At 45.0% G+C, this 144,179-nt stretch overlaps 4 protein-coding genes and 1 pseudogene across 4 annotated transcripts; 4 read left to right on the plus strand and 1 right to left on the minus strand.

Annotated features, from left to right (window-relative positions):
- The first annotated feature begins 5,341 nt into the window (after positions 1-5,341).
- LOC116411530 lies at positions 5,342-6,105 on the plus strand (annotated as a pseudogene).
- A 36,622-nt stretch (positions 6,106-42,727) lies between these two features.
- Positions 42,728-45,916, minus strand: LOC100487332 (E3 ubiquitin/ISG15 ligase TRIM25-like). Its single transcript, XM_002943743.5, has one exon. The coding sequence runs from the start codon at positions 45,507-45,509 to the stop codon at positions 43,908-43,910; it is 1,602 nt and encodes a 533-aa protein (XP_002943789.2). The 5' UTR covers positions 45,510-45,916; the 3' UTR covers positions 42,728-43,907.
- Positions 45,917-52,269: 6,353 nt separating this feature from the next.
- LOC101732321 (gastrula zinc finger protein XlCGF57.1-like) lies at positions 52,270-55,080 on the plus strand. The gene is made up of 3 exons (XM_031904290.1): positions 52,270-52,403; positions 53,238-53,828; positions 53,913-55,080. Exons 2-3 carry the CDS (start codon positions 53,282-53,284, stop codon positions 54,548-54,550), a joined length of 1,185 nt encoding a protein of 394 aa, XP_031760150.1. The 5' UTR covers positions 52,270-52,403; positions 53,238-53,281; the 3' UTR covers positions 54,551-55,080.
- A 4,352-nt stretch (positions 55,081-59,432) lies between these two features.
- LOC116411531 lies at positions 59,433-101,370 on the plus strand. The gene is made up of 4 exons (XM_031903955.1): positions 59,433-59,929; positions 99,650-99,817; positions 100,045-100,286; positions 101,332-101,370. The coding sequence occupies exons 1-4, from the start codon at positions 59,536-59,538 to the stop codon at positions 101,368-101,370; spliced, it is 843 nt and encodes a 280-aa protein (XP_031759815.1). The 5' UTR covers positions 59,433-59,535.
- On the plus strand, positions 77,174-79,039 carry LOC101730417 (E3 ubiquitin/ISG15 ligase TRIM25). The gene has a single exon (XM_004915624.4). It carries the CDS (start codon positions 77,289-77,291, stop codon positions 78,840-78,842), a length of 1,554 nt encoding a protein of 517 aa, XP_004915681.1. The 5' UTR covers positions 77,174-77,288; the 3' UTR covers positions 78,843-79,039.
- Positions 101,371-144,179: the final 42,809 nt, after the last annotated feature.

The raw sequence follows: 144,179 nt of genomic DNA on the forward strand, positions 1-144,179 counted from the left end.
TTCCCTAGAAATAGTAAACAAACAGAGAGATCTTACCTGGCTAGAAGACATAATTGAGAGAAAATCCCAAATAACTAGAAGTCTATCATTCACCTATAAGAAATTAATAAGAAAAAACAACAGTAAAGCTCCTTTTGCTATTAAATGGGAAAATGAGCTTAACCTATCACTTACACAAGAAACTTGGGAGAAAATTTACATCCACAAAATTGCAAGAGTTTAATTACAAAATCCTATCCAGGTGGTACTATACCCTGGTTAAACTTAAAAATATGTACAATGTGTCAGATTTATGCTGGAGATGCAACTTGGAGAGTGGATCATTTGAACATATATGATTCAAATGTAAAAAACTTGAAAAGTATTGGAACCACATTCAAGAGGTAATTGATCAAATATTTCCAAATGAAATAATACTTAACTCCTCAATAGTAATGTTACTATATGATACAGGCAGAAATAAAACAATAAAAATCCCTCTGATTAAATATATTATAACTACGGCCAAAGCAATCATTCCCAGAAAATGGAAAACAACAGACACATACCTACAATACAAGAATAGTTGCAATTACTAAATGAAACCAAAAATATGGCAGAATCTATACCCTATAAAGTAGGCAATATAGCTAAACACTTCAAAAATTGGAGACATTGGTCGGAATTCCAAGACTGTAATAAATAAAACCCAGTAATTGACTCCTCCAGATTGCATCTCCAAAATGATAGCTTTAATTATGTACAAAAATGATGAACATCTGATGTTACTATTACCAGAAATTTTTTTCTAAACAACTGAAATATGCCTCTGAATTATTATTTTGTGATCATATCAGGTATCAGAAAATCTGTAATAATGCTACTTATGCTTAAAAAGACAACGTACCAAAGCTTGACTTATTGTACCTTTATATGAATATTTACCTTTTATTCCCTTCCCTTTTTTCTCTTCTGTACCCTCCTTACCTATGAAAAACAAATAAAAAGAAATTCACCGGTGTCAGGGAAACGCCACTCACAGACGCGCCTGACACCGGGACTGGGAACAAGGGGTTACACTTGTCACCTTTCACACAGGTTAGACTAATACCAAGCACCCCCAAACAAACCACCGCCCCAAATACAACTATTCGCTGCCACCATCTATCATTAACAGGCGATAGAAACCTAGTTACCCGAATATATCATACACAAACATTCCTACTGCAGTGAGGGATAGTTCTACTACTTCCGCCCACACACACCAGCAGCCACGGGTACTTTACACACACACTGCCCTACTGACAGCCCCCTAGCTAATTAGCATGCACACAGCCAAGCAATTAGTAACCCTCTAGGCCTGAGCGGTCATACGAGGTACGTGGGAATTGATATAGAGCCAAAGGACAGAACTTATTAAATTTTATATTTAATATTACAAGGGTAAACAGTGCATTAAAAGATGTTATAAAGGAGACATATACATGCAAAACAGTCAATAAAATAAACGGGGATAAAAACACAGAGAAACGTTACCGGGATCTTGTGCCTCCTGAGGCCAGAGTTATGAACAGTGAACTCACAATCCAAAAGAACATGGATGCCCCAAATATGAGTTACTGGCACCCGGGTCTGTGCCCTTTTTTATCCTACTCCTGGGCCCCTCCCTCATTACTGTATTCATGAGGAGGGAGTGCCCGGGGGTGTGTCACAGGACCCCCCTGTAGAGAGCTGTACTTCTGCCCGTTTCTGGTCATATAATATTGGCACTTTCCAGTACCCAATATTATTATGACAATAGGGGCTTGTTTTAACCCATATGGGGGGCGATCAAAATGATACCAAACATGGGGGGTGTCTCATGTCCCAGTCCCCCAGAATCCTTCCTCACGGATGGGTATAGGCTGCTCCTGTTTGGTATCATTGGGAAGCCTGGGGCCTCCTCATAAATCCTATGTGATTTATGAGGATGTGGACCCTAAAGCAGCGGAGATATGGACCCCTTTCTATAATTCATATTTTCTGATAGCTGCGCCCCCTGCTGCTCTAGGCCAGCTGGTCTATTTGATCACAGATCAAAGAAAGCAATAGCCCCAGGTTTCCCGCCCACCAAATGGCTGGATACGGATAGTCTGCTCCCTCTGCTGGAGTTGCCCCCTTCCCGCAGCCCCTAAATGCATATTTAACTAAGGGTCTCTGCAGGAGACCAGATGGGGCTAGAGTTTAACCCTTTGCCAGGTCAGGGCCATATGGTGCCTGGCATGACACTCATAAATGGGTTCATACTGGGAAGAAACCATTCACCTGCCCTGAATGGAATAAGGGCTTCTTATGGAACAGGGACAATGTACAATAATCACTAAACCCTGAAAAGAGGGAGAGCAAAGGGAATTTATATTTATATTCTGTATGTGCCCGATGGGGTTGGCTCACTAAACACAGGTTTTGAAAAAAACTAGAAAATAGGCCAATGAAATCCCCCAGGGATTCCCCATAGCAACAGAATAAAGAGCAACACACTGAGCTGTAAGAAGCTTATTATTACCCATAAACCAAGGGAAGCCAGTTCCCAGTTGCTCCCAGTGTTGGACAGTGTAGATGTACATAGTATAGTAAATATACTGGGGGTGCCACTATTTCCCACAGGCAGGTAAATGGAGACACCCCGGTTCTTTTCCAAAGATGAAACCATCATCTTCAAAGCATTCCAGAACCAACTAATTACTATTAGGAGAAATGTGTAAATGTACTTATGGGCCTTAATCACTAAGTGCTCTATAAATGTTATGTGTCAGTGTATCAGGGAGCAGCTCTGCACTTTCTCCCTTGTACCAAGCAGTGAATTCTCCTTCCAGCACTGAGAGACTGCCCGGCCTGCACTCCCCAGCACTGAGAGACTGCCCGGCCTGTACTCCCCAGCACTGAGAGACTGCCCCGCCTGCACTCCCCAGCACTGAGAGACTGCCCCGCCTGCACTCCCCAGCACTGAGAGACTGCCCCGCCTGCACTCCCCAGCACTGAGAGACTGCCCCGCCTGCACTCCCCAGCACTGAGAGACTGCCCCGCCTGCACTCCCCAGCACTGAGAGACTGCCCCGCCTGCACTCCCCAGCACTGAGAGACTGCCCCGCCTGCACTCCCCAGCACTGAGAGACTGCCCCGCCTGCACTCCCCAGCACTGAGAGACTGCCCCGCCTGCACTCCCCAGCACTGAGAGACTGCCCGGCCTGCACTCCCCAGCACTGAGAGACTGCCCGGCCTGCACTCCCCAGCACTGAGAGACTGCCCGGCCTGCACTCCCCAGCACTGAGAGACTGCCCCGCCTGCACTCCCCAGCACTGAGAGACTGCCCGGCCTGCACTCCCCAGCACTGAGAGACTGCCCGGCCTGCACTCCCCAGCACTGAGAGACTGCCCGGCCTGCACTCCCCAGCACTGAGAGACTGCACGGCCTGCACTCCCCAGCACTGAGAGACTGTCCGGCCTGCACTCCCCAGCACTGAGAGACTGCCCGGCCTGCACTCCCCAGCACTGAGAGACTGCCCAGCCTGCACTCCCCAGCACTGAGAGACTGTTCGGAATGCACTCCCCAGCACTGAGAGACTGCCCAGCCTGCACTCCCCAGCACCGAGAAACTGTCCGGCCTGCACTCCCCAGCACCGAGAGACTGCCCGGCCTACACTCCCCAGCACTGAAAGACTGCCCAGCCTGCACTCCCCAGCACTGAGAGACTGCCCGGCCTGCACTCCCCAGCACTGAGAGACTGTCCGGCCTGCACTCCCCAGCACCGAGAGACTGCCCGGCCTGCACTCCCCAGCACTGAGAGACTGCCCAGCCTGCACTCCCCAGCACTGAGAGACTGCCCGGCCTGCACTCCCCAGCACTGAGAGACTGCCCGGCCTGCACTCCCCAGCACTGAGAGACTGCCCGGCCTGCACTCCCCAGCACTGAGAGACTGTCTGGCCTGCACTCCCCAGCACTGAGAGACTGCCCGGCCTGCACTCCCCAGCACTGAGAGACTGCCCGGCCTGCAGCTTCCAGACATGAGAGACTGCCCGGCACTGAGAAACTGCCTGGCCTGCAGCTTCCAGCCATGAGAGACTGCCTGGCACTGAGAGACTGCCCGGCACTGAGAGACTGCCCGGTCTGCAGCTTCCAGCCATGAGAGACTGCCCAGCACTGAGAGACTGCCTGGCACTGAGAGACTGTTACTGCCTGTAAGTGGGAGAGTCACAAGATGTATATTCAGTACATGTCTCTGTGCAGTTACTGTGTTTGCTCAACTAAATGTCATAATTCTGTAACTAAGAAACACTAAGCACTGGCTTTTGTGCTCTGAAATGTTGCTCATTCACAATCACCTTGGAAGGACTTGCCCGGCTTATAATTGCTTTGGGTGCCAGCGCTGGGTGTTTGTGAGACTGTTTGGGAGGGAGCCGACCCCCCCAGCGTCTGTGCACCAAGCGTCACTGTTGGGAGAGCCAGGGGGTGCGGGTAAGAGTTTTATTTTTGTAATTATTCTGTAACTCCCTGTATCTGGGCTTAATATGTGATTCCTACATATTCCCCCTCCCTCTCACTCACCCCCGGCCCAGAATGTACTGCCCCAGCCCCATTATACGGGGACCCCCCATTATGTGACACACTGGGGCAAGCGGTGGGATAGGGGACTGGGGCACTGGGGGAACAGACTTCCAACTCCCTAATCCATTCCTGCATCAGGGAAGCTCCACCTGGAATATACAGTGGCTCATGGGATACCTTCAGCTACGCAGATGATGGCTGGACTCCACAGATCCCTACAGATCCCAGGATCTGGTGAGGATGGGGGCAGACCTGGAGGCAGGTTACTATGCCCTGCAGAGCCCCATGGACCAAGCAGGTGGGAGATACAAATACAGTCCCTACACGGTGCGGCCCCACAGCTGGGAGCAATGGCAAGAGCTCTGGGACCCGCTGGGCTTCTGTAACTACAACACCTTTGTGGGTGCCCCAGAGGGGGAGTTATGGGACCTCTATTGATTTAAATATATTGGTATTAATGATACAGAGGAAAGGAAGGACTGACTGGCTGAACTGGTTTACTGGGAACTGGATATTATAAGAGACTATGTGGGGAGCCTACCATTTGAAGATCATTGTAGGGAAGAAATGCTGGCACGTGCCCAAAATTTATTCTGATTTGAGCAGGCAAAGCCAGTTCTAGGGGCAGTCAGCCCCAGAGATTCTCATTCTCACCCGAGTTCAATCAGTGCTGGGGCGGGAGAGGAACAAAAGACCTCACAAATGACTAAAATGTATTGCCCTGGAGAACCAGGACCTACTGATGTGTTTAACCTGAGGCAAGGAGATGTTACACAAGAGATGCCTCCTGCAGCCTCCCCCAGTGAAACCCCTGTCTGTGTGGAGTCCGGGTGCTGTTTGATCCCTGGGCTGGCAGAACCCAAGAGTGGGGAATTGGCAGAGGCTGAGGCCTCCCCAAGTGAAACCCCTTTTTGTGTGGAGTCCGGGTGCTGTGTGACCCCTGGGCTGGCAGAACCCAAGAGTGGGGAATTGGCAGAGGCTGCGGCCTCCCCAAGTGAAACCCCTTTTTGTGTGGAGTCCGGGTGCTGTGTGACCCCTGGGCTGGCAGAACCTGAGAGGAGTTGCTGCAAACCTGCTGGATTGGCAGAGGCTGAGGGCCTATCAAGTAAAAAATCATTCTTAGTGGATTATAATGTGTTTGCAATGGCCAATGTGTCAGAAGTGCTGAGGGTTCTGGACTGGCAGAAGGTGAAAAAGGTTGCATGGAGGAGAGAGAGGAGGATCTCCCAGTGGACTGGCTGCTGGTTAGAGAGGATCAGAGCTATGACTTAAGCACAGATAATGGGAATGCCCAAGTCTGGTCCATCTGCCCAGGAAATAGTGGGCTGCAAGAACCTAAGGTACCGAGTGGCAAGGAATCCAATCCAAGTGACCAGATGATTATGATTGGCTGGAACATACCAATCTGTTACCTGCCCATCCCTGTACCTAAACTTAACCCTTTGTTAGCCATCCTTGCCATATCCATGAGGGGGTTATTGCCCTCACTACCATGGGGGAGGGGCTTGGGCTGTTATTGCACAGTTCTGCCTGTCACTCAATGACATCACCAGGTTATACTAATGAGTAAGTGCCCCCCCGGCTCTGCCAGACATTCAACTCAATATTATTAGCACTCCCCCCTCCAAACGTTCATACGTCGGTGCCGGTGAGCCTGTCCCACACATCAGCCAAGTAATAGTCACAGTCACAGCAGCATCTCAGAAAGGGGTTTAAAGCCTTTTTCTTCTGCATCCCTCCATGTCAGTACACATGGGTAGCATTGCCCCTCCCCCACAGGAGGTAGGACCTATACCAAGCCAATTAAAATGAATCCTGCCCTATAAGACCACCTGACTTCCTCCTCACCACTGTTATTTTTTGTCCTACCGGACAGGGGTAGGTTTTTTTTTTTACACTTCTGTGCAGACACAGAGGGAAGTTTCCCGGGTAATGGAGAAGAATTTACCTGATGCCCCAAATATGCAAAATGTTCAAATTGATGCCTATTGGGAAGAACTGCAGGTGTGGGCATACCCATGGGCCTAGCCTTGTGCTAAAATAGCCCCCCTGCGCTACCCCCAACTACACACAGTATTCAAACTGATGCCTATTGGGTAGGCTACAGGGGTGGGGTTTTATCCATATTTCCACACCAGCTGCTTCCATAGCTGTTGGTGTTGCACTGCTGCAGCAGTATGGTATCTCCTGCCTCTCTCATATTGTGTGCTCTCAATTAGCAGCCTTCCCCAGGCTTTACTGGAGTTTGCATTCTTCTGACAGGCAATGCTTTCTGGCTAGCTGCTTGTGTATTACTGGGGCACCTTGCTAGTTTTTTATCCTGAGCCTGAGGTCTCTGGGCAGACACAGCAGGTATTTGTGCTGCTGATATTACCAGGCACTCCCAGCACTGGTTGGGGCTGCGCTGCTCTATCAGTATTGTTATATTATGTGCATGTTCCCTATAAGTAACCTTCTTGGGGTTCTAACAGGGATTTGCTTTTTTCCACCAAGCCAGTGCTATCTGGTAAGGAGCTTGTTTTCCTTTGGGTCTTTGTCATTTTGAGTGTTATTGGGAGCCTGAATTCTTCGGGGCAGACAGGTTTACTGTGCTTTTTTACAGTACAGGTATCGGACCCCTTATCCGGAAACCCGTTATCCAGAAAGCTCCGAATTACGGAAAGCCCGTCTCCCATAGACTCCATTATAAGCAAATAATTCAGAATTTTAAAACTGATTTCCTTTTTTTATGTAGAAATAAAACAGAACCTTGTAATTCATCCCAACTAAGATATAAATAACCCTTATTGGATGCAAAACAATCCTATTGCGTTTAATTAATGTTTTATTAATTTTTTTGTAGACTTAAGGTATGGAGATCCAAATTACGGAAAGACCCCTTATCCGGAATACCCTTGGTCCCGAGCATTCTGGATAATGGGTCCTATACCTGTATTACTCATATGTTTCTCTATATAGATTTCTTTTCTATCTGGTGGCTCAGGTGTGAGCCTAGTTGTAGTTCAACCTCTCCCACTGAGTGTTGGTGGCTGCCTGGTTCCCATCCTCCTTAGCAATCCCATGTTTGGGTGGATAGGCAGGAACTTATGCCTCCTTTCTATCTCCTGTGTCCACTGGCCCCTGTTTTGGCCCTTGGCCCGCATGTCCGCTGGCCCCTGTTTTGGCCCTTGGCCTGCGTGTTCGCTGGCCCCTGTTTTGGCCCTTGGCCCGCGTGTCCACTGGCCACTGTTTTGGCCCTTGGCCCATGTCCACTGGCCCCCGTTTTGGCCCTTGGCCCGTGTGTCTGCTGGCCCCTGTTTTGGCCCTTGGCCCATGTCCACTGGCCCCCGTTTTGACCCTTGGCCCATGTGTCTGCTGGCCCCTGTTTTGGCCCTTGGCCCATGTGTCCGCTGGTACAACAGAGGCCTTTACCGCACACCCTAGCTCTCCAAAATTGAACACCCGGTGCACACTGCTGGAGGGATCGGCACCCTCCCAAAACCAATGGAAACACAAAAAGTAAAATGGCACTCAGGGCTAGAGGAAAATAATTATTTTTAAAAAATCTTTATTTACGAAAAATGCAAAAAAGCATTTTTCGCAAATAAAATTTTTTTAAAAGGAATTATTTTCCTCTAGCCCCGAGTGCCATTTTGCTTTTTGTGTTTCCGTGTGTCTACTGGCCCATCTTGGCCCTTGACCTGCGTGTCTGCTGGTGTGTGTTGTGGCCTTTGGTCTGCTGGTGTGTTGTGGCTCTTGGCCCATGTGTCTGCTGGCCCCTGTTTTGGCTCTTGGGCTGTGTCCACTGGTGTGTGTCATGGCCTGCGTGTCCACTGGCCCCTGTCGGCCCTTGGCCCGCGTGTCCGCTGGTGTGTGTCATGGCCCTTGGTCCGCTGGTGTGTGTCGTGCCCGTGTGTCTGCTGGCCCCTGTTTTGGGCCTTGGCCCATGTGTCCGCTGGCCCCTGTTTTGGGCCTTGGCCCATGTGTCCGCTGGCCCCTGTTTTGGGCCTTGGCCTGCGTGTCTGCTGGTGTGTGTTGTGGCCCTTGGCCGCTGGTGTGTGTCATGGCCCATGTGTCCGCTGGCCCCTGTTTTGGCCCTTGGCCCGTGTGTCTGCTGGTGTGTGTTGTGGCCCGCGTGTCCACTGGCCCATCTTGGCCCTTGACTCGCATGTTCGCTGGTGTGTGTTGTGGCCCTTGGTCCACTGGTGTTTGTCTGCTGGCCCCTGTTTTGGCCCTTGGCCCACATGTCAGCTGGTGTGTGTTGTGGCCCTTGGCCCATGTGTCTGCTGGCCCCTGTTTTGGCCCTTGGGCTGTGTCCACTGGTGTGTTTCATGGCCTGCGTGTCCACTGGCCCCTGTCTTGGCCCTTGGCCTGCGTGTCCGCTGGTGTGTGTCGTGGACCTTGGTCCGCTGGTGTGTGTCGTGGCCCGTGTGTCCGCTGGCCCCTGTTTTGGGCCTTGGCCTGCATGTCCGCTGGTGTGTGTTGTGGCCCTTGGTCCGCTGGTGTGTGTCATGGCCCGTGTGTCCGCTGGCCCCTGTTTTGGGCCTTGGGCCACGTGTCCACTGGTGTGTGTTGTGGCCAGCGTGGTGTGTGGCGTGGCCCTTGGCCCACGTGTCTGCTGGCACTTGTGCTGTCCTACGGAATTGAGTGGTCATGGGTTAGCTGGTCTCAGGATAGCCTTTGGTGTTGGTGACCGATTTTATTTGGTGTGGCCCTTGGTGCATGCAGATTCTGGACTTTGCTTTAGTTATAGCCTTGTGTTATCTTTTAGGCCGTGGGCATGCATGAGGGTCTGCTCTCTGGCAGTTCTAGAGAAGACTAGGGTCATTGCCTCCCGGGACTTCTGACTTGGTTTAGTGCTCCAAAAGTTGGCATGCTTGCAGCGGGAGTGCTCATACATGGATTCACATTCGGTGTTTGGCAATGTTTGGTTGTTTTGGTGTTATGGCGTGTGTGCTAGCAGCCTTCCCTCTCAGGGTTTTGTCTGTGTGGTTGTTGCATTGGCACACCAGTTGTGCATTCAGGCCAGCTAGCTCGTGCAACATTGTGTTGGTGTGCATTGCCTGGCTTCTGTGCCATTGGCTATATGGATTTTGACTTTTTGGTTCAGAATGGTGTGCAGACTGTTAGTTGTTTTAGCATCAGCAGTTGCTTGCACAGTGCTTATACCAGTATTGCTGGTTCATTAGCTTCTTATGTTCCCCAGTTTGGTTGGGCTCAGTGGGCTTTGAGTGCTGCAGTGTCGCTATACAGTTGGACTTCTGCATGTTGCATCAGCGCTTGTTGGCTCCACGGTTGTCCACTTTTTTGTGAGCTGCTCCCATTGAGCTGTGGAGTAGATGCCTGCAGGTGACAAATTTTTGGAAAAAGGTTACAAGGAGAGTGAACTCCTAAGGGCCAGAGATGAGGTAAAACTTATCCCCAGGGAAAGTTTATTAAAAAAGAACAGCAGAACAGCAGGAAAAGGATATCGTATCCCATTTGTTTCAACATATGATGTCAATTCAGGGTTGGTCAAAAGGGCAATGCTTAAATACTGGGGGATATTAAAATCTGACCTCAGATATGGGAAACTTTTTAGTGAACCCCCATTATTCTCCTATAGAAAGGCTAAAGCTATTGGTGACTTAATAAAATCAGAGACAAAGAAAATCAAAAGTAGACGAGAGGGGAGATTAAAAGGCACACACCCATGCTTAAATTGTGGCCATTGTAATGGCGTCATTCCAGGGGATTTTGTGTCCCATCCCTTGAGGGGCTCTAAGCTACCGATTTGGGGGTATTCTACATGTAACAGTTCGGATGTAATATATTGTATTAAATGCCCTTGTGGGCTTGCTTATGTGGGGCAAACAGGCAGACCTATTAAAACACGTTTGAATGAACATAAATCTACTATTCGTAATTATTCACCACCAAAACAGGAGGAGATCACTAAAAACAGTTCAGGAGCGGATAATACTGATCAAAAAAATAATAAAAAAAAAAGAAAGGAAACTACATTGGCAAAACATTTTTTTGACATGGGCCCCAGGGTATCACAAGTAAGATGGCAGATATTGGAAAAGATTGAAGTTAATCCTGGGCAGGATAAGAATAGGGATCTTTTGCAACGTGAATCATATTGGATTTGGGCTCTTCAAACTAGGGTCCCCCGGGGCCTGAATGAAGAGTTTAATTTGACTTGTTTCTTGTAAAATTTTGTGTTATTTATGATTAATGTTATTTTATTTATTTGCAGAGATGAATTTTGAATATACCAGGGACAAATTCTACACCTTCTGTCATGTAGGGTAAAGTAGTGACTTTCTTCCCTATTAAGCTCCTTGGTTACATGGAAATGTTACTTGTCATAGTTTTCAAAGTTGCTTTGTTGCAACATTGTTTGGTTTCAGTATCCATTCACTTAGGTGGTAACTTTCACACATAGCACAAGTTACATTGGGTTTTGGACTAGGGATTAATTAACCCTTGAGTTTCTATGCATTGTATCAGGAACAAATGAATTAATTAAATGTGTGAAATCATTGCTGCTATAGTTCAAATACTGCATTGTTTTTTTACAGGTGATATTTTTCAAATTAGCACAAGGGGTAAAGGACTTTGGACTATGGACTAATAAACCCTGAGCTTTTATGTATTTTATTGGGAACAAATGAGTTAATTAAATGTGTGATGTCATTGCTGCTACACTTTAAATATTGCACTGCTGCACTGGTCGTTATGTCTGACGAAGGGGCGTGCCCCCGAAACGTTACATGCTTTGCTACTATTAAAATCAGCAGGGTTTATCCCACTAAAACAAATCCTGTTGTGCCGGTATTTTGTGCAATTTTGGATCGTGGTGGAGAGTACCGACGTCTCTAAAAGTTCTGTGCACCAGGTGGAACAGAGTGGAAAGGCCGGGGTGTGCTGGTGAGTGTGGATTTGCAGGTGACAAGGGTCAGTTCCTTAGCCCCAGCACTAGTGGGGTTATTATCCTAGTTGTTGCCAGGTTCTGGTGTGGTTTTTCTGGGTAGTGATAGTATTGAGCTGGTTTTGCCAGGATTATGGTTGTCTTTAGTGAGCGTCTGGGTCTTGTGAAGGGCCCTCTGGTCTGTGAGGGAACCCCTGTCGCAGGGAATGGACATTTATTGTTCTTGCTTTCTCTCATTATGTTAATTGCAGTAGTTGGGAATTTGAGCCTTGTTTGCCACTTACCAATACCTGGGGGGGGGGAATGTTGTTGTTGTTCTTTTGGTTGTTCAGCATTCTTGTCTCATTTCCAGGGATTCATTAGTGTCCCTGTATCCTCTACGGGATGTTGGCCTTGTTTTTGGCCTGTATTGCTCTTTTGGGTTTTGTACCCTTTTGTTTCCCACCCATTACTGTTTGTGGGGCGGGGCTTGGTAAATCCCATGACCACTGACATGGAGGGACGCAGAAGAAAAGGAGAATTTCACTTACCTTCTTGATGTAAATTCTATTTCTTCTAGTCCTGACATGTCAGTACTTGTTTCCCATCCCAATTTTGCTTCCTGTACTGCTATGGCCAATGTATAACAGTGGTGAGGAGGAAGTTATTACAGGGCGGGATTCATTTTAATTGGCTTTGTTATAGGTCCTACCTCCTGTGTGGGAGGGGCGATGCTACCCATGTGTACTGACATGTCGGGACTAGAAGAAATAGAATTTACATCAATAAGGTAAGTCAAAGTCTCCTTATTGGTCACAGCAACGTTTCACCCTCACAGCCTGGGGAGGAGTTTTGTCTTTTTTAACATGTAAAATTATATCAGACTAAATGAAAAATAAAAGTATATTTCCTCTTTAAATGCTGCTGCTTCCTCAGTAAAACAGATATAAATATGAATCTTTTCCCTCCCTGTAGGTACAGAGTTGGAGCTGCTGAGTGAGGCGCCTGGGGGAGAGAAGGAGGAAATTCAGGGAAATGTTCTGTACAGACTGAGAGTGAGAGACTCCCACTGACTGAGGCACCAGCTAAAGGGCCCCCCCGGGAACTGCCCCCCAAGGAGGGAGCTGGCAACCAAGGGACTCATCCATCTGCAGATCTGCCCCCAGAAGCACAGGAGAGATGGGTGGAGGGACCCCGAGGGGGCAGGGGGGCAGGATCCAACAGCTGGGGATAAAGATGCACCAACTGGATCTGAGGATCAATATCACTGAGGAGCTGTGCAACTTGGCTGGTAAATTGGGTTCCTTACTGGCACAGGGATCAGATGGAGCTGCACTGTGTGGGGCTGAGGGGGCAGATAATGAGGGCAGAGGGGCAGATGGGATAATGGCCCCTGGATTGGCTGATACTGTGCTGGGTATAAGGAGACTGATCTATGGGCAGGAGGCTACAGACCTGGTACTGGATATAAACACGGCTCATAATCGTGTATCTGTATCAGGGGACAGGAAATCTGCTTCCTACTCACTAACAGAACTACATTACCCACAATCCCCAGAGAGATTTCAGAATTATGCTCAGGCTTTAAGCAGCAGGAGTTTCCCCTCAGGGCGACATTACTGGGAAGTGGAGGGCAGTAAATCAGGGGAGTGGGGGGTAGGGGCGGCCTATCCCAGTATAGAGAGGGGGGGATATCAGTCCTGCATTGGGAATAATAACAAGTACTGGTGTTTGTACACATGGAATAATAACAGATATTCAGTGGAACATGACAGTAAATGGACACAGTTACCCCACGTCCTTTCCTGCAGGAGAATCAGGATCTGGTTGGACTATGAGGCCGGACACCTGTCCTTTTATGAGCTGAGTGAGCCAATCAGGCGCTTACACACCTTCACTGCCTCCTTCACTGAGCCCCTTCATGCTGCATTCTGGGTATATGGGAATGGTGCCTGGGTGAGAATCATTAGAGAGAGAGAAAAGGGAGCTGAAGTACTGACACTAGAGAGCGAGACAGTCAGACAGATAAGAGACAGTGAGGATCTGACCCCAGGCAGAGAGAAGTTGGACCCAGAGACCCAGATGCAGGAGGAGGCTGCTGTGTCTCATATAATCCACAAGGGGGAGACAGAGAGGGAAGAGTTGGCCGGGCAGATCCCTGACATGGAGGAGCTGTGCAACTTGGCTGGTACATTGGGTTCCTTACTGGCACAGGGATCAGATGGAGCTGCACTGTGTGGGGCTGAGGGGGCAGATAATGAGGGCAGAGAGGCAGATGGGATAATGGCCCCTGGATTGGCTGATACTGTGCTGGGTATAAGGAGACTGATCTATGGGCAGGAGGCTACAGACCTGGTACTGGATATAAACACGGCTCATAATCGTGTATCTGTATCAGGGGACAGGAAATCTGCTTCCTACTCACTAACAGAACTACATTACCCACAATCCCCAGAGAGATTTCAGCTTTATGCTCAGGCTTTAAGCAGCAGGAGTTTCCCCTCAGGGCGACATTACTGGGAAGTGGAGGGCAGTGAATCAGGGAACTGGGGGGTAGGGGCGGCCTATCCCAGTATAGAGAGGGGAGGGAGGCAGGCTGGTATTGGGGATAATAACAAGTCCTGGTGTTTCTGCAGAGGGAATAATAACAGATATGCATTGAGACATGACAGTAAATGGACACGTTTACCCCACGTCCTTTCCTGCAGGAGAATCAGGATCTGGTTGGACTATGAGGCCGGACGCCTGTCCTTTTATGAGCTAAGTGAGCCAATCAGGCGCTTACACACCTTCACTGCCTCCTTCACTGAGCCCCTTCATGCTGCATTCTGGGTATGGGGGGAGGCTACCTGGGTGAGAATCATTAGTTAGGGTAGCTCAGAACAGGGGACAGGATCAAGTTACACACATGCTCAGAGAATAGGAAGGCTGCCGCTGGCACCTACAGGAAGGGGAGAGAGATTTCAGTGATGTCACTGTAGGCTTCACACTGCTGTAGGCTGCCAGCACCATATCTCAGAGAAGCAAGCAGGGATCTGGGAATTTAGATATGCAGTAAGTACTTAAAAGAATGGCTTTAGACTTACTTTCAATTTATATTAACCTTTCATTGTCCTTTAAAGGAGATGTAAATGTTAAAAATCCAAATCGCATATTTAGCTTTAGATCAGTATTCTATACACTTTAGGCTACCTTAATTTTTATTATAAGCCTACCTTATTTTCACAGCATTCAGCGTTAGCCCTGCTATCACCCTGTCGCATGCGCCATCTTTAAAATCTCTTGAGAAGGAGCGGAAGCCCCCACCCTCCTGGGAGCCGACTTGCGTCTGTACGGGTGCACGCCGACTGTGTAATATGAGCGCACACCTTGCAGCAGAGACATGCGCGCCAGTTACTGAGATCACGCGCAAGATCTTGTGCGCTTTTATTTGAAGATCAGGCGCGCCCCCTCTGCCAACAAGCACCTACCTGCAACCTATCTTAACCCTACAAGCTTCAGCGACAGAGAAAGTAACAGCAACTATTGGTAATACTGATTGTTAATAATCATACTATTGTCTAATAACAATAAATTCTCAATTATTTTAACAAATCAAGAAAGTAGTCTTGTTATTACAAGTATGTTAGAGAATCAAATTCTGCTCTTGCTCATCTTTTCTGATATAATTCCAACATAAGCCTTTACCATTGAACATAGTTTCCTGGAATGTCAATGGATAAAATCATCATATAAAAAGGAAAAGTATTTCACAAAAATTAAAAAGCTTTAAATGTGATGTAGCTTTTTGACAAGAGACCCACCTGAATGAATCAGATAACAAATAGTTAAAAAAGGGTTGGGCAGGAGAAGTTGTTTTTTCTCCAGCAGTTAATAAAAATGTGGTGTAGCTATCCTATTAATGATACTCCCTGGCACTTATGTTCTGCTTATGCTCCAAATAATACCAAAAATAAATACTTCTCCCGGCTTAAACAACAAATTTCACATTTCTTTCCCATACTAATCTAATTTTAGCAGGTGACTTAAATGAATCTTATTTATGGTCCCTTGACAGAACTGACTGGAAATTTAAAGATCATTTCAAAAATTCTAAACTTTTACACAAATTCTTTAAAGACACTGGCCTAAATGATACTTGGAGAATTTTCCATCCAACAGAGAAAGACTTTGCCTTTTTCTCCTCTCCCCACAATATAGGAACTAGAATAGATTATATTTTGACGTCAAATAATGTACTAATTAAAATGATAAGAGCTGATATAGGTAACATCGATATATCTGACCATGCGCCAGTTTCTATCCAGTTCAACAACATCTAAAAGTTTTGTTTGTTGGTCCTTCCCTAGTCCTTTGAAAGATAACCCTGACTTCATCAAAATGCTTCAAGATAGATGGGATATGTTTTTTAATTGATAATAAAGACCATTTAGATAATTTCCCATTGTTTTGGGAAACTTGGAAAGCTGTGATTAGGGGAGAGATTTTATCCTTTAGGTCTCATTATTATCGTAAGGTACAAAAAACTTTCTTAAGTAAAAGGCAAAAAGATTTACATCTTCCCCTTACACAATTTCCCTCTTTGGAGAATGCATTAAAATCCAAAAAAGTTACTGAAGACCCCAAGGCCTGGATTGACTTTAGAAACACCTTTTTTGTTTCATATTTACATGCTAAATATAGTAATTTAAATAACAAAGCTAATTATATGCTTTTCAATCTAACAAAATTACATGATAGACATACTAAAGTAATTAGAATGAAAGATAATAACAATGTATTAACTAATGATCCCAATAAAATAGTTGATATATTCAAAAATTACTATGAAAAGCTGCACTCACATAACAACTCTGAGACAAAGACATTGTTTCTTACTAACTGCAAGATCCCCCAAATTTCTTTGGAACAATTAAAAAATCTTAATGAACCAATTTTAATTGAAGAAGTTACTTATGCCATTGACAATTTAAAATCTAGAAAAGTGGGTGGTCATGATGACCTTCCCCATACTTTTTATAAACATCTGAAGGACAAAATGTCTCCTTTGCTAACTAATCTTTTTAATGATATTCTACTATCCGGTAAAAAACTTCCTTCTAGTGAACTTTCTAGCCTTGAAGTTATACCTAAAATAGATAAAGATCTTTCACTCCCCTCATCTTATAGGCCAATATCTCTATCTGTATCAGGGTGCCTGGTACATTATTTATAAATCCCCGTAACTTCTGCATGTAACAACTTAGACAGTAAATCTCCCCCTCTAGGTGCTACGGTCACCCTTTCTATTCCTTGTAATCTCATGTACTCGGTGCCTTGAACCCGGCGTTGCCTCACTCCCTGACCCAATCAGATTGAGCTACTCTCTAGCCCTCTCCTTTATGGGCCTGGGGGTACAGCCAATGTACTGTAATTAAATAAACCCCCGGCTTAGTGTTACAGCTCATAGAGCTTCTTATCTCTTACCATTTGTCTGTAAAGGAACCAGAGACCTGCCCCACCTTACATGCCCAACACCTATTCGCCCCACACTTGTACGTCCCACTATACTGTAGCCAGGGAGTTTGTTGCTTCTCTCACATATAGAGACTGGGGGCCAGAATAGAGCCCAATGTGGGGGCCCTTTTAGTTACTGTCCCAAACCCCGAATCAAGGTCTCCTTTGAAACAAACAGAAACTTCCTCACAATCTGTTTGATCTGCTCAAACGGCCGACTATACTTTGCAATAAACAACACAGGACCCTCCTTTTTTATCTTTATCACTTTGCTTTCTTCCCTTTTTCTATTTATAGTTTTATTATTGTTTTTATTCCTCCCTTTCTCAAGCAATACACCTCTATCCATTTCTAATACAGATCTAAATGTACCCAATACCATGTTCATAGTATAGCCTCTATCAGGGAACCTACCCCGCAGTGTTCATGCCTCCCTAAGGGGGAGAAACTGGCCTCTCGGGATACCCCTGTTGAGATGCTGGGGACGGCACAAATCAGCTCTCAGCAGGGAATCCCCTGAGCAGGGTTTTGTTTAAATAGTGATCTCAATCTCCCCACCCCTGACAGTCAGTAGCAAATCTAAAAATACTATTTCTTTTGTGTTACGACAGCTAGTAAACTCAAGATTTAAAGTTTCATCATTAAATCCCTTTACAAATTCACAAAAATGTTCCTCTGCTCCATTCCAAACAACAAATTGTCGATGTAACATCGATAAATTATATCATGTTCAAGGTAAGGTGTGTCTCCCCCCAGGGTGTGGGTCCTGTGTTTCTGTAGGTAACACCCCCCCAAACATGAAATAGTTATGTGTAAGAATATTATTAGGAACAGGAGCAGAGACAATAGGGTTTTTATGTTTATTCATTAAAAACTTCACAAGAAAGAATTAACATAACTGAGACCGACATGCCGGCCAATAATCTCAACATACAACCAAAATTCACCCCCCCATCCACTGGCCAAATGTTCCAATAAAGAACCTGACAACTGGACAAAAGCAGTCTCAGTCCTGGGAAGAGTCTATGCCTTTGCCATGGATTTCCGGAAGAGGACGATGGAAAATCACAACTATTTACATCCATAGGAATTTGTTGCTCCCGGGGGTCTGAAGGAGCAAAATCCAACACAGTGAGCTTGGCAGGTCCAGAAAGCTCCAAGTCCCATGTAAGAACCCAGTATAATAACAATGTTACAACTCCTAGAAAACCTGGGAGAAACATATTGTTACCTGACAATGAGGAGGTAGAGGAAGGCAGAGCATAAAGCAAGAAATACTGGGGATAAAAGAGAGTAACATATTCCCTGTGTGAGTACATATGGGCAGCCATTCTACTGAATAAAAGGTTTATAAGCTCTATAGACACTGGCACATTTATGTATTCATAAAGGCCATTTTTTGTTCATTCTTTTTGCTTTTTATGCTGGAGTATAGACACCTGCCGCTTACTGTACAAATACCATTCATCTGTGTCGGTGCCCGGCCTGGGGTTAGGGGTGCCCAAGGCAAAGCGCCCCCTGCACCCACACTCCTCTCTTTGGCGGTAAATGGAGACACCGCAGTTCTTTTCCAGAGATGAAACCATTTATTCAGATTATCTGGCCCAGAGACAGCAAATCATACAATGAGCTTTCTAACGTGCCCACAGGGTCTATTGTATAGGGAATAGGCTTCTCCCTGACCTTCCATCCAATCTTTGCTCTCTCTCATTTGTGTGTGTCTCTATGTCACTTGCACTTGCATGTATGCACCCATAGTCCCCCTACAAGCAGCAGTTACTGATTGGCCATTTCTCAGTCCCTGGCACACAGACATTATTGGGGATGTGCCTCTCCCCTACACAGGGTATAAAGGTTACAATAAACACTATAAATGTTATGTGTCAGTGTATCAGGGAGCGGCTCTGTAATTTCTCCCTTTTACCTGGCAGTCAATTCTACTTCCAGCACAGACAGAGAGACTGCCCGGCCTGTGCTTTCCAGCACTGAGAGACTGCCCAGCCTGCTCTCCCCAGCACTGAGAGACTGCCCAGCCTGCACTCCCCAGCACTGAGAGACTGCCCGTCCTGCACTCCCCAGCACCGAGAGACTGCCCGTCCTGCTCTCCCCAGCACCGAGAGACTGCCCGTCCTGCACTCCCCAGCACCGAGAGACTGCCCGGCCTGCACTCCACAGCACCGAGAGACTGCCTGGCCTGCACTCCCCAGCACCGAGAGACTGCCCGTCCTGCACTCCCCAGCACTGAGAGACTGCCCGTCCTGCTCTCCCCAGCACTGAGAGACTGCCCGGCCTGCACTCCCCAGCACCGAGAGACTGCCCGGCCTGCACTCCACAGCACCGAGAGACTGCCCGGCCTGCACTCCCCAGCACCGAGAGACTGCCCGGCCTGCACTCCCCAGCACTGAGAGACTGCCCGGCCTGTGCCTTCCAGCACTGAGAGACTGCCCAGCCTGCACTCCCCAGCACTGAGAGACTGCCCGGCCTGCTCTCCCCAGCACTGAGAGACTGCCCAGCCTGCACTCCCCAGCACTGAGAGACTGCCCGTCCTGCTCTCCCCAGCACTGAGAGACTGACCAGCCTGCACTCCCCAGCACTGAGAGACTGCCCGGCCTGCACTCCCCAGCACTGAGAGACTGCCCGGCCTGCACTCCCCAGCACTGAGAGACTGCCCGGCCTGCACTCCCCAGCACTGAGAGACTGCCCATCCTGCACTCCCCAGCACTGAGAGACTGCCCGGCCTGCACTCCCCAGCACTGAGAGACTGCCCGGCCTGCACTCCCCAGCACTGAGAGACTGCCCAGCCTGTGCCTTCCAGCACTGAGAGACTGCCCGGCCTGCACTCCCCAGCACTGAGAGACTGCCCATCCTGCACTCCCCAGCACTGAGAGACTGCCCGGCCTGCACTCCCCAGCACTGAGAGACTGCCCGGCCTGCACTCCCCAGCACTGAGAGACTGCCCGGCCTGTACTCCCCAGCACTGAGAGACTGAGCCCCAGTAACCAAATGGAGAGTCAGTGGGTAAGTAATTAGCATAGTTACATAGTTACATAGTTACATAGGGTTGAAAAAAGACCAGTGTCCATCAAGTTCAACCCATCCAAGTAAACCCAGCACACTTAACCCACACCTACCAATCTATACACTCACATACATATACTATATATACAACCACTAGTACTAACTGTAGATATTAGTATCACAATAGCCTTGGATATTCTGATTGATCAAGAACTCATCCAGGCCCCTCTTAAAGGCATTAACAGAATCTGCCATTACCCCATCACTAGGGGGGGCATTCCCCAACCTCACTGCCCTCACCGTGAGGAACCCCCTACACTGCTTCAAATGGAAGCTCCTTTCCTCTAATCTAAAGGGGGGGCCTCTGGTGCGCTGATTGTTTTTATGGGAAAAAAGAACCCCCCCCATCTGCCTATAATCCCCTCTAATGTACTTGTACAGAGTAATCATGTCCCCTCGCAAGCGCCTCTTTTCCAGAGAAAACAACCCCAACCCTGACAGTCTCAACTCATAGTTTAACCCTTCCATCCCCTTAACCAGTTTAGTTGCAGTCTCTGCACTTTCTCCAGATCATTAATATCCTTCTTAAGGACTGGAGCCCAAAACTGCACCGCATACTCACTGTTACTGCCCCCCATACTCAAGGTGAGGCCTTACCAGGGACCTATAAAGGGGCAAAATTATGTTCTCATCCCTTGAGTCAATGCCCTTTTTTATACAAGACAGCACTTAGATTTATTTCAGGCCGTTACTGCCTGTAAGTGGGAGAGTCACAAGATGTATATTCAGTACATGTCTCTGTGCAGTTACTGTGTTTGCTCAACTAAATGTCATTATTCTGTAACTCCCTGTTGTTATATCAGTGATGCAGGACAGTAATGCAGGCAGGTTTTTAACAGTTCACCATCTTTATTTCTAACACACTGAAAACAAACTTCCTATTCTCCTCCCACTATTTCCCAAGGCTGCAACATTCAACAGCATATAACTTTATAAAACATAACACAGCTTATGCACAGACATAACATTTCTCCCCCCTTCTATTATGTTTCAAAACCTGGAAACATTATAAAGCACATAGTCAGCCAGATGCTTAGGCAAATTATTTGTGCGAGTTGAACTTCGGCGAATTTCACTGGCCAGTTCATTACTGCCTGAAGGCTTGTCCGGTGTTTGTGGCTGTGTTTGTGGCTGTGCAACCAGATTGGGTGGATCATCCAAGAGATGCCAGTTAGAGGTAGTGTCCCGCCCCTGTGAGGGCTCAGGAATGGGGACTAAACTGCTCACATGCCAAGTAGATCCATCCTGCCATCTGTAGGTTACTGGTCCTAACTGACTGTGAATCTGAATGGGATCAGATAAAATAGGATCAAATTTTGATCTGATTGAGGGCTTTCTTATTCTTACCCATTGCCCAGCATTAAGGATTATTGTCTTAGCTTTTCGTTTTAAATCATTGTAAGCTTTCGTTTTGTCCTGATAATTTTTAACCCTTGCCCACAACTCTTGGGGTTCACTGACTTCCATCGGTGGCCGTAACCGTGTTATGGGCATCCGTAGACTGCGGCCTATCATCAGTTTTGCTGGTGATTCCCCAGTTGCACTATGGGGTGCAGACCGGTAGTGCTGTAGGACTGTAGTTAAAGCTTTGCTAAACAAAAGGCCTTCATGCAAATGTACCTTAAGGCCATTTTTTAAAGTCTGATTCAAGCGTTCCACACCTCCATTAGCCTGTGGATGGTATTGAGGTGTTAAAATGCGCCTAATGCCCTTCAGTTGAAGGAAATCTTCAAATTCTTTTGACACAAACTGTGGCCCATTGTCTGTAATAATTTCTAGTGGAAGTCCCCACCGTGAAAACCATCTTTCTAAGGTTTTGATGACGACTTTAGAAGTAATGATTCCTGCTGTAGCTACCTCTGGCCATTTAGAGAACAAATCATATGCGACCAACAAGTACCTCTGGTGTGATGCAACAGAGATTTCTCCACATATATCCAGCTGAATTGTATCCCATGGTGCCTATGGAAAAGGCCTAACTTGTAGTGGAGCAGCGGTTTTCTTCAGATTTTTTCCAGAGAGTAAGCAAGGTTCACAGTTTTGAATCAAGGTTTCAATTTGTTTGTCTATGCCAGGCCACCATACTGCTTCTCTACAAAGCTGTTTTGTTCTCACCACACCTAAATGCCCTTCATGGGCCATCCTGAGGACTGCTGGCCTTAGTGCGGTTGGAATAACTGCCCTGTGCCCTTGTACTAAACAAACATCTTTCCAAGGTGACAATTCTGTTCTCACTTGGTAGTATGACTGAAGGTGTCCTGGTAGAACAGATGGCCATTCTCCACGTAAGTATGTTAGTATTTCTTGAATCACTGGATCATTCTGAGATGAGGTCACTAAGTCTTGTGGCGTAACTGTAAAGACAAATGAATTGGATATCACCAGACTGTCTTCTTCCTCCTGTGAAGTCTGTGTCTCCTCAGGCATGAGGACCACACGGGACAGGTAAGCAGCAACTTGATTTAATTTTCCGGGTCTGTAGCTTCAAAGACTTCAAAGTTGTATTGATATAACCTGTCTGACCATCTGTGAATATGCAGGGGACGATGGCCTGATCCTGATGTAGACAGCAAGGAAGTTAGGGCTTGGTGATCTGTTCTCAGGGTAAACTTCCTGCCATAAAGGAAATGATGCCACCTTTCACAAGCCCATATACAGGCCAATGCCTCCCGCTCACCCGCAGCATATTTCTGCTCAGCTGGAGAGAGAGCTCGAGAAGCAAAAGCAACTCCATGTTGAATCTGTGATAAGACTGCACCTATGGCAACAGCTGAAGCATCACAAGAGACAAACGTAGGTGCATTTGGTGAAAAATGTGCAAGGGTTGGTGCTGAAGCAATACACTGCCTTGAGAACAAGCTGGTGTCCACTCCCACTGTACATCTTTTTTTAACAAGGCACGTAATGGTGTTGTGATTTCTGCATAGTCAGCTACGAAACGTAAATAATAGTTTGTAAATCCCAAAAAAGAAGCAAGTTCTGCTCTGTCTTTTGGTTCAGGCAATTGATGTATGGCCTCAACATTGGATTGTAAGGGTTGAATTCCTAGTGAGGATAATCTATGACCCACAAAATCAACTTCTGATTGTGTGAAAACACATTTTGCTTCATTCAAGGTGAGGTTATAGTCCATCAGCCTGTGAAACACCTGATCAAGGATTGCATTGTGTTTCTCCAGAGAGGGTGCATGGATAAGTATGTCATCCAGATAAATTGTTACCCCAGAGATTCCTGCAAAAACAGAGACCATAACTCTCTGGAAACAGCTTAGGGCTGAACACAGCCCGAATGGCATGCGTTTGAAAGTCCTTGATGTGTAATGAAAGCGGTCAGGTTTCTAGCCTGCCAAGACATGGGTATTTGTAAATAGCCTTGACGGAGGTCCAGCTTTGTGAAAATTTTTGACCCATGGCATTGGGAAATTAAATCTTCTGTAGTGGGCAGAGGGTAACAGTCGGGTATAATTGCTTTGTTTACCTGACGTAAGTGCACACATAGCCGAATCTGCCCATCCTTTTTTTTTTGCAATTACTAGGTTTGAGACCCATGGGGAGGAGTCAGTTGGTTCTATAATATCCTCCTGCAACAGCTTATTGAGTTCTGCTTCTACTGCAGAGCGGATTGCTAGAGGGGGCCTGCGCAAGGACTGCATCACTGGAGATACTTGAGTGTTCAGTATTGGATTGTGAGAAAATTTGCATATGCTCAGGAGGCCTGAGGATATTTTTCTTTCCAGACAGTGTCTACTATGTGTATTTCAGTGTTTGTCTTGTCAAGAACTTTAAATTCCAGTGCATGAAACAAGTCCAGCATTGTATGTAGCAGTGTTTATAATGGAGACCTTGGCCCCGGTGTCCAAAAGTAGTGGTATTGTGGCATTAGCAATAACACAGTGGCAGAGTTTGAAATTTGCATTATCCTTACCCACAGCATGAATCTGACTTTCATCGGGTACACAGTCATCTTGCACTAAATTATGAACTGATGTGTCCGGCATGGAGCGGCAGAATTTAGCAAAGTGGTTCATTTTATTACAGCGCCTGCAACGTTTCCCTTGTGCCGGGCACAGTTTCATGCCACCTTTATGGCGGCTGCCTCCACAATTATAACAGTGTGCATTAGAGTTACTGTCAGTCAGTTTGTGTACATGAATGGGGATCTCACTCCCTCCTGCAGGGGGCAGCATATTCCTGGCCTCCAGCAAAACCATTTCCATTTGGCACCCCAATTCCACAGCTTTTTGTAAAGTAAGTGTATCTGGCTACATAAGCAACCTCTCTCTGAGTTTAGGGTTTGTTGTTTTTTCAATCAGTTGGTCTCTAATCATTTCATCTTGTAAGGACCCAAATTTGCAGGGGACTGCTAGCTGTCGCAGCTCAGCAACATAATGACGTATAGTTTCCCCTTCAGCCTGACAGCGCTTGCGAAAACGCACTCTGGCCACTAAAGCATTTGGGGCAGGTTGAAAATAATTCTCCAGGGCCTGTACTGTAGCAGCGTATGCAGAATCTGCTCCCAGAGTTGTGAAGATGTGATATGCTTCAGAGCCCAGGGAGGTAAGTAACAGGGCCCTTTCCCTCTCAGGGGAAGTCCCATCCAGGCCAGATGCCAGTAAGTAGATAGAAAACTGTTCATACCAGAGATCCCAGGGCACTGCGGGCTCCCCAGGGTGCTGCAGAAACTTGTCAGGGGGTTGCACAGAGGGTTCAGATGTCCTCGTCGCCATTGTTATATCAGTGATGCTGGACAGTAATGCAGGCAGGTTGTTAACAGTTCACCATCTTTATTTCTTACACACTGAGACAAGCTTCCTGGTCTCCTCCCACTATATCCCAAGGCTGCTACATTCAACAGCATATAACTTTATAAAACATAACACAGCTTATGCACATACATAACACCTGTATCTGGGCTTAATATGTGATTCCTACATATTCCCCCTCCCTCTCACTCATCCCCGACCCAGAATGCACTTCCCCAGCCCCATTATACAGGGACCCCCCCTTATTATGTGATTCCTACATATTCCCCCTCCCTCTCACTCATCCCCGACCCAGAATGCACTTCCCCAGCCCCATTATACAGGGACCCCCCCTTATTATGTGATTCCTACATATTCCCCCTCCCTCTCACTCATCCCCGACCCAGAATGCACTTCCCCAGCCCCATTATACAGGGACCCCCCCTTATTATGTGATTCCTACATATTCCCCCTCCCTCTCACTCATCCCCGACCCAGAATGCACTTCCCCAGCCCCATTATACAGGGACCCCCCCTTATTATGTGATTCCTACATATTCCCCCTCCCTCTCACTCATCCCCGACCCAGAATGCACTTCCCCAGCCCCATTATACAGGGACCCCCCCTTATTATGTGATTCCTACATATTCCCCCTCCCTCTCACTCATCCCCGACCCAGAATGCACTTCCCCAGCGCCCTTATACAGGGCCCCCCCTCATTATGTGTATGTGCCCAGCATTGCTGCCCTCACCCGGGGCTCCTGTATGGTGTGGAGGGGGGGCAGAGCATTTCTGAATGCCCATGTACTGGGTACTGTTACAGTTTCTAATGGACTGGCACCTCTGCCCAAACAGGATCCAACTACAACACTGATGTACAGACTGGGCTGGGAAACTGTGTTTATGCAATATTACCCTGCAATATATAGAACAAACCCAACATAGAGTTCCCTGAGAGCTCACATTACTGCATGGGGTTCTACCATAGACAACACCACATACAATTGAATGAACAGCAGTGTAGCAAGTGAATGCCGACACAGTATTTTGTGCTGTTACACTACTGGTTTATTGAGAAAAAAAGAACTGTTTCACTTCAGCACTTCCTGTTACTTCCTATTACTTCCTGTTCCTGTTACTTCCTGGTTCTGACGAACGGAGGAAAAATTCATAGAATTAAAGCTTCCTGAGATAATGCGCTGCTGATGGGCTGCAGTTTGGGGAGGAGTTTGTTTGTTTAAAGGTTGACATGGAGCTCTGAACTAATTCCCTAGTTTATAATAAGAAAGGGGGAAATGGTTCTGTGAAAAAATAATAGCACTAATAGCACTGCTGGTAGTAAAACTTTAGGATGATGGCACATGGGGAGATTTATTATCAATAACCATGGGTGACATATCTCCTAAAAATCTGAAAATTCCTTTGCATTAGCTCAATGAGCCATAAGTCTGATTTAAATTGTACAGCTAATTATATATGTATGTAAAATATAGTAAGCACTTATAAATAATGCTATATCATTAATTTCCAAGAAAAATGACTTCAGATCTTTAAAGGAGACATATTGGATAAATGGGAAAAATGGCTAATTTTGTAGGCAATTATGAATAATATCCGGTGCTGGTTTCCCTTTGGGCTAAACATTAACCCTATCTGTAAAAATGGCCCCTTTATTGGAGCTCCCTATAGATCCTCTCACTTCTCTGTCTAGTGTGAAATGGAGAGTGGGCGTGTCCTAACGGTCCCTGCCAGAAGCACAGTAGGAGGGGGAGAGCCAATCACAGCCCTGCACTCACACAAGCACAGACAGGCTTCAGTTCCCTATCAGGTCAGCCTAGCTGCTGATTGGTTCCTATCCTACAGTGCAGGGTACGGAGGGCCGCCGGCTCCCCAGCTCATCCAGAGAATTCAGCCAGCAGGAAGTGGCACAGATGGGCGGGGCTAGTGGGGTTTGGGGGGAATTTCTCAATAAATCAGTCCAAAACACAACTTTTTAAGCACAATCCTTCTATATCTAGAGGAGTATAATTCCCTGGTACATTCATCATTTTTATAGGATATGTCTCCTTTAACACATTATACAGCAAGAGACAGAGGGCAGTGACACCACAAATACACTAAATACAGTGAGAGGCAGTGGGAACTTTAGTTACCTGAAGCTGAAGAAGGTAAATCAATATGAAGAGGCTTCCTGACTGAGGTAACCACATCACTCACAGTGATTGGCTGGAACATACCAATCTGTTAACTGCCTGTCCCTGTACCTAAACTTAACCCTTTGTTAGCCATCCTTGCCATATCCATGAGGGGGTTATTGCCCTCACTACCATAGGGGAGGGGCTTGGGCTGTTATTGCACAGTTCTGCTTGTCACTCAATGACATCACCAGGTTATACTAATGAGTAAGTGCCCCCCCGGCTCTGCCAGACATTCAACTCAATATTATTAGCACTCCCCCCTCCAAACGTTCATACGTCGGTGCCGGTGAGCCTGTCCCACACATCAGCCAAGTAATAGTCACAGTCACAGCAGCATCTCAGAAAGGAGTTTAAAAGCCTTTATTGGTCACATGTGGCTCAGATCCCCCACAAACAGCAACGTTTCACCCTCACAGCCTGAGGAGGATTGTTTTGTCTTTTTTAACATGTAAAATTATATCAGACTAAATGAAAAATCCAGGAATATGTCCTCTTTAAATGCTGCTGCCTCCTCAGTAAAACAGATATAAATATGAATCTTTTCCCTCCCTGTAGGTACAGAGTTGGAGCTGCTGAGTGAGGCGCCTGGGGGAGAGAAGGAGGAAATTCAGGGAAATGTTCTGTACAGACTGAGAGTGAGAGACTCCCACTGACTGAGGCACCAGCTAAAGGGCCCCCCCGGGAACTGCCCCCCAAGGAGGGAGCTGGCAACCAAGGGACTCATCCATCTGCAGATCTGCCCCCAGAAGCACAGAAGAGATGGATGGAGGGACCCCAAGGGGGCAGGGGGGCAGGATCCAACAGCTGGGGATAGAGATGCACCAACTGGATCTGAGGATCACTACCATGGAGGAGCTGTGCAGCTTGGCTGGTACATTGGGTTCCTTACTGGCACAGGGATCAGATGGAGCTGCACTGTGTGGGGCTGAGGGGGCAGATAATGAGGGCAGAGAGGCAGATGGGATAATGGCCCCTGGATTGGCTGATACTGTGCTGGGTATAAGGAGACTGATCTATGGGCAGGAGGCTACAGACCTGGTACTGGATATAAACACGGCTCATAATCGTGTATCTGTATCAGGGGACAGGAAATCTGCTTCCTACTCACTAACAGACAAACATTACCCACAATCCCTAGAGAGATTTCAGCTTTATGCTCAGGCTTTAAGCAGCAGGAGTTTCCCCTCAGGGCAACATTACTGGGAAGTGGAGGGCAGTGAATCAGGGAACTGGGGGGTAGGGGCGGCCTATCCCAGTATAGAGAGGGGGGGATGGCAGGCTGGTATTGGGGATAATAACAAGTCCTGGTGTTTCTGCAGAGGGAATAATAACAGATATGCATTGAGACATGACAGTAAATGGACACGTTTACCCCACGTCCCTTCCTGCAGGAGAATCAGGATCTGGTTGGACTATGAGGCCGAACGCCTGTCCTTTTATGAGCTGAGTGAGCCAATCAGGCACTTACACACCTTCACTGCCTCCTTCACTGAGCCCCTTCATGCTGCATTCTGGGTGTGGGGGGAGGCTACCTGGGTGAGAATCATTAGTTAGGGGGATACCTAGCAAGAAAATACAGAGAGAGGTCTCATGACTTTAGGTAAAATTAGTAATTTAAAGGAGACATATCCTATAAAAATTAACAATGTACCAGGGAATTATACTCCTCTAGATATAGAAGGATTGTGCTAAAAAAGTTGTGTTTCAGACTGATTTATTGAGAAATTCCACAAAAACCCCACTAGCCCCGCCCATCTGTTCCACTTCCTGCTGGCTGAATTCTCTGGATGAGCTGGGGAGCCGGCGGCCCTCCATACACTGCACTGTAGGATAGGAACCAATCAGCAGCTAGGCTGACCTGATAGGGAACTGAAGCCTGTCTGTGCTTGTGTGAGTGCAGGGCTGTGATTGGCTCTCCCCCTCCTACTGTGCTTCTGGCAGGGACCGTTAGGACACGCCCACCCCTCATGTGAAACCCAGACAGGGACCTGAGAGGATCTATAGGGAGCTCCAATAAAGGGGCCATTGTTACAGATAGGGTTAATGTTTAGCCCAAAGGGAAACCAGCACCGTATATTATTCATAATTGCCTACAGGGTTAGGGGTTTCCCATTTATCCAATATGTCTCCTTTAAGTCCGAAAATGCTCAATATGGCTTTCCTGTCTTTAAAGGAGAATGCAAGTCAGAATGTAAAAAGCATACTGCCCAATAGTCCTCCTATTGTTTAGTACAAACCCCACACTTTTGGCTCACCTAATCACATATTTACTCAGTTACACTTACTGCACATTTTCTAGAACAGGCAGCCATCTCTAAAAAGGTACTCTCCCTTCCTTTCCCTCCTTGCTTCATACTGCATATGTGTTTCATTCCCTCCCCCCCTCCCCTCTGCCAGATCCGCTTCTGATTGGCTGGTGGGCATGTGTAGCTCAGAACAGGGGACAGGATCAAGTTACACACATGCTCAGAGAATAGGAAGGCTGCCGCTGGCACCTATAGGAAGGGGAGAGAGATTTCAGTGATGCCACTGTAGGCTTCACACTGCTGTAGGCTGCCAGCACCATATCTCAGAGAAGCAAGCAGGGATCTGGGAATTTAGATATGCAGTAAGTACTTAATAAGAATGGCTTTAGACTTACTTTTAATTTATATTAACCTTTTATTGTCCTTTAAAGGAGATGTAAATGTTAAAATGTAAATGTTAAAAATCCAAATCGCATATTTAGCTTTAGATCACTATTCTATACACTTTAGACTACCTTAATTTTTATTATAAGCCTACCTTATTTTCACAGCGTTCAGCGTTAGCCCTGCTATCACCCTGTCGCGTGCGCCATCTTTAAAATCTCTTGAGAAGGAGCAGAAGCCCCCACTCTCCTGGAAGCTGGCGCTCGTCTGCACGGATGCGTGCCGACTGTGTAATATGAGCGCACACCTTGCAGCAGAGACATGCGCGCCAGTTACTGAGATCACGCGCAAGATCTCGTGCGCTTTTATTTGAAGATCAGGCGCGCCCCCTCTGCCAACAAGCACCTACCTGCAACCTATCTTAACCCTACAAGCTTCAGCGACAGAGAAAGTAACAGCAACTATTGGTAATACTGATTGTTAATAATCATACTTTTGTCTAATAACTTAATAAATTCTCAATTATTTTAACAAATCAAGAAAGTAGTCTTGTTATTACAAGTATGTTAGAGAATCAAATTCTGCTCTTGCTCATCTTTTCTGATATAATTCCAACATAAGCCTTTACCATTGAACATAGTTTCCTGGAATGTCAATGGATTAAATCTTCATATAAAAAGGAAAAGTATTTCACAAAAATTTAAATGTGATGTAGCTTTTTTACAAGAGACCCACCTGAATGAATCAGATAACAAATAGTTAAAAAAGGGTTGGGCAGGAGAAGTTGTTTTTTCTCCAGCAGTTAATAAAAATGTGGTGTAGTTATCCTATTAATGATACTCCCTGGCACTTATGTTCTGCTTATGCTCCAAATAATACCAAAAATAAATTAATCTCCTGGCTTAAACAACAAATGTCTTTACTTTCCCATACTAATCTAATTTTAGCAGGTGACTTAACTGAATCTTATTTATGGTCCCTTGACAGAACTGACTGGAAATTTAAAGATCATTTCAAAAATTCTAAACTTTTACACAAATTCTTTAAAGACACTGGCCTAAATGATACTTGGAGAATTTTCCATCCAACAGAGAAAGACTTTGCCTTTTTCTCCTCTCCCCACAATACAGGAACTAGAATAGATTATATTTTGATGTCAAATAATGTACTAATTAAAATGATAAGAGCTGATATAGGTAACATCGATATATCTGACCATGCACCAGTTTCTATCCAGTTCTCCAATTCAACAACATCTAAAAGTTTTGTTTCTTGGTCCTTCCCTAGTCCTTTGAAAGATAACCCTGACTTCATCAAAATGCTTCAAGATAGATGGGATATGTTTTTTAATTGATAATAAAGACCATTTAGATAATTTCCCATTGTTTTGGGAAACTTGGAAAGCTGTGATTAGGGGAGAGATTTTATCCTTTAGGTCTCATTATTATCGTAAGGTACAAAAAACAATCTAAACTTACGTAAAAGGCAAAAAGATTTACATCTTCCCCTTACACAATTTCCATCTTTGGAGAATGCATTAAAATCCAAAAAGTTACTGAAGACCCCAAGGCCTGGATTGACTTTAGAAACACCTTTTTTGTTTCATATTTACATGCTAAATATAGTAATTTAAATAACAATTACAATAGCTAATTATATGCTTTTCAATCTAACAAAATTATATGATAGACATACTAAAGTAATTAGAATTAAAGATTATAACAATGTATTAACTAATGATCCCAATAAAATAGTTGATATATTCAAAAATTACTATGAAAAGCTGCACTCACATAACACTCATAACAACTCTGAGACAAAGACATTGTTTCTTACTAACTGCAAGATCCCCCAAATTTCTTTGGAACAATTAAAAGATCTTAATGGACCAATTTTAATTGAAGAAGTTACTTATGCCATTGACAATTTAACATCTAGAAAAGTGGGTGGTCCTGATGGCCTTCCCCATACTTTTTATAAACTTCTGAAGGACAAAATGTCTCCTTTCCTAACTCATCTTTTTAATGATATTCTACTATCCGGTAAAAAACTTCCTTCTAGTGAACTTTCTAGCCTTAAAGTTATACCGAAAATAGATAAAGATCTTTCACTCCCCTCATCTTATAGGCCAATATCTCTATTAAATCAAGATATTAAGTTATTATCAAAAATTTTGGCTGATAGATTTGTCCCTGATCCTTCCTTCTGTTATCTCCGAAGCTCAAAACGGTTTTTATTAAAAATAGATCAGGGGCTAAAAACATAAGAGCTTTACGTAATATAATATTTTATACCAAGAAACATAAGATTCCTTGCTCCATAATTAATATTGATGCTGAGAAAGCTTTCGATAATTTGATTTGGGACCATCTTTTCGGTTGTTTGGATTTATTTTGGATTAATGGCCCATTTCATCATTACATTCAATATCTTTACTCTAATCCCAAAACTCAAGTCATTTTAGGAGGTGCCCAATCCAAACCTTTTAAGGGACCTAGACAAGGCTGCCCCTTATCTCCCTTGTAATTTAATATAGCTTTAGAACCATTGATTAGAGCTTTCAATTCTTCTAAGGCTTTCCAAGGTATTACTATTGACAAGCAGCAACTTAAGGTACTAGCATTTGCAGTTGACTTGCTGCTAATCATAAAAAATCCCAATAACTCCAATAAAGCAGTTTTTGATATGCTTGTGAATTTTCAGTCCTTTTCAGGATATAAAGTAAATGTTGACAAGACTGAGATAATGAATCCATTTGGCTCTATATCTAACTCTCTTTTAAAGAAGCTGCAATTAAGACCCCCAAAAACACAACCCAAATATTTGGGCTTAACTATTTCCATAGATTTAAATAATTTGTATCCCTTGAACATCACTCCTGCCATTAATAATATCCTCTCAATGTGTAAAAAATGGACGCATTCCCCATTAAATTTAAAAGGCAGGGTGATCTTTTTCAAAACTTTAATCTTTCCTAAACTGATTTATTCTTTAATCAACTCACCTTTACTTATTAGACATTCAGATATTAGAAAGCTCGATTCTGCACTTGTGAAATTTATTTGGAATGATAAAAAAATAAAAAATAGCTTTGTCTAAATTAAGAGGACCTGCTAAACTTGGTGGACTAAAAATACAGAATGTTAGAACATTTAACCTGTCTGCTCTAACAAGATTCCCTATTGAATGGATCTTTCAAAGTAACAAATACACCAACCCAGAAATAGAATGACTCCATGAAGCTTATTCTGATATATTTTCTACATTACATAGTAAATGGAGTAATTTACCAAGAGATATTAAAAGGAATCCTCTATATCAGGACACTATTTTTGTATGGAAATATCTATTCTCCTGCCTCAGCTTCAGTTACTCTCAAACTCCCTTTATGCCAGTTAAACTTCTATTGAAAACCTCCGACCCATTAAGGTCTTCTTCCTTTTTACTAACATCTGAGAAAAAAAACATCATATTGATAAAAGACCTGCTAGATCCAAACAATTATTCTTTAATTCCCCGGCCATTGTTTAAAGAAAAATTAGAGTTACTTGAAATTGATAAATACTTTTACTTAGCTGCCAATGGGGTTTATCAGTGACTCACAATAAAGACAATTTTGTTGTCACTAAACACAGACTGGCTGAGGCAATATTAGAATTTAAAGACAAACCACATAATATAAAAATCAACATACTTTCTGTTACATTCTGGGATGTTTTTACCCAAGATAATCATTGGAGAATGTGTCTGCTAAGTGGTCTGTTTATGTACAACACTCTATATCCCCTTCCCAATTGGTTAAGTCTAGGCATGAATTCAATAATCTGATTTTTGCTGAAAGCTGGAGGATTCAGCAATTCAAACTTGTCCATTAAGGGTATGAAAAACTTTTTGTTAGTAATAAGTGCTTTAAAACAAACTCTTATTGCCCCAAATGTAACGAAACGGGTGTTAATTTATTCCACTACCTATGGTCTTGTCCGAAGATTGGGAACTTCCGGAACATGGTGGGAAGATTCTTGAACCACAGGTGGAATTTAAATATAAAGCTCTCTCCTAGTTTCGCTCTATTACACAGTAACAAAGAGGAGGTTATCAAGCATTTTACCAGTCTCCTTAGCACAAAAAATTGCTAAATGATTATTTTTGTTTATGGCTGCCTCTAAAAAGCTTTATTTTACTATTGGTTAAAAGAGGAAACCCCTCCTATAACAGAAATTAAGCTGAGCTGGCAAGAGGCCATCAAAGCAAAAACAAGTGATGCTAAATCCAGGATTCCTTTTAAAAATACATGGTCATTTTTCTTTAATGCTATAGATATAAGTAATAAGGATCAGATTTATAAAATGCTGCATATATAGATTTATTTCAATAATTCACAAACATATAAGCAACATTATCCTTGATTTTGCTCTCTAGGAAACTTTTCTTTCCTCTTCTTCTTATAGTTTATCCACCGGGCAAAGTTAGTTAATTTGTTTTTGTTTCGTTTTTCTCTATTTAAATGACTTATTTTGTTTCTCTGTATTCTATTTTCTTCATTTCTTATCTTTTTGAAGGACAAACTGTCGAATGTGACTATTGTTGTACAACCTATGTTTAAATAATTTGTCATTATTCATCTTACATGTTTATTGCAAAACTTCAATAAAATGTTTTAAAAGGTGAATAAAAAAAGAATAATTTCCTGACATTCAGGCTACAGACAGTATATGGCTTCAGAACCCATAATGCATACAGAGACACTTTATGCTACAAATAAAACAAGATACAATTCTGATGTTTATGATTCCACTGGCAAAATAGCTTTTCACCAAACCTAACTTGGCATTTGGCTAAATAGGGGGTTATCATTTGCAGAAATTCTACAGTATAAAACTTTTAACACACATTAAACTTTCCTGCAGGTTAATGAAAAACATTACAATCACAATAACACTGCTACATATTTCCATGTAAGTGTTTCTCAAAAGCCATACCCAATCATTTACACAATGTTTACAAACCTTTAAGGAATAAGTACTAACATTTCTTTATCACTAACCCTATAATGTGATTATTCCTTTTCTCAGTAACAATGAGTAACTCCTTTTCTCTTCAGTCCTGGGTCTTTTATACCGACAGACTGGTCTGTTCATGGGACCCTGGGAGCGGCCATTCTGTGCATCAGGTTCCCTTGCCGGTGTAACAGCACAGACCTGAGCTTGCTCTTGCCTCATTTCAGAATCTTTATCAACATTAATTTGCTTTTTAAATAATTTCCGTCGTTTAAAGCACTTTTTGAAATAATGCCCAGCCCTCCCGCAAAAATGGCAAAAATATTCCCTTATCTTTGCTTTATTTTATTGGCATATTTCACTTATTACATGAATGTTTGAGGGGCCTGAGTTCTGCAGTATAAGCTGTCTCCTGTACTTATCTATATGTGATGCTGCTTTCTGAAGAGTATCCAGACTGCAAGCACAAATATTAGCTACAGGCTCTAGATATTTAAACTTGTTTACAAAAGCTTTTATCATTTTCTGGGTAACTTCATCTTCTCCAATACCCATAACCAGTCTGTAAGCTGCTCAAACAAAACCAGAAATGTAAAGGGGTCATCATCTATAGAGGTCTCTAGATTATTAAAGGAACAGTAACACCAAAAAATTAAAGACTTTTAAAGTAAAAGAAATATAATGTACTGTTGCCCTGCACTTGTTAAAGTTGTGCGTTTGCTACAGTAACTCTACTATAGTTTATATAAATAAGCTGCTGTTTAGCCCCGGGGGCAGCCGTTCCTGCACTGGTACAGCTGGGGTGTTTGCTACAGAAACCGTACTATAGTTTATATAAATACCCCGCTGTGTAGCCCCGGGGGCAGCCGTTCCTGCACCGGTACAGCTGGGGTGTTTGCTACAGAAACCCTACTATAGTTTATATAAATACCCCGCTGTGTAGCCCCGGGGGCAGCCATTCCTGCACTGGTACAGCTGGGGTGTTTGCTACAGAAACCCTACTATAGTTTATATAAATACCCCGCTGTGTAGCCCCGGGGGCAGCCGTTCCTGCACCGGTACAGCTGGGGTGTTTGCTACAGAAACCCTACTATAGTTTATATAAATACCCCGCTGTGTAGCCCCGGGGGCAGCCATTCCTGCACTGGTACAGCTGGGGTGTTTGCTACAGAAACCCTACTATAGTTTATATAAATAACCCGCTGTGTAGCCCCGGGGGCAGCCATTCCTGCACTGGTACAGCTGGGGTGTTTGCTACAGAAACCCTACTATAGTTTATATAAATAAGCTGCTGTGTAGCCCCGGGGGCAGCCATTCCTGCACTGGTACAGCTGGGGTGTTTGCTACAGAAACCCTACTATAGTTTATATAAATACCCCGCTGTGTAGCCCCGGGGGCAGCCATTCCTGCACTGGTACAGCTGGGGTGTTTGCTACAGAAACCCTACTATAGTTTATATAAATACCCCGCTGTGTAGCCCCGGGGGCAGCCATTCCTGCACCGGTACAGCTGGGGTGTTTGCTACAGAAACCCTACTATAGTTTATATAAATACCCCGCTGTGTAGCCCCGGGGGCAGCCATTCCTGCACTGGTACAGCTGGGGTGTTTGCTACAGAAACCCTACTGTAGTTTATATAAATACCCCGCTGTGTAGCCCCGGGGGCAGCCGTTCCTGCACTGGTACAACTGGGGTGTTTGCTACAGAAACCCTACTATAGTTTATATAAATACCCCGCTGTGTACCCCCGGGGGCAGCCGTTCCTGCACCGGTACAGCTGGGGTGTTTGCTACAGAAACCCTACTATAGTTTATATAAATACCCCGCTGTGTAGCCCCAGGGGCAGCCATTCCTGCACCGGTACAGCTGGGGTGTTTGCTACAGAAACCCTACTATAGTTAATATAAATACCCCGCTGTGTAGCCCCGGGGGCAGCCGTTCCTGCACTGGTACAGCTGGGGTGTTTGCTACAGAAACCCTACTATAGTTTATATAAATACCCCGCTGTGTAGCCCCGGGGGCAGCCGTTCCTGCACTGGTACAGCTGGGGTGTTTGCTACAGAAACCCTACTATAGTTTATATAAATACCCCGCTGTGTAGCCCCGGGGGCAGCCGTTCCTGCACTGGTACAGCTGGGGTGTTTGCTACAGAAACCCTACTATAGTTTATATAAATACCCCGCTGTGTAGCCCCGGGGGCAGCCATTCCTGCACTGGTACAGCTGGGGTGTTTGCTACAGAAACCCTACTATAGTTTATATAAATACCCCGCTGTGTAGCCCCGGGGGCAGCCGTTCCTGCACTGGTACAGCTGGGGTGTTTGCTACAGAAACCCTACTATAGTTTATATAAATACCCCGCTGTGTAGCCCCGGGGGAAGCCATTCAAGCTGGAAAAAAGGAGAAAAGGCACAGGTTACATAGCAGATGACAGATAAGCTCTGTAGAATACAATAGTGTTTTATTTGTTATCTGCTATGTGCCTGTGCCTTTTCTCCTTTGAATGGCTGCCCCCATGGCTACACAGCTGCATTCTTTATATAAACCATAGTAGTGTTTCTGAGGCAAACACCCCAGTTGTACCAGTGCAGGGCAGCAGTACATTATATTGGAATTTCTTTTATACACTTGAATTTTTTGGTGTTACTGTTCCTTTAAGCACTTCTATATCAAGTACATTCTCACCATTAATGATATAATTGAGCATTAATAGACTGTCCCTTCTTGTGCCGTGTATTAGATTCCCATCTGTATGAGTGCCGGGAGCACTCGCAGGGATTGATAACTAGAGATGTAGCGAACCTCACAAAAAAGTGCAAACTTTTGCGAACTTTGCGAACCCCATAGACTTCAATGGAAAGGCGAACTTTAAAAACTAGAAAAGCCATTTCTGGCCAGAAAACTGATTTTAAAGTTTTTTAAAGGGTGCCACGACCTGGGCAGTGACATGCAGGAGGGGGATCAAGGGCAAAAATTTCTCTGAAAAATACGTTGTTGACACAGCGTTGCGTTTTGTGCTGTAAAAGGCAGAAATCACACTACATTTCTAAACTTGTGTAATAAACTGCTTTAAAACGTCCGGCACCTACATGCCAATCAAGTCGTGTAAACGTTACAGCCGGTTCCCACGCAAAGACAAAACGCCGCAGTAGTGGATACGGAATATATTATTGCTGCTGGAAAAACATCGCTCAGGTGATTTTATTGCAATGCAATGTCACTACTATGTGTAACGTGTTTGGTGCACTACTATGAACAACAGCAAACAGCACTGGACGCATTAAAGAACAGTAAGTTAAACAAAAAAAATTAATAAAAAAAAGTGATCTCTGGTTGGTGCTGGGGGTGAACTACTAGGAGCAGCACACCAGTCCCCAACACAGCTAGACTAATAGCACTGGGCTCTATAAATTGCAGTAGCAAAGTAAAAATAACACAAATAAAAAAAATGATGTGAATGTGTGGTTGGTGCTTAGTGCACTACTATGAGCAGCACACCTGTCTCCAACACACACAGACGGAGCTGCAGTACACAATGAAAAGAAGAGTAACAGTAATCAGAAAATAAAAGCAGTCCTTACAAGGACTATTGGGTTACAGCAGATGAGATCAGCAGGATAGCTGCCCACAGCAGTAGAAAGTAGATTACTAGTCAGCAAAGCTACCTAAACTGTCCCTCAAACCCCTGCACAGCTCTCTCCCTATGTGCTAATACAGAACAGTAGAAAGTAGATTACTAGTCAGCAAAGCTACCTAAACTGTCCCTCAAACCCCTGCACAGCTCTCTCCCTATGTGCTAATACAGAGCTGTAGAAAGTAGATTAATAGTCAGCAAAGCTACCTAAACTGTCCCTCAAACCCCTGCACAGCTCTCTCCCTATTTGCTAATACAGAGCAGTAGAAAGTAGATTAATAGTCAGCAAAGCTACCTAAACTGTCCCTCAAACCCCTGCACAGCTCTCTCCCTATGTGCTAATACAGAGCAGTAGAAAGTAGATTACTAGTCAGCAAAGCTACCTAAACTGTTCCTCAAACCCCTGCACAGCTCTCTCCCTATGTGCTAATACAGAGCAGTAGAAAGTAGATTACTAGTCAGCAAAGCTACCTAAACTGTCCCTCAAACCCCTGCACAGCTCTCTCCCTATGTGCTAATACAGAGCAGTAGAAAGTAGATTACTAGTCAGCAAAGCTACCTAAACTGTCCCTCAAACCCCTGCACAGCTCTCTCCCTATGTGCTAATACAGAGCAGTAGAAAGTAGATTACTAGTCAGCAAAGCTACCTAAACTCTCCCTCAAATCCCTGCACAGCTCTCTCCCTACGCTAACTCATCAAGCACACACAAGCAGAATCTAAAATGGCTGCTGGGCTTCGGTTTATATATGGAAGGGAGTGGTCCGGGGGTGGTCCAGGAGGGAGAGCTGCCTGATTGGCTGCCATGTATCTGCTGGCTCTGGGGTGAGAGGTCAAAATTTGGCTCCAGCTAAGGCGAACCCAAAATTGCGAACATCACTAAAAGTTCACAAACTTGCGAACACCCAATTTTCGTGCTAATTAATTCTCCGGCGAACAGTTCGCTACATCTCTATTGATAACCTCTGGGAAATACGTGCTGGCACCCACAGTTTGAACACTTTATTCTTCTGTTCTTCACTAAAATCATATCTCTCTATATGAGACTCGAACAGATCACAGTTCATTAAAACATTATTATTTGCATTAAAATGTGGAATATTTTTCCCAATTTTTAAAAGCTGTTTATTAACTTTTAACTGCAGTTTTGCCCTGTCATAATCTAAAGTTGGGTCACTGAGATCTGGAATAAACGTGGATCTCTGTTCCTTTCTAATAGCCAAAACCGGGTTATTCCTTTGCAAAACTGATTCTACTTCTGCCAATCTCAGTTCATGCTGAGCAATCCCCTTAGCCAGACAGTCAGTACTAACTGTCACATTCCACTTTTTCCAGAATGAGAATTAGTCTTTCCTACATCATTTCCCTCCCTACCTGAGCACATCAACATATTAAATGTTTTCACCATTAACATAACATTGTTAATCTTGTGCTTCATCTTAGAAAATAACATTCCTTCTTCTAACTTTACATTTGCCCCCACACACTGACTATACATATCTGCCCATATCTCTGCATCAGACATAATTCTATGAGGGATTTTAAACTCAAATTTGCTTTTCCTAGCCAAATTATCAAGAAAATCCATACTCACCGGAAAGCAGAATATTCCTCCTGCGCCGCTATTAATGCTTACACAAGTGACTTCTAGGTTCTTTTACTCATATAGACATCTGGGAGCTTCAGTTCAGCTACACCCTTCTGTCCCCCTTTTAAGCTGACAGAGAGTGTATATGTGTAGTGCCCAGGCCTATATTTTGGTTGCACTCGCCATCTGTTATAAATATTCTTTCTCTAATATATCTGTGTAAGTACTGTGGTCAACAAACACCACTCACCAAGGTGATATTTAAAGTATATTTAATGTGTGGAAAAGAGTTACAGAAGTTACATACAAATTACCAATTATTAAGCCAGTCACAAACAATATTGACAGCTTCCCAATACAATACAAAGTATGTATGTATTCATATAAAGTAGTAAAAATGTATGTATGTGTGTGTGTGAGAGTGAATGTGTGTAAGTGAGAGCTTGTGTGAGTGTGTAAGGGTAAGTGTGAGACCAGCCTTTTGTTACTGGTATATATCCCTGTTGGAACCCCTCCCCCACTGTATTACCCCTAAGACCATATGTTTCCAATCAATCACATTCCAGACTTAAGGAACAATGGTATATGTGAGGGATAGTGTGAATTGTCGAGTCAGTGTGCACATTTCACCATGTTAACCCATTCAGCTCTGTGATATGACTTATTTTGCAATACCCAATATTTAACACCACATCTCCAAATTCCTGAGCTATCCCACATCTCAACATTTCTAAGCTATCCCACATCTCAATGTTCCTGAGTTATCCCACATCTCAACGTTCCTGAGCTATCCCACATCTCAACATTTCTAAACTATCCCACATCTCAATGTTCCTGAGTTATCCCACATCTCAACGTTCCAGAGCTATCCCACATCTCAACGTTCCTGAGCTAGCAAACATCTCAACGTTCCTGAGCTATCCCACATCTCAATGTTCCTGAGCTATCCCACATCTCAACGTTCCTGAGCTATCCCACATCTCAATGTTCCTGAGTTATCCCACATCTCAATGTTCCTGAGTTATCCCACATCTCAATGTTCCTGAGCTATCCCACATCTCAACATTCCTGAGCTATCCCACATCTCAACATTCCTGAGCTATCCCACATCTCAATGTTCCTGAGTTATCCCACATCTCAATGTTCCTGAGCTATCCCACATCTCAACATTCCTGAGCTATCCCACATCTCAAAGTTCCTGAGCTATCCCACATCTCAACATTCCTGAGCTATCCCACATCTCAAAGTTCCTGAGTTATCCCACATCTCAACGTTCCTGAGCTATCCCACATCTCAACGTTCCTGAGCTATCCCACATCTCAACGTTCTTAAGCTATCCCACATCTCAACATTCCTGAGCTATCCCACATCTAACGTTCCTGAGCTATTCCACAGCTCAACGTTCCTGAGCTATCCCTCATCACAACATTCCTGAGCTATCCCACATCTCAATGTTCCTGAGTTATCCCACATCTCAACATTCCTGAGCTATCCCACATCTCAATGTTCCTGAGCTATCCCACATCTCAACGTTCCTGAGCTATCCCACATCTCACATTTCTGAGCTATCCCACATCTCAACGTTCCTGAGCTATCCCACATCTCAATGTTCCTGAGCTATCCCACATCTAATGTTCCTGAGCTATTCCACAGCTCAACGTTCCTGAGCTATCCCACATCTCAACATTCCTGAGATATCCCACATCTCAATGTTACTGAGTTATCCCATATCTTAACATTCCTGAGCTATCCCACATCTCAATGTTCCTGAGCTATCCAACACCTCAATGTTCCTGAGCTATCCCACATGTCAACGTTCCTGAGCTATCCCACATCTCACATTTCTGAGCTATCCCACATCTCAACGTTCCTGAGCTATCCCACATCTAACGTTCCTGAGCTATCCCACATCTCAATGTTCCTGAGCTATCCCACATCTAACGTTCCTGAGCTATTCCACAGCTCAACGTTCCTGAGCTATCCCACATCTAACGTTCCTGAGCTATTCCACATCTCAACGTTCCTAAAGCTATCCCACATCTCAACGTTCCTGAGCTATCCCACATCTCAACATTCCTGAGCTATCCCAAATCTCAAAGTTCCTGAGCTATCCCACATCTCAACATTCCTGAGCTATCCCACATCTCAAAGTTCCTGAGTTATCCCACATCTCAACGTTCCTGAGCTATCCCACATCTCAACGTTCCTGAGCTATCCCACATCTCAACATTCCTGAGCTATCCCTCATCTCAACGTTCCTGAGCTATCCCACATCTCAATGTTCCTGAGCTATCCCACATCTAATGTTCCTGAGCTATCCCACATCTCAATGTTCCTGAGTTATCCCACATCTCAACGTTCCTGAGCTATCCCACATCTCAACGTTCCTGAGCTATCCCACATCTCAACATTCCTGAGCTATCCCTCATCTCGACTAAGTGAATGGGAATCCAAGACAAATGAAGAAGAGGGTTTTGACTGAGGTTCTTTCTGAGAGCAGCACAAATGCATTAAAGGTTTAATTGGACAAACCAAATACCATTACACATTTTGTTTTATGAGTTCATGAACACTATATACAAATACTGCAAGAGGAATGCATAGAGAAACATAGGGGCAAATGTATTCAGGGAATATGGGTCGTTATTCTGGTGAAGATTTCTAGTTTTCTGTAGTCACCAACCAGTCTGTTTTGGAAGCAGAAGGCAAAAAGTCAGAAATACACATAATCAATGTTGTTATCAAAAGACAGGGTCTTCAGCATAAAAGATGCTTGGTTATTAATTAATAAAAGACAAAGCCTTGTCAGCAACACAAACCAGTGAATTACATGTGATACAAAGAACTTCAAATGAAGTCGTCATTCGTTACAGATTATATCGGAACTTCATTATATCATTTACGAGTTCCAAAGGATAAGGAAACCCCTTAGACCAATAGTAGTAGCCCTAGGATATTCAAATAACAGTTTCAGCCCATCCGTATATTCCCCATTCAGCCCCCCGGGGATCTGTGTTTATCTGTGGGACAATAATCAGGGTGGGGCGGATTGTTTTCCTGCTGGGACATTTTTCTGATACTTCATGTATGTATTATGATATTTAAAGGCAAATTCATCTTTCTAAGGGAGGAGAAGGCCACAGGCGAATTAAACCCCCTCAAACTGATGATCAGACCCTGTATAAATAAGGGACTCCCCAACTGTGCTTCCTTCTCATACACAGAACTGTAACACAGAGTAAATCAGAAATACACAGGATATTTTATTCCCACTCAGATCTACCAATCACCAAAGGGTTTGTTTCTCCAATGACTTGGTGGGATAATAATCTGAATGGGACCTGTGTTTGTGGGGCAGTTGTCTCTATACTTCATATAGAATTAGCTCAGGGGAACAACAAGATGAGACACAGGAACATTGGGGAGAGCTTTTTATAATCATTCCTATCTTCTCCCATATGAGATGTTTGGCTTCTATTGCTCTCTGGTGGGGAATAGCCTTCCCGTCACTGCTCCCCATACCAACCAATTGGAAATGCAATGCCTGAAGCAGCCAGGAGGGCTAAACAGCACTGGGAGCAGTGGGGACAATTGAACCTCTGTTCAAGCAGCACTATCCCTTGTGGACTCTTGTCCACATTCTCTACAGCACATAGTGGTTGTATCTGGATGCAATTATTGTTGAGCAAAATTTTTCACCTGGTTTTGCAAATTTTTTGGCAAACTGAAACGAGACACATTCGCTCATCACTAGGGATAATTCACTAAGCTTCCCTGGGGTATAATACCAATAAAGTATTGTGTTGTATTTACTCCCTTTCTGTCTCACACAGATAACACCATTCCTAGCGCTATCCCAGAAAGCTTCCCACTGATGTACCCACAGGGTAGGGGCCCTCCATCTCCCAATGTAGCTTCTATCTGTGCTTGGGGAATGGGGCCCCTTCACTGCACTGAGGAGAGGCAGTTTGAGTGACATAATTCTAATACATGTAACAATTTGGTAAGCACTGATATAAAATAGGGCAGCCAGGGAGCTGAGGGGGTGCCATTAGCTGGGCTTTACTGACTGCACCTTATTCTGTCCTATAGAAACTGTTCTACTGTATCCTACTAGCGAATGATTCTCATCCAGGCACCTACATCCCCCCATACCCTGAATGCAGCATGAAGGGGCTCAGTGAAGGAGGCAGTGAAGGTGTGTAAGTGCCTGATTGGCTCACTCAGCTCATAAAAGGACAGGCGTCCGGCCTCATAGTCCAACCAGATCCTGATTCTCCTGCAGGAAGGGGTGTGGGGCAAATGTGTCCATTTACTGTCATGTCTCACTGAATATCTGTAATTAATATTCCCTCTGTACAAACCCCAGGACTTGTTATTATTCCCAATACCAGACTGCCCCCCTCCCCTCTCTATACTGGGATAGGCCGCCCCTATCCCCCAGTTCCCTGATTCACTGACCTCCACTTCCCAGTAATGTCGCCCTGAGGGGAAACTCCTGCTGCTTAAAGCCTGAGCATAAAGCTGAAATCTCTCTGGGGATTGTGGGTAATGTTGGTTTGTTGGTGAGTAGGAAGCAGATTTCCTGTCCCCTGATACAGATACACGATTATGAGCCGTGTTTATAGCCAGTACCAGGTCTGTAGCCTCCTGCCCATAGATCCTTCCCTTTACCCCAGTCAGAATCCCAGCTAAGCCTGTGAGTAATGTCTCTGAGATCCGACCCACATCCAGATCCCCTACAGCCGGGACCTTTATACCCTCTCTCTCTCTGCCCTCAGTATCTGCCACCAAAGCCCCACAAAAGGCAGCTCCATGGGATTCCCATTGTTCCTGTAGGACAGTGAGTGGATCTGCCATGTTGCACAGCTCCTCAATGTGCCGGATCTTCCTGGACAGCTCGTCCTTCTTTATTTCCAGCTGTTGGATCAGCTCAGTGAGTGTGAGTGAGAGCTCCTCTTTCTGCCTGGAGATGTCACTCAGGAGTCGCTTCTCTAGGGCTTCCAGCTCTTCCCTGATGCCCCTAAACAGGGCAGTGACTCTCTCTGTCTCACCGGCTGCCACTTCTGCCCCTTCTCTCTTGCGCTCCTGCAGCCTCTGGGCTCCTCTCTCAGTCTCCTCTCTCTCTGGGCTCAGTTTCTCCAGAACTTTCCTCAGTTTCTCTTTCTTCTTCTCAGAGGCCTCACTCAGCAGCTCCACCCTGTGGCCCCGGTGCCCCCCGGCCAGGCAGCAGGACACACAGATACAGGCAGAATCCTCACAGCAGTGATACTCCAGAACCTTGTGATGTACAGAACATTTTCTCCCAATAAAGGAAGCGGTGGGCTCAGTGAGTACATGTTCTGCCGACTGGCTGTGCCCCCGCAGGTGGGTATCACACAGAGAAGCCTCACAGTGCAGACAGGATATAACAGCGGGTACAGGGGAGAGGACACAGTAAGTGCAGGGAATCCCAGTCTCCCCCGGCTCCGGCTCAGTCGGACAGAACCGCGCTGCTATGTTCCCCAGAGTTCTGTTCCTGGGCAGGGCGGGGCGCTCCTGATACTCGGCTCTGCATTCAGGGCAGGAATAAGCCCCCAATCCCTCCTGGGCATCCATCACACTGCCAACGCAGCCCCGGCAGAAGTTATGGCCACAGGGCAGCATTACCGGATCAGTATAAATGCTCAGGCAGATGGAGCAGCTCAGCTCGTCTCTCAGATCAGCAGCCGCCATCGCTGAGAGCAGAACGGGAACTGAACAAGAAACGAAATACAAAGTTCTCTTTCCCCAGAGACAAACAGCACTTTGGACTCCTGTGAGTTAACCCTCTCAGTTCCTGGGATCACGCGGTGCTGTTCCTTATTTATTTCCCCCTGGTGGGATATTGGGGGACCCCGGCCCCATTACGGAAGGCTTTGGGGAGTCACATGATATCTCAGACAAGAGGCTAAGGTGGGAGACACACAGGACAGACTCAGAGCACATTCTTTAGATACGGACCCCTCCCTCCACTCGTCAGCTCAGCTGACTCATTCTGACCAATAACTGATTTCTGAGACCCCCAGTTGCTTCTGTACTTTCAGCTTGAAATCTCCTCCCCATTGAGGCACCACGTGTATCGCAGGGTTACACGGGCAGGAAAGCCACTTACTGTTACTCAGTAGCACATAATGAATAGTGAATATGGGGCATGTGATAAGGGGATTATTGGAGAGGACCTTCAGGCCTGTGACAGGCGGGGAGATTAGTCGCCACAGCGATTTGCAGATGGGCAATGCTACCCCCCCATATAATACAATGAAAGAAGCAGATCCTGTACCCAAAACAGTATAAAATAAAAAGGTAACTCCAAATACATTATACAGGGAAGGTTCTGGTGCAATAAGTGCATTATATACAGTTAATACAATGGGGGCTGCCCCCCCGGTACATCCCATATACTGATATAACCGGCTTGTTCTTTCCCTTTGCTGCACTTGTGCCTTTCCCCCCTGTCTTTCTATGAACCCTCTTTTCCCTTCATCAGGAATGTTTTGATCTCACAGGTAATTTCGGGTAAATCACTGCCAAACACTGCCAGGAACTCTGGGGCCACACGTCACTCTCAGGTTAAAGCCTTTGGCTGACAGTCCCACAGATAATGTTATGCTTTGGGGCCATAAGGGGTCCCTGGCAGAAGTGGGGGGCAACAAAGCAAATGCCAAACCCCACATAATAATAACAAAATGGGCAGGAATGAGGGAAGGGGGGCATCAGGCTGGGCACACAAACGCTCCCCCCTCCCTGCTCCAACTGCCACACAAACACACACAGCTCACTCAGTGCCACATACTTGTACCTTCAACTGCTTTCCCTCCGCTCAACCTGCCTCTTGTCTGCTCCGCCCAGTCCCCTCCCTTTCCCTGTGCTCGCTCCGGGATTGGCCAGCTGAGAGCAAGAAGCTATTGGTTCAAAAAGTGATTGACATTCACCCTGACTAATCAGAGACACAGAAGCCTCTGCCTTTGGCTTTTCCCCAGCAGCTCCAACAGGTAAATGAAATATACAAATTGCAGAGGTTGGTACAAGTTAGCCCCCCCCCCACTGTTCTGTTCTGACACCTATATGATTAAAGGCCCAGTACCCCAAACATGTCATGTGATTAAACGTACTTTGCAGGATTATCTGCTTTGTGTTTTCCCATGAGCCTGTCTGTGCTTGTGTGAGTGCTGGGCTGTGATTGGCTCTCCCCCTCCTACTGGGCTTCTGGCAGGGACCGTTAGGACACGCCCACCCCTCATTTGAAACCCAGACAGTGTGTTAGACTATATATATATATTATAATAAAATTATATTAATCACCCCTCTTACTAGGGTTCCGGTTCTTTTGAGAAGCAGACAAATAACCCACACCAATAAGTGTATATATAAATGAATATATTGAATAGCAAATCAGTTGATTGTTACAATTAAAGGATTATTTAAAACAAAACAATATATTTACATTACTTACAGTTACAGATTAATAACAAGCCTACATCATTATAGCTACCGACAAACACAGAACATGGGGGTCTGGTTCCTTTTCTCTAACCAGCTGATCATGGCTTCCCTATAGCCTGTAGCCCCCACATCCCCCCGGTCACTTCTGATGCTCCTCCCACATGCTCCTCCCCCCTGACTACTGCCCAGCCCACATTTATACACCTTTCAGCCCCTGCCCCACATACCAACTGATCAGATGGGGTTGATAAGAGCCACACCCGCCTTTGTTCAGTAACTAATGAGAAGGCTTCTCCCATACAGTAATGAGTGTTTATGGCTCCTGTAGCAGCCGCACTGTCCCACCCCCATCCCCAGAAATACCCTTTCATATGGGGATTTGGCTTCGGGTGGGACTTGGGCAACTGGTTTATAGTAATCAGTAGAACTCCCCCATACTCAGTGTGTAACACATAAATATGTATAGAGACACAAACACATATGTATATAACACAAATAATGGCCCCAAGATGAGCAATTTCTTACAAATCCCCACCTAGAGGGCGAAGGACTTTACAAGGAAAGAGCCCCCTAAATACAAAAAGGTATAACATTCAGGGACCCCCATTAATGTATAATATGTATTTGTGCTGAAAGTGAAAGGAGAGACCCAAATTATATAACACTCACACAGGCTGAAGTTTTGGGGTACTGTGAGGCAATAATTAACCTAATTATAAAAACACTCCCAGTTGTTCCTACTCATAATTGTAACCCTTCTGCCAGTTAGAAAATCCCACACACTTTTAGAGGCTTTGTTTCCAGCTCACTTTGCTGCACTGTCTGTGCGCTGTACCCCCCCTTACCCACCTTATTCTGCCCCCCCATGTCTGGGCTGGATCCCATCTCAGGCCCCTGCAGTAACCCATGGCCTTTACACTTTGCTGCACTGTCTGTGCGCTGTACCCCCCCCCTTACCCACCTTATTCTGCCCCCCCATGTCTGGGCTGGATCCCATCTCAGGCCCCTGCAGTAACCCATGGCCTTTACACTTTGCTGCACTGTCTGTGCGCTGTACCCCCCCCTTACCCACCTTATTCTGCCCCCCCATGTCTGGGCTGGATCCCATCTCAGGCCCCTGCAGTAACCCATGGCCTTTACACTTTGCTGCACTGTCTGTGCGCTGTACCCCCCCCCTTACCCACCTTATTCTGCCCCCCCATGTCTGGGCTGGATCCCATCTCAGGCCCCTGCAGTAACCCATGGCCTTTACACTTTGCTGCACTGTCTGTGCGCTGTACCCCCCCCTTACCCACCTTATTCTGCCCCCCCATGTCTGGGCTGGATCCCATCTCAGGCCCCTGCAGTAACCCATGGCCTTTACACTTTGCTGCACTGTCTGTGCGCTGTACCCCCCCTTACCCACCTTATTCTGCCCCCCCATGTCTGGGCTGGATCCCATCTCAGGCCCCTGCACTAACCCATAACCTTTACACTTTGCTGCACTGTCTGTGTGCTGTACCCCCCTTACCCACCTTATTCTGCCCCCCCATGTCTGGGCTGGATCCCATCTCAGGCCCCTGCAGTAACCCATGGCCTTTACACTTTGCTGCACTGTCTGTGCGCTGTACCCCCCCTTACCCACCTTATTCTGCCCCCCCATGTCTGGGCTGGATCCCATCTCAGGCCCCTGCAGTAACCCATGGCCTTTACACTTTGCTGCACTGTCTGTGCGCTGTACCCCCCCCTTACCCACCTTATTCTGCCCCCCCATGTCTGGGCTGGATCCCATCTCAGGCCCCTGCAGTAACCCATGGCCTTTACACTTTGCTGCACTGTCTGTGCGCTGTACCCCCCCCTTACCCACCTTATTCCATACCTCCCAACTGTCCCGCTTTACGCGGGACAGTCCCGCTTTTGCCACCCTGTCCCGCTGTCCCGGACAGGCCCCGATCTGTCCCGCTTTTAAAGGGCTCCGCTCCCATGACGTCACACGCACGTCTCCCCTTAGCGCCACAGCTTCTGCACCGCTCGCTTCAGTTTTAACAAAAAGCCATTCACAGTGCAGAAGCTGCGGCGCTAAGGGGAGACGTGCGTGTGACGTCACGAGGAGGAGAAGAAGAGCCCTGGGGTGCAGCTGAGGAAGCTGGTGGTGGTAGGAGCAGGGGGACACTGGGGAGGACACTGGAGGAAGGTAAGGGCAGCTGGAGGATGTTGGGGGGGCTGAAGTATGTTGGGGAGGATGTTGGGGGAGCTGAAGGATGTTGGGGGGAGCTGAAGGATATTGGGGAGGATGTTGGGGGGAGCTGGAGGATGTTGGAGGATGTTGGGGGGGCTGAAGTATGTTGGGGAGGATGTTGGGGGAGCTGAAGGATGTTGGGGGAACTGAAGGATGTTGGGGAGGATGTTGGGGGAGCTGAAGGATGTTGGGGGAAACTGAAGGATGTTGGGGGAGCTGAAGGATGATGGGGAGGATGTTGGGGGAGCTGAAGGATGTTGGGGGAAACTGAAGGATTTTGGGAGAAACTGAAGGATGTTGGGGGAAACTGAAGGATGTTGGGGAGGATGTTGGGGGAGCTGAAGGATGTTGGGGGAAACTAAAGGATGTTGGGGGAGCTGAAGGATGTTGGGGGAAACTGAAGGATGTTGGGGGAGCTGAAGGATGTTGGGGAGGATGTTGGGGGAGCTGAAGGATGTTGGGGGAAACTGAAGGATGTTGGGAGAAACTGAAGGATGTTGGGGGAAACTGAAGGATGTTGGGGGAGCTGAAGGATGTTGGGGGAAACTGAAGGATGTTGGGGGAGCTGAAGGATGTTGGGGGAAACTGAAGGATGTTGGGGGAAACTGAAGGATGCTGGGGGAAACTGAAGGATGTTGGGGAGGATGTTGGGGGAGCTGAAGGATGTTGGGGGAAACTGAAGGATGTTGGGGGAGCTGAAGGATGTTGGGGAGGATGTTGGGGGAGCTGAAGGATGTTGTGGGAAACTGAAGGATGTTGGGGGAGCTGAAGGATGTTGGGGGAGCTGAAGGATGATGGGGAGGATGTTGGGGGAGCTGAAGGATGTTGGGGGAAACTGAAGGATTTTGGGAGAAACTGAAGGATGTTGGGGGAAACTGAAGGATGTTGGGGAGGATGTTGGGGGAGCTGAAGGATGTTGGGGGAAACTAAAGGATGTTGGGGGAGCTGAAGGATGTTGGGGGAAACTGAAGGATGTTGGGGGAGCTGAAGGATGTTGGGGAGGATGTTGGGGGAAACTGAAGGATGTTGGGAGAAACTGAAGGATGTTGGGGGAAACTGAAGGATGTTGGGGGAGCTGAAGGATGTTGGGGGAAACTGAAGGATGTTGGGGGAGCTGAAGGATGTTGGGGGAAACTGAAGGATGTTGGGGGAAACTGAAGGATGCTGGGGGAAACTGAAGGATGTTGGGGAGGATGTTGGGGGAGCTGAAGGATGTTGGGGGAAACTGAAGGATGTTGGGGGAGCTGAAGGATGTTGGGGAGGATGTTGGGGGAGCTGAAGGATGTTGTGGGAAACTGAAGGATGTTGGGGGAGCTGAAGGATGTTGGGGGGGGGCTGGAGGATGTTGGGGGGGCTGGAGGATGTTGGGGGGGGCTGAAGGATGTTGGGGGGGGCTGAAGGATGTTGGGGGAGCTGAAGGATGTTGGGGGGAGCTGAAGGATGTTGGGGGGAGCTGAAGGATGTTGGGGGGAGCTGAAGGATGCTGGGGGGGCTGAAGGATGTTGGGGGGAGCTGAAGGATGTTGGGGGGAGCTGAAGGATGCTGGGGGGGCTGAAGGATGTTGGGGGGAGCTGAAGGATGTTGGGGGGACGCTGGGGGGAGCTGGAGGATGTTGGTTGGATGCTGCAGTGAGGAGCAGCCCATAGTAGGGGGACACTGGGGGAGGACCAGCAATGTTTTAGGGGGTCCCTGCTCTAGCGCTAATGCAAAACATAACACCTGGCTACCAATGTCTGTCATGAGTCTGCCATTAAATACAGGTGCCACAGTGCGTAATGAAATCCTTAGGGCCACAATATGTCATAAAATGATTGGGGCCACCGTGTCTGTCTTCTGGTGCACTTTGTGTATGTTATGCTTTTCAGGTGTGGTTTTGTAAAATGGGCCTGTTTGGGGGGGGGGCGTGGCCATAAAGTGGGCGTGACCTAAAAAATTTGCCGCGCTAATCAACTGGTTTGCTACACAATACACAATACACATAAATATGAATTAAATGCCATGCATTGCTCTCCTGCCTGGCTCGCCAAATCTGTAAGATTGTATAACACATAAATATGTATAAAGACACAAACACATTTATATAACACATAATGGCACCCAAGATGAGCAATTTCTTACATACATATAAAAAAACTGCAAAAGCTGATAAGGAGAAATCAATCACTGGGTTTGCAATATAACATAGTTGGGGTTAAAAAATAAGTTCAGCCTTTAGTTGATCCATGGAGAGACCCCTAAGGGGCCAAACTCTGTGTCTCTGACTCGCTGCTGCTTTCAGGTGTCTCCTAAACCCCCCTGGTTCTCTCTCTACTTTGTCCTAGAAGGTAAATTGGGGGAATTGTTCCTCATCTCAAAATGGCAGCCAGTCACTGAATTGTAGGATTGTATCACAGTCCCAGCACCAGTCACCTTGATTGTTTGCACCGAGTACAGGGGTAATTGAAACCCCCATTGTCCTATGACCATAAATCGATGGACTAAACCAACATTTTCAAAAATATTACAAATATTTTTCTCCATCTCTGCTTTGTCAGAAAAAATAAGATTCAGTTTCAGGCCTCCTGCCCCAACTTACAGGATGGGTGGAACCTTGTTTACCTTTACAGATTCCCCTTTATGTGTGGGACAATAGTCAGGGTGGGGTTGATTGACTTCCTGCTGGGCAGCTCATCTCCATACTAGCTCTCATATGCAAATAGCACAGACAGCCCCTGCCAATGGGAGATATATGGGAGGAGCCATTGATATAAAGGGGCAGAATCTTCCAAGAATCTTCATTGGTGCCCATGGGATGGAGAGAAGGAGGAATTAGTATAAAGAGTTGGGGAATATCTCCAAGGAGCAGATTTCTGGGCAGAGTCTCTGCTGAGAATGTTCCAGGGGGAAGAGAAAAAGCCGGACAGGAAGGAATTCTTATCCAGACACAGGTAACTATACTATGGGCTCCTTATTAGTTGTAATTATTATGTTCTAATGTTAGGACTGGAGGACCAATGATAAATTCTTTATTCATTAATGGGGAGCCAGGCAGGAGTCTGTCAGGAAGAAGTGAAGGTACAAATAGCTGAGAATATTTCAGATTTTATATTTCTTAGCCTCCATAATTTCTTCTAAAATTCAAATCTTTTGTTTTCCATTTTTTAACTGTTAGTTTTTTTTGTCATTATTTATTGGATTATTGGATATTTGCCTGGGATGGATACAGAAGGGAAAATGTGTTCTCTGTGCAATGATACTAGATAAGGGGATTTTCCTGGCTAGCACTATGGGCATGAGAGGTTCCTTACTTACCTGCCACTGACCAGTCACCCAGTTCCCTTATTATGCCCACTTACTACTTTACTTGCCTACTACTACTTCACACATTTACCCTCCACCAATTTCTCCTATAAAGGATATGCTGATACACCTTCCAGCCAAATCATTCCAAAAACAGGGTCTTTAACTGCTAAATCCAATAATTTGGATTGGCCACTACATAGTATAATATAATCCAGGTGAGCATGAGTATTGCCCCGCACTATTCAGCAGGAACAGACCCCTGAGCTTGTTCATAGGGTGTATGGGGAGAGACCATAAAGCTATGCTAGTATAGGCATTCCTCTTTCTATAGGACTGAGACAAAAACTGGTCTTCCAGTTCTCAACCTCTCGGTCTCAATTTGCCCTTTTCATAGCGCCACTTGGTTAGATGTACCTATAACTTTAACAAAAAACATTTTATGACAATCTGAATAATGATTTTGTTCATTTGTTATTAAGGAACTAGTCTGAGAAAGAGAAGCAGAACCTCAGAGATCTCCAAGATGAAGAAGATCAGAGAAGACAGAAGTGAAAACATTCAGGCCAACCTCAGCCAAACCCAAACTCACAAAGAATTTTGCAAAACCTCCAGTAATGATTGGCCTCCGATGCCTCCAGAGTTTGGCGCTGATGGGAAATCTTCTGCTCTGAGAACACAAAAGTTACAAGATACTGATTTCAGAATATCATTTGACTGCAAAGAGTGTGGAGAAAGCTTCGGGCAGCAGTCTAAGCTTGAAGCCCATTTTCTGTGCCACACAGGTGAGAAGCCATTTGTCTGTGTTCATTGTGGGAAAGGTTTCAAGAATAAATACAAACTTAATCTCCATCTAAGGATTCACACAGGAGAGAAGCTTTCTGTCTGTCCTCATTGTGGGAAAAGTTACAGAGATAAGACTAAACTGATTGTTCATCTAAGGATTCACACAGGAGAGAAACCATTTGTCTGCACTGAGTGTGGGAAAGGCTTCAGGGATTCGAGCTCTCTGAAATCTCACCTCCGGATTCACACAGGAGAGAAACCATTTGTCTGCACTGAGTGTGGGAAAGGCTTCAGGGATTCGAGCTCTCTGAAATCTCACTTACAGATTCACACAGGAGAGAAACCATTTGTCTGCACTGAGTGTGGCAAAGGCTTCAGGAAAAACCATGAACTCAAATTGCACCTTCATATTCACACCGGAGTGAACCCATTTGTCTGCACTGAGTGTGGGAAATGTTTCAGGGATAAAAGTGAACTGAACATTCATATTAACGTGCACACAGGAAAGACTTTCCCCTGTACGGAGTGTGGCAAATCATTTGCAGCAAAGAAGAATCTGAAAAGGCACCAAATGGTTCACACTGGGGAGAAACCACATGAGTGCACAGAGTGTGGGAAACGATTCATGGAGAAAAGTAAACTGGACATACATTATCGGAGTCATTCGGGAGTGAAACCATTCAGCTGCTGTGAGTGTGGAGAACAGTTTGGATGGAAACACCAGCTCCAGTATCACCAACTGAGTCACACCGGGGAGAGGCCATTTGTCTGTTCTGAGTGTGGGAAGAGCTTCAAAACAAAGGCTGCACTCACTCTTCACTCTTATGTTCACACAGGGGAGAAACCATTAGTGTGCCCTGAGTGTGGGAAAGGCTGTAGGGACCAGACGAGCCTCAATAGTCTTGTTCGGAAACACACGGGAGAGAAACCTTTTGTGTGCGCCGAGTGTGGGAAGAGTTACAAGGACTCCAGTACCCTGAGGCACCACCTTCAGACTCACATTAGATGAGAGTATCTTGCTCATTCAGAGTGAGGGGAAAGCTACAATCAGAGAGATATCTCAGTGTTCCCATTCAGACTCACAGAGAAGAGAGTTGCCGTGATCCAGAACTACAAATCCACTGAAGTCTGAAGACTTTCTGAAAAGGGTTTGTGTGGGGCTTATGTTTTATTTTAACCTTTCTTATGTTCTGAGGGAGGGGGGAATTTACTCACAAACTGGGGATATCCCTGTAACCCCACCTGTAAGGTGCCCTGCAAATCCCTTTGTACCCTCCGAGGCATCTTTCACACAAATGGGTAGAACCAACATCTCCCAAGGTTCCCACTGGCACATGAGGGGTCAGGGGGGAAATCTGGGACCTGCCCTGTGTAACCAACAGATACAAACGTGGCGCAAGTGGGGGATCCTGGTACCTACCATTCAGTAGCCTGTAGGTGGCACCTGAGGAAGGGATTGGGTTACAAACCTCCCCAAAATGTTGTGTGTGGCTGTGAATATGGTGTCTCCACAGAATAAACCCTGACTTTTTATTGCAAGTGGAACTGTGTGTTTTTATCTAATGCCCTGATTAAGGCATAATGCTTGTGCGACATCAGGAGTCTGGGACACTGCGGGGCTGTAAGGGACAAGGCTTATAATGACTTTCTGTGCCTAAAATTACTTAGCCTTCAAATCAATGGGAAACAATAATGCCTATGGCAGGCACTGATGGGACTACATTAGAAATAATGGGGCCCTACCCCATAGGGGACTGGATCCTTAAGCCACTGCCCATCTAGACCCCCTAGGTGGTTGATCTTGCTCACCTGAATTGAATGGGTCAAAGAAGTCACATTAATAGGAAAGGCCTAAAGCTGTCCCTGATCCCTGGCCAAGTCCCAGTATAACACAGGCCAACAATCTGCCAACAGCCCATTCCTCCAGTTCCTATAGTCCCCAAACTGGGTCTCTCTGGGTCTCTGGCTGCACCCACTCGCACCCCTGAGGGGGACCCTGGGCACTGGATGCCAAGAGGAGACTTTTTGCCCCAGTAACCATTCCGGAGTTATCCCACCTTCAGTGGCCCCATATGCAGGGTATTAGTTATTCAACTTAATGGGAAGCCAAGACACACAGAGAAGTAGGTTCTAACTAAACAAATTACAATACAGATTCCTGGCTTTATATGTTCATGAAGGCTCAATACCAACACTTTGAGGGGAACAAATAGGCAAAGAGGGCGGAGCAAAAATGTCCCAAATTACATTAGAGAAGATAAGTGGTTATTCTGGGGAAAATGTCTTCTTCTCTAGTCAGTAACCAGTCTGTCTGTAAGTAGGAGCCAAGGATCCGGAGACACACGGATACACTTTGTGCTACAATATCAGCAATGGGATCTTGTCATTCTCTTAGTTTTACATGAAACCATTTTTACATCAACAAAAGGAGTAAATACCGGCACCAAGAGATGCATTTTGTTGTTATTTGTAATAAATATTCCTCTCTCCCCCACCCCCACTGATACGCTGGGAACAGGAGCTGACAATTCTTGTTTCCCATCAGATTTCTAGGCTTCTGCAACACATTCAGGTCACAGATTTGCTTCACAAGGGCTCATGGGAAACGTAGTCCAGAAACACTGAACTTGATTCAACTTCTAGAAATATATGTGACAGTCGAAGCTGTTTCACTGGGATGTAACGTGATTGATATCAGTGTATGGGGGTTACTAGTACTTTATATTTTATAAGGGCTTATGGGTAATGTAGTCCATGGGAACAGGATTTGATTAAATAATCACTAATACCTGCCCCCCCATCCCTGCTGAATACATTGCTACTAAATGCAAGTAGAAGTGAATCCATGGGGCAGGTTGCTGGGGGCACACAAACCTGGCGGGTCGCACCCAACTGTTCCACTTTGCCCCCCGATTCCCACTCAGTGTGTAAGTACCAGACTGGGTTTGTTAGTCCCACTGCCTGTTGCCCAGTTATTATTATGTTGGGCTGGGAGCCCCTCAGAATGTATAAAGCCTGGGGCATGCTGGGAGTTCTTACAATTGGTGCAAACCCATCCGTGTGAGTTCTGAATCCACCCAATAGGAATATTGCACTGCACTGAATGTAATAAGGGCTTCTTATGGATCAGGGACCATGTACAATTATCACTAAACCCTGAAAAGAGGGAATTTATATTTATATTCTGTGTGTGTCTGATGGGGTTGGCTCACTAAACACAGGTTTTGAAAAAAACTAGAAAATAGGCCAATTAAATCCCCCAGGGATTCCCCATAGCAACGGAATAAAGTGCAACACACTGAGATGTAAGGAGCTTATTATTACCCATAAACCAAGGGAAACCAGTTCCCAGTTGCTCCCAGTGTTGGACAGTGTAGATGTACATAGTATAGTAAATATACTGGGGGTGCCACTATTTCCCACAGGCAGGTAAATGGAGACACCCCAGTTCTTTTCCAGAGATGAAACCATTTATTCAGATTATCCGGCCCAGAGACAGCAAATCATACAATGGGCTTTCTAACGTGCCCACAGGGTCTATTGTATAGGGCAGGGGCCCCAACCTTTCTTACTCGGGAGCCACAGTCAAATGTAAAAAGACTTGGGGAGCAAAACAAGCACCATAAAAGTTCATGGAGGAGCCAAATAAGGGCTGTGATTGGCTATTAGGGGCCTCTATGCACCCTATCAGCTTACAGGGGGTTTATTTGGTTTTTATTCAACCAAAACTTGCCCCCAAGTCAGGAATTCAAAAATAACCACCTGGTTTGGGGGCACTGAGAGCAACACCCAAGGGGTTGGGGAGCAACATGTTCCCACCGAGCCACTGGTTGGGGATCACTGGGGAATAGGCTTCTCCCTGACCGTCCATCCAATCTTTGCACTCTCTCATTCTTTCTGTGTCTCTCTCTGTCTGTCTGTGTGTATCTCTTTCTATGTCTGAGTGTGTCTCTCTATGTCTGAGTGTGTCTCTATGTCTCTATGCCATCACAGATTTTCTTCAAAGCCTTCCAGAACCAACTAATTACTCATAGGAGAAATGTGTAAATGTACTTATGGGCCTTAATCACTAATTGCTCTATAAATGTTATGTGTCAGTGCATCATGGAGCAGCTCTGTACTTTCTTCTTGTACCAAGCAGTGAATTCTCCTTCCAGCACTGAGAGACTGCCCGGCCTGCACTCACCAGCACTGAGAGACTGCCCAGCCTGCACTCACCAGGCCTGAGAGACTGCCCGGCCTGTACTCCCCAGCACTGAGAGACTGCCCGGCCTGCACTCCCCAGCACTGAGAGACTGCCCGGCCTGAGCCTTCCAGCACTGAGAGACTGGCCAGCCTGCACTCCCCAGCACTGAGAGACTGCCCGGCCCGCACTCCCCAGCACTGAGAGACTGCCCGGCCTGCACTCCCCAGCACTGAGAGACTGCCCGGCCTGCACTCCCCAGCACTGAGAGACTGCCCGGCCTGCATTCCCCAGCACTGAGAGACTGCCCGGCCTGCACTCACCAGCACTGAGAGACTGCCTGGCCTGAGCCTTCCAGCACTGAGAGACTGCCCAGCCTGCACTCCCCAGCACTGAGAGACTGCCCGGCCTGCACTCCCCAGCACTGAGAGACTGCCCGGTCTGCACTCCCCGGCACTGATCGACTGCCCGGCCTGTACTCCCCAGCACTGAGAGACTGCCCAGCCTGAGCCTTCCAGCACTGAGAGACTGTCCGGCCTGCACTCCCCAGCACTGAGAGACTGCCCAGCCTGAGCCTTCCAGCACTGAGAGACTGCCCAGCCTGCAGCTTCTAGCCATGAGAGACTCCCCAGCACTAACAGAGACTGCCCGGCCTGAGCCTTCCAGCCATGAGAGACTGCCCAGTCTGCAGCTTCCAGCCATGAGAGACTCCCCAGCACTGAGAGGCCGTTACTGCCTGTAAGTGGGAGAGTCACAAGATGTATATTCAGTACATGTCTCTGTGCAGTTACTGTGTTTGCTCAACTAAATGTCATTATTCTGTAACTAGGAAACACTAAGCACTGGCTTTTGTGCTCTGAAACGTTGCAGGTTCACAATAACCTTGGAAGGACTTGCCCGGCTTATAATTGCTTTGGGTGGCAGCGCTGGGTGTTTGTGAGACTGTTTGGGAGGGAGCCGACCCCCCCAGCGTCTGTGCACCAAGCGTCACTGTTGGGAGAGCCAGGGGGTGCGGGTAAGAGTTTTATTTTTGCTAATTATTCTGTAACTCCCTGTATCTGGGCTTAATATGTGATTCCTACATATTCCCCCTCCCTCTCACTCACCCCCGGCCCAGAATGCACTTCCCCAGCCCCATTATACAGGGACCCCCCCTCATTATGTGATACACTGGGGCAAGCGGTGGGATAGGGGACTGGGGCACTGGGGGAACAGACTTCCAACTCCCTAATCCATTCCTGCATCATGGAAGCTCCACCTGGAATATACAGAGGCTCATGGGATACCTTCAGCTGCGCAGATGATGGCTGGACTCAACAGATCCCTACAGATCCCAGGATCTGGTGAGGATGGAGGCAGACCTGGAGGCAGGTTACTATGCCCTGCAGAGCCCCATGCACCAACCAGGTGGGAGATACAAATACAGTCCGTACACGGTGCGGCCCCACAGCTGGGAGCAATGGCAAGAGCTCTGGGACCCGCTGGGCTTCTGTAACTACAACACCTTTGTGGGTGCCCCAGAGGGGGAGTTATGGGACCTCTATTGATTTAAATATATTGGCATGAATGATACAGAGGAAAGGAAGGACTGACTGGCTGAACTGGTTTACTGGGAACTGGATATTATAAGAGACTATGAGGAGATCCTACCATTAGAGGATCATTGTAGGGAAGAAATACAGGCACGCGCCCAAAATTTATTCTGATTTGAGCAGGCAAAGCCAGTTCTGGGTACAGTCAGCCCCAGAGATTCTCATTTTCACCCGAGTTCAATCAGTGCTGGGGTGGGAGAGGAACAAAAGACCTCACAAATGACTAAAATGTATTGCCCTGGAGAACCAGGACCTACTGATGTGTGTAACCTGAGGCAAGGAGATGTTACACAGGAGATGCCTGCTGCAGCCTCCCCCAGTGAGGTCCCTGTCTGTGTGGAGTCCGGGTGCTGTGTGATCCCTGGGCTGGCAGAGCCCAAGAGTGGGGAATTGGCAGAGGCTGAGGCCTCCCCAAGTGAAACCCCTTTTTGTGTGGAGTCCGGGTGCTGTGTGACCCCTGGGCTGGCAGAACCTGAGAGTGGGGAATTGGCAGAGGCTGAGGCCTCCCCAAGTGAAACCCCTTTTTGTGTGGAGTCTGGGTGCTGTGTGACCCCTGGGCTGGCAGAACCTGAGAGGAGTTGCTGCAAACCTGCTAGTTTGGCAGAGGCCGAGGGCCTATCAAGTGAAAAATCATTCTTAGTGGATTATAATGTGTTTGCAATGGCCAATGTGTCCAGAAGTGCTGAGGCGGTAAAAAAGACGCGATAATTTACGCGCGATTCACGATAGTATTATCGCGTGCGATAAATCGCCATTTTCGCATGGGTTATTTCTTGCGCTAGTTTTACCGCATGCGTTAATTTCCGCGCTGAAAAGAATACGATCGCATGATTCACTATATCTTTTAACTCCTACTACAGGCAGGCGAAAAATTATAGAAAAGTTCAGTAAATGAGTTTTTTGCAATAAAATATGGACTTACAGTGTTATTTATTCAGTCTGTGTTTCCCCCCGAGTGACGCAGCCGCCAGTTTGCAGCGAAATGTTCATTTTTAATACAGTAATTTTCCGCAAGTATTGGCGTGTATGGCTAACATGGCGTGCGTTCATTTGCGCGACTATTTATATTTGGCTACAAGTGATGAAATGTTTCGCCAGGCACGGATTCGCAGCAAATTTTTGGATGTGCGTTGAATTTTTTCGAGGCGGATTTTTTCATGCGTTTCGCAAAACAATCCGCCAATGGCAAAATGCATGAAAAAATTTGCCACGCAAAAATTCACCGCACATCCAAAAATTTATACAAGCGTCAAAAAATAATAGTCACAGCAACAATTTTTTTGCCCGCACAACATTTTTGCCGTTTCGTGGATCTTTCGAAAGATTTGCTAATTTTTCACTAAAGAAACCAGAACACATTCGCTCATCACTAGCGGCTACTATTTATATGCTACTATTTATATACACCATTTATATGCGGCGACAATTTTTATACACTATTTCTATGCTACCATTCATATGCGGCGACTATTCGCGGGCGTAATTTAGCGCATGTACCAGCAAATACCGCATTGAAATAGTCTTCGCGAGTTAAATAATGCATGCAATATTGCGCGTAAAAAAAGCGCAAGTATGCTTATAGTGAATCGTGCGAAAAGTTGCCAAAATTAAGACACGGTAAAATTTTTAGCGCACACTAAAAATAGCGCACGTTTTATCGCACTTTCGTGAATCAGGCCCTTGAAGTCAAAAGATGCCCTATATATGACACGTCGGTCATTTTAAGCTTAAATTTTTCCAGGTTGAGTTTAATGCCTTTTTGTCTACATCTTTCTAGAAGCTTGATCATTTTCAGATCATGATCCCGATGGCAGATTCTAGGCTGTCACCTTCACCAACAATAAGTATCAGCTATTGTTTTAACACCTGCAAGTCCCTCTAGAGCTTGATTTAGCCTTTGCTGAAATACTTCTGGAGCCGGACTTATTCCCATTGGCATTCTGAGCCATCTGTATCTCCCAAATGGGGTGGAAAAAGTTGTCAAGTAACTTGATTTCTCATCTAGTTCCACCAGAATCCGTTTTTAACATCACATACTGACAATATCCGGCTTCTGATAAATCTGGCAGAATATCTTCTATTGTAGGCATTGGGTAATGATTCCTTTTTAGGGCTTTGTTAAGTGGTTTGGGATCTATACATATCCTTAGTTTGCCTGATGGTTTTGTTACTATTACCAAGCTACTTATCCAGTCAGTGCCCTTCTGTACTGGTTCTATAATGTGCCTGCTGTGTAAATCCTGAAGTTTCTTTTAGTGGTTGCATCAAAGCTACAGTTACTCTCCTTGTGTGTAGCCTGGATGGTTCTATGGCAGTATTGGCCTCCAGTTTATATTTGCCTTCCAGGCACCCATCCCCTTTAAATAGATCAGCATAGTTTGCTTGTATTATCAGTAAATCTAAATCATAGTCCAGCTTTTCTGGAGAACGTTGGAGACTTGCAGAGCCCTGTAGAGCCATTATGTTGTGCAACTGCACTTTTATTAAGGCCATAGCCTGCACAGCTTTTACACCCAGCAGTGGCATATGATCTCTATTTATTTACAACAGTAAACTCCAGCCTGTAACTCTTTTTATTACACGGGTTATGAAGTTTTAGTCTGCATTTACCCATAGGTTTCAGAATACTTTTGTTGTACATCATAAGTACTTGGTCAGTGTGCTCTAGTTTAACTTCTTTTTTAAGCACATGGCAAGGAATAACATTGCAGCTTGCCCCACAGTCCAGCTGAAACTTAATGGGCTTTTTATCTAGAAGAAAAGTGGCAGAAAGTTGATTTGAGTCATTACCCATTGGTGGTTTAACCACATTTGCACTCCCTGCTGCTGACTGTAGTTGCAGCCACATTATGTCTCTGTGCTGTCTGTGCCCTGTGTGACTTGCTGCTCTGCCTGCACTGGGCTGAGAAATGATTTCTTTTGCCACAGAGCCTGCATGTCTGACCATAAGCCGGGCATTTCTCTTTGTCACTTTCATGCCTTTTACCACAGTATTTACACAGTATTGATACTCCCTGGATTTTATATCTTATGTTGCCTTTGCCAGTTACTGCATGTACCCTACTCTCAGATGGGCCCCCAATCACTTTCACACTATCCTTTGTCAGCTCAGAGGCTCTGCAGATCTGGAGACATTTTTCCAGGGCCACATTCTCTTCCCTAAGCAGTCTCTCTCTCTCAGGTGTGTGTCTCTGGTTCCACAGTCTCTCTCTCTCAGGTGTGTGTCTCTGGTTCCACATACTGTATATACTCGAGTATAAGCCTAGTTTTTCAGCACCCAAAATGTGCTGAAAAAGTCGCCCTCGGCTTATACTCAAGTTGGGTGCCATGGGTCCCTCCAGACTAGCACCCTCTGTCCTTTGTGTGCAAATCACACCCCAACCAGACCCTCCAGTGCCCTGGCCCACTCCCAAATTCATCTTCATCTACCATCCTCACCTGTCCCATTCTGCACTTGTCATTGCACTTTATATTCTATATAAACCATAATTTTGAAGGATTTTAACTTTGTGTTTTAGCTTGGTTGCTGATTGAGCTAAGGGGGTAGTACTCTTAAGGTATCATTGTTACCATATAGTTTCCCACCCTAGGCTTATACTCGAGTCAATACGTTTTTCCAGCTTTCTTAGGTAAAATTAGGTACCTCGGCTTATATTTGGATCAGCTTATACTCTAGTATATACGGTACTATTCTGTCTCTTATGAGGGAATCTCGTATATCCCCAAATTCACAAGTGGATGCGAGTATTTTCAGTTCTGTGACATATGTGTCAATATTTTCCCCAGGCTCCTTATTCCTTGAAAGGAATGTATATCTTTCCACAGTTTCATTCTTTTTTGGATCACAGTATTTATCAAATGCCTGGATTATGTCTCTTAAAGTGGGATTATCATCTCTGCCACTTGTTATGCTTAAAGTCTGTGAGATTTCTCTGCCCTTTTCCCCAATCAAATAATGAAAGAGCTTTATTTTGTGCTTCTCATCACTGGGTGCTACTGTGAGTGCCACATACAGGCCCAACTCCTCTTTCCAGTGTTCCCAAGCTTGTGATGTGACATTTAGTCTCTCAGGGGGTTTTAGTCCACTCTCCATACTATGTGAGTATTAGCAGTGATTGTTACAGGTATAGCTGTACCCCAGTCACAACTGCCGGGAGCTGCTTTATTTTTTACTTTCACTTCAACTGATTCCAGTCGGCTTTTCACTCCAAGGTTCTGTTCCCTGCTGCCACCATGGTAAGGGTGCCAAATCAAGGTGAGACAGTCTCAGGATCAAACTTTATTAGATGATTCTAACAGAAGCCATTACTGCTGAACACACTCTCTGCAGCTACCCACAAGTCTCTGTTGGCTAACTTGTACCCAGGTCTATAAGGAGGGAGACCTCTAGTGGCTAAATCTAATACATATTGCTACAGACATCACCAGGTTATGCTAATGAGTAAGTGCCCCCTGGCTCTGCCAGACATTCAACTCAATATTATTAGCACTCCCCCCTCCAAACGTTCATACGTCGGTGCCGGTGAGCCTGTCCCACACATCAGCCAAGTAATAGTCACAGTCACAGCAGCATCTCAGAAAGGAGTTTAAAAGCCTTTATTGGTCACATGTGGCTCAGATCCCCCACAAACAGCAACGTTTCTCCCTCACAGCCTGGGGAGGAGTTTTTTTTTTATTTTTGAGAAAATTGATCTTAACATGTATAATTATATCAGACTAAATGAAAAATCAAGGTAAATGCTGTAAAATAGATATAAATATGAATCTTTTCCCTCCCTGTAGGTACAGAGTTGGAGCTGCTGAGTGAGGCGCCTGGGGGAGAGAAGGAGGAAATTCAGGGAAATGTTCTGTACAGACTGAGAGTGAGAGACTCCCACTGACTGAGGCACCAGCTAAAGGGCCCCCCCGGGAACTGCCCCCCAAGGAGGGAGCTGGCAACCAAGGGACTCATCCATCTGCAGATCTGCCCCCAGAAGCACAGGAGAGATGGGTGGAGGGACCCCGAGGGGGCAGGGGGGCAGGATCCAACAGCTGGGGATAGAGATGCACCAACTGGATCTGAGGGTCAATATCACTGAGGAGATGTGCAACTTGGCTGGTACATTGGGTTCCTTACTGGCACAGGGATCAGATGGAGCTGCACTGTGTGGGGCTGAGGAGGCAGATAATGAGGGCAGAGAGGCAGATGGGATAATGGCCCCTGGATTGGCTGATACTGTGCTGGGTATAAGGAGACTGATCTATGGGCAGGAGGCTACAGACCTGGTACTGGATATAAACATGGCTCATAATCATGTATCTGTATCAGGGGACAGGAAATCTGCTTCCTACTCACTAACAGAACTACATTACCCACAATCCCCAGAGAGATTTCAGGTTTATTCTCAGGCTTTAAGCAGCAGGAGTTGCCCTGGAGGGCAGTGAATCAGGGAGCTGGGAGGTAGGGGTGGCCTATCCCAGTATAGAGAGGGGAGGGAGGCAGTCTGGTATTGGGAAGAATAACAAGTCCTGGTGTTTCTGCAGAGGGAATAATAACAGATATTCAGTGGGACATGACAGTAAATGGACACAGTTACCCCACATCCCTTCCTGCAGGAGAATCAGGATCTGGTTGGACTATGAGGCTGGACACCTGTCCTTTTATGAGCTGAGTGAGCCAATCAGGCACTTACACACCTTCACTGCCTCCTTCACTGAGCCCCTTCATGCTGCATTCTGGGTATGGGGGAATGGTGCCTGGGTGAGAATCATTAGAGAGAGAGAAAAGGGAGCTGAAGTACTGACACTAGAGAGAGAGACAGACAGACAGATAAGAGACAGTGAGGATCTGACCCCAGGCAGAGAGAAGTTGGACCCAGAGACCCGGATGCAGGAGGAGGCTGCTGTGTCTCATATAATCCACAAGGCGGAGACAGAGAGGGAAGAGTTGGCCGGGCAGATCCCTGACATGGAGGAGATGTGCAACTTGGCTGGTACATTGGGTTCCTCACTGGCACAGGGATCAGATGGAGCTGCACTGTGTGGGGCTGAGGGGGCAGATAATGAGGGCAGAGAGGCAGATGGGATAATGGCCCCTGGATTGGCTGATACTGTGCTGGGTATAAGGAGACTGATCTATGGGCAGGAGGCTACAGACCTGGTACTGGATATAAACACGGCTCATAATCATGTATCTGTATCAGGGGACAGGAAATCTGCTTCCTACTCACTAACAGAACTACATTACCCACAATCCCCAGAGAGATTTCAGGTTTATGCTCAGGCTTTAAGCAGCAGGAGTTTCCCCTCAGGGCGACATTACTGGGAAGTGGAGGGCAGTGAATCAGGGTACTGGGGGGTAGGGGCGGCCTATCCCAGTATAGAGAGGGGAGGGAGGCAGTCGGGTATTGGGAATAATAACAAGTCCTGGTGTTTCTGCAGAGGGAATAATAACATATATGCAGTGAGACATGACAGTAAATGGACACAGTTACCCCACGTCCCTTCCTGCAGGAGAATCAGGATCTCATTGGACTATGAAGCTGGATGTCTGTCCTTTTATGAGCTGAGTGAGCCAATCAGGCACTTACACACCTTCACTGCCTCCTTCACTGAGCCCCTTCATGCTGCATTCTGGGTAGGGTGGGATGGTGCCTGGGTGAGAATCATTAGTTAGGGTGCTACCCAGCAAGGGATTGCAAAGTAATTTAAAGAATATGTAAACCTTTTTTAGTTGTAATTTGTCCCATACACCGACTTCTACCAACTGAGGGCCCCACAGACTGAATGATTAAAGGAGAAGGAAAGTCATTTTGGCATGTTACTGCCAATAGATTAGTCACAATAGTACAAGCTAGAACCCTATATTTATTCTGCAGAAAGCTTTATCTGCCTCAGTAACAGCCCTAGAAGCTCCCTCTGTTTGTTAGAGATAGCAGGTGCCATTTTAGCTTGGTCTCTGTAGCTTCCTGCTGCAGCTCTGGCTGCTGGGAGCTCAGATCACACAGACTTGGGAGGGGGAGCAAATTTTGATGGTAGGGGGAGAGAGGAGCAAACTGAGCAGACTCGTGCCCGTGCCCTGACGGATTTTTCTGAGAGCAGGAAGTCTGACAAGAAGAACATGTGACACAAAAGAAGAAAATACATCCTGTGTTTCCTTTGATAGAGGACTCAGTGCAGCGTTACTGTGAGTGCTTATGGCTGTATTTACATAGACCTTTCTGATAAAGCTACTGAGATTTTGCCTTTCTTTCTCTAAGTACTGAGTAATTTTTCACTCCATGAAGACAAAGCCTAATTTAAAAACAATATGTATTGAACTCTCTTGTTTTTATTAAAATTATAGAAAAAAGTTCTATTTACCCTTGGGTTGTTTAAGATTAAACCATGTTTATTGCTCTACTTTCACATAAAACCCAAGGAATATGCAAAATATTTTATTTACAGGATATTTAAGGATATTGCAGATATAGTTCGGTTCCCTTGCAAAATACAGTAACTGCCATCTGACTGCAGTTTCAAGGTAACACAGTATAATAGTGGATGAGGTTGAAAAAAGACCTGCATCCAACCATCAATTCAGTATTTATGTTTAAATGAAATTAGCCTCACTGCTCTGTTAGTTGAATCAGAGGAAGGTGAGAAACCTGGAGCCTTAGATGGGGGGAAACATCTCTTCCTGACCCCAAGGGGCCATCAGACCAGTCCCTGGATCCCAGTACAATAAAGGCCTGAATGCTGCAAGCTGAGCAGTTGCTGTATGGCCGGGCTTTAGATGGTTTGTAGGTGCTGTGAGCAGTGGGGTATTCACACAATATGGGAGTTCCTTACAAATGTGGCGCCTTTGTCCAACACTGTCAGAATGGAATGTACTGTGAGAAAAAGACTCTGTGCAGCCCTGGGGGTACATAGAACCCGCTGCCAGGGGGCCATAATACAGAGCAATGAAAAACAGCAGCACCAAAAGCCTTTGGAAATACAGTCACCAACATTCACTCCCAGGGGTTCCAGCAAACTATTCAGGTCGCTGTTAGCTGCAACTCACAGGGTCAGAAGCCTCAGATGCCCTTTCCCATCTCCTTCCTGAGCAGAACAACATCAGACCCCTCTCTGTTTCCTTCTGAAGGTTCTGTAGGTGTTGGATACGGTTCTCCCTGACAGACTTCTTACTGCCCAGCAGTTGTTATTACATGTTATGTTATAATGATATTTGGTTTCATCCTTTCCCCCTGCTGTTTCTTGCCAGATAGTTGCTCCCGCCCTCCATTTTCTTGCTGTAACTCCCCCTTTGGATTAGTGTGTTATAAGAGACTGCAGTGTGTGTAAGCTCTGTAACTCCATTAGAGATGTACCTATGGGAAAATCTCTATGTTTATACCTTTGCTACCTTGAAGCATAAAGAAGCATTGGAAAACACTTCTTTATTCATTGAGTAAGCTATCTATCAGTGATCATTCAACCTGCTGCACTCACCCTCACAGACTGGGCCTCACAGACTGGGCCGACACTGAGCCTCACAGACTGGGCCTACACTGGGTCTCACAGACTGGGCCTACACTGGGCCTCACAGACTGGGCCTACACTGGGTCTCACAGACTGGGCCTACACTGGGCCTCACAGACTGGGCCTACACTGGGCCTCACAGACTGGGCCTACACTGGGTCTCACAGACTGGGCCTCACAGACTGGGCCGACACTGGGTCTCACAGACTGGGCCGACACTGTGCCTCACAGACTGGGCCGACACTGGGCCTACACTGGGCCTCACAGACTGGGCCGACACTGGGCCGACACTGGGTCTCACAGACTGGGCCGACACTGGGTCTCACAGACTGGGCCGACACTGTGCCTCACAGACTGGGCCGACACTGGGCCTCACAGACTGGGCCGACACTGGGCCTCACAGACTGGGCCGACACTGTGCCTCACAGACTGGGCCGACACTGGGCCTCACAGACTGGGCCGACACTGGGTCTCACAGACTGGGCCTACACTGTGCCTCACAGACTGGGCCTACACTGGGCCTCACAGACTGGGCCTACACTGGGCCTCACAGACTGGGCCGACACTGGGCCTCACAGACTGGGCCTACACTGTGCCTCACAGACTGGGCCTACACTGTGCCTCACAGACTGGGCCTACACTGGGCCTCACAGACTGGGCCGACACTGGGTCTCACAGACTGGGCCTACACTGTGCCTCACAGACTGGGCCTACACTGGGCCTCACAGACTGGGCCTACACTGGGCCTCACAGACTGGGCCGACACTGGGCCTCACAGACTGGGCCTACACTGGGCCTCACAGACTGGGCCTACACTGTGCCTCACAGACTGGGCCGACACTGGGCCTCACAGACTGGGCCTCACAGACTGGGCCGACACTGGGCCTCACAGACTGGGCCTCACAGACTGGGCCGACACTGGGCCTCACAGACTGGGCCTACACTGGGCCTCACAGACTGGGCCTCACAGACTGGGCCGACACTGGGCCTCACAGACTGGGCCTACACTGGGCCTCACAGACTGGGCCTACACTGGGCCTCACAGACTGGGCCTCACAGACTGGGCCGACACTGGGCCTCACAGACTGGGCCTACACTGGGCCTCACAGACTGGGCCGACACTGGGCCTACACTGGGCCTCACAGACTGGGCCGACACTGGGCCTCACAGACTGGGCCTCACAGACTGGGCCGACACTGGGCCTCACAGACTGGGCCTACACTGGGCCGACACTGGGCCTCACAGACTGGGCCGACACTGGGCCTCACAGACTGGGCCTACACTGGGCCTCACAGACTGGGCCTACACTGGGCCTCACAGACTGGGCCTCACAGACTGGGCCGACACTGGGCCTCACAGACTGGGCCTACACTGGGCCTCACAGACTGGGCCGACACTGGGCCTCACAGACTGGGCCTACACTGGGCCTCACAGACTGGGCCTACACTGGGCCTCACAGACTGGGCCGACACTGGGCCTCACAGACTGGGCCGACACTGGGCCTCACAGACTGGGCCGACACTGGGCCTCACAGACTGGGCCTACACTGGGCCTCACAGACTGGGCCTCACAGACTGGGCTGACACTGGGCCTCACAGACTGGGCCTCACAGACTGGGCCTACACTGGGCCTCACAGACTGGGCCTCACAGACTGGGCCTACACTGAGCCTCACAGACTGGGCCGACACTGGGCCTGTGGCAGGTACAACCGATGCTGAGACAGAACATTGGCATATGTATCTCCAGATCAGTGGGGTGAGTGTCCATGAAAAACTGTGATTTACGTGATAATTATATGAAGAAATAGTCGTGCAAGGAACCTGGACCAACTCTGTGAAGGGGTGAGCAAATGCAAATTGAGACTGGTTGTTTTAAATTTTAAATTAGGCTTGATGTGCTGAGTGGCTTAGAGCAAGTTTTGGTATTATTGCATTTAACTGAAGCTAGAAGCTAGAAAACTCACCAGATTCCAAAATGTAGCAAGCCAAATTGTATATAGATGTTGATGGAAGTAATGGGTGAGTCCTCAATTGATTGTAAAAGGAGAGAAAGCAAAAGATAGCATAATAACATTTTTTATAATAAAAGACCTGCGCAATACAGGCTACTTACAGTAATGTAGAATAAAATGAGTATATCATTTATATGGTTGATATACTTATTCAGCCCCCTGTACTATAATAACTATGATATAAATATATCTATTGGAACAAATCTGTCCGGAATGACTATAACAGCTTGTTGGCCAAAAATTTCCTCTGTGGTGCAGTTTCTCTTAAAGGAGACATATTGGATAAAGGAAAACCCCTAACCCTGTAGGCAATTATGAATAATATCCGGTGCTGGTTTCCCTTTGGGCTAAACATTAACCCTATCTGTAACAATGGCCCCTTTATTGGAGCTCCCTATAGATCCTCTCAGGTCCCTGTCTGGGTTTCACATGAGGGGTGGGCATGTCCTAACGGTCCCTGCCAGAAGCACAGTAGGAGGGGGAGAGCCAATCACAGCCCTGCACTCACACAAGCACAGACAGGCTTCAGTTCCCAGCCTAGCTGCTGATTGGCTCCTATACTACCATGCAGCCCTGGGATCTCAGTCACTTTACTTGCCCCTCATACTAAACTCCTCCCACACTAACCCTAAGGCTAATGTCTAACGGAGTGAGTTAGATCTCAAAATGTTGGAGGAAAAGCCTTTCTTCATGAGACGGAGCGATGCCTTGGCCTTTCTACCAGTGATTCCTATTGTCAGGGCTGCCATCAGAAACTCTGGGGCCCCACACAAATTATTTATATGGGGCCCGCCCTTAACACAAGCACAGGACCAAAATTTTGGCCACGCCCCTTGTGTGTGCAATATAAACAGCTGATGTTCCTCTATAATAAGCAGTTCATATAAGGCTATGCCTAGGCCTATGGCACATATTTTAGGCAAGCCAAAAATGCTTGCTGAGAATACGCTCCATACGCTCAAAGATCCCCCTACCTGTGCCTGCGCCCAAATGAATTGAATCCACTCCGGTGCAGGCACATGTAGCCAATTTCTGTCTAAAATCGCAAGACTTTGCATTTTCTCACTTTTTTAGGTGATATCGGCTAGATGTACCTGCACGTGTACCCGAGCATATTACGTTTATTTGGCAATTGTTTTTTCAACGTACCGAAAATATGCGCCATACCCTACGTGTGGCATTAGCCTAAAGAGTTACATTGATTAATGTGCTAAGTCATTCAGTTTATTGGGGGTCAGTGGAGTTTGCCCAACGTTTAACCCATTCCCACCTACCTGCCCCGGCTCTGCACTGTCATTGCTTGATATGGAAGTTATGTATGTTTTTGCATAAATTACATAAACTATGTAGGTTTAGGGGCCCAATGATATTGCTGTGGGGCCCAATAACTAGTCTGTAGTAGTTAATAAAAACAGTAAAAATAATTAATGTGCTAATAATTCAGTATTTTAATTGAGGGTGTCAGTGAAGTTGCCTAGGGCACCCGGATGGCTAGGCCCACCCCTTGTCTTATCTATATACAAATCTCTCCCTTTCTGTTTCTCTTCACTCTCCCCATTCACACTATTGTTCTCCCCAACACTTTTTCTTACCTGAGTAATGTAAAATCTCCACTTTAGGTGTTGACAGCAGGGGGGCCCGGTAAATATAAGGGCAGCATGGCCAGGCCCCCCTTAAGAGACAAAAATCGCCAGGCCTGGGACGATTGTCCCCCTTGCACCTCCCTGATGGGGGCCCTGCCTATTGTTCTAGTGCAGTGCTGTCCAACTGGCGGCCGTGACCCCCCTCTGTGTGGCCCCCCACCTGTCTGGCTGCTTTGATGGCTTACTCTTGTGTAAGCATTAAATGGTATCAGTACTGTGAGTAACTGCCCCCCCCCTGCATGGTTCTCACCTCAGATTCAGGCTGCATTGTTTAAATATGTAATCCCCTGTGTTGTTCACACCTTTTAATCTCTGCATTGTCCACCCCCTGCAGTGTTCACACCTCAGGCTCAGGCTGTAATCACCCCCATTGTTCCCCTGTTCACACCTCAGACAAGACTGTAGGAGCAGTAGAAACCCACAAATAAACCCTGCACACTACAAAAAGAACATATACTGAGGTGGTACTTCAATTAAAAAGTTTTTTAATATATAGTTATTGTACAGACTGTAGGAGCAGTGCCAGCATTGTGTCACTGTATGCTGCCTGTGTGTGCCATACAGCATAGGGCAAGCAGAGTATGGCACACACAGGCAGGGTAGGGCAGGCAGGGTATGGCACGCACAGGCAGGGTAGGGAAGGCAGAGTATGGCACATACAGGCAGGGTAGGGAAGGCAGAGTATGGCACACAGGCAGGGTAGGGCAGGCAGAGTATGGCACACACAGGCAGGGTAGGGAAGGCAGAGTATGGCACGCACAGGCAGGGTAGGGAAGGCAGAGTATGGCACACACAGACAGGGTAGGGAAGGCAGAGTATGGCACACACAGGCAGGGTAGGGAAGGCAGAGTATGGCACACACAGGCAGGGTAGGGAAGGCAGAGTATGGCACACACAGGCAGGGTAGGGAAGGCAGAGTATGGCACACACAGGAAGGGTAGGGAAGGCAGAGTATGGCACACACAGGCACTCAGGCAGGGTAGGGCAGGCAGAGTATGGCACACACAGGCACTCAGGCAGGGTAGGGCAGGCAGAGTATGGCACACTCAGGCAGGGTAGGGAAGGCAGAGTATGGCACACACAGGCAGGCTAGGGAAGGCAGAGTATGGCACACACAGTCAGGGTAGGGAAGGCAGAGTATGGCACACACAGGCAGGGTAGGGAAGGCAGAGTATGGCACACACAGTCAGGGTAGGGAAGGCAGAGTATGGCACACACAGGCAGGCTAGGGAAGGCAGAGTATGGCACACACAGGCACTCAGGCAGGGTAGGGCAGGCAGAGTATGGCACACACAGGCAGGCTAGGGAAGGCAGAGTATGGCACACACAGTCAGGCTAGGGAAGGCAGAGTATGGCACACACAGTCATGGTAGGGAAGGCAGAGTATGGCAGGTTTTTTTTGCTGTACTACAACTATTAATATGGGTATGGTTTCAAGTGGGTGCAGTTTCAAAAAGGGGAGTGGTCAAAACTGGCTTCCATTATCGGCCCTCCACCACATAGGTTGGAAAAATTCCGGCCCTCGGTACCACAGAAGTTGGACAGCACTGTTCTAGCGGAAAGGCATTTTGGAGCAGTTTGACACCCACAGTAGCAGAGATCAGACATTTGCCTAAACAGAAAATGGTTCTATTGTTAGTAGATTCCTCCGATATAGAAACCAATCAGAGATTTCAAGCTGAAAGTACAGAAGCAACTGGTGGTCTCAGAAATCAGTTATTGGTCAGAATGAGTCAGCTGAGCTGACGAGTGGAGGGAGGGGTCCGTATCTAAAGAATGTGCTCTGAGTCTGTCCTGTGTGTCTCCCACCTTAGCCTCTTGTCTGAGATATCATGTGACTCCCCATAGCCTTCCATAATGGGGCCAGGGTCCCCCAATATCCCACCAGGGGAAATAAATAAGTGTAACGCTTTTCTGACCCAATTAGTAATAAACCCAGGCTAGTAGTAAATAGAGAGCATGGGTTACATTTGCGACACTTAATACAAAGGGGTGAGCCTCCGCTATATGGGAGAATCAGGATGGAGCGAGGGTGTAGTTGAACTACAACTAGCTAGGGTGTGTTGTGCAGATAGTAAATGATGGACGCCAGAGGATTCTTGCTGATCAACTATAGTACAATTTATTTGAATAAAGGCACAATTGGAATAGTGCAGCAGGGTTATACTCACAGGCACAGCAGTATAGAACGTGTGATCACCGTGGAATGTACAAGGGTTTGACTTAGGCACAGAAATAACCCAGCAGGAGGATGCACAGATGATTTGTCGTATACCAGGAATGTATGCCCTTTATCTGGAATGGATCCCCTCCAGCCAACTATTGCTCAGGGTAAGGTACTGCCTGAAATCTATGTCTTAACCGTGGTCCCTACAGAAATGGCATACAAAGCCTGGGTAGACTAAACCCTTTTTACAACTCCTGGTTGGGGCTATTAACTGCCCTTACTAGATAATCTTACTACACTCACCTCTCCTAGAGGGTGCTATTAATAGAGCTGACTGTGCTGGCTTTACCTCGTTCACGGGGCCCTGTCCCCAACTTAGCACTAGGGTATGAGGTCCCCTAGGGTACAATTGGCTTCTGGGCCTATGTTCCGGTCCAGGCTCAGTTGGGATCTGTCCAGAACAAAGCATGCGGCCAAAAGAGGAAGCCACTTCCTTGTGCAAGACACTATATAGTCTGCCAAGGGGAGTGGTCAACCTGGGCTAAACCTATAGGGGGTAGCCTAATAACAGTAACCTGAGATCAGAGGGCTCTGCCCTATAACAATACAGATAAGATAAGGATAAGGGATAACACCATAGGGAGCTTAACCCTATGGGTCCCTACATTCACCCGGGGGGAAAAAACCATTCCGACCCGGCAATGGCAAATAACAATAAGTACACTTTCAAACAATAACTGTAGTGCATTGATTTAGAGCAAAAATACAGTACCCTTACATCCGTTTCTGATACCCTCTCCTGAGGAGTATCTGGTACAATGGATATCTGTAAAGGAAAAGTTCAAGGCACAGAAAATATTAACTGTTTCGTTGCTAGTTAAGTTTCTGTAAACCATATACAAATCATGAGTGTCACTATGGATCACTCAGGCACATTACTTATAGAATCATGCCATACCATCTGGCTCTGCAACAGAGGTATGACAGGCACAATACTTAGAAATCTTGAGTCACCTTCCTGACTACCAACAGGGGTGCTCAGGCACACACTTAAAAGGACCTTTGATATACCACCTGTAACCTGCAACAGGGGCATAACAGGTACTCTTACACATGAGAACGATCCTGCCTTCATTCAGGTGTCCCCAGGCACATGCTTGGCTGTAAAGAAAGGTTAGTAGGCACAATTTAAACTGTGACACATTCCCACCCATCAACTTTATTAAGTCCAGGCCTTCCACCCTAACCCAGTGTTCATGAATCTCCCGACATGCACTCCGTAGGTGTGGATTAGGCAATGGGTCCTACCCTTGGTGAGGTAGGTTGAAGTAGAAGTTGTAGTGGGATGGGGCACAGCAGTCTTTTATTGTTCACCCAACTTTAACTTTACAGTCTCTCCTAAAGGATGTGGAGAGTCCCAAACTTTAAAGAACAAAAACCAATCCACCTCTGTGGATATTAAACAGGAATGGGTCACATCTTATACAGCAATACCGGCAGTCTTTGAAGAATGTGCCCAAAATACGGTGGGTAACCCCTTTAAATAGCTAGGGACCACACCCACCTCCCACCCGGGGGAAAATCCCATCAAGTATGGGAACCACACGGCATGGGGTTTTCAGTTAATGGAGGTTACGGTCAAATTTGGCCTTTGTTACCTCGTATGATACATAGTACCCCGGATGGGGTTTGTCGATCTTGCCTCCGCTGGGGAGGTCAGATAGCAGAGAGAAATTTCGGTCCTCCTGGTACTTTCCGCAGGACCTTACCCGGTGTTTAAGTACGGTTCGGCCGAACCACCACTCTCGGGCGATATTAGAAAGGTAGTCCACATCCTGGTGGCATCTCTGTGGATTCGTGGAAAGCAGGCCTCCGAATCCGATCTTTTCTCGGCGGGTCAGCTCCCCGTAGATCCATTCGTCGAGGTGTTTCTCCACCTCATCGTACACCCACTCAGGTGCATACGGCATGTAGAATTGCCATTGCTCATAGACCTTACTGTTAATTAGTCTCTGCACCCGGGAAACAGCCCGGAACTTTTCAGGGTCTGCACGGCCCGGAGCCACCCAGCAGGTCTCATCTTTGCTAAAGCTGTATGGTGGTGGCGGGGTACCCGGCATTCCAATGTTTGCCTCAGGCTCATTAGAAGAAACCTGAGGAGGGGTATTGGTCTCCTCTCCTTGAGGACTGCTTTCTATGGGGCGCCCGAACTCCATGGCATCCCACTTAGGTTTTGCTTGCCTCCGCCGGGCATGCCCAGTCACAGGAATACCCCCTGGGGGCAGGCCACCGCTGGCTCCTGCTGGTGTAGTAGCACGGCCCCTGCCCAGCCTGGCAGAGAGCCCCAGCTGTTGGAGCTGTTCCTCCACATGAGACACATCTGTCCCCACGGAACTGCCTGTGGACTTGGCTTTCTGGTTACATGGCCATATTGCTTCAGAGGCAGTCTCCAAGATCTCCCCTGAATGGCCCGAGGATGATAGCAGCATATCCCCAGATGATTCTGCCTGGGGTGGTGAAACAATTCCTTTTGGTTCTGGGATAGGAATTGGGGTAGTGAACCTCATGGGGCTTGTTCCGACTCTGAGGGGGGTCTCCACCCTCACTATGGGGTCAGTTCAGCATTTGTTTGTGCATGCAGGGCAACTAGCTTTCACATCCTGCAGTGCCTCGCAGACCTCCTGCCCACAGCACCCACAGTATGGCACTACCACTTCCTCCCCTTCATCTCCATACTCCACTCCGAAATTACCCAGCCACATATATCTCTTCTGTGGCGGTGGGCTATCAGCTCGGGTCGCCATCTTTGGACCCACAAAGTTATAGCTGCAGCCGCAGCAATGTAGCTCAAACCCCTGCTGTAAAATATCCCACACGGCAAGAGCCTCCTGTAGGCGGGCACGGGGATCAATGGTCAGTCTAATGTACAGGGTTTGACTTAGGCACAGAAATAACCCAGCAGGAGGATGCACAGATGATTTGTCGTATACCAGGAATGTATGCCCTTTATCTGGAATGGATCCCCTCCAGCCGACTATTGTTCAGGGTAAGGTACTGCCTGAATTCTATGTCTTAACCGTGGTCCCTACAGAAATGGCATACAAAGCCTGGGTAGACTAAACCCTTTTTACAACTCCTGGTTGGGGCTATTGACTGCCCTTACTAGATAATCTTACTACACTCACCTCTCCTAGAGGGTGCTATTAATAGAACTGACTGTGCTGGCTTTACCTCATTCACGGGGCCCTGTCTCCGACTTAGCACTAGGGTGTGAGGTCCCCTAGGGTACAATTGGCTTCTGGGCCTATGTTCCGGTCCAGGCTCAGTTGGGCTCTGTCCAGAACAAAGCATGCGGCCAAAAGAGGAAGACCTTCCTTGTGAAAGACACTATATAGTCTGCCAAGGGGAGTGGTCAACCTGGGCTAAACCTATAGGGGGTAGCCTAATAACAGTAACCTGAGATCAGAGGGCTCTGACCTATAACAATACAGATAAGATAAGGATAAGGGATAACACCATAGGGTCCCTACATAAGGAACAGCACCTACAGCACCGCGTGATCCCAGGAACTGAGAGGGTTAACTCACAGGAGTCCAAAGTGCTGTTTGTCTCTGGGGAAAGAGAACTTTCTGTTTCGTTTCTTGTTCAGTCCCCGTTCTGCTCTCAGCGATGGCGGCTGCTGATCTGAGAGACGAGCTGAGCTGCTCCATCTGCCTGAGCATTTATACTGATCCGGTAATGCTGCCCTGTGGCCATAACTACTGCCGGGGCTGCATTGGCAGTGTGATGGATGCCCAGGAGAGATTGGGGGCTTATTCCTGCCCTGAATGCAGAGCCGAGTATCAGGAGCGCCCCGCCCTGCAGAGGAACAGAACTCTGGGGAACATAGCAGAGCGGTTCTGTCCGACTGAGCCGGAGCCGGGGGAGAGTGGGATTCCCTGCACCTACTGTGACTCCCCTGTACCCGCTGTTAAATCCTGTCTGCACTGTGAGGCTTCTCTGTGTAATAAGCACCTGCGGGGGCACAGCCAGTCAGCAGAACATGTACTCACTGAGCCCACCGCTTCCTTTATTGGGAGAAAATGTTCTGTACATCACAAGGTTCTGGAGTATCACTGCTGTGAGGATTCTGCCTGTATCTGTGTGTCCTGCTGCCTGGCCGGGAAGCACCGGGGCCACAGGGTGGAGCTGCTGAGTGAGGCCTCTGAGAAGAAGAAAGAGAAACTGAGGAAAGTTCTGGATAAACTGAGTGAAGCGAGAGAGGAGACTGAGAGAGGAGCCCAGAGGCTGCAGGAGCGCAGGAGAGAAGCGGCAGAAGTGGCAGCCGGTGAGACAGAGAGAGTCACTGCCCTGTTTAGGGGCATCAGGGAAGAGCTGGAAGCCCTAGAGAAGCGACTCCTGAGTGACATCTCCAGACAGAAAGAGGAGCTCTCACTCACACTCACTGAGCTGATCCAACAGCTGAAAATAAAGAAGGACGAGCTGTCCAGGGAGATCCATCACATTGAGGAGCTGTGCAACATGGCAGATCCACTCACTGTCCTACAGGAACAATGGGAATCCGATGGAGCTGCCTTTTGTGGGGCTGAGGTCCCAGCTGTAGGGGATCTGGATGTGGATCGGATCTCAGAGACATTACTCACAGGCTTAGCTGGGATTGTGACTGGGGTAAAGGGAAGGATCCATGGGCAGGGGGCTACAGACCTGGTACTGGATATAAACACGGCTCATAATCGTGTATCTGTATCAGGGGACAGGAAATCTGCTTCCCGCTCGCTAACAGAACTACATTACCCACAATCCCCAGAGAGATTTCAGCTTTATCCTCAGGCTTTAAGCAGCAGGAGTTTCCCCTCAGGGCAACATTACTGGGAAGTGGAGGGCAGTGAATCAGGGTACTGGGGGGTAGGAGTGGCCTATCCCAGTATAGAGAGGGGAGGGGATCAGTCTTGGATTGGGAATAATAACAAGTCCTGGGGTTTGCGCAGAGGGAATAATAACAGCTATATAGTGACACATGACAGTAAACGGACACAGTTACCCCATGTCCCTTCCTGCACGAGAATCAGGATCTGGTTGGACTATGAGGCCGGACGCCTGTCCTTTTATGAGCTGAGTGAGCCAATCAGGCACTTACACACCTTCACTGCCTCCTTCACTGAGCCCCTTCATGCTGCATTCTGGGTACAGCGCCAGGGTGCCTGGGTGAGAATCATTCAGTAAGAGGATACAGTAGAACAGTTTCTATAGGACAGAATAAGGGGCAGTCAGTAAAGCCCAGCTAATGGCACCCCCTCAGCTCCCTGGCTGCCCTATTTTATATCAGCACTTACCTAATTGTTACAGGTATTAGAATTATGTCACTCAAACTGCCTCTCCTCAGTGCAGTGATGGGGCCCTGTTCCCCAAGCACAGATAGAAGCTACATTGGCCCCTACCCTGTGGGTACGTCAGTGGGAAGCTCTCTGGGATAGCGCTAGGAACAATGTTACCTGTGTGAGACAGAAAGGGAGTAAATACAACACAATACTTTATTGGTACAATACCCCAGGGAAGCTCAGTAAATTATCCCTAGTGATGAGCGAATGTGCCCCATTTCACTTTGCCAAAAAAATTGTAAAGTGGCAAAAATTCACAAAACACATTTGTCAATGCACATTTTTTATTGACAATGGGCGTTTTTCGATCATCAATAATTACACCCAACAACTACCTGTTTGAAGGAATATGGGCAAGAGTGTTCCCTTCCCCTTATGAGGCTTTGCCCTAATTGGTCTAAATTTTGGAGAAATATGAAAGGGGACATATTGTGTGAAAAACAATATTGTGCCAATGAATTGTAATCATCTAAATATGGAAGCAATGTGCTTTAAAAAGTGGTGTTTTGGGCTGATTTATTGAATAACCCCACTAGCCCCGCCCATTTGTGCCACTTCCTGCTGCCTCCTTTCCCAGGTTGTGCAGGGGGGCCGACGGCACTGTAGGATAGGAACCAATCAACAGCTAGGCTGACCTGATAGGGAACTGAAGCCTGTCTGTGCTTGTGTGAGTGCAGGGCTGTGATTGGCTCTCCCCTCCTAATGTGCTCCTGGCAGGGACCGTTAGGACACGCCCACCCTCATGTGAAACCCAGACAGGGACCTGAGAGGATCTATAGGGAGCTCCAATAAAGGGGCCATTGTTACAGATAGGGTTAATGTTTAGCCCAAAGGGAAACCAGCACCGGATATTATTCATAATTGCCTACAGGATTAGGGGTTTCTTTTTGGTTCCTTTAAGAATGTGATCACCAAGATCTTCTTTTGGGAGATCCCCTGAAGGGATAGTGTTGAACATCCCTAACCAGAGGTTCAATTGTCCCCACTGCTCCCAGTGCTGTTTAGCCACCCTGACTGCTTCAGGCATTGCTATTCCAATTGGTTGGTATGGGGAGCAGTGACAGGAAGGCTATTCCCCACCAGAGAGCAATAGAAGCCAAACATCTCATATGGGAGAAGATAGGAATGATTATAAAAAGCTCTCCCCAATGTTCCTGTGTCTCATCTTGTTGTTCCCCTGAGCTAATTCTATATAAAGTATAGAGACAACTGCCCCACAAACACAGGTCCCATTCAGATTATTATCCCCCCAAGTCATCGTTCTGTTCCAGCTCCAGTGAGGGGTTAGCGTGGGTTACATGTCTGTGTCGGACCCGGTGACTGAGGAGTTTGTGTCTCCTGGTAAGGGGGACTCGGAGTCACCAAGGATCTCTAGCGGAGATGGTTCGGATTCGGATATGGACACTTTGCCTTCTAAAACACAACGTTATTAAAGGCAGCCTCACTCAGAAGTGACACTGTGGGAACTATGACCATCTTAAAAATGACTGGAAATTGGGACCCTGTGTTTGGTCAGGGTCAAACGGCAACAAGTCTACTGGACGGGGCTGCTCTGCCGGGGTCTGTACGGACATTGACTGAGATTGTACCCGGCAGAGCCACCATGATTCATTTGGGTTTCAAAGGTTAAATGTGTTTCCTCTACTGACAATCAGGAAAGATGTGATTTATTTGAATTGTTACCATTGTTTTGTGTGGGTTCAACTCCCCTGTTTGTCGGTGGTGATTTTAATTGTGTGCGTACAGGGGAATCCCTGGGGGCCCTAATCGTAAAGATAAATCTTCTTGTTTTATAAAATAATTTTATTAATGATTTAAAATTTAAAGATGTTGGGAATGATTGTGCAAACTCTGGTTTTACATGGTGTGATGGGAGGTTCCTCTAGAATTGGTTTTATGTTCTTATCTGATGAGTTTAACCCTTTTAATTACATACAGATTAACTTTATTTTCAAATCATAAGCTTTTATTTGTATATTTAGAGGTTCAAAAGGGTTTGTGGAGATTAAATGTTCAAGTTCTAGAGGATGAAGCAATCTGGGAGGAGTTTGTGCCGCCCTACCGGTGTTGGCAAGGTGGGCGTAACCCCCGTGTGCCAATGCTGCGCTGGTGGGAGGCACCAAACCCAAGAGTAAAGCCTTTTTATTAGTGCCGGTAACAAGATCACTAAAAAGAAGAAGCAGCGGTTTTATGTTTTAAATATGAGGCTGCAATTTCTTTATAAGTTAAAAGAAGCGGGAGTTGATATTTTTATGCTGAAAGCTGATATTAAAGGGGAACTGTCCTCTTAAGAAATCATTCCAAATCCATTTGTATCGTGTTAGTAGAGCAAAATAAACTTTACTTACACTGTATAAATTATTATTTTGTGTACATTGTTATTAAGGGAAGCTTTGTTTTAGCCCAAAATATTATACATTTGCCATCGGGGTGATATTTAGGAAGTGCTGAATGGGAAATTGAAGTAATTGTAATTGAAAACTCTGAGCTGCCAATCAGTGGCCTATTAAAGAATCTCACCAAATGGGAATATATATATCAGTAAATATTGCCCTTTTACATCCTTTCCCTTGAGCCGCCATTTAGTGATGGGCTGTGTGCTCCCTCAGGGATCAGCTGACAGGAAGTGATGCAGCTCTAACTGTAACAGGAAGTAGTGTGGGAGCAAAAGGCAGAACTCTGCCCATTCATTGGCTGATGGGGCCTAGCATGTATGTGTCCCTTGGCTTGTTTGTGTGCACTGTGAATCCTATGAGCCCAGGGGGTGGCCCTTAGTAATTAAAATGGTAGTTTTCTATTTAGGATTATCAGAAGCACATACTACTAAAAAAGTATATTTATATGAAAATGGCTTATTTAGATGAAGCAGGGTTTTACACATGAACTTGTTTATGTAATATATTTATATAGAGACCTACATTGTTTGTCGTATTAAACATTAATATACTTCCTGTTTTAGTCAAATTTCTATTAATTTTTTTTTAACACAAAATGTGTTTTTATAATCTGGTGTCAGACAAGGCTGTCCCTTATCCCCTTTTCTTTTTATTTGTGCCACGGAGCCTCTTTTAATGTTTTTAAGAAAAGATAAAGTGATCAGAGGAATACCAGTACCGTGAGGAGGTGGGCATCAAGTGAAGGTCCCAAGGCAGTGTTGTATGGGGTGCCATTTGACCAAAGTACATTTTGTCTACAAAGAAATATCCCCAGTACACAGAATGAATGTGTGGCCTTATACACTGGTAACAAATATACAAAAGACATATTTCTGAGTATAAAATCAATTTTATGCACAAAAGGATATTGCATACCACTTCCAAGATGGCGGCGCCATTCTTTACATCGAGCTGAAACTTTAAAGTAAGCTTTACTAAGTTATTCTTGCTATAATAGAGCCAAAAGTATAGCATTTTTCTTTATCAATAGTAGCACTATTGAATGGTACCATTTATAAATTTTGCCTTTCCTTCTGCTTTAACCTGCAGAAGCAGGAAAGTTTAATATGTGTTAAAAGTTTTATACTGTAGAATTTCTGCAAATGATAACCCCCTATTTATACAAATGCCAAGTTAGGTTTGGTGAAAAGCTATTTTGGCAGTGGAATCATAAACATCAGAATTGTATATCTAGTATAAATAAATTTGAAGCAACTGGACTTGTTTGGTAATCATTGAAGACGTTTCACTACTCATCCGAGCAGCTTCTTCAGTTCAACTGACTGGTATGGGAAGTCCTCAGCATATATACTCTTCCACTAATCCAATCACAATGGCACTATGTAACTCTTCAGAAAGGTGACATCTGAAACTCACAGAGGTGTGAATGCTGTGGAGTTACTTTGAAAGGATTACCCAAGTATCATGCAACTCTTCAAACAGGTGTTACTTGTTAGAGTTGCATGAATGGATGTGTGAAGAGTTCTGAAACTGCCGGGGTACAGATGTTAGAACAGCATTGTATGTAGCAGACAGATGGTGTCGAAGTCCCCCGCCTCTGTTAAGGGATGGTTTCTCCACTTTGACATGAATGGCCTCTTTTACACCTCTTTCAAACCAGCGGTCTTCTTTGTCCAAAATTTGGACATTGCTATTTTCAAAGGAGTGTCCCTTGTCTTTTAGGTGTCCAAATTTTGGACAAAGAAGACCGCTGGTTTGAAAGAGGTGTAAAAAAGAGGCCATTCATGTCAAAGTGGAGAAACCATCCCTTAACAGAGGCGGGGACTTCAACACCAGTTGCTTCAAATTTATTTATACTAGATATACCATGACCTGGATGAATGAAAATCTTCATAGACATCAGAATTGTATCTTGTTTTATTTGTACCATAAAGTGTCTCTGTATGCATTATGGGTTCTGAAGCCATATACTGTCTGTAGCCTGAATGTCAGGAAATTATACTTGAGATTATGCAGCCCAGATATTATAATGGGTATAAGGGGGACAGGGAATATTTAAGGGAATGGCCTCACCCAAAAGTCGAGGAGCAGCATTTATTCATCTATTGCTCAAAGGCAGCTAAGTTTGCTTGTGATGCTCAAATAAAGGAGGTTTGGGTGTTGATTGTTTCAGATTTCTAAGGCTGGGTGAATGACTAGGTTGGGAATTATTTTGGTAGATTTTTTTAGGATTCAGAGTAGTTAAAAGGTATCAGCACTGTTTTCCTGTTTAAACAAGGCTCTCAGGAGTATTGCACCAACCCCCATCCCAGGGAGCCATGTTTTTGTTTTACTGGAACCAGGAGAATGTTGTGTTTCCACTGACCAATATATCTAAAATAGTGATATCTATAGAAGTTTGTGTAGGACTCTATGTTGACTTTTCATTATCAAAATCAGATTCACAAAGATTTAGATTTAGATTTGGTTTCCCCGATAAACTAGAGATCAGTACAATAAATGATATAATTTAAAGACTTTGGTTCCAAGGGGCACATGGGTAATACTCAGGTTACACCAGGGAGGGATTTGTAGAACTGCTCAGCCGTAGGTATTGTGTTCATATAATGAGCATACTTCTACTGTATAAACGTTGGGACAGATAAACAAAGCTTATTTTAATGCAAGACCATGAAATGTGAGTTAAGAAATTCACCGGTGGAGGTGTGGCTTGCCGTCTGCCTGCATGGTTGCACACTAACAGAGCTCCGTGGTCTGATTCACCCTGGTAGCATTGTATACCCTGCAAACAAAATGAAAAAGCAAGGTAAGACTCCTGCACAACTTGCCAAAACAAAACAAAACCGCTAAAGATTTTGAAGAAAATACCAAGTTATTTGTGACTAGCGCTGAGGATCGTGTAAAATCCAAAATGGCGCCCGCTAAAAAACGTATGCTAGAAAAAGACACTGAAAGCCAACAGGAACTTCAGCGAGTGTGAGGAAGATATAAGATCTTACCTAAATGCCTCCCTTCTAAAGCAGAAATTAAAAACATGCTACAGGAGCTTACCACTGTAATAAGAGATGAAATGAGAGATCTCAGAAAAGATATAATAAGCATAGCTGCCAGAACCGGCATGATTGAAAAAATCATGAAAAACTTGTGAAACACAATACCTACCTACACAAAACTGTACATAATCAGGCTGAACAAATAGTAGAACTTGAAAGACTAATGGAGGAAGCAGAAGGATTAATATAAGAATAAGGGGAATTCTAGAAACAGTGACACAAGGAGAACTTAAAGAAACACTACACCAACTGTTTAACAATATACTAAACAGAGACTTATCTACCGAAATATAAACGGACAGATACCACAGGGTGGCCAAAACTAAAAATGCCCCTCCTGACTCCCCAAGGGATGTACTATGTGCTTTACATGACTACTCTACAAAGGAAAATATTCTTCTCAAAGCAAAAGAAATGAAAAATATCACTTATGAGGACAGCAAAATAATACTGTTTCGGGACTTGTCCTGGAGAACACTTAATAAGAGGAGACAACTAAAACCCCTTACCGATCTACTGAAAGTACCTAAAGACACGGATGATTTCTATAAAAGACTGGACATTGAGAGAATTGCACTACCCGGATGGGACACTATACCTACAGTGGATTCTAACATCCCTAAAGCAGCAGAATTTTGGAGTACACCACTGAAACACCCAAGAAGATCACCCCACACACCAAGACCAAATGACAGAGAAATATCCTTTTTATCAGACAAAAGCGAAACATGAAAGTCTGAGGTTAACAAATATGCGGTAAAACTAAAGAGTCCAAACTGAATTTACACTGTTTTCAAAACTTAAATGTTCATTTGATGTTGATAACAGCTTTAATTTATACCAAATGTTGAAAAAGGTTCTCATTATATGCTTATTTAGTATACATTTAATTTACTACCTATTGCAGATTTAGCAAATAAAATGCCTATTTTTTTTTTCATATAGGCATAATTTAATTTAACTCTTATTGCTCTTAAAAAAGTATATTGCAGGGAATGCTATTCAAACTCACGATTTATGTTATACTATATATAACCAGGGTAGATTTGTATTAAGCCACGATATTGTTTTAGTTACTAAGGTACAGGTATACCTTCCACTACCCACCTCTACTATAAAGATAGTACAAAGTATCTACCTTACATAGTTACATAGTTACATAGTTACATAGGGTTGAAAAAAGACCAGTGTCCATCAAGTTCAACCCATCCAAGTAAACCCAGCACACCTAACCCACACCTACCAATCTATACACTCACATACATAAACTATAAATACAACCACTAGTACTAACTGTAGGTATTAGTATCACAATAGCCTTGGATATTCTGATTGATCAAGAACTCATCCAGGCCCCTCTTAAAGGCATTAACAGAATCTGCCATTACCACATCACTAGGAAGGGCATTCCATAACCTCACTGCCCTCACCGTGAAAAACCACCTACCCAACATTCCCCGGCAGGGCATTCCATAACCTCACTGCCCTCACCGTGAAAAACCACCTACCCAACATTCCCCGGCAGGGCATTCCATAACCTCACTGCCCTCACCGTGAAAAACCACCTACGCTGCTTCAAATGGAAACTCCTTTCCTCTAATCTAAAGGGGTGACCTCTGGTGCGTTGATTGTTTTTATGGGAAAAAAGAACACCCCCCAACTGCCTATAATCCCCTCTAATGTACTTGTACAGAGTAATCATGTCCCCTCGCAAGCGCCTCTTTTCCAGAGAAAACAACCCCAACCTCGACAGTCTAACCTCATAGTTTAAATCTTCCATCCCCTTAACCAGTTTAGTTGCACGTCTCTGCACTCTCTCCAGCTCATTAATATCCTTCTTAAGGACTGGAGCCCAAAACTGCACTGCATACTCAAGGTGAGGCCTTACCAGGGACCTATAAAGGGGCAAAATTATGTTCTCATCCCTTGAGTCAATGCCCTTTTTTATACAAGACAGCACTTTATTTGCTGTAGTAGCCACAGAATGACACTGCCTGGAATTAGACAACTTGTTATCAACAAAAACCCCTAGATCCTTCTCCATTAAGGATACCCCCAACACACTACCATTCAGTAGATAGTTTGCGTTTATATTATTTCTACCAAAGTGCATAACTTTGCACTTATCAACATTGAACCTCATTTTCCAGTTTGCTGCCCAGTTATCTAATTTTGTCAAATCGCTCTGCAAAGCGGCAGCATCCTGCATGGAACTTATAGTTTTGCACAATTTAGTGTCATCAGCAAAAATAGAAACAATACTGTCTATGCCCACCTCCAGGTCATTAATAAACAAGTTAAACAGCAAAGGCCCAAGGACTGACCCCTGCGGTACTCCACTAACCACACTGGTCCAATTAGAAAATGTTCCATTTACAACCACTCTTTGTACTCTATCCTTCAGCCAGTTCTCTATCCAATTACAAATATTATGTTCTAGGCCAATATTCCTTAATTTGATCATTAACCTTCTGTGAGGTACTGTATCAAACGCTTTAGCAAAGTCCAAGTAGATGACATCAACTGCCATTCCAGCATCAAGGTTCCTACTCACCTCCTCATAAAAGGCAACTAAATTAGTCTGGCAAGATCTGTTACGCATAAAACCATGTGTCACAAACTAATAGTATTGTGAACTGCAATGTATTCAAGTACCCTATCCCTTATTACCCCTTCCAAAAGCTTTCCTACTACTGATGTCAGACTAACAGGCCTATAGTTTTCAGGCTGAGAACGGGATCCCTTTTTAAATAACGGCACCACATTAGCAATCCGCCAGTCTCTTGGCACCATGCCAGACCTCAATGAATCCTGAAAAATTATGTGAAGAGGTTTGGCAATCACAGCGCTCAGCTCATTTAATACCCTGGGATGAATCCCATCCGGCCCTGGACCTTTGTTTACCTTTACATGTTCAAGTCTCTTTTGAATTTCCTCCCGAGTGACCCATGCGTCAGTAGCTAAATTACTAGAACTGGGCATATTACAAGGGAAGCCTTCATTATCTGGCTCCTCAGATGTATAGACAGATGAAAAATAAGAGTTCAAAATTTCAGCTTTTTCCCCGTTTTCATCAACCAACTTACCCCCCCGTGATAATAAAGTTCCCACCCCTTCTTGCTTCATTTTTTTACTATTCACATAATTAAAAAATAATTTTGGATTCTTTTTACTCCTAGCTGCAATATCCCTTTCCATCTCTATTTTAGCTTGCCTGATAGCTTTTTTGCATGCTTTATTTGCTTCCTTGTACCTGATGAAAGTTTCCGCTGTCCCAGCTAACTTGAATGCCCTAAAAGCACGTTTTTTCTTACCAACCTCGACAATAACACTTTTATTCAGCCATAAAGGTTTTGCTTTGCGATGCCTCTCCTTGCTTACTAGGGGGATATACTGTTGTGTATACCTACAAAGCAATGTTTTAAAGATGTTCCATTTTCCTTCTGTGTCTAACCCCATGAAAAGCCTTTCCCAGTTGACACATTGCAGAGATGCCCTTATACTGGCAAAGTCTGCACGTCTAAAATTGAGTGTTTTAGTTACTCCCTTATAGAGCTGTCTCAGCAGCATTATCTCAAAGGAGACCATGTTGTGATCACTGTTCCCCAAATGCTCACCCACACAAATGTTAGAGATAAGTTCATTATTATTAGAAATCACCAGGTCCAAAATAGCGTCATTCCTAGTGGGTTCTTGAACTGCCTGAAATAAAAAGTTGTCATTTAGCATATTTACAAACCTACTAGCTTTTTCTGACTTAGCCACCCCATTACTCCAGTCAATGTCCGGATAATTAAAGTCCCCCATAACAACAACTTGACCCAGTTTTGAAGCCTCCTCCATTTGCAACAATAGCTGGGCCTCATCCCCCTCATCTATACGGGGTGGTTTATAGCATACACCAATGATCATTTTCTATGTGACCTTCAGCCCTACTGAAATTTCTACCCAAAGAGATTCGACGTTTTCATTGGTAATGTCTTTATTACATGGCTTTAAGTCTGACTTTACGTAAAGACAAACCCCTCCACCCTTTTTAATCTCTCTGTCCCTCCTAAAAAGTGTATAACCATTTAAATTCACAGCCCAGTCGCATTTATCATCCCACCAGGTCTCAGTTATACCTATTAAATCATAATTTTCAATACATGCAATAGCTTGCAGCTCCCCTAATTTACCCGACAAGCTACGCGCATTAGCCAGCATACAGCGGAGATTATTACTTCTCCCTCTGATGTTTACATTAGCTAAGGGAGAATTAGAGCTAAGGCAATTATGAGACTGCTTTCCTTGTAACGGAAGCTCCTTATCTGATAAACTATATGCCCCCCTCACTCCTCCCCCACAACCCTTTGCTAGTCCCCCTACCCAGTCTACACCAATTTTCCCATGGAATTCTAGCTCACCCACCCCCCCCTTGTCTAGTTTAAACACTCCTCCAACCTCTTAACCATTCTCTCCCCTAGCACAGCAGACCCCCTTCCATTGAGGTGCAATCCGTCAGGGCTGTATAGATTGTACCCCAAGGAAAAGTCAGCCCAGTGCTCTAGGAACCCAAACCCTTCCTTCCTACACCAAGACTTTAGCCACGCATTTAGCTCCCTAAGCTCCCGCTGTCTCCCTAAACTTGCACGTGGCACCGGCAAAATTTCCGAAAAAATGACATTGGAGGACCTTTGCCTAATCTTAGAGCCTAGATCCCTGAACTCACTCTTTAAAGTCCCCCACCTACCGTTCATTTTGTCGTTAGTACCGATATGTACCAAGACAGCCGGGTCATGCCCAGCCCCTCCCAATAATGTGTCAACCCGATCAACCACATGCCGAACCCTGGCACCAGGAAGACAGCAAACTGTCCGGTTGAAGCGATCCGCTTGACAGATTACCCTGTCCACTTTCCTTTAAAGAAGGCATACTAATTATGGGAGGAGACTTTAATATCCCATTGAACCCTCTCCTGGACACATCATCCAAAAAATCTTACTTGCCTTTCTCTTTGATTAGAGGTGTAAACCAAATATTAAACTCAAACCTCTTCACAGATGTATGGAGAATTTTTCATCCACAAGATAAAGATTACTCTCATTATTCCTGTGTCCACAAAAACTATGCCAGAATTGATTATATGTTTATTGAACACAAATGGTTGGATCTGATCCACAAAACAGATATTGAAAACTCAGTATCCCAGTATCAATGACAATTAAACTATCTACGGTACTAAAACAAAACTTCAACTGGAGACTAAATGAAATTCTTATCTATAATGAATCACACAAAGAGAAAATTTTGGAAAAATTGAAGCAATTTTTTATTGATAATTCTGAACAAGACACATCACAACATATTAGATGGGAAGCACATAAATGTACATAGAGAGGTTATCTAATCTCTTTGGGTTCACTCTGTAAAAAAGAAAGAAATGATAGACAAATTACTTAAGGAAATAAGTAAGTTAGAAATGCGACATAAAATCACTCAGTTAGAAAATACTTACCAAGAATTGATTCAAAAAAAGGAAAAATTTAAAAACTATCCTTGATACAGAATCAAGTAAAGCTTTTTTGAGAATGTTAAGGTCAACCGTTGAATATGAAACCAAAGGATTGTCAGCTGTAGGGTAAAATGTATTGCATGCAAGAGAACAGACGCAGACACGAGGCCTAGTTGTTCTGTCCTACCTGATTGGTGGGCAGATCTTTATTTATATATTAATTGTTCTCACACAATGAGGAGATAGGGTGGTCTTATAATTTCACCAATCAGATTGAAGCACGTCCTGATTACATGTGGTCTTTTAGGACTACTCATCATGAGACCAGATTTGACTTATTCCCTACTGACAAGTTTTGGCAGTACATCTTAAATCAATAGTTAATTCAAACATTACTATTTACTTCACTTTACAAAATGTCATTTAGAATGTCATTTTGTGATTCAGCCTAGTTCAGAAATATTGACTTACACAATGAAAGAATAACATAGTATTAAAATTGTTCTATATAGTTTAATTAATATATATGTATCCATATAACCTTAACATTTCCCCTCTTTTGGTCATTCTACTGACCACACTAAACTATGTAACCTTCAGCCCTAAGCTTGTGCCTAAATGCAATTAACTTTATTGCAGCTCCTCTGCCAAGAAGAGGGACCGTCTTCAAAACCAAAAACTCATTCTTGACCAGCAGAATTTGACCATAACTGATGCTGGAGAATTCTTGATCCACCGCAATCCAATGAATTGCCTAAAAATAACTAATTTCCCCTCTTTAGTCTAAGATACCAAACATAACATAATAAACTCAATCCCCATACGGTTCCACTCCAAGGGGCACATTTACTAACCCACGAACGGGCCGAATGCGTCCGATTGCGTTTTTTTCGTAATGATCGGTATTTTGCGATTTTTTCGGAAAATTATCGCGACTTTTTCGTTACCAATATGATTTGCGCAATAAAACGCGAGTTTTTCGTAGCCATTCCGAAAGTTGCGCAAAATCTGGCGATTTTTCGTAGCGTTAAAACTTGCGATTTTTTCGTAGCGTTAAAACTTGCACGAAACATCGCGCCTTTTAAGTTTTAACACTACGAAAAAGGCGCAACTTTTCGCGCAAGTTTTAACGCTACGAAAAAATCGCCAGTTTTTGCGCAACTTTCGGAATGGCGACGAAAAACTCGTGTTTTTTCGCGCAAATCGTATTGGTAACAAAAAAGTTGCGATATTATCCGAAAAGTCGTAAAGGCGCCGAAAAAATCACAAAAAATACGAAAAAGTCGCAAAATGTTCGTTTCCAATCGGAATTTTTCCAATTCGGATTCGAATTCCTGGGTTAGTAAATCAGCCCCCAAGTGTTTAGTAATGTTCTTTTTGGTGAAAGGTAGCCCTTTAATCCATCCTCCAGTGTTATTGTAAAACGCTGGAAAATATGTCATCTCCACTTTGCTATTGGCTTCAGTGTTATCCCAAGTACTATTTACTGATGTTATAATGCCAATAGAAAGTTGTTTTGTGTAAACACAAGACCAGCTATAAACGTCCTTATAATTGGAGCAAGTTCCTGATAGCAACCGCTTTGATGTACGTCTTATGGAGATATGAAATATGCCACCATAGTTAAATTGCAGATTGAAGCAAGAATGATTTGATTCTCGTAGACAATTTTCATTGTCAACAGAAAATTGTTCCTTTCATGTTATTAGTTGAGCAGACGGATATCATGATGATTGCAAATATTTTCCACATTATCAAAAAGGAACAATTCCAACTAGGAGAAAATTAAAAACACATTCATAATTCTGTATCATTGAAAGTATTGGAATCAAAGTTATCAACATTAACACGATAAATGTGCTGATGCCTAGTTTTAATGTAACGATTTAGGAAACACAGAGTTACTTTGTAAAATATGTAAAGCATAAGTATTATTATCAGTAACATTATTCATAATGCTCCTACTTGTTTAAAAAAAAAAAACTTCAAATGGATCCAAAAATGTCACCAATTTTGAATCCCTTCATAGGATTCCATCCCTCATGACCAATTTCTCTAGCTAAAAATTGTAATTGTTTCACCTTATTTAAATGACCTTGTACTATATCTTCATTATCATCTATCCAAGTACAACAGTCTTGCTTAAGGATAACTTGACACATCCCTCCTTCTGAAGCCAAGATGTAATCAAGCTTTAATTTTTTATGAGGGGCTAACTTGCTCATCTGAGCTATTTCAACTGAATTAGCAGTAATTGCAGCAGTAGTTTCATTGAACATTTTGTCAACAATACCAGGTAGCAATGGTACAAGTACCATAACTATTTTCTGGCAACCAAGTATATGCACATGATCCACAGACAAAATAATAGGGTGGTTTGAGTGTTATCAAACCATCACTGAACATTGCTGTAGATATTGATTTATTAATTCCTGCATCAATCACGGCTAATGCAATCTTAAATAGATTCCATCCTTATATAACCTTAACAAGAACAAAATGTAACATATATGAATTTAGCAATAAATGTGGTAAATATCTGGCAAACATGCTCAAAACACAGTTTGCTAAATCATATATATTGAAAATGAAAAATCACAAACAACAAATGGTGAACAAAACAACAGATATAGCTAATTGATTTCATAGGTACTACTCTAATTTATATAACTTAAAGAAACAGCATCCTAATCAAAGAACTCAAGAAATTACAAAAGAAAAAAGAAAAAAATTCCTAGCACAACTCAACATCCCTAAACTAGATAGAACAACTTCCAAAAACTTGGATAGACCATTTACCATTGAAGAACTTTCCAAAGTTATTAAAGAATTACCATTGGGAAAAAGTCCAGGTCCTGATGGGTTTACAGCAAGCTATTATAAAACATTTTCAGATATACTGAACCCTGTACTATTGAAACTGTTTAATGTTCAGAACAGAAAGATTGATATCCCAGAACAATCACAAGAAGCACATATAACACTAATTCATAAACCAGGAAAAGATCCAAATGAATGCTCTAGTTACAGGCCAATATCCCTTATTAACATAGATCAAAAGATTTTTGCCAAACTTATTGCAAACAGAATAAAAATATACTTACCATCTTTGATCCATGCAGATCAATCAGGATTTATCCCTGGAAGAGAAGGCAAAAATAACACGATTAGAACCCTAAATATAATTAAAATTATGAAAAACAGAAAGAAAGAGGCTCTAATTATTTCAAATGCATTACTGACCATGGGTTTCAGTAATATATTAATTGACAAAATAATGTCCCTATACAAAAATCCTAGCAAAAAATTAGAATTAATGGTACATTATCAGATAGGTTTACGATAAATAATGGAACCAGACAAGGATGCCCTCTATCACCATTACTTTTTGTTTTAACTATTGAAACACTCTTCATTTCTATCAGACAAAACCCTAATATTAAAGGATTAAAAACATCCAACATGGATCATAAGGTCTTGGCATTCGCAGATGATCTTTTATTTTATATAACTCAACCCCATACCACATTGCCAAACCTAATGAAACAAATAAACACTTTTAGCCACTTATGTAACTTAAATAAATTACAATAAATCTGAAATTCTAAATATCACAACATTGAAACCAAAAGTTCACATACTTAAAAGAAACTTTTCCTTTAAATGGGCCAGAGACGGAATAAAAAATTTGTGAATATTTGTAACTCAGAACGAAAAATTACTATATCAAAAAAACTATTTACCTATCTTTGATACAATAGATAAAGACATTCAAAAATGTTCTAACATTTGTATATCCTGGGTCGAGCATATTAACATTGTTAAAATGTTAATACTTCCCAAAATATTATATGTTCTCCAAAATATGCCAATAGATATCCCAAAAATGTTCTTTCCTAAAATTAAAACGAAAATTTCTCAGTTTATTTGGAAAAACACTAAACCTAGAATATCATACAAAACATTAACAAGAACAAAAGATATGGGAGGTCTAGGCCTCCCATGTATAGAAACTTACTATAATGCATCACAACTAGCTAGAATAATCCTATGGAACAATGCAAGTCAGATATCTCCAAGTACCAATGCAGAAAAAGGAGACAATATCAAGTCTTTATCTACTTTGATATGGACCAAAAATGTACAAATTACAAAAGTCAACAAAACAGAATTAACGGTATACCCAACTATAAAATGTTGGCATAAATTAAATAAGGAGTACGACCTCTCCCCCTATCTATCTCTACTAATACCCTTAAGGAACAACCCAGAATTTCAATCGGGTATAGAAAATGAAACACTTAAGATTTGGTCAGAAAATAAAACCAAGCCAATTACAATAAAAGACTTCATAGAAAATAATGCAATACTTCCACTAGAAAAAATAAACAACAAACTAGGAGTAAACACCAACTCCCAAATTATATATAAACAAATAACAAAATATATTCATTCCCTAGAAATAGTAAACAAACAGAGAGATCTTACCTGGCTAGAAGACATAATTGAGAGAAAATCCCAAATAACTAGAAGTCTATCATTCACCTATAAGAAATTAATAAGAAAAAACAACAGTAAAGCTCCTTTTGCTATTAAATGGGAAAATGAGCTTAACCTATCACTTACACAAGAAACTTGGGAGAAAATTTACATCCACAAAATTGCAAGAGTTTAATTACAAAATCCTATCCAGGTGGTACTATACCCTGGTTAAACTTAAAAATATGTACAATGTGTCAGATTTATGCTGGAGATGCAACTTGGAGAGTGGATCATTTGAACATATATGATTCAAATGTAAAAAACTTGAAAAGTATTGGAACCACATTCAAGAGGTAATTGATCAAATATTTCCAAATGAAATAATACTTAACTCCTCAATAGTAATGTTACTATATGATACAGGCAGAAATAAAACAATAAAAACCCCTCTGATTAAATATATTATAACTACGGCCAAAGCAATCATTCCCAGAAAATGGAAAACAACAGACACATACCTACAATACAAGAATAGTTGCAATTACTAAATGAAACCAAAAATATGGCAGAATCTATACCCTATAAAGTAGGCAATATAGCTAAACACTTCAAAAATTGGAGACATTGGTCGGAATTCCAAGACTGTAATAAATAAAAACCAATAATTGACTCCTCCAGATTGCATCTCCAAAATGATAGCTTTAATTATGTACAAAAATGATGAACATCTGATGTTACTATTACCAGAAATTTTTTTCTAAACAACTGAAATATGCCTCTGAATTATTATTTTGTGATCATATCAGGTATCAGAAAATCTGTAATAATGCTACTTATGCTTAAAAAGACAACGTACCAAAGCTTGACTTATTGTACCTTTATATGAATATTTATCTTTTATTCCCTTCCCTTTTTTCTCTTCTGTACCCTCCTTACCTATGAAAAACAAATAAAAAGTACATTCACCGGTGTCAGGGAAACGCCACTCACAGACGCGCCTGACACCGGGACTGGGAACAAGGGGTTACACTTGTCACCTTTCACACAGGTTAGACTAATACCAAGCACCCCCAAACAAACCACCGCCCCAAATACAACTATTCGCTGCCACCATCTATCATTAACAGGCGATAGAAACCTAGTTACCCGAATATATCATACACAAACATTCCTACTGTAGTGAGGGATAGTTCTACTACTTCCGCCCACACACACCAGCAGCCACGGGTACTTTACACACACACTGCCCTACTGACAGCCCCCTAGCTAATTAGCATGCACACAGCCAAGCAATTAGTAACCCTCTAGGCCTGAGCGGTCATACGAGGTACGTGGGAATTGATATAGAGCCAAAGGACAGAACTTATTAAGTTTTATATTTAATATTACAAGGGTAAACAGTGCATTAAAAGATGTTATAAAGGAGACATATACATGCAAAACAGTCAATAAAATAAACGGGGATAAAAACACAGAGAAACGTTACCGGGATCTTGTGCCTCCTGAGGCCGGAGTTATGAACAGTGAACTCACAATCCAAAAGAACATGGATGCCCCAAATATGAGTTACTGGCACCTGGGTCTGTGCCCTGGGCCCCTCCCTCATTACTGTATTCATGAGGAGGGAGTGCCCGGGGGTGTGTCACAGGACCCCCCTGTAGAGAGCTGTACTTCTGCCCGTTTCTGGTCATATAATATTGGTACTTTCCAGTACCCAATATTATTATGACAATAGGGGCTTGTTTTAACCCATATGGGGGGCGATCAAAATGATACCAAACATGGGGGGTGTCTCATGTCCCAGTCCCCCAGAATCCTTCCTCACGGATGGGTATAGGCTGCTCCTGTTTGGTATCATTGGGAAGCCTGGGGCCTCCTCATAAATCCTATGTGATTTATGAGGATGTGGACCCTAAAGCAGCGGAGATATGGACCCCTTTCTATAATTCATATTTTCTGATAGCTGCACCCCCCTGCTGCTCTAGGCCAGCTGGTCTATTTGATCACAGATCAAAGAAAGCAATAGCCCCAGGTTTCCCGCCCACCAAATGGCTGGATACGGATAGTCTGCTCCCTCTGCTGGAGTTGCCCCCTTCCCGCAGCCCCTAAATGCATATTTAACTAAGGGTCTCTGCAGGAGACCAGATGGGGCTAGAGTTTAACCCTTTGCCAGGTCAGGGCCATATGGTGCCTGGCATGACACTCATAAATGGGTTCATACTGGGAAGAAACCATTCACCTGCCCTGAATGGAATAAGGGCTTCTTATGGAACAGGGACAATGTACAATAATCACTAAACCCTGAAAAGAGGGAGAGCAAAGGGAATTTATATTTATATTCTGTATGTGCCTGATGGGGTCGGCTCACTAAACACAGGGTTTGAAAAAAACTAGAAAATAGGCCAATGAAATCCCCCAGGGATTCCCCATAGCAACAGAATAAAGAGCAACACACTGAGCTGTAAGAAGCTTATTATTACCCATAAACCAAGGGAAGCCAGTTCCCAGTTGCTCCCAGTGTTGGACAGTGTAGATGTATATAGTATAGTAAATATACTGGGGGTGCCACTATTTCCCACAGGCAGGTAAATGGAGACACCCCGGTTCTTTTCCAAAGATGAAACCATCATCTTCAAAGCATTCCAGAACCAACTAATTACTATTAGGAGAAATGTGTAAATGTACTTATGGGCCTTAATCACTAAGTCCTCTATAAATGTTATGTGTCAGTGTATCAGGGAGCAGCTCTGCACTTTCTCCCTTGTACCAAGCAGTGAATTCTCCTTCCAGCACTGAGAGACTGCCCGGCCTGCACTCCCCAGCACTGAGAGACTGCCCAGCCTGCACTCCCCAGCACTGAGAGACTGCCCGGCCTGTACTCCCCAGCACTGAGAGACTGCCCGGCCTGTACTCCCCAGCACTGAGAGACTGCCCGGCCTGTACTCCCCAGCACTGAGAGACTGCCCGGCCTGTACTCCCCAGCACTGAGAGACTGCCCAGCCTGCACTCCCCAGCACTGAGAGACTGCCCGGCCTGTACTCCCCAGCACTGAGAGACTGCCCCGCCTGCACTCCCCAGCACTGAGAGACTGCCCCGCCTGCACTCCCCAGCACTGAGAGACTGCCCGGCCTGCACTCCCCAGCACTGAGAGACTTCCCGGCCTGCACTCCCCAGCACTGAGAGACTGCCCGGCCTGCACTCCCCAGCACTGAGAGACTGCCCCGCCTGCACTCCCCAGCACTGAGAGACTGCCCGGCCTGCACTCCCCAGCACTGAGAGACTGCCCGGCCTGCACTCCCCAGCACTGAGAGACTGCCCGGCCTGCACTCCCCAGCACTGAGAGACTGCCCGGCCTGCACTCCCCAGCACTGAGAGACTGTCCGGCCTGCACTCCCCAGCACTGAGAGACTGCCCGGCCTGCACTCCCCAGCACTGAGAGACTGCCCAGCCTGCACTCCCCAGCACTGAGAGACTGTTCGGAATGCACTCCCCAGCACTGAGAGACTGCCCAGCCTGCACTCCCCAGCACCGAGAAACTGTCCGGCCTGCACTCCCCAGCACTGAGAGACTGCCCGGCCTACACTCCCCAGCATTGAGAGACTGCCCAGCCTGCACTGAGAGACTGCCCGGCCTGCACTCCCCAGCACTGAGAGACTGTCCGGCCTGCACTCCCCAGCACCGAGAGACTGCCCGGCCTGCACTCCCCAGCACTGAGAGACTGCCCAGCCTGCACTCCCCAGCACTGAGAGACTGCCCGGCCTGCACTCCCCAGCACTGAGAGACTGCCCGGCCTGCACTCCCCAGCACTGAGAGACTGCCCGGCCTGCAGCTTCCAGACATGAGAGACTGCCCGGCACTGAGAAACTGCCTGGCCTGCAGCTTCCAGCCATGAGAGACTGCCTGGCACTGAGAGACTGCCCGGCACTGAGAGACTGCCCGGTCTGCAGCTTCCAGCCATGAGAGACTGCCCAGCACTGAGAAACTGCCTGGCCTGCAGCTTCCAGCCATGAGAGACTGCCTGGCACTGAGAGACTGCCTGGCACTGAGAGACTGTTACTGCCTGTAAGTGGGAGAGTCACAAGATGTATATTCAGTACATGTCTCTGTGCAGTTACTGTGTTTGCTCAACTAAATGTCATTATTCTGTAACTAAGAAACACTAAGCACTGGCTTTTGTGCCCTGAAATGTTGCTCATTCACAATAACCTTGGAAGGACTTGCCCGGCTTATAATTGCTTTGGGTGCCAGCGCTGGGTGTTTGTGAGACTGTTTGGGAGGGAGCCGACCCCCCCAGCGTCTGTGCACCAAACGTCACTGTTGGGAGAGCCAGGGGGTGCGGGTAAGAGTTTTATTTTTGTAATTATTCTGTAACTCCCTGTATCTGGGCTTAATATGTGATTCCTACATATTCCCCCCCCCTCTCACTCACCCCCGGCCCAGAATTCACTCCCCCAGCCCTATTATACAGGGACCCCCCATTATGTGACACACTGGGGCAAGCGGTGGGATAGGGGACTAGGGCACTGGGGGAACAGACTTCCAACTCCCTAATCCATTCTTGCATCAGGGAAGCTCCACCTGGAATATACAGTGGCCCATGGGATACCTTCAGCTACGCAGATGATGGCTGGACTCCACAGATCCCTACAGATCCCAGGATCTGGTGAGGATGGAGGCACACCTGGAGGCAGGTTACTATGCCCTGCAGAGCCCCATGGACCAAGCAGGTGGGAGATACAAATACAGTCCCTACACGGTGCGGCCCCACAGCTGGGAGCAATGGCAAGAGCTCTGGGACCCGCTGGGCTTCTGTAACTACAACACCTTGTGGGTGCCCCAGAGGGGGAGTTCTGGGACCTCTATAGATGCCGATTTAAATATATTGGTATGAATGATACAGAGGAAAGGAAGGACTGACTGGCTGAACTGGTTTACCGGGAACTGGATATTATAAGAGACTATGTGGGGATCCTACCATTTGAAGATCATTGTAGGGAAGAAATACTGGCACACGCCCATAATTTATTCTGATTTGAGCAGGCAAAGCCAGTTCTGGGTACAGTCCGCCCCAGAGATTCTCATTCTCACCCGAGTTCAATCAGTGCTGGGGCGGGAGAGGAACAAAAGACCTCACAAATGACTAAAATGTATTGCCCTGGAGAACCAGGACCTACTGATATGTTTAACCTGAGGCAAGGAGATGTTACACAAGGGATGCCTCCTGCAGCCTCCCCCAGTGAAACCCCTGTCTGTGTGGAGTCCGGGTGCTGTTTGATCCCTGGGCTGGCAGAACCCAAGAGTGGGGAATTGGCAGAGGCTGAGGCCTCCCCAAGTGAAACCCCTTTTTGTGTGGAGTCCGGGTGCTGTGTGACCCCTGGGCTGGCAGAACCCAAGAGTGGGGAATTGGCAGAGGCTGCGGCCTCTCCAAGTGAAACCCCTTTTTGTGTGGAGTCCGGGTGCTGTGTGACCCCTGGGCTGGCAGAACCTGAGAGGAGTTGCTGCAAACCTGCTGGATTGGCAGAGGCTGAGGGCCTATCAAGTAAAAAATCATTCTTAGTGGATTATAATGTGTTTGCAATGGCCAATGTGTCAGAAGTGCTGAGGGTTCTGGACTGGCAGAAGGTGAAAAAGGTTGCATGGAGGAGAGAGAGGAGGATCTCCCATCACCAGTGGACTGGCTGCTGGTTAGAGAGGATCAGAGCTATGACTTAAGCACAGATAATGGGAATGCCCAAGTCTGGTCCATCTGCCCAGGAAATAGTGGGCTGCAAGAACTTAAGGTGCCAAGCGGCATGGAATCCAATCCAAGTGACCAGATGATTATGATTGGCTGGAACATACCAATCTGTTACCTGCCCATCCCTGTACCTAAACTTAACCCTTTGTTAGCCATCCTTGCCATATCCATGAGGGGGTTATTGCCCTCACTACCATGGGGGAGGGGCTTGGGCTGTTATTGCACAGTTCTGCTTGTCACTCAATGACATCACCAGGTTATGCTAATGAGTAAGTGCCCCCCCAGCACTGCCAGACATTCAACTCAATATTATTAGCACTCCCCCCTCCAAACGTTCATACGTCGGTGCCGGTGAGCCTGTCCCACACATCAGCCAAGTAATAGTCACAGTCACAGCAGCATCTCAGAAAGGAGTTTAAAGCCTTTTTCTTCTGCATCCCAACATGTCAGTACACATGGGTAGCATCGCCCCTCCCCCACAGGAGGTAGGACCTATACCAAGCCAATTAAAATGAATCCTTACCTATAAGACCACCTGACTTCCTCCTCACCACTGTTATTTTTTGTCCTACCGGACAGGGGTAGGTTTTTTTTTTTACACTTCTGTGCAGACACAGAGGGAAGTTTCCTGGGTAATGGAGAAGAATTTACCTGATGCCCCAAATATGCAAAATGTTCAAATTGACGCCTATTGGGAAGAAATGCAGGTGTGGGCATACCCATGGGCCTAGCCTTGTGCTAAAATAGCCCCCCTGCGCTACGCCCAACTACGCACAGTATTCAAACTGATGCCTATTGGGTAGGCTACAGGGGTGGGGTTTTTCCCCACATTTCCACACCAGGTGCTATAGCTGTGGGTGTTGCACTGCTGCAGCAGTATGGTATCTCCTGCCTCTCTCATATTGTGTGCTCTCAATTAGCAGCCTTCCCCAGGCTTTACTGGAGTTTGCATTCTGCTGACAGGCAATGCTTTCTGGCTAGCTGCGTGTGTATTACTGGGGCACCTTGCTAGTTTTTTATCCTGAGCCTGAGTTCTCTGGGCAGACACAGCAGGTATTTGTGCTGCTGATATTACCAGGCACTCCCAGCACTGGTTGGGGCTGCGCTGCTCTATCAGTATTGTTATATTATGTGCATGTTCCCTATAAGTAACCTTCTTGGGGTTCTAACAGGGATTTGCTTTTTTCCACCAAGCCAGTGCTATCTGGTAAGGATCTTGTTTTCCTTTGGGTCTTTGTCATTTTGAGTGTTATTGGGAGCCTGAATTCTTCGGGGCAGACAGGTTTACTGTGCTTTTTTACAGTACAGGTATCGGACCCCTTATCCGGAAACCCGTTATGCAGAAAGCTCCGAATTACGGAAAGCCCGTCTCCCATAGACTCCATTATAAGCAAATAATTCAGAATTTTAAAACTGATTTCCTTTTTTTATGTAGAAATAAAACAGAACCTTGTAATTCATCCCAACTAAGATATAAATAACCCTTATTGGATGCAAAACAATCCTATTGCGTTTAATTAATGTTTTATTAATTTTTTTGTAGACTTAAGGTATGGAGATCCAAATTACGGAAAGACCCCTTATCCGGAATACCCTTGGTCCCGAGCATTCTGGATAATGGGTCCTATACCTGTATTACTCATATGTTTCTCTATATAGATTTCTTTTCTATCTGGTGGCTCAGGTGTGAGCCTAGTTGTAGTTCAACCTCTCCCACTGAGTGTTGGTGGCTGCCTGGTTCCCATCCTCCTTAGCAATCCCATGTTTGGGTGGATAGGCAGGAACTACTGCCTCCTTTCTATCTCCTGTGTCCACTGGCCCCTGTTTTGGCCCTTGGCCCGCATGTCCGCTGGCCCCTGTTTTGGCCCTTGGCCTGCGTGTTCGCTGGCCCCTGTTTTGGCCCTTGGCCCGCGTGTCCACTGGCCACTGTTTTGGCCCTTGGCCCATGTCCACTGGCCCCCGTTTTGGCCCTTGGCCCGTGTGTCTGCTGGCCCCTGTTTTGGCCCTTGGCCCATGTCCACTGGCCCCCGTTTTGACCCTTGGCCCATGTGTCTGCTGGCCCCTGTTTTGGCCCTTGGCCCATGTGTCCGCTGGTACAACAGAGGCCTTTACCGCACACCCTAGCTCTCCAAAATTGAACACCCGGTGCACACTGCTGGAGGGATCGGCACCCTCCCAAAACCAATGGAAACACAAAAAGTAAAATGGCACTCAGGGCTAGAGGAAAATAATTATTTTTAAAAAATCTTTATTTACGAAAAATGCAAAAAAGCATTTTTCGCAAATAAAATTTTTTTAAAAGGAATTATTTTCCTCTAGCCCCGAGTGCCATTTTGCTTTTTGTGTTTCCGTGTGTCTACTGGCCCATCTTGGCCCTTGACCTGCGTGTCTGCTGGTGTGTGTTGTGGCCCTTGGTCTGCTGGTGTGTTGTGGCTCTTGGCCCATGTGTCTGCTGGCCCCTGTTTTGGCTCTTGGGCTGTGTCCACTGGTGTGTGTCATGGCCTGCGTGTCCACTGGCCCCTGTCTTGGCCCTTGGGTTGCGTGTCCGCTGGTGTGTGTCGTGGACCTTGGTCCGCTGGTGTGTGTCGTGGCCCGTGTGTCCGCTGGCCCCTGTTTTGGGCCTTGCTCTCTGGCAGTTCTAGAGAAGACTAGGGTCATTGCCTCCCGGGACTTCTGACTTGGTTTAGTGCTCCAAAAGTTGGCATGCTTGCAGCGGGAGTGCTCATACATGGATTCACATTCGGTGTTTGGCAATGTTTGGTTGTTTTGGTGTTATGGCGTGTGTGCTAGCAGCCTTCCCTCTCAGGGTTTTGTCTGTGTGGTTGTTGCATTGGCACACCAGTTGTGCATTCAGGCCAGCTAGCTCGTGCAACATTGTTTTGATATGCATTGCCTGGCTTCTGTGCCATTGGCTATATGGATTTTGACTTTTTGGTTCAGAATGGTGTGCAGACTGTTAGTTGTTTTAGCATCAGCAGTTGCTTGCACAGTGCTTATACCAGTATTGCTGGTTCATTAGCTTCTTATGTTCCCCAGTTTGGTTGGGCTCAGTGGGCTTTGAGTGCTGCAGCGTCGCTATACAGTTGGACTTCTGCATGTTACATCAGCGCTTGTTGGCTCCACGGTTGTCCACTTTTTTGTGAGCTGCTCCCATTGAGCTGTGGAGTAGATGCCTGCAGGTGACAAATTTTTGGAAAAAGGTTACAAGGAGAGTGAACTCCTAAGGGCCAGAGATGAGGTAAAACTTATCCCCAGGGAAAGTTTATTAAAAAAGAACAGCAGAACAGCAGGAAAAGGATATCATATCCCATTTGTTTCAACATATGATGTCAATTCAGGGTTGGTCAAAAGGGCAATGCTTAAATACTGGGGGATATTAAAATCTGACCTCAGATATGGGAAACTTTTTAGTGAACCCCCATTATTCTCCTATAGAAAGGCTAAAGCTATTGGTGACTTAATAAAATCAGAGACAAAGAAAATCAAAAGTAGACGAGAGGGGAGATTGAAAGGCACCCACCCATGCTTAAATTGTGGCCATTGTAATGGCATCATTCCAGGGGATTTCGCGTCCCATCCCTTGAGGGGCTCTAAGCTACCGATTCGGGGGTATTCTACATGTAACAGTTCGGATGTAATATATTGTATTAAATGCCCTTGTGGGCTTGCTTATGTGGGGCAAACAGGCAGACCTATTAAAACACGTTTGAATGAACATAAATCTACTATTCGTAATTATTCACCACCAAAACAGGAGGAGATCACTAAAACCAGTTCAGGAGCAGATAATACTGATCAAAAAAATTATAAAAAAAGAAAGGAAACTACATTGGCAAAACATTTTTTTGACATGGGCCCCAGGGTATCACAAGTAAGATGGCAGATACTGGAAAAGATTGAAGTTAATCCGGGGCAGGATAAGAAAAGGGTTCTTTTGCAACGTGAATCATATTGGATTTGGGCTCTTCAAACTAGGGTCCCCGGGGCCTGAATGAAGAGTTTAATTTGACTTGTTTCTTGTAAAATTTTGTGTTATTTATGATTAATGTTATTTTATTTATTTGCAGAGATGAATTTTGAATATACCGGGGGCAGATTCTACACCTTCTGTCATGTAGGGTAAAGTAGTGACTTTCTTCCCTATTAAGCTCCTTGGTTACATGGAAATGTTACTTGTCATAGTTTTCAAAGTTGCTTTGTTGCAACATTGTTTGGTTTCAGTATCCATTCACTTAGGTGGTAACTTTCACACATAGCACAAATGATAATGGGTTTTGGACTAGGGATTAATTAACCCTTGAGTTTCTATGTATTGTATCAGGAACAAATGAATTAATTAAATGTGTGAAATCATTACTGCTATAGTTCAAATACTGCATTGTTTTTTTACAGGTGATATTTTTCAAATTAGCACAAGGGGTAAAGGACTTTGGACTATGGACTAATTAACCCCTGAGCTTTTATGTATTTTATTGGGAACAAATGAGTTAATTAAATGTTAATTGCTGCTACAGTTTAAATATTGCACTGCTGCACTGGTCGTTATGTCTGACGAAGGGGCGTGCCCCCGAAACGTTACATGGTTTGCTACTATTAAATCAGCAGGGTTTATCCCGCTAAAACAAATCCTGTTGTGCCGGTATTTTGTGCAATTTTGGATCGTGGTGGAGAGTACCGACGTCTCTCTAAATTCTGTGCACCAGGTGGAACAGAGTGGAAAGGCCGGGGTGTGCTGGTGAGTGTGGATTTGCAGGTGACAAGGGTCAGTTCCTTAGCCCCAGCACTAGTGGGGTTATTATCCTAGTTGTTGCCAGGTTCTGGTGTGGTTTTTCTGGCCTGCTGGCTGTGCTAGGGTAGTGATAGTATTGAGCTGGTTTTGCCAGGATTATGGTTTTCTGTAGTGAGCGTCTGGGTCTTGTGAAGGGCCCTCGGGTCTGTGAGGGAACCCCTGTCACAGGGAATGGACATTTATTGTTCTTGCTTTCTCTCATTATGTTAATTGCAGTAGTTGGGAATTTGAGCCTTGTTTGTCAGCCACTTACCAATACCTGGGGGGGGGGGAATGTTGTTGTTGTTCTTTTGGTTGTTCAGCATTCTTGTCTCATTTCCAGGGATTCATTAGTGTCCCTGTATCCTCTACGGGATGTTGGCCTTGTTTTTGGCCTGTATTGCTCTTTTGGGTTTTGTACCCTTTTGTTTCCCACCCATTACTGCTTTGTGGGGCGGGGCTTGGTAAATCCCATGACCACTGACATGGAGGGACGCAGAAGAAAGGGAGAATTTCACTTACCTTCTTGATGTAAATTCTATTTCTTCTAGTCCTGACATGTCAGTACTTGTTTCCCATCCCAATTTTGCTTCCTGTACTGCTATGGCCAATGTATAACAGTGGTGAGGAGGAAGTTATTACAGGGCGGGATTCATTTTAATTGGCTTTGTTATAGGTCCTACCTCCTGTGTGGGAGGGGCGATGTTACCCATGTGTACTGACATGTCGGGACTAGAAGAAATAGAATTTACATCAATAAGGTAAGTCAAAGTCTCCTTATTGGTCACATGTGGCTCAGATCCCCCACAAACAGCAACGTTTCTCCCTCACAGCCTGGGGAGGATTTTTTGGTCTTTTTTAACATGTAAAATTATATCAGACTAAGTGAAAAATAAAAGTATATTTCCCCTTTAAATGCTGCTGCTTCCTCAGTAAAACAGATATAAATATGAATCTTTTCCCTCCCTGTAGGTACAGAGTTGGAGCTGCTGAGTGAGGCGCCTGGGGGAGAGAAGGAGGAAATTCAGGGAAATGTTCTGTACAGACTGAGAGTGAGAGACTCCCACTGACTGAGGCACCAGCTAAAGGGCCCCCCCGGGAACTGCCCCCCAAGGAGGGAGCTGGCAACCAAGGGACTCATCCATCTGCAGATCTGCCCCCAGAAGCACAGGAGAGATGGATGGAGGGACCCCGAGGGGGCAGGGGGGCAGGATCCAACAGCTGGGGATAGAGATGCACCAACTGGATCTGAGGGTCAATATCACTGAGGAGCTGTGCAACTTGGCTGGTACATTGGGTTCCTTACTGGCACAGGGATCAGATGGAGCTGCACTGTGTGGGGCTGAGGGGGCAGATAATGAGGGCAGAGAGGCAGATGGGATAATGGCCCCTGGATTGGCTGATACTGTGCTGGGTATAAGGAGACTGATCTATGGGCAGGAGGCTACAGACCTGGTACTGGATATAAACACGGCTCATAATCATGTATCTGTATCAGGAGACAGGAAATCTGCTTCCTACTCACTAACAGAACTACATTACCCACAATCCCCAGAGAGATTTCAGAATTATGCTCAGGCTTTAAGCAGCAGGAGTTTCCCCTCAGGGCGACATTACTGGGAAGTGGAGGGCAGTGAATCAGGGGAGTGGGGGGTAGGGGCGGCCTATCCCAGTATAGAGAGGGGAGGGGATCAGTCTGGTATTGGGAATAATAACAAGTACTGGTGTTTGTACACATGGAATAATAACAGATATTCAGTGGAACATGACAGTAAATGGACACAGTTACCCCACGTCCTTTCCTGCAGGAGAATCAGGATCTGGTTGGACTATGAGGCCGGACGCCTGTCCTTTTATGAGCTGAGTGAGCCAATCAGGCGCTTACACACCTTCACTGCCTCCTTCACTGAGCCCCTTCATGCTGCATTCTGGGTATGGGGGGAGGGTGCCTGGGTGAGAATCATTAGAGAGAGAGAAAAGGGAGCTGAAGTACTGACACTAGAGAGCGAGACAGTCAGACAGATAAGAGACAGTGAGGATCTGACCCCAGGCAGAGAGAAGTTGGACCCAGAGACCCGGAGGCAGGAGGAGGCTGCTGTGTCTCATATAATCCACAAGGGGGAGACAGAGAGGGAAGAGTTGGCCGGGCAGATCCCTGACATGGAGGAGCTGTGCAACTTGGCTGGTACATTGGGTTCCTTACTGGCACAGGGATCAGATGGAGCTGCACTGTGTGGGGCTGAGGGGGCAGATAATGAGGGCAGAGAGGCAGATGGGATAATGGCCCCTGGATTGGCTGATACTGTGCTGGGTATAAGGAGACTGATCTATGGGCAGGAGGCTACAGACCTGGTACTGGATATAAACACGGCTCATAATCGTGTATCTGTATCAGGGGACAGGAAATCTGCTTCCTACTCACTAACAGAACTACATTACCCACAATCCCCAGAGAGATTTCAGCTTTATGCTCAGGCTTTAAGCAGCAGGAGTTTCCCCTCAGGGCAACATTACTGGGAAGTGGAGGGCAGTAAATCAGGGAACTGGGGGGTAGGGGCGGCCTATCCCAGTATAGAGAGGGGAGGGAGGCAGGCTGCTACTGGGGATAATAACAAGTCCTGGTGTTTCTGCAGAGGGAATAATAACAGATATGCATTGAGACATGACAGTAAATGGACACGTTTACCCAACGTCCTTTCCTGCAGGAGAATCAGGATCAGGTTGGACTATGAGGCCGGACACCTGTCCTTTTATGAGCTGAGTGAGCCAATCAGGCTCTTACACACCTTCACTGCTTCCTTCACTGAGCCCCTTCATGCTGCATTCTGGGTATGGGGGGAGGCTACCTGGGTGAGAATCATTAGTTAGGGTAGCTCAGAACAGGAGACAGGATCAAGTTACACACATGCTCAGTGAATAGGAAGGCTGCCGCTGGCACCTACAGGAAGGGGAGAGAGATTTCAGTGATGTCACTGTAGGCTTCACACTGCTGTAGGCTGCCAGCACCATATCTCAGAGAAGCAAGCAGGGATCTGGGAATTTAGATATGCAGTAAGTACTTAAAAGAATGCCTTTAGACTTACTTTCAATTTATATTAAAGGAGACATATCCTATGAAAATTATGAATGTACCAGGGAATTATACTCCTCTAGATATAGAAGGATTGTGCTAAGAAAGTTGTATTTTGGACTGATTTATTGAGAAATTCGCCCAAACCCCACTAGCCCCGCCCATCTGTGCCACTTCCTGCTGGCTGAATTCTCTGGATGAGCTGGGGAGCCGGCGGCCCTCCGTACCCTGCACTGTAGGATAGGAACCAATCAGCAGCTAGGCTGACCTGATAGGGAACTGAAGCCTGTCTGTGCTTGTGTGAGTGCAAGGCTGTGATTGGCTCTCCCCCTCCTACTGTGCTTCTGGCAGGGACCGTTAGGACACGCCCACCCCTCATGTGAAACCCAGACAGGGACCTGAGAGGATCTATAGGGAGCTCCAATAAAGGGGCCATTGTTACAGATAGGGTTAATGTTTAGCCCAAAGGGAAACCAGCACCGGATATTATTCATAATTGCCTACAAAATTAGCCATTTTTCCCATTTATCCAATATGTCTCCTTTAACCTTTCATTGTCCTTTAAAGGAGATGTAAATGTTAAAAATCCAAATCGCATATTTAGCTTTAGATCAGTATTCTATACACAAGAAAAGAGGAGAGCACCTTCATGCAGATGAACTGCTTCAGCCTTTATTCAAACCACAGCATCGTGCCGTGTGAGCAGTAAGGCTGAGCGTTTATATATTCAATTTTCTGGACTCCAGTATTCTATACACTTTAGGCTACCTTAATTTTTATTATAAGCCTACCTTATTTTCACAGCATTCAGCGTTAGCCCTGCTATCACCCTGTCGCATGCGCCATCTTTAAAATCTCTTGAGAAGGAGCGGAAGCCCCCACCCTCCTGGGAGCCGACTTGCGTCTGTACGGGTGCACGCCGACTGTGTAATATGAGCGCACACCTTGCAGCAGAGACATGCGCGCCAGTCACTGAGATCACGCGCAAGATCTCGTGCGCTTTTATTTGAAGATTAGGCGCGCTCCCTCTGCCAACAAGCACCTACCTGCAACCTGTCTTAACCCTACAAGCTTCAGCGACAGAGAAAGTAACAGCAGCTATTGGTAATACTGATTGTTAATAATCATACTATTGTCTAATAACTTAATAAATTCTCATTTATTTTAAAAAAAATCAAGAAAGTAGTCTTGTTATTACAAGTATGTTAGAGAATCAAATTCTGCTCTTGCTCATCTTTTCTGATATAATTCCAACATAAGTCTTTACCATTGAACATAGTTTCCTGGAATGTCAATGGATAAAATCATCATATAAAAAGGAAAAGTATTTCACAAAAATTAAAAAGCTTTAAATGTGATGTAGCTTTCTGACAAGAGACCCACCTGAATGAATCAGATAACGAAAAGTTAAAAAAGGGTCAAGTAGGAGAAGTTGTTTTTTCTCCAGCAGTTAATAAAAATGTGGTGTAGCTATGCTGTTAATGATACTCCCTGGCACTTATGTTCTGCTTATGCTCCAAATAATACCAAAAATAAATACTTCTCCCGGCTTAAACAACAAATTTCACATTTCTTCCCCATACTAATCTAATTTTAGCAGGTGACTTAAATGAATCTTATTTATGGTCCCTTGACAGAACTGACTGGAAATTTAAAGATCATTTCAAAAAATCTAATCTTTTACACAAATTCTTTAAAGACACAGGCCTAATTGATACTTGGAGAATTTTCCATCCAACAGAGAAAGACTTTCCCTTTTTCTCCTCTCCCCACAATATAGGAACTAGAATAGATTATATTTTGATGTCAAATAATGTACTAAGTAAAATGATAAGAGCTGATATAGGTAACATCGATATATCTGACCATGCACCAGTTTCTATCCAGTTCAACAACATCTAAAAGTTTTGTTTGTTGGTCCTTCCCTAGTCCTTTGAAAGATAACGCTGACTTCATCAAAATGCTTCAAGATAGATGGGATATGTTTTTTAATTGATAATAAAGACCATTTAGATAATCTCCCATTGTTTTGGGAAACTTGGAAAGCTGTGATTAGGGGAGAGATTTTATCCTTTAGGTCTCATTATTATCGTAAGGTACAAAAAACAATCTAAACTTACGTAAAAGGCAAAAAGATTTACATCTTCCCCTTACACAATTTCCCTCTTTGGAGAATGCATTAAAATCCAAAAAGTTACTGAAGACCCCAAGGCCTGGATTGACTTTAGAAACACCTTTTTTGTTTCATATTTACATGCTAAATATAGTCATTTAAATAATAAAGCTAATTATATGCTTTTCAATCTAACAAAATTACATGATAGACATACTAAACTAATTAGAATGAAAGATAATAACAATGTATTAACTAATGATCCCAATAAAATAGTTGATATATTCAAAAATTACTATGAAAAGCTGCACTCACATAACACTCATAACAACTCTGAGACAAAGACATTGTTTCTTACTAACTGCAAGATCCCCCAAATTTCTTTGGAACAATTAAAAAATCTTAATGAACCAATTTTAATTGAAGAAGTTACTTATGCCATTGACAATTTAAAATCTAGAAAAGTGGGTGGTCCTGCTGGCCCCCCCCCTACTTTTTATAAACTTCTGAAGGACAAAATGTCTCCTTTCCTAACTAATCTTTTTAATGATATTCTACTATCCGGTAAAAAACTTCCTTCTGGTGAACTTTCTAGCCTTAAAGTTATACCTAAAATAGATAAAGATCTTTCTCTCCCCTCATCTTATAGGCCAATATCTCTATCTGTATCAGGGTGCCTGGTACATTATTTATAAATCCCCGTAACTTCTGCATGTAACAACTTAGACAGTAAATCTCCCCCTCTAGGTGCTACGGTCACCCTTTCTATTCCTTGTAATCTCATGTACTCGGTGCCTTGAACCCGGCGTTGCCTCACTCCCTGACCCAATCAGATTGAGCTACTCTCTAGCCCTCTCCTTTATGGGCCTGGGGGTACAGCCAATGTACTGTAATTAAATAAACCCCCGGCTTAGTGTTACAGCTCATAGAGCTTCTTATCTCTCACCATTTGTTTGTAAAGGAACCAGAGCCCTGCCCCACCTTACATGCCCCACACCTATTTGCCCCACACTTGTACGTCCCACTATACTGTAGCCAGGGAGTTTGTTGCTTCTCTCACATATAGAGACTGGGGGCCAGAATAGAGCCCAATGTGGGGGCCCTTTTAGTTACTGTCCCAAACCCCGAATCAAGGGCTCCTTTGAAACAAACAGAAACTTCCTCACAATCTGTTTGATCTGCTCAAACGGCCGACTATACTTTGTAATAAACAACACAGGACCCTCCTTTTTTATCTTTATCACTTTGCTTTCTTCCCTTTTTCTATTTATAGTTTTATTATTGTTTTTATTCCTCCCTTTCTCAAGCAATACACCTTTATCCATTTCTAATACAGATCTAAATGTACCCAATACCATGTTCATAGTATAGCCTCTATCAGGGAACCTACCCCGCAGTGTTCATGCCTCCCTAAGGGGGAGAAACTGGCCTCTCGGGATACCCCTGTTGAGATGCCGGGGCGGCACAAATCAGCTCTCAGCAGGGAATCCCCTGAGCAGGGTTTTGTTTAAATAGTGATCTCAATCTCCCCACCCCTGACAGTCAGTAGCAAATCTAAAAATACTATTTATTTTGTGTTACGACAGCTAGTAACCTGAAGATTTAAAGCCTCATCATTAAATCCCTTTACAAATTCAAAAATGTTCCTCTGTTCAATTCCACACAAACATCCAATCATCTATGTAACATCGATAAATTATAACGTGTTCAACATTACCCCCCAGAATGTGGGTCCCGCATTTCTGTAGGTAACACCCCCCTAAACATGAAATAGTTATGTGTAAGAATATTATTAGGAACAGGAGCAGAGACAATAGGGTTTTTATGTTTATTCATTAAAAACTTCACAAGAAAGAATTAACATAACTGAGACCGACATGCCGGCCAATAATCTCAACATACAACCAAAATTCACCCCCCCATCCACTGGCCAAATGTTCCAATAAAGAACCTGACAACTGGACAAAAGCAGTCTCAGTCCTGGGAAGGGTCTATGCCTTTGCCATGGATTTCCAGAAGAGGACGATGGAAAATCACAACTATTTACATCAATAGGAATTTGTTGCTCCCGGGGGTCTGAAGGAGCAAAATCCAACATAGTGAGCTTGGCAGGTCCAGAAAGCTCCAAGTCCCATGTAAGAACCCAGTATAATAACAATGTTACAACTCCTAGAAAACCTGGGAGAAACATATTGTTACCTGACAATGAGGAGGGAGAGGAAGGCAGAGCATAAAGCAAGAAATACTGGGGATAAAAGAAAGTAACATATTCCCTGTGTGAGTACATATGGGCAGCCATTCTATTGAATAAAAGGTTATAAGCTCTATAGACACTGGCACATTTATGTATTCATAAAGGCCATTTTTTGTTCATTCTTTTTGCTTTTTATGCTGGAGTATAGACACCTGCCGCTTACTGTACAAATACCATTCATCTGTGTCGGTGCCCGGCCTGGGGTTAGGGGTGCCCAAGGCAAAGCGCCCCCTGCACCCACACTCCTCTCTTTGGCGGTAAATGGAGACACCGCAGTTCTTTTCCAGAGATGAAACCATTTATTCAGATTATCCGGCCCAGAGACAGCAAATCATACAAAGGGCTTTCTAACGTGCCGACAGGGTCTATTGTATTGGGAATAGGCTTCTCCCTGAGCTTCCATCCAATCTTTGCTCTCTCTCATTTGTGTGTGTCTCTATGTCACTTGCACTTGCATGTATGCACCCATAGTCCCCCTACAAGCAGCAGTTACTGATTGGCCATTTCTCAGTCCCTGGCACACAGACAGTATTGGGGATGTGCCTCTCCCCTACACAGGGTATAAAGGTTACAATAAACACTATAAATGTTATGTGTCAGTGTATCAGGGAGCGGCTCTGTAATTTCTCCATTTTACCTGGCAGTCAATTCTACTTCCAGCACAGACAGAGAGACTGCCCGGCCTGCGCTTTCCAGCACTGAGAGACTGCCCAGCCTGCACTCCCCAGCACTGAGAGACTGCCCGTGCTGCACTCCCCAGCACCGAGAGACTGCCCGGCCTGCACTCCCCAGCACCGAGAGACTGCCCGGCCTGCACTCCCCAGCACCGAGAGACTGCCCGGCCTGCACTCCCCAGCACCGAGAGACTGCCCGGCCTGCACTCCCCAGCACTGAGAGACTGCCCGGCCTGTGCCTTCCAGCACTGAGAGACTGCCCGGCCTGCACTCCCCAGCACTGAGAGACTGCCCGGCCTGCTCTCCCCAGCACTGAGAGACTGCCCGGCCTGCACTCCCCAGCACTGAGAGACTGCCCGTCCTGCTCTCCCCAGCACTGAGAGACTGCCCGTCCTGATCTCCCCAGCACTGAGAGACTGCCCGTCCTGCACTCCCCAGCACTGAGAGACTGCCCGTCCTGCACTCCCCAGCACTGAGAGACTGCCCGTCCTGCACTCCCCAGCACTGAGAGACTGCCCGTCCTGCACTCCCCAGCACTGAGAGACTGCCCGTCCTGATCTCCCCAGCACTGAGAGACTGCCCGTCCTGCACTCCCCAGCACTGAGAGACTGCCCGTCCTGCTCTCCCCAGCACTGAGAGACTGCCCGTCCTGATCTCCCCAGCACTGAGAGACTGCCCGTCCTGCACTCCCCAGCACTGAGAGACTGCCCGTCCTGCACTCCCCAGCACTGAGAGACTGCCCGTCCTGCACTCCCCAGCACTGAGAGACTGCTGGCCTGCTCTCCCCAGCACTGAGAGACTGCCCGTCCTGCATTCCCCAGCACTGAGAGACTGCCCGGCCTGCACTCCCCAGCACTGAGAGACTGCCCGTCCTGTTCTCCCCAGCACTGAGAGACTGCCCATCCTGCACTCCCCAGCACTGAGAGACTGCCCGGCCTGCACTCCCCAGCACTGAGAGACTGCCCGGCCTGCACTCCCCAGCACTGAGAGACTGCCCAGCCTGTGCCTTCCAGCACTGAGAGACTGCCCGGCCTGCACTCCCCAGCACTGAGAGACTGCCCGGCCTGTGCCTTCCAGCACTGAGAGACTGCCCAGCCTGCACTCCCCAGCACTGAGAGACTGCCCGTCCTGCTCTCCCCAGCACTGAGAGACTGCCCAGCCTGCACTCCCCAGCACTGAGAGACTGCCCGGCCTGCACTCCCCAGCACTGAGAGACTGCCCGGCCTGCACTCCTCAGCACTGAGAGACTGCCCGGCCTGCACTCCCCAGCACTGAGAGACTGCCCGGCCTGCTCTCCCCAGCACTGAGAGACTGCCCGGCCTGCACTCCCCAGCACTGAGAGACTGCCCGGCCTGCACTCCCCAGCACTGAGAGACTGTCCGGCCTGCACTCCCCAGCACTGAGAGACTGCCCGGCCTGCACTCCCCAGCACCGAGAGACTGAGCCCCAGTAACCAAATGGAGAGTCAGTGGGTAAGTAATTAGCATAGTTACATAGTTACATAGTTACATAGGGTTGAAAAAAGACCAGTGTCCATCAAGTTCAACCCATCCAAGTAAACCCAGCACACTTAACCCACACCTACCAATCTATACACTCACATACATACACTATATATACAACCACTAGTACTAACTGTAGATTTTAGTATCACAATAGCCTTGGATATTCTGATTGATCAAGAACTCATCCAGGCCCCTCTTAAAGGCATTAACAGAATCTGCCATTACCCCATCTCTAGGGGCATTCCCCAACCTCACTGCCCTCACCGTGAAAAACCACCTACGCTGCTTCAAATGGAAGCTCCGTTCCTCTAATCTAAAGGGGTGACCTCTGGTGCGCTGATTGTTTTTATGGGAAAAAAGAACATCCCCCAACTGCCTATAATCCCCTCTAATGTACTTGTACAGAGTAATCATGTCCCCTCGCAAGCGCCTCTTTTCCAGAGAAAACAACCCCAACCTCGACAGTCTCACCTCATAGTTTAACCCTTCCATCCCCTTAACCAGTTTAGTTGCACGTCTCTGCACTCTCTCCAGCTCATTAATATCCTTCTTAAGGACTGGAGCCCAAAACTGCACTGCATACTCAAGGTGAGGCCTTACCAGGGACCTATAAAGGGGCAAAATTATGTTCTCATCCCTTGAGTCAATGCCCTTTTTTATACAAGACAGCACTTAGATTTATTTCAGGCTGTTAGTGCCTGTAAGTGGGAGAGTCACAAGATGTATATTCAGTACATGTCTCTGTGCAGTTACTGTGTTTGCTCAACTAAATGTCATTATTCTGTAACTCCCTGTTGTTATATCAGTGATGCTGGACAGTAATGCAGGCAGGTTGTTAACAGTTCACCATCTTTATTTCTAACACACTGAAAACAAACTTCCTATTCTCCTCCCACTATTTCCCAAGGCTGCAACATTCAACAGCATATAACTTTATAAAACATAACACAGCTTATGCACAGACATAACATTTCTCCCCCCTTCTATTATGTTTCAAAACCTGGAAACATTATAAAGCACATAGTCAGCCAGATGCTTAGGCAAATTATTTGTGCGAGTTGAACTTCGGCGAATTTCACTGGCCAGTTCATTACTGCCTGAAGGCTTGTCCGGTGTTTGTGGCTGTGTTTGTGGCTGTGCAACCAGATTGGGTGGATCATCCAAGAGATGCCAGTTAGAGGTAGTGTCCCGTCCCTGTGAGGTCTCAGGAATGGGGACTAAACTGCTCACATGCCAAGTAGATCCATCCTGCCGTCTGTAGGTTACTGGTCCCAACTGACTGTGAATCTGAATGGGATCAGATAAAATAGGATCAAATTTTGATCTGATTGAGGGCTTTCTTATTCTTACCCATTGCCCAGCATTAAGGATTATTGTCTTAGCTTTTCGTTTTAAATCATTGTAAGCTTTCGTTTTGTCCTGATAATTTTTAACCCTTGCCCACAACTCTTGGGGTTCACTGACTTCCATCGGTGGCCGTAAACGTGTTATGGGCATCCGTAGACTGCAGCCTATCATCAGTTTTGCTGGTGATTCCCCAGTTGCACTATGGGGTGCAGACCGGTAGTGCTGTAGGACTGTAGTTAAAGCTTTGCTAAACAAAAGGCCTTCATGCAAATGTACCTTAAGGCCATTTTTTAAAGTCTGATTCAAGCGTTCCACACCTCCATTAGCCTGTGGATGGTATTGAGGTGTTAAAATGTGCCTAATGCCCTTCAGTTGAAGGAAATCTTCAAATTCTTTTGACACAAACTGTGGCCCATTGTCTGTAATAATTTCTAGTGGAAGTCCCCACCGTGAAAACCATCTTTCTAAGGTTTTGATGACGACTTTAGAAGTAATGATTCCTGCTGTAGCTACCTCTGGCCATTTAGAGAACAAATCATATACGACCAACAAGTACCTCTGGTGTTGTGATGCCACAGAGATTTCTCCACATATATCCAGCTGAATTGTATCCCATGGTGCCTATGGAAAAGGCCTAACTTATAGTGGAGCAGCGGTTTTCTTCAGATTTTTTCCAGAGAGTAAGCAAGGTTCACAGTTTTGAATCAAGGATTCAATTTGTTTGTCTATGCCAGGCCACCATACTGCTTCTCTACAAAGCTGTTTTGTTCTCACCACACCTAAATGCCCTTCATGGGCCATCCTGAGGACTGCTGGCCTTAGTGCGGTTGGAATAACTGCCCTGTGCCCTTGTACTAAACAAACATCTTTCCAAGGTGACAATTCTGTTCTCACTTGGTAGTATGACTGAAGGTGTCCTGGTAGAACAGATGGCCATTCTCCACGTAAGTATGTTAGTATTTCTTGAATCACTGGATCATTCTGAGATGAGGTCACTAAGTCTTGTAGCGTAACTGTAAAGACAAATGAATTGGATATCACCAGACTGTCTTCTTCCTCCTGTGAAGTCTGTGTCTCCTCAGGCATGAGGACCACACGGGACAGGTAATCAGCAACTTGATTTAATTTTCCGGGTCTGTAGCGGACTTCAAAGTTGTATTGATATAACCTGTCTGACCATCTGTGAATATGCAGGGGACGATGGCCTGATCCTGATGTAGACAGCAAGGAAGTTAGGGCTTGGTGATCTGTTCTCAGGGTAAACTTCCTGCCATAAAGGAAATGATGCCACCATTCACAAGCCCATATACAGGCCAATGCCTCCCGCTCACCCGCAGCATATTTCTGCTCAGCTGGAGAGAGAGCTCGAGAAGCAAAAGCAACTCCATGTTGAATCTGTGATAAGACTGCACCTATGGCAACAGCTGAAGCATCACAAGAGACAAACGTAGGTGCATTTGGTGAAAAATGTGCAAAGGTTGGTGCTGAAGCAATACACTGCCTTGAGAACAAGCTGGTGTCCACTCCCACTGTACATCTTTTTTTAACAAGGCACGTAATGATGTTGTGATTTCTGCATAGTCAGCTACGAAACGTAAATAATAGTTTGTAAATCCCAAAAAAGAAGCAAGTTCTGCTCTGTCTTTTGGTTCAGGCAATTGATGTATGGCCTCAACATTGGATTGTAAGGGTTGAATTCCTAGTGAGGATAATCTATGACCCACAAAGTCAACTTCTCATTGTGTGAAAACACATTTTGCTTCATTCAAGGTGAGGTTATAGTCCATCAGCCTGTGAAACACCTGATCAAGGATTGCATTGTGTTTCTCCAGAGAGGGTGCATGGATAAGTATGTCATCCAGATAAATTGTTACCCCAGAGATTCCTGCAAAAACAGAGACCATAACTCTCTGGAAACAGCTTAGGGCTGAACACAGCCCGAATGGCATGCGTTTGAACCGATAAAGTCCTTGATGTGTAATGAAAGCGGTCAGGTTTCTAGCCTGCCAAGACATGGGTATTTGTAAATAGCCTTGACGGAGGTCCAGCTTTGTGAAAATTTTTGACCCATGGCATTGGGAAATTAAATCTTCTGTAGTGGGCAGAGGGTAACAGTCGGGTATAATTGCTTTGTTTACCTGACGTAAGTGCACACATAGCCGAATCTGCCCATCCTTTTTTTTTTGCAATTACTAGGTTTGAGACCCATGGGGAGGAGTCAGTTGGTTCTATAATATCCTCCTGCAACAGCTTATTGAGTTCTGCTTCTACTGCAGCGCGGATTGCTAGAGGGGGCCTGCGCAAGGACTGCATCACTGGAGATACTTGAGTGTTCACTATTGGATTGTGAGAAAATTTGCATATGCTCAGGAGGCCTGAGGATATTTTTCTTTCCAGACAGTGTCTACTATGTGTATTTCAGTGTTTGTCTGGTCAAGAACTTTAAATTCCAGTGCATGAAACAAGTCCAGCATTGTATGTAGCAGTGTTTATAATGGAGACCTTGGCCCCGGTGTCCAAAAGTAGTGGTATTGTGGCATTAGCAATAACACAGTGGCAGAGTTTGAAATTTGCATTATCCTTACCCACAGCATGAATCTGACTTTCATCGGGTACACAGTCATCTTGCACTAAATTATGAACTGATGTGTCCGGCATGGAGCGGCAGAATTTAGCAAAGTGGTTCATTTTATTACAGCGCCTGCAGCGTTTCCCTTGTGCCGGGCACAGTTTCATGCCACCTTTATGGTGGCTGCCTCCACAATTATAACAGTGTGCATTAGAGTTACTGTCAGTCAGTTTGTGTACATGAATGGGGATCTCACTCCCTCCTGCAGGGGGCAGCATATTCCTGGCCTCCAGCAAAACCATTTCCATTTGGCACCCCAATTCCACAGCTTTTTGTAAAGTAAGTGTATCTGGCTCCATAAGCAACCTCTCTCTGAGTTTAGGGTTTGTTGTTTTTTCAATCAGTTGGTCTCTAATCATTTCATCTTGTAAGGACCCAAATTTGCAGGGGACTGCTAGCTGTCGCAGCTCAGCAACATAGTGATGTATAGTTTCCCCTTCAGCCTGACAGCGCTTGCGAAAACGCACTCTGGCCACTAAAGCATTTGGGGCAGGTTGAAAATAATTCTCCATGGCCTGTACTGTAGCAGCGTATGCAGAATCTGCTCCCAGAGTTGTGAAGATGCGATATGCTTCAGAGCCCAGGGAGGTAAGTAACAGGGCCCTTTCCCTCTATGGGGAAGTCCCATCCAGGCCAGATGCCAGTAAGTAGATAGAAAACTGTTCATACCAGAGATCCCAGGGCACTGCGGGCTCCCCAGGGTGCTGCAGAAACTTGTCAGGGGGTTGCACAGAGGGTTCAGATGTCCTCGTCGCCATTGTTATATCAGTGTAACACTTGGGTTATTTATTAGGGGTATTATACCAGGCTAGTTGGACAATTAGAGCACGTGTTACAGCAACCCCCTTTCCCAGGAATGGGCCTCCGCTATATGGGAGCTATGTCAGGGGCTATATGGTGTTGCTGAACTACAACCCACACTGGTGTTGTGCAATATAATAAGTGATAGGACGCCAGGAGCTCTTGCAGTTAACTGGATAATGGTTTATTGAACAAATGCACATATGGAATAGTGCAGCAGGGTATATACTCACAGTCACAGCAGTATAGAACTTGGTCACAGAGAATACAGCAGATGTGACACTCAAGGAAACAGTATAACCCACTTGGAGGATATGCAGAGTATTAGCTGTATGCCAGGAATGGATGCCCTTTACTGGAACGGATCCCCTCCAGCCAACTATGGTTCAGGGTAAGGAACTGCCTGAATCCTGCGTCTTAACTGTTGTCCCTACAGCAAGGCATACAGAGCCTGGGTTAGACTAAACCCTTACAGTCTCCTTTGATGGGGCTAGTGCTGCCCTTACTAAATAAGCTATCTATGCTCACCACTCCTAGAGGGTGCTATTACATAAACTGACTGTGCTGGCTTAATCTCATTCACGGGGCCCTGTCCCCGACTTACAAATTAGCAGTTCTCCTTACTGGGGCCGAATGCCTCAGGCTCAGTGACTTGTAGCCTTAGACACCAGCAGCCAAAGAGGAAGACACTATATAGTCTGCACAAGGGGAGTGTCAACCGGGGCTAAACCTATAGGGGGTAGCCTAATAACTGAAATCTGAGTGTAGAGGGCTCTGCCCTATTACAGCACAGATAAGGAAAAGATAGGGGATAACACCATAGGGAGCTTAATCCTATGGGTCCCTACATTCACCCGGGGGAAGAATCCATTCCGACCCGGCAATGGTAACAACATTAAGTACACATTTCAAGCAAAAACAGTAGTGCATTGATTTAGTGCAAAAGTACAGTACCCTTACATCCATTTCTGATACCCTCTCCTGAGGAGTATCTGGTACATTGGATAGCTGTAATAGAATTTTTAAGGCACAGAAAATATTAACTGTTACGTTACTAGTTATGTTTCTGTAAACCATATACAATACATGAGTGTCACTATGGGTCACTCAGGCACTTACTTATAAAGATCCTTGACATACCATCTGACTCTGCAACAGAGGTATGACAGGCACAATACTTATAAATCTTGAGTCACCTTCCTGACCACTACAGGGGTGCTCAGGCACACACTTAAGAGATCCGTGATATACCACCTGTAACCTGCAACAGGGGTATAACAGATACACTTACACATGGGAACGATCCTGCCTTCATTCAGGGGTCCCAGGTCTTTAGCTTAAAGAGAAAAAGATTAGTGCAAACAATAGTTAACTCTTTAGACATTCATGGCCCCACCCAAGCCAACTTTATTAGTCCATTGCTTCCCACCCTAACCCAGTGTTCATGAATCTGCTGTCATGCACTTCGTAGGTGTGGATTAGGCAATGGGTCCTCCCCTGTGAGGTTGAGGTAGAAGTTGTAGTGAGGTGGGGGCTCAGCAGTCTTTTTAGAGCCAACTATGTACAACTAAAGTCAATGTCTCAGTAGTGCCTCCCTTAGGAGGAGAACCATTTCACATACTGAACAAACTGAAGGAAGTGATCTCTGCATGCTCAAAAACATGAGTTCAGAGTGGGGAAATTTCCCAAATGCAAAAGTTTCGGGTACTGACCAGACGCTCAGTCCCTACAAAAATGAAATTTACAGTGCCCAGCCGGTGCCACTGGGGAATACTCACTGACGTACCCCAAATCTCTTCAGGGTCTCCTCGTAGGAAAGGTAGTAAGAAGGATGAGGCTTGTCAACCCTTCCCCCTCCGGGGAGTTGGGCGTTCATGCTGAAGAACTTGTCTTCGTGGAACTTACCACAACTTTTAACAAAGTGCTTGAGGATGGTTCTCCCATACCACCATTCGTGCATCATGTTTCCTATGAACTCTACATCACGGCCGCGTCTCTCGGCATCACCGTGGAATACTCCTTCAGTGCCAATGTCTGCGCGCCTGATGATCTCTCCATATAACCATTCTTGTACCCGTTTTTCGACCTCGTCGAACACCCACTCTGGGGCATACGGCATGTAGAAACCCCAGAGGTCCATCACACGGGTATTTATCATTCTTTGCACCCTGGATACCGATCTCATCTTTGCTGGGTCTCCCCGTCCGGGCAAGACCCAAAAGGATTGGTTTAGGCCTGGTACAGCCCCTCTGAGTGGCACTGTCGGTTGTGATAAGGCCGGCTCTGCTGGAGGCTGGTCAGTTACTGGTGGTGCGGGTGTTGGTGTAGATGTTGTTTTATCTACCCAAATGGTAGTGGTCCCATCTGTAGCCCAGTCTGTAGGCTCCTCTGTGGGATTCTCTGTGGGTGGAGAGGAAGGCTTGTTGGCTACAGCCCGTACTCAACCCCTCCCCCTAGCAACAGCCTTACGATCCAGCATGACTGGAGGCTCCTCCCCCGAGCTGGTTCCACGAGGGCTATCCTTAACACCTCCCATGGGTGGAGAGATAGGCTCCTCTTTTATGGCCTTGGCAGAAAGAACACTGCGTGCTGGTGAGGATGCTGGTGTGAAAGGCTCCGCCTCTGCGGAGAGATCTGACTGTACAGACAGTTTGCTTATTCCCAATATCATAGGGCCAGGCAATGGGCGACCTCTTGGGGGCCGTGTTTCCTGGTATAACTGACTGTGCTGGCTTTATCTCATTCACGGGGCCCTGTCCCCGACTTACAAATTAGCAGTTATCCTTACTGGGGCCAATGCCTCAGGCTCAGTGACTTGTAGCCTTAGACACCAGCAGCCAAAGAGGAAGACACTCCCTCCTGCAAGACACTATATAGTCTGCCAAGGGGAGTGTCAACCTGGGCTAAACCTATAGGGGGTAGCCTAATAACTGTAATCTGAGTGTAGAGGGCTCTGCCCTATAACAGCACAGATAAGGAAAAGATAGGGGATAACACCATAGGGAGCTTAATCCTATGGGTCCCTACATCAGTGATGCTGGACAGTAATGCAGGCAGGTTGTTAACAGTTCACCATCTTTATTTCTTACACACTGAGACAAGCTTCCTGGTCTCCTCCCACTATATCCCAAGGCTGCTACATTCAACAGCATATAACTTTATAAAACATAACACAGCTTATGCACATACATAACACCTGTATCTGGGCTTAATATGTGATTCCTACATATTCCCCCTCCCTCTCACTCATCCCCGACCCAGAATGCACTTCCCCAGCCCCATTATACAGGGACCCCCCATTATGTATTTGTGTATGTGCCCAGCATTGCTGCCCTCACCCGGGGCTCCTGTATGGTGTGGAGGGGGGCAGAGCATTTCTGAATGCCCATGTACTGGGTACTGTTACAGTTTCTAATGGACTGGCACCTCTGCCCAAACAGGATCCAACTGCAACACTGATGTACAGACTGGGCTGGGAAACTGTGTTTATGCAATATTACCCTGCAATATATAGAACAAACCCAACATAGAGTTCCCTGAGAGCTCACATTACTGCATGGGGTTCTACCATAGACAACACCACATACAATTGAATGAACAGCAGTGTAGCAAGTGAATGCCGACACAGTATTTTGTGCTGTTACACTACTGGTTTATTGATACAGCAAGGTATAAACCCCACAGGAACCTTTCCTAAAGGTCCCCATACACTGTAAGATCAGCTCGCTTGGCAAGATCGCCAAGCGAGCAGATCTTCCCCCGATATCCCCACCTATGGGTGGGCAATATCGGGGAGCTTTTAGTTAAAAAAAATAATAATCCGATCGTTTGGCCCTGGGGCCCCGATCCGACTGGATTTTCTAACCTGGCCAATCGAGATCTGTCCAATTTCAGGCCAGATATCGATCAGCCAGGCTGCTCTGTTCTACCCATACACGGGCCGATTAGCTGCCGAATCTGTCCAAGGGACCAATATAGGCAGCTATAGTCAGCCCGTGTATGGGGACCTTAAGTCTCTTCCTTCTCCCAGGGACAACACAAGAACATGGACCTGCTCCCCAGTTAAAAAGACAGTACACCCCCCTTTTTAACATGGACTCAATGAATAGGGCTTGTGCTGAACATACTTTTTGTCTATTGGTTTAATTATTTGTCACTTCTGGCACTAAAGAAGAAAAAAAGAACTGTTTCACTTCAGCACTTCCTGTTACTTCCTATTACTTCCTGTTCCTGTTACTTCCTGGTTCTGACGAACGGAGGAAAAATTCATAGAATTAAAGCTCCCTGAGATAATGCGCTGCTGATGGGCTGCAGTTTGGGGAGGAGTTTGTTTGTTTAAAGGTTGACATGGAGCTCTGAACTAATTCCCTAGTTTATAATAAGAAAGGGGGAAATGGTTCTGTGAAAAAATAATAGCACTAATAGCACTGCTGGTAGTAAAACTTTAGGATGATGGCACATGGGGAGATTTATTATCAATAACCATGGGTGACATATCTCCTAAAAATCTGAAAATTCCTTTGCATTAGCTCAATGAGCCATAAGTCTGATTTAAATTGTACAGCTAATTATGTATGTATGTAAAATATAGTAAGCACTTATAAATAATGCTATATCATTAATTTCCAAGAAAAATGACTTCAGATCTTTAACACATTATACAGCAAGAGACAGAGGGCAGTGACACCACAAATACACTAAATACAGTGAGAGGCAGTGGGAACTTTAGTTACCTGAAGCTGAAGAAGGTAAATCAATATGAAGAGGCTTCCTGACTGAGGTAACCACATCACTCACAGTGATTGGCTGGAACATACCAATCTGTTAACTGCCTGTCCCTGTACCTAAACTTAACCCTTTGTTAGCCATCCTTGCCATATCCATGAGGGGGTTATTGCCCTCACTACCATGGGGGAGGGGCTTGGGCTGTTATTGCACAGTTCTGCTTGTCACTCAATGACATCACCAGGTTATGCTAATGAGTAAGTGCCCCCCCGGCTCTGCCAGACATTCAACTCAATATTATTAGCACTCCCCCCTCCAAACGTTCATACGTCGGTGCCGGTGAGCCTGTCCCACACATCAGCCAAGTAATAGTCACAGTCACAGCAGCATCTCAGAAAGGAGTTTAAAAGCCTTTATTGGTCACATGTGTCTCAGATCCCCCACAAACAGCAACGTTTCACCCTCACAGCCTGGGGAGGAGTTTTTTGTCTTTTTTAAAATGTAAAATTATATCAGACTAAGTGAAAAATCCAGGAATATGTCCTCTTTAAATGCTGCTGCTTCCTCAGTAAAACAGATATAAATATGAATCTTTTCCCTCCCTGTAGGTACAGAGTTGGAGCTGCTGAGTGAGGCGCCTGGGGGAGAGAAGGAGGAAATTCAGGGAAATGTTCTGTACAGACTGAGAGTGAGAGACTCCCACTGACTGAGGCACCAGCTAAAGGGCCCCCCCGGGAACTGCCCCCCAAGGAGGGAGCTGGCAACCAAGGGACCCCGAAGGGTGGAGGGACCCCGAAGGGGCAGGGGGGCAAGATCCAAGAGATGGGGATAGAGATGCACCAACTGGATCTGAGGATCCCTGATATGGAGGAGCTGTGCAACTTGGCTGGTACATTGGGTTCCTTACTGGCACAGGGATCAGATGGAGCTGCACTGTGTGGGGCTGAGGGGGCAGATAATGAGGGCAGAGAGGCAGATGGGATAATGGCCCCTGGATTGGCTGATACTGTGCTGGGTATAAGGAGACTGATCTATGGGCAGGAGGCCACAGACCTGGTACTGGATATAAACACGGCTCATAATCGTGTATCTGTATCAGGGGACAGGAAATCTGCTTCCTACTCACTAACAGACAAACATTACCCACAATCCCTAGAGAGATTTCAGCTTTATGCTCAGGCTTTAAGCAGCAGGAGTTTCCCCTCAGGGCGACATTACTGGGAAGTGGAGGGCAGTGAATCAGGGAACTGGGGGGTAGGGGCGGCCTATCCCAGTATAGAGAGGGGGGGATGGCAGGCTGGTATTGGGGATAATAACAAGTCCTGGTGTTTCTGCAGAGGGAATAATAACAGATATGCATTGAGACATGACAGTAAATGGACACGTTTACCCCACACCCCTTCCTGCAGGAGAATCAGGATCTGGTTGGACTATGAGGCCGAACGCCTGTCCTTTTATGAGCTGAGTGAGCCAATCAGGCTCTTACACACCTTCACTGCCTCCTTCACTGAGCCCCTTCATGCTGCATTCTGGGTATGGGGGGAGGCTACCTGGGTGAGAATCATTAGTTAGGGTGCTATCCAGCAAGAAAATACAGAGAGAGGTCTCATGACTTTAGGTAAAATTAGTAATTTAAGTCCGAAAATGCACAATATGGCTTTCCTGTCTTTAAAGGAGAATGCAAGTCAGAATGTAAAAAGCATACTGCCCAATAGTCCTCCTATTGTTTAGTACAAACCCCACATTTTTGGCTCACCTAATCACATATTTACTCAGTCACACTTACTTCACATGTTCTAGAACAGGCAGCCATCTCTAAAAAGGTATTCTCCCTTCCTTTCCCTCCTTGCTTCATACTGCCCATGTGTTTCATTCCCTCCCCCCACTCCCCTCTGCCAGATCCGCTTCTGATTGGCTGGTGGGCATGTGTAGCTCAGAGCAGCAGACAGGATCAAGTTACACACATGCTCAGAGAATAGGAAGGCTGCCGCTGGCACCTACAGGAAGGGGAGAGAGATTTCAGTGATGTCACTGTAGGCTTCACACTGCTGTAGGCTGCCAGCACCATATCTCAGAGAAGCAAGCAGGGATCTGGGAATTTAGATATGCAGTAAGTACTTAATAAGAATGCCTTTAGACTTACTTTTAATTTATATTAACCTTTCCTTGTCCTTTAAAGGAGATGTAAATGTTAAAATGTAAATGTTGAAAATCCAAATCGCATATTTAGCTTTAGATCAGTATTCTATACACTTTAGGCTACCTTAATTTTTATTATAAGCCTACCTTATTTTCACAGCGTTCAGCGCTAGCCCTGCTATCGCCCTGTCGCATGCGCCATCTTTAAAATCTCTTGAGAAGGAGCAGAAGCCCCCACCCTCCTGGGAGCCGGCGCGCATCTGCACGGGTGCGCGCCGACTGTGTAATGTGAGCGCACACCTTGCAGCAGAGACGTGTGCGCCAGTTACTGAGATCACGCGCAAGATCTTATGCGCTTTTATTTGAAGATCAGGCGCGCCACCTCTGCCAACAAGCACCTACCTGCAACCTGTCTTAACCCTACAAGCTTCAGCGGACAGAGAAAATAACAGCAACTATTGGTAATACTGATTGTTAATAATCATACTATTGTCTAATAACTTAATAAATTCTCAATTATTTTAACAAATCAAGAAAGTAGTCTTGTTATTACAAGTATGTTAGAGAATCAAATTCTGCTCTTGCTCATCTTTTCTGATATAATTCCAACATAAGCCTTTACCATTGAACATAGTTTCCTGGAATGTCAATGGATTAAATCATCATATAAAAAGGAAAAGTATTTCACAAAAATTAAAAAGCTTTAAATGTGATGTAGCTTTTTGACAAGAGACCCACCTGAATGAATCAGATAATGAAAAGTTAAAAAAGGGTCAAGTAGGAGAAGTTGTTTTTTCTCCAGCAGTTAATAAAAATGTGGTGTAGCTATCCTATTAATGATACTCCCTGGCACTTATGTTCTGCTTATGCTCCAAATAATACCAAAAATAAATTCATCTCCTGGCTTAAACAACAAATGTCTTTACTTCCCCATACTAATCTAATATTAGCAGGTGACTTAACTGAATCTTATTTATGGTCCCTTGACAGAACTGACTGGAAATTTAAAGATCATTTCAAAAAATCTAATCTTTTACACAAATTCTTTAAAGACACTGGCCTAAATGATACTTGGAGAATTTTCCATCCAACAGAGAAAGACTTTGACTTTTTCTCCTCTCCCCACAATATAGGAACTAGAATAGATTATATTTTGATGTCAAATAATGTACTAAGTAAAATGATAAGAGCTGATATAGGTAACATCGATATATCTGACCATGCGCCAGTTTCTATCCAGTTCAACAACATCTAAAAGTTTTGTTTCTTGGCCCTTCCCTAGTCCTTTGAAAGATAACCCTGACTTCATCAAAATGCTTCAAGATAGATGGGATATGTTTTTTAATTGATAATAAAGACCATTTAGATAATCTCCCATTGTTTTGGGAAACTTGGAAAGCTGTGATTAGGGGAGAGATTTTATCCTTTAGGTCTCATTATTATCGTAAGGTACAAAAAACTTTCTTAAGTAAAACGCAAAAAGATTTACATCTTCCCCTTACACAATTTCCATCTTTGGAGAATGCTTTAAAATCCAAAAAGTTACTGAAGACCTCAAGGCCTGGATTGACTTTAGAAACACCTTTTTTGTTTCATATTTACATGCTAAATATAGTAATTTAAATATTAAAGCTAATTATATGCTTTTCAATATAACAAAATTACATGATAGACATACTAAACTAATTAGAATGAAAGATAATAACAATGTATTAACTAATGATCCCAATAAAATAGTTGATATATTCAAAAATTACTATGACAAGCTGCACTCACATAACACTCATAACAACTCTGAGACAAAGACATTGTTACTTACTAACTGCAAGATCCCCCAAATTTCTTTGGAACAATTAAAAGATCTTAATGGACCAATTTCAATTGAAGAAGTTACTTATGCCATTGACAATTTAAAATCTAGAAAAGTGGGTGGTCCTGATGGCCTCCCCCATACTTTTTATAAACATCTGAAGGACAAAATGTCTCCTTTCCTAACTAATCTTTTAAATGATATTCTACTATCCGGTAAAAAACTTCCTTCTAGTGAACTTTCTAGCCTTAAAGTTATACCGAAAATAGATAAAAATCGTTCTCTCCCCTCATCTTATAGGCCAATATCTCTATTAAATCAAGATATTAAGTTATTATCAAAAATTTTGGCTGATAGATTGTCCCTGATCCTTCCTTCTGTTATCTCCGAAGCTCAAAACGGTTTTATTAACAATAGATCAGGGGTTAAGAACATAAGAGCTTTACTTAATATAATATTTTATACCAAGAAACATAAGATTCCTTGCTCCATAATTAATATTGATGCTGAGAAAGCGTTCAATCTTTTCAGTTGTTTGGATTTATTTGGCATTAATGGCCCATTTTATCATTACATTCAATATCTTTACTCTAATCCCAAAACTCAAGTCATTTTAGGAGGTGCCTAATCCAAACCTTTAAAAATTTTAAGGGGACTTGACAAGGCTGCCCCTTATCTCCCTTGCTACTTAATATAGCTTTAGAACCATTGATTAGAGCTTTCAATTCTTCTAAGGCTTTCCAAGGTATCACTATTAACAAGCAGCAACTTAAAGTACGAGCATTTGCAGATGACTTGCTGCTAATCATAAAAAATCCCAATAACTCTCTTAAAGCTGTTTTTGATATGCTTGTGAATTTTCAGTCCTTTTCAGGATATAAAAGTAAATGTTGACAAGACTGAGATAATGAATCCATTTGGCTCTATATCTAACTCTCTTATAAAGAAGCTGCAATTAAGACCCCCAAAAACACAACTCAAATATTTGGGCTTAACTATTCCCATAGATTTAAATAATTTGTATCCCTTGAACAATACTCCTGCCATTAATAATATCCTCTCAATGTGTAAAAAATGGACGCATTCCCCATTAAATTTAAAAGGCAGGGTGATCTTTTTCAAAACTTTAATCTTTCCTAAACTGATTTATTCTTTAATCAACTTACCTTTACTTATTAGACACTCAGATATTAGAAAGCTAGATTCTGCACTTGTGAAATTTATTTGGAATTAAAAAAAAATTTAAAATATCTTTGTCAAAATTAAGGGGACCTGCTAAACTTGGTGGACTAAAAATACAGAATGTTAGAACATTTAACCTGTCTGCTCTAACAAAATACCTTATTGAATGGATCTTTCAAAGTAACAAATACACCAACCCAGAAATAGAATGACTCCATGAACCTTATTCTGATATATTTTCTGCATTACATATTAAATGGGGTAATTTACCAAGAGATATTAAAAGGAATCCTCTATATCGGGACACTATTTTTGTATGGAAATATCTATTCTCCAGCCATGGCTTCACTTACTCTCAAACTCCCTTAATGCCAGTTACACTTCTATTGAAAAGCTCTGACCCATTAAGGTCTTCTTCCTTTTTACTAACATCTGAGGAAAAAAACATCATATTGATAAAAGACCTACTAGATCCAAACAATTATTCTTTAATTCCCTGGCCATTGTTTAAAGAAAAATTTGAGTTACTTGAAATTGATAAATACTTTTACTTAGCTGCCAATGGGGTTTATCAGTGACTCACAATAAAGACAATTTTGTTGTCACTAAACACAGACTGGCTGAGGCAATATTAGAATTTAAAGACAAACCACATAATATAAAAATCAACATAGTTTCTGGTACATTCTGGGATGTTTTTACCCAAGATAATCATCCCTTAGAGAATGTGTCTGCTAAGTGCTCTGATTATCTACAACACTCTATATCCCCTTCCCAATTGGTTAAGTCTATGCATGAATTCAACAATCTGATTTTTGCTGAAAGCTGGAGGATTCAGCAATTCAAACTTGTATATTTAGGATATGGAAAACTTTTTATTCATAATAAGTGCTTTAAAACCAACTCTTATTGCCCCAAATGTAACAAAACTGATGTTAATTTATTCCACTACCTATGGTCTTGTCCGAAGAGTGGGAACTTCTGGAACATGGTGGAAAGATTCTTGAACCACAGGTTGAATGTAAATATAAAGTTATCTCCTAGTTTTGCTCTATTACACATTAAAATAGAGGAGGTGTTATCAAGCATTTTACCAGTCTCCTTAGCACAAAAAATTGATAAATTATTATTTTTGTTTATGGCGGCCTCTAAAACAGCATTATTTTATTATTGGTTAAAAGAGGAAACCCCTCCTATAACAGAAATTATTTCTTATCTTAATCAGCTGAGCTGGCAAGGGGCCATCAAAGCAAAAACAAGTGATGCTAAATCCAGGATTCCTTTTAAAAATACATGGTCATTTTTCGTTAATGCTATAGATATAAGTAATAAGGATCAGATTTATAAAATGCTGCATATATAGATTTATTTCAATAATTCACGAACATATAAGGAAAATTATCCTTGATTTTGCTCTCTAGGAAACTTTTCTTTCCTTTTCTTCTTATAGTTTATCCACTGGGCAAAGTTAGTTAATTTGTTTTTATTTTGTTTTTCTCTATTTAAATTACTTATTTTGTTTCTCTGTAAGCATTCTATTTTTTTTCATTTCTTATCTTTTTGAAGGACAAACTGTCGAATGTGACTATTGTTGTACAACCTATGTTTAAATAATTTGTCATTATTCATCTTACATGTTTATTGCAAAACTTCAATAAAATGTTTTAAAAGGTGAAAAAAAAAAAAAGAATAATTTCCTGACATTCAGGCTACAGACAGTAAATAGCTTCAGAACCCATAATGCATACAGAGACACTTTATGGTACAAATAAAACAAGATACAATTCTGATGTTTATGATTCCACTGCCAAAATAGCTTTTCACCAAATCTAACTTGGCATTTGGCTAAATAGGGGGTTATCATTTGCAGAAATTCTACAGTATAAAACTTTTAACACACATTAAACTTTCCTGCTTCTGCAGGTTAATAAAATACATTACAATCACAATAACACTGCTACATATTTCCATGTAAATGTTTTTTCTCAAAAGCCATACCCAATCATATTCATTTACACAATGTTTACAAACCTTTAAGGAATAAGTACTAACATTTCTTTAGCACTAACCCTATAATGTGATTATTCCTTTTCTCAGTAACAATGAGTAACTCCTTTCTCTTCAGTCCTGGGTCTTTAATACCGACAGACTGGTCTGTTTATGGGACCCTGGGAGCGGCCATTCTGTGCATCAGGTTCCCTTGCCTGTGTAACAGCACAGACCTGAGCTTGCTCATGTATCATTTCAGAATCTTTATCAACTTTCATTTGCTTTTTAAATAATTTCCATCTTTTAAAGCACTTTTTGAAATAATGACCCACCCTTCTGCAAAAATGGCAGATTGCATGGGTATATGCCTTTATATTTGCATATTTCCCTTATCACGTGACTGTTTGAGGGGTGTGAGTTCTGCAGTATAAGCTGTCTCCTGTACTTATCTATATGTGAGGCTGCTTTATGAAGAGTATCAACACTGCAAGCACAAATATTAGCTACAGGATCTAGATATTTAAACTTGTTTACAAAAGCTTTTATTATTTGCTGTGTAACTTGATCTTCTCCAATACCCATAACCAGTCTGTAAACTTGCTCAAACAAAACCAGAAATGTAAAGGGGTCATCATCTATAGAGGTCTCTAGATTATTAAGCACCTCTATATCAAGCACATTCTCACCATTAATTATATAATTAAGCATTAATAGCCTGTCCCTTCTTGTGTCCTTGTGCCGTGTATTAGATTCCCATCTGTATCAGTGCCGGGAGCACTCACAGGGATTAATAACCTCTGGGAAATACGTGCCGGCACCCACAGTTTAAATGCTTTATTCTTCTGTTCTTCACTTAAATCATATCTCTCTATATGAGACTCGAACAGATCACAGTTCATTAAAACATTATTCTTTGCACTGAAATGTGGAATATTTTTCACAATTTTTAAAAGCTGTTTATTAACTTTTAACTGCAGTTTTGCCCTGTCATAATCTAAAGTTGGGTCACTGAGATCCGGAATAAACGTAGATCTCTGTCCTTTGTAATAGCCGAAACCTGGTTATTCCTTTGCAAAACTGATTCTACTTCTGCCAATCTCAGTTCATGCTGAGCAATCCCCTTAGCCAGACAGTCAGTTCTAACTGTCACATTCCACTTTTTCATCAGAATGAGAATTAGTCTTTCCTACATCATTTCCCTTCCTACCTGAGCACATCAACATATTAAATGTTTTTACCATTAACATAACATTGTTAATCTTGTGCTTCATCTGAGAAAATGACATTCCTTCTTCTAACTTTAAATTTGCCCCCACACACTGACTATACATATCTGACCATATCTCTGCATCAGACATAATGCTACGAGGGATTTTAAACTCAAATTTGCTTTTCCTAGCCAAATTATCAAGAAAATCCATACTCACCGGAAAGCAGAATATTCCTCCTGTGCCCGCTATTAATACTTACAGGTTCTTTTACTCATATAGACATATGGAAGCTTCAGTTCAGCTACACCCTCCTGTCCCCCTTTGAAGCTGACAGAGTGTGTGGAAAAGAGTTACAGAAGTTACATACAAATTACCAATGATTAACCTTTTTAGTGCCACAGGACGTAGAATCTACGTCCTGTGTATCAAAGGACCAAAGTGCCACAGAACGTAGATTCTACGTCCTGCTGCACTTCCGGTTTTGGGAGCGGAGGAATGGCTTTTCAAGCCATTCCTTCGCTCCCCACTCGTTCCCCAGCCTCCAGACAACAGTCAGAGGTGGGGAACGAGTGGCCCCTGGGTAGCGATCGCCCAGGGGCCCCATGGGACTCACCTGCCATCCTCGTGGCTTTCTGTGCAGCTCCTCTCCCTTCCGCAGCTTCCCCCTCTGGCCCCCCTGCTTCCTGCCCCGCCCCCTCACATGGGCTGATGCTGCTGGTGTGCCAGATCGTTTTTCTCCTCCAGATCCTCACCTAGACCTCAAGTAAGTGGCAAATACACACACAAACACACAATCACACATTTATTACACTAATACACACTTATACTCACACTTACACACACACACATGCATTTTTGGGAGGTTTTCAAACATTTATCACTTACAGCACTTAGAGAAAACTCACACTTGGTTGCACACTCGCACACATGCACACAAAACACATTTTACACACATGTACACACACACTTACACACTTATGTAATTTTGTAATTATTTTTTTTTTTCTAATCGCATCGTTTTTATTCTTGCCTGAAAAAAATGTTTTATTGCCATTGCGGATAGTGTATTCGCTAACCGCACTGTGCAATACCTTTTGTGTATTATTTTGGTGTTTCTACTACATTTTCTGTGATTTTGGTGGATTTTTGGGTATTTTACTGCATGTTTAGCCATTTTATAGCATTTTCAGTTATGCATAGTTGTTGTTTGCTTGACTTTGTCTGTAAAACTTATTTGCTCTAGCCAAAATACTCAAACTGTTATTCTGCCCGCAGATATTATTAGGCAAAAAAAAAAAAATGATTTTAGTGATTTTTTTTTATCTTTATCAATTGTATTGCTTTTTACATTGTTCTTTGTTACTTGTCTTTGCACATGGACATTTTGTCTGCTGTATTTCAATTTGGCATCCTCTGTACCCCACATAGTTTGGTAAATCTATTCATATTGGGCATCAAACTGTTCAGTAGACTAGTGGCGTTCATACTTAGAGTGTTTTATGTTGGTACGTTACTAAATGTGGGGTACATAATGGGGCAACATGCAAGCTTTGTGACGATTTTCAGAAATGTCACAAAAACAGTTCTGTTTAGCATAGCTTTGTAATTTGGTAGTTTGTAGTAGAAAGATGTATTTACCCATTTTTGTTTTGTCAGAATGTGTACTTTCGGAAAATATATGGTTTTCTAGGGTCTCCTTACTGTTAGGTGGTCGTATGGCACATAATACACATACCGGGTGCAAAAATTGCATGAGCCGAAGCATCTTATGTGAAAATTCATATGCACTATTTTTACTTGGGTGCCCCTGTACCCCACATAGTTTGGTGAATCTATGCATATAGGGCATCAAACTGTTCAGTAGACCCCTGGCGTTCATATTTAGAATGTTTTATGTTGATACGGTACAAAATGTGGGGGTACATAATGGGGTAAAATGCAAGCTTTGTGACAATTTTCAGAAATGTCATAAAAACCGTTCTGTTTAGCATAGCTTTGTAGTTTGGTAGTTTGTAGTAGAAAGATGTATTTACCCATTTTTGTTTTGTCAGAATGTGTACTTTCGGAAAATATATGGTTTTCTAGGGTCTCCTTACTGTTAGGTGGTCGTATGGCACATAATACACATACCGGGTGCAAAAACTGCATGAGCCGAAGCATCTTATGTGAAAATTCATATGCACTATTTTTACTTGGGTGCCCCTGTACCCCACATAGTTTGGTAAATCTATGCATATAGGGCATCAAACTATTCAGTAGACCCCTGGCGTTCCTATTTAGAATGTTTTATGTTGATACGGTACAAAATGTGGGGGTACATAATGGGGTAAAATGCAAGCTTTGTGACAATTTTCAGAAATGTCATAAAAACCGTTCTGTTTAGCATAGCTTTGTAGTTTGGTAGTTTGTAGTAGAAAGATGTATTTACCCATTTTTGTTTTGTCAGAATGTGTACTTTCGGAAAATATATGGTTTTCTAGGGTCTCCTTACTGTTAGGTAGTCGTATGGCACATAATACACATACCGGGTGCAAAAACTGCATGAGCCGAAGCATCTTATGTGAAAATTCATATGCACTATTTTTACTTGGGTGCCCCTGTACCCCACATAGTTTGGTAAATCTATGCATATAGGGCATCAAACTGTTCAGTAGACCCCTGGCGTTCATATTTAGAATGTTTTATGTTGATACGGTACAAAATGTGGGGGTAAATAATGGGGTAAAATGCAAGCTTTGTGACAATTTTCAGAAATGTCATAAAAACCGTTCTGTTTAGCATAGCTTTGTAGTTTGGTAGTTTGTAGTAGAAAGATGTATTTACCCATTTTTGTTTTGTCAGAATGTGTACTTTCGGAAAATATATGGTTTTCTAGGGTCTCCTTACTGTTAGGTGGTCGTATGGCACATAATACACATACCGGGTGCAAAAACTGCATGAGCCGAAGCATCTTATGTGAAAATTCATATGCACTATTTTTACTTGGGTGCCCCTGTACCCCACATAGTTTGGTAAATCTATGCATATAGGGCATCAAACTGTTCAGTAGACCCCTGGCGTTCATATTTAGAATGTTTTATGTTGATACGGTACAAAATGTGGGGGTACATAATGGGGTAAAATGCAAGCTTTGTGACAATTTTCAGAAATGTCATAAAAACCGTTCTGTTTAGCATAGCTTTGTAGTTTGGTAGTTTGTAGTAGAAAGATGTATTTACCCATTTTTGTTTTGTCAGATTGTGTACTTTCGGAAAATATATTGTTTTCTAGGGTCTCCTTACTGTTAGGTGGTCGTATGGCACATAATACACATACCGGGTGCAAAAACTGCATGAGCCGAAGCATCTTATGTGAAAATTCATATGCACTATTTTTACTTGGGTGCCCCTGTACCCCACATAGTTTGGTAAATCTATGCATATAGGGCATCAAACTGTTCAGTAGACCCCTGGTGTTCATATTTAGAATGTTTCATGTTGATACGGTACAAAATGTGGGGGTACATAATGGGGTAAAATGCAAGCTTTGTGACAATTTTCAGAAATGTCAAAAAAATCGTTCTGTTTAGCATAGCTTTGTAGTTTGGTAGTTTGCAGTAGAAAGATGTATTTACCCATTTTTGTTTTGTCAGATTGTGTACTTTCGGAAAATGTATAGTTTTCTAGGGTCTCCTTACTGTTAGGGGGTCTTATGCCGCATAATGCACATGCCGGTAGCTTATATTGCAGTGTATACACTTTGTATGCACTAACTTCCTTTTGGGGTCTCTAAATGCCAGATACATCGGTGATCCTATGCACAATGGGCATCAAACTGTTCAGCGGACCCTTGGTTTTCATATTTAGGGTGTGTTTTCTTGGTACCTAATGTTATGTGGGAGATATGGTGCTTGAAAGTGGAAGATTTGATGTGATTTTCAGGTATTTCACCAAAATTAGCAATTTAGGGAAAGCACTGCGACTCTGTAGTTTGGAGTAGAAAGACATGGGTACCAATTTTGAATTCGCCCGAATGTGTACTTTCCAAAAATATATGGTTTTGGGGGGTCAATGTATTTTTTTGTGTTTTTACCCCACAGAAAATGCAGTTAACGTGTTGAATTTTCAGTAGCTAAAGAGACCTCTGGGGCAATCTCTATGCACTGACGTCCTTATGGGGTCTCTAAATGCCAGATACAGTGCTGATCCTATGCACAATGGGCATCAAACTGTTCAGCGGACCCTTGGCTTTCATATTTAGGGTGTGTTTTCTTGGTACCTAATGTTATGTGGGAGATAAGGTGCTTGAAAGTGGAAGATTTGATGTGTTTTTCAGGTATTTCACCAAAACTAGCAATTTTGGGAAAGCACTGCGACTCTGTAGTTTGGAGTAGAAAGACATGGGTACCAATTTTGAATTCGCCCGAATGTGTACTTTCCAAAAATATATGGTTTTGGGGGGTCAATGTATTTTTGTGTGTTTTTACCCCACAGAAAATGCAGTAAACGTGTTGAATTTTCAGTAGCTAAAGAGACCTCTGGGGCAATCTCTATGCACTAACTTCCTTATGGGGTCTCTAAATGCCAGATACAGTGCTGATCCTATGCACAATGGACATCAAACTGTTCAGCGGACCCTTGGCTTTCATATTTAGGGTGTGTTTTCTTGGTACCTAATGTTATGTGGGAGATAAGGTGCTTGAAAGTGGAAGATTTGATGTGTTTTTCAGGTATTTCACCAAAACTAGCAATTTTGGGAAAGCACTACGACTCTGTAGTTTGGAGTAGAAAGACATGGGTACCAATTTTGAATTCGCCCGAATGTGTACTTTCCAAAAATATATGGTTTTGGGGGGTCAATGTATTTTTTTGTGTTTTTACCCCACAGAAAATGCAGTAAACGTGTTGAATTTTCAGTAGCTAAAGAGACCTCTGGGGCAATCTCTATGCACTGACGTCCTTATGGGGTCTCTAAATGCCAGATACAGTGCTGATCCTATGCACAATGGGCATCAAACTGTTCAGCGGACCCTAGGCTTTCATATTTCGGGTGTGTTTTCTTGGTAGCTAATGTTATGTGGGAGATAAGGTGCTTGAAAGTGGAAGATTTGATGTGTTTTTCAGGTATTTCACCAAAACTAGCAATTTTGGGAAAGCACTGCGACTCTGTAGTTTGGAGTAGAAAGACATGGGTACCAATTTTGAATTCGCCCGAATGTGTACTTTCCAAAAATATATGGTTTTGGGGGGTCAATGTATTTTTTTGTGTTTTTACCCCACAGAAAATGCAGTAAACGTGTTGAATTTTCAGTAGCTAAAGAGACCTCTGGGGCAATCTCTATGCACTGACGTCCTTATGGGGTCTCTAAATGCCAGATACAGTGCTGATCCTATGCACAATGGGCATCAAACTGTTCAGCGGACCCTAGGCTATCATATTTCGGGTGTGTTTTCTTGGTAGCTAATGTTATGTGGGAGATAAGGTGCTTGAAAGTGGAAGATTTGATGTGTTTTTCAGGTATTTCACCAAAACTAGCAATTTTGGGAAAGCACCGCGACTCTGTAGTTTGGAGTAGAAAGACATGGGTACCAATTTTGAATTCGCCCGAATGTGTACTTTCCAAAAATATATGGTTTTGGGGGGTCAATGTATTTTTTTGTGTTTTTACCCCACAGAAATTGCAGTAAACGTGTTGAATTTTCAGTAGCTAAAGAGACCTCTGGGGCAATCTCTATGCACTGACGTCCTTATGGGGTCTCTAAATGTCAGATACAGTGCTGATCCTATGCACAATGGGCATCAAACTGTTCAGCGGACCCTAGGCTTTCATATTTCGGGTGTGTTTTCTTGGTAGCTAATGTTATGTGGGAGATAAGGTGCTTGAAAGTGGAAGATTTGATGTGTTTTTCAGGTATTTCACCAAAACTAGCAATTTTGGGAAAGCACTGCGACTCTGTAGTTTGGAGTAGAAAGACATGGGTACCAATTTTGAATTCGCCCGAATGTATACTTTCCAAAAATATATGGTTTTGGGGGGTCAATGTATTTTTTTTGTGTTTTTACCCCACAGAAAATGCAGTAAACGTGTTGAATTTTCAGTAGCTAATATATTATTCAAATTGCAGGCGGGTAGTTTCTCGCCAAAGTCAATCACACATCCTTAAAAAAGGAGATGATTAATTGAATGTATTAAAACTGTCACTCAAATTAAAGTGCACTTAAATATGGAGTGTGAGGGTTGTGGGAACAGAAACCAAGTCTGGGGATACCGAGCAGAGTACTTCATTTATTGCCCACTGGTCGACAAACTCGGTTAGCCGACCAGCAGACACCGCCTGGGTGTACTCCACTCTGATGCGGGAACGCACCAGCACCCGAAACATAACCTCTGCTGACAGAGGGTTGCCACCTTCCAAATGCTGCTTCCTGGATTTATAGATGGCTAGTTTGGCCAAAGCCAGGAGCAAATTGGAGAGAAGGTCTTTTCCTCGATTGTCCCGGGACACTGGGTGTCCAAAAATAAAAACATGAGGGGAAAAGTGTAACCAGAACTGCAGGTGAAGTTTCCTCAAAAGAGCTAAAAGAGGTTGCAGTCTGGCACATGAAAAGTAAATATGAAACAGGGACTCCCCTTTGCCACAGAATGTACAAGCAGCCGGGGAGTCTGTAAAATGAGCCAAGTACTCTCCTGTGCTCAGTGCACCATGGAGCACTCTCCAACTCAGGTCTCCAGTGGGTCTTGGCACCAAGCTGGAATAAAGGGCTCGCCACTGGGGTCTCTCACCCTCTTTGAGCACCCGCCTCCAGATGGTATCATAGCGGGAGACGAGGGCAAGGAAGTGTACAGTGTGAAGCATGAGAGAGTACAGTAGTTTTCTTGGCATGTCACAAAAGCGTGTCAAGGTAAAATTCTCCAACTGGCTCAGGTTGGGAGAAGGAGCAGCCTGAGGGGATTGACGGATCTTAGGTGCTATTTTTATGGCTGGAGGTGGGGCATTCCAAGGGGAATCTGGCTCTCCAGCATGTAAAACCTCATTAATAAAGGTGTGAGAGCCAGAGGAGATGGTGTCCTTGATCTCCTTGATTAAACGGTTTGGAACTCTGGTGGTGCGCAATTCCATGCGCTGCATAACTTCCTGAGTTTGCACCCAATCTATTCTCTCAAAATCCAGGAGATCCCCAACTCTAGTTAACTGAGCCCGGCAAAGGCGGCGGCGGATGCTGGTGGATTCTAACATCCTAGTCTTTAAAGACGGATTGTAAAGTAAGGGCTCAGTTAGAATGTCCTCCCCTTGAATAACTCCTTCCCTTAACACGGAGACCATGCTCCAGGTTTTAAGAGTCTCTTGGTAGTATGCCGGTAATGGTGAGAGGTTTTTTAAGAACCCCTCAGGTTCGATGACAAATAATTTTCGGTCATACCCCATGTTGCGTACCTTGTGGTAAAAGCTGGATGCCAGAGTACACCACTGTGGAGCAGGGTCTGCATAAAGGTATCTCTGTATCTGTTGGAGACGGAAAGTGTGCACTTGGGAGCGTATGCACACAACTCCCTGCCCACCCTCTCTCAAGGGAAGGCTGGAAACACCTGCAGATACCCAGTGCTTTCCCAACCAGAGAAAGTCCAGTAACCTTCTCTGGATCTTAGCAATGAATTCTTGAGGTGGGCTAAGGCACACCAGCCGGTACCAGAGTTGAGAGGCCACAAGCTGGTTGATCACCAATGCCCTCCCCCTCAAAGAAAGCACTTTAGCAAGACCCTTCCACTTTCCAAGACGGATGATGACACGCTCCTCTAGTTCACTGAAATTCAGTGAGACAGGGCACTCCTCAGCTGACAGGTAGACTCCTAGATATTTGATGACCTTGGTCTCCCATGGGATGTCTTGAAAAATAGGAGGCAGATTGTCTACTTCTAAAGGACCTTCCAGAAGGCCTGAACTTTTGGACCAGTTGATCCGAGCAGATGAGGCAGCAGCGTAGATCTCTTGGCACTCTTGTGCCCGCTTAAGATCAGATAGATCTTGGGCCACAAGGATTACATCATCTGCATAGGCTGAGAGAACCACTTTCATATCTGGTTCTTTGAGCACCAACCCCGTTAGTCTTTTCCTTAGGAGACACAGGAAGGGTTCAATGGCCAGTGCATACAGTTGTCCTGACAAGGGGCATCCTTGCCGAACTCCTCGCCCAAAGGTCAGAGGTGCAGTTAGAGACCAATTGATTTTTATCAGACACTCTGCAGAGGTGTACAGCGTTTTCAGGTAGCCTACAAAATGTGGACCAAAGCCATAGGTTTGCAGAGTACCTAAGAGGTATTGATGATCCACCCTGTCAAATGCCTTCTCTTGATCTAGGGAGAGAAAGGCAAGGGATAGACCAGCCCTCCGAGCAAAATGCAGCAAATCTCGGACCAGAAAAACATTATCAAAAATTGTCCGGCCGGGGACTGTGTAGGACTGGTCTGGATGAATCACCTCTGCCAGAACAGACTTGAGTCTGAGTGAGATCGCTTTGGCTACAATCTTATAGTCTGTGCTGAGCAAGGAGACTGGACGCCAGTTCTTAATAAAACGGAGATCCCCCTTCTTAGGTAGCAGTGACAACACTGCCCGACAGCATGAAAGGGGCATCTTACCTGTCTCAAGGGCTTCAGTTAGGACCCTGTGGAAATCAGGTCCCAGAGTATCCCAGAAAAACTGAAAGAATTCTACGGTTAGTCCATCTAGCCCCGGAGATTTATTGTGGGGCATTAAACTGAGTGCTTGAGAGAGCTCATCTAGAGTGATAGGTTTCTCCAATCTCTCTCTTCTCCTCTCGCTGACTACTGGAAGCCCTTCCCATAGTTCCTTGCAGGCATCTGGAGAGATAGGATCCGGAGAAAAAAGGTTTTGATAGAAGGACCGAGCTCTGTCCCGGATAGCCTCTGGGTCCTCAAGGGGGGTGCCATCTTCATCAAGGAGGCATGTGATTTGTTTTCGGTTCCCCTTGTTCTTCTCCAGAGCATAGAAGAAGCGCGAGCCACGATCTAAGTCACAGAGTAACTGCATGCGGCTTCGTACATAGGCACCACGAGCCTGACGCTGTTCTATGTTACGCAGAGTCTCCTTCTTTTCTAGGTATTCCCGCTGTAGGTTTTGGTCATCACATCCCAACAGCTTTTGCTCAAGCTCAAGCACCTCCTCATTCAATGCCTCAATCTCTGCATTGCGCTGCCTGCTCACACTCCTGGTATACTCTTGACACAAGAGTTTTAGGTGAACCTTGCCTACATCCCACCACTGACTCAAAGTGGCAAATTCATCCTGAAAACCCCTCCAGTCCATCCACATTTCTCGGACCGACTTTGCAAACCCCTCATCCTCCAATAAACTGTTATTAAAGTGCCAATAAGCAGCTTTGGCCAGTGATGGTGCATCTGCCACTATCGCAGAGGCACAGTTGTGGTCTGTAAATGGAGCCAACCTAATGGTACTGCACCTGGCTCGTGACATGAGATGGCCCGATATATATATCCTATCAATCCGGGACTGAGAAACATGACCATTTCTCACCCTGACATAGGTGAAGGTATTTGTGTCTGGGTGCTGCTCTCTCCAGATGTCAACCAAGGAGAAGCGGGCAATGAGTTCCCGCAGTGCCGACTCCGATGAGTCTCTTTTCTGGGGCACATTGCGGTCTTGAGCATCCAGGGTGTAATTGAAATCACCCCCCATAATCAAAGCTTCATCTGAGTCAATTGTCTCCACGTATGTTGACAAACTTTCAAAGAACCGTGTTCTCTCTGGTCCAGTAGTTGGGGCATATATGTTTATAAGGTTGTATGTGCTATTCGAGTCCTGGACCCGGAGATGTAACACACGGCCTGGGATGACAGATTTAGCACTTAGCACCTGAGGCTGGAATGATTCAGAGAATAGGGTCACCACCCCACATGAAGTCCATGTGAGGTGGTTAAAAAAGACCCTACCCTTCCACTCCAGATGCCAGGTTGCTTCAAGCTCCGGAGTGGTATGGGTCTCTTGGAGAAAACTTACAGAGTATCTTCCTTGGTTAAGAAAGGAAAGCACCTGAAACATGCGGAAAGGCTCTCGACAGCCATTTGTATTTAGTGTGCTTATACTCAAGGCCATTATTGTGTATTAGGAAGTGCTTTAGCTCTCACAGAGGCCAGGTGAGACAAACACTTTTTGTGAAACTTAATGATACGGAGATATTCTGCTGTGCCATAGTTCTTGGCCTCTCTTATGACCCCAATATAATGTCTCACAGAACGTATTATTAAAGGCAAATCATGCCAATTCTCCAGGGCCATACGAAGTTTATTATCCAATTTTACACCAAGGTTGCTCTCAAGAAACCTTTTGAGTTCCTCAGCAGGGATGAGAGGGGCAGAAGGATTTGCCACACCTGTTTCACCCTCTTCTACAATATTATCCTCATCCCTTGGCTCCTCCTGGCTGAGGGATTGATAATGTCTCTCCTCCACTTGAGCTTTGAGGATATCTGCACGTGATGTTGCAGGAATGGGATCAGAAGCACCCATCATTTGGAGAACCTGCAATGGTTCGATTTCTCCTGCAACACCTTCAGAGCTGTCTGGGGCAGCAGATGGAATCAGCTCCTCCACAACAGGGGGAGCTTTAGAGGTTCGATAGTCAACCTCTGCCCTTTCTACTGCCTCCTGATCACTCCGGATGGCAATAACATTGGGGTCAGTGGAAGGTAAGGGAGGAGAGACCTCCACATGGACAACAGACTTCACAGGGTTGTTTTCTGAGTCTGCCATGCTATCCTCCTTCATATCCACCACCCCAGCCCCACCATCCCCCCATACAGTCTTATCTGCAGATTCCAGTATGGGGGTTATCCCAATATTTTCCCCCTCTAGGAGTGGAATATCCTGAGGCACTGAAAACTGAGTATGTTTGCCGTTCCCAAAACTTAGCACCTCAGGGACATTGACTACCCACTCTGCAGGTGTTTCATTGGGTGTCTCTTTGCACTCCATGTGCAGAACCTCTAAATGTGTTGGGGGCAGGTGCTGCACCCCTGACTCTGTGGAGAAGTCCATGTTCCCCTGTTCTAGGTTCTCCAGACCATTAACCTCATTATTTCTTACTGAATCTGGAGTTGAGAGTGTATGGTCTGACACTGGTTGACTGAGTCTAAAAGATGGGTTAGACAATGTGAGGGCATGAGGGCCAGATGTTTCACTGCTCTTCTTGCCCTTAGATGGGGGTGCTCCATCATTGACTACTAATGCCCATTCCTCAGGTACCAGGTGGTTGGACTTAAATTTCCTCTTCTTTTCCTTGCCACCTAAAGAGGAAGGGTCACTCACTGCTCCTACCCCAGCAGATGTTACAATCTTGTGTGCCCCCACACCCACAGGGGAAGGTTGATTTGTGGTGGGAATAGCTGTGCCACTGGGGGATGTGGTGAATTTATTTCCCCTCTTCTCCTTTGCTGCAGTTGCAAGACAGGCTGGAGACTTAGTTAACTTCAGTGAAGAAGGGGGAGGTTTTGAAGTTGTGGAGGTGGGTTGTGTAACAACCTCCTTTGAGTTCTCCAGTGAAGGGGATGTCCCCTTTAAAGAGCCTGCTGAAATAGTCCTAGCAGGGCAAGCTGTTACACATGAAGTGCCAGGGTTGCAAGTGTTGGCCGTGGTCTTAATTTGCCTTTTGGGGCAACTCTGGCGAGTGTGCCCCATCTCCTTGCAAAGGAAACACCTCACTTCCTCTGTGTTGTAAAAAATTTTATACAACACCCCCTCAAACAGAACCCCGAAAGACCCCTCAATACTATCTTGACCCCGAGGAAG

This window comes from Xenopus tropicalis, chromosome 6 (genome assembly GCF_000004195.4).
Source record: "Xenopus tropicalis strain Nigerian chromosome 6, UCB_Xtro_10.0, whole genome shotgun sequence".
Lineage (NCBI taxonomy): Eukaryota > Metazoa > Chordata > Amphibia > Anura > Pipidae > Xenopus > Xenopus tropicalis.

Coding starts and splice junctions, on each gene's coding strand:
- LOC100487332 (XM_002943743.5), bottom strand. CDS start 45,509: ATGGCGGCTGCTGATCTGAGAGACGAGCTGAGCTGCTCCATCTGCCTG.
- LOC101732321 (XM_031904290.1), top strand. CDS start 53,282: ATGAAGAAGATCAGAGAAGACAGAAGTGAAAACATTCAGGCCAACCTC. Junction 53,829..53,912: donor CTGCACTGAGTGTGGGAAAG/GCTTCAGGGATT, acceptor AGTGTGGCAAAG/GCTTCAGGAAAAACCATGAA.
- LOC116411531 (XM_031903955.1), top strand. CDS start 59,536: ATGACTAAAATGTATTGCCCTGGAGAACCAGGACCTACTGATGTGTGT. Junction 59,930..99,649: donor TAGTTTGGCAGAGGCCGAGG/GCCTATCAAGTG, acceptor TGCCTCCTGCAG/CCTCCCCCAGTGAAACCCCT. Junction 99,818..100,044: donor TGGGCTGGCAGAACCCAAGA/GTGGGGAATTGG, acceptor GACTGGCAGAAG/GTGAAAAAGGTTGCATGGAG.
- LOC101730417 (XM_004915624.4), top strand. CDS start 77,289: ATGGCGGCTGCTGATCTGAGAGACGAGCTGAGCTGCTCCATCTGCCTG.